The sequence below is a fragment of the Acomys minous genome (assembly GCF_964271855.1).
Source record: "Acomys minous genome assembly, chromosome: 14".
Taxonomy (NCBI): Eukaryota; Metazoa; Chordata; class Mammalia; order Rodentia; family Muridae; genus Acomys; species Acomys minous.
In genome coordinates, this window is record NC_140496.1 from 85,217,912 (window position 1) to 85,324,294 (window position 106,383).

A 106,383-nucleotide genomic window follows, 5' to 3' on the forward strand; every position below is an offset into this window, starting at 1 on the left:
CACTCCGTATTTGGAATTTTAGGGAGGGGTAACTGTGAACTTTCCCTTCCTTAAAATTAGACCCAGGCACTGGAGGAGGTGCTCTGGCTCACTGAGGAAGGGGTCCATCCTCTAGACCCTCAGGTGCGATAAACGCCGCTGCGGTGCTAGGATTGCAGCAGGTCATGAGGTCCCCACAGGGACCCAGGAGGCAAATCCTGGCTTCTGTAGGGTGCGAGGCTGCTCCTGCAGTCCTGTGTTCAAGCAAACCCCTACACTGAATATCTGACCACATCCAGACTGCTGAGCCCAAGTCAGGCTGGGATCGGTACACGAGAGCTTTAAAAACCAAACCAGAAAACCCTCACTCCGAGCCCCATGGTGGAATTTGAAGCCAGCCTGATTTACAGAGTTCCAGGACAGCCAACGCTACACAGAGAAAGCCTGTCTTGAAAACAAAAAAGCAAAACAAAACAAAACAAAACTTACTACGGTGCCGAACCAAAACAATGCATAGGTCTAGGGCATAGGCGCTTTTTATAACTTTACAAAGGCAGGACCGAAAGATACCGTACTGATCCGAGGACCACGAAGGTGAGGAAGTCTCTGCCTCACTCTCCAGGCTCCCACACTCCCGCGCAGGCGCACTGTGCAGGACGCGCCGCCCCTTAGAGAGCGGCGCGCGCGCCCGCGCCCGCGCCGGCCCGCCTTTCGGCGCAGCGCTGTGACGGGGCGCGAGCCCGTGAGCTCGGAGGAGGCCGGGGCCTGAGCGGGAGCGCGCGCCGCAGCCCAGCCCTGCCGCCCCGGCGGTGCAGATGGTGGCTCCGCGGCTGGCGCCCGTCCTGGGCCCCGCGCTCCTTCTCCTGCTCCTGTTGGCCACGGCGCGCGGCCAGGAACAGGATCAGACCACCGACTGGAGGGCTACCCTCAAGACCATCCGCAACGGCATCCACAAGATCGACACGTACCTCAACGCCGCGCTAGACCTGCTGGGCGGCGAGGACGGGCTCTGCCTCTACAAGTGCAGCGACGGTGAGAGTTGGGGGGGCCGTGGTCGGGGGGGCCGAGAGAGGGACAGGATGGGGCAGGGAAATGGAGGGACAAGTGTGGGGCAGGTGGATGGCGGGACAGGTACGGTGCAGGGGCTTGGAGGTGCTGGGGTGGGAGGTTGTGGGGACAAGTACAGGGAAGGGGGATGGAGGGACACGTGAGGGACAGGAGGATGGGGGGAACAGGTGCCAGGCAGACCTTGACTGCGTCCTCGGGTGTGGAAAGAATGAGCGCGGCGCTGGGAGCGTGCTGTCCTTGGGATTGAGCAAACTGGGAACAAACGTGAGAGGTCACCTGAGTGCGGGCTCTGCCCTCTTTTGCTTCTGAGTTCCTCGCCCTTGCTCCCAGCAGTTGCACAAAGTTGCCTAAGAACTTACTGATGTATGAATCCTGGTAGTGGAACGAAACTGACTGGAAACTGACCGATTTTAGTGCTCGGGGACACACGCACACACATACACACACATCCTCTGCCATTGAGTCAGCTAGACGTACAAAGCCAAAGGAGAATTTTCAAGCCATCAGTTGATAAATTAAATGGTGTTTCGTTTGTTTTCCAGCAAAGCTAAGTAAGATAAATGGTGGCTTTTGTATAGATTTCTGGTGTACTTTATTGAAAGAGTTCCACCAACTTCTAGAAGACAATTGATTGTCGTTTTGTTTTTGATTTTTGAGACAAGGTCTCAGGTGGCATACATGCATACTTGGTATGTAGCAGAGGCTGGCTTTGAACTCTTGTCCCTCCTGTGGCAGCCTTGCAGGTCCTTGGATGACAGATGCAAGCCACTTTGCCCTCCATGTAGTTTTCTTTCCTTGGATATCAGCGCCCCCCTCTTCCTTATCCTAACAGTATTGCAGTTTTTCCACATACTCCTTTCATTGTTTTAAAACTTGCTGTTTGAATCTGAGACTTGCTTAATGCAGTGTGGATGGTAATAAAATCAGCACCTAAGACAGTGATTTCTGTGCTTTATCCCCCCCCCCCGAAGTTTTTTTAGCAAATGTTTTTGTTTGTTTTGTGGAGGTGTGGCTTCTGATTAGCGATTCAAAAACGTTAGGATAGAATTTATAAAATGACGTTTCTTCTGAGATTAGCCAAGGCCACCAGCTAAAAATAACAGGGAAACCCATGACTCTAGTGAGAAAGCTTGATTGCAGAGCTGGTGAACTTAATAAAAACCTCTATCCTGTAAAACTGCGTGGTGCCACCTGCAGCTTCTGAGTCTACAGATGGCTTCTGCCTTTATGTTAATATAAAGAACGTCCCATCACTTCTAACAGTCACCTTTGCTTCTATGATCTATGCCTAAAAATTTCTACCAGTGTGCACCAAGAAGACTTATTTTCTTCTTGTACAACATTTCGTTTCTGTAAACTGTATTAGGGAGACTTCGTGGGTCACGAGGACTAAAATATAACTTAGTTCCTGATCATTATGTAAATACTAGTTGATGACACGTCAGTGCTTGAAAGACTAGGGACCCATCAGCGACAGATAAAATCCCTGTCCCTGGAACTTGTGATGTCAGAGGAGCAGCCAGTGACTAGTCAAGAGAGCTGCCTTGTCACTGTCTGCAAGTCAGCTGGGCGCTCCTGCCTTGATATCAATAAACATTCTCAATGGTGAAGACTGTCACAGTGGTGCTGGGGAGGGCTGGGAACCCTCCCCCCTCATATGGGATGTCCCAGGACAGAAGAAGATCTCAGAATTGGAAAGTAATAGGAGTGCTCTGTCGTGATTAGGGAAAGAGCACTCCAGGCCGGAGGGAAACAGGGAGTATGCAGTTCTCTAGGGCACAGGATCACAGGAAAGCCAGTCAGTGTGGCTCTTGAGGGGTCCCCGCCTGTGGCAGTGAAACTATGCAGCTGTTATTTACAGAGACAAGGATGACTCTGAGGTGCAGTCTTCATAAACAGCCATGAGTCTGGGCTATAGAGCCGATTACATTGAGATAGTCTCAGACCAGTGCTATTCCTGGGAAAGGGTTGCATTAAACTTCCCTTTTGCTTGTTGTCATTTTCTACAAGCCTCACAAAATTTGCCACCCAGCTCTTCGGTAAGCAAGAACTGCTGAACGCAATGTGTGTGTGCACTTCCATATAACTTCCCTCCCCTAAGAGCTTGGTGTTCTAGAGACTTGTACTTCTTCATTTTTGGTCATCTTCCTTCAGATGGGAAAAAAAAGCTTTTGAGAGAGTAATGTGGACTTTTATGGGAACAGATTTTTATATTTTCCCTCTTTCTCTCTCTCTCTCTCTCTCTCTCTCTCTCTCTCTCTCTCTCTCCTCTCTCCTCTCTCTCTCCCCTCTCTCTTTCTCTCTCTCCTCTCTCTCTCCCTCCTCTCTCTCCTCTCTCTCCCCTCCTCTCCCTCCCTCTCTCTCTTTCTCTCTCTCTCTCTCTCTCTCCCCTTTCTCCCCCCATCTCTCCCCTCCCCTCTCTCTCTCTCTCTCTCTCTCTCCCTCTCCTCTCTCCTGTCTCTTTCTCTCTCCTCTCTCCCTCCTCTCTCTCTTTCTCTCCTCTCTCTCTCCCCTCCTCTCTCTCTCTCTCTCTCTCTTTCTCTCTCTCTCTCTTTCTGTGACTCTCTACTCCCATAAGATAGTGTCTCTCTCTGAAAGTGAAGCTCACAAATATGACTCTGATCTGCCTGTCTCTGCTGCCCCTCAATGTTGGAGTTATAAGCACATGCTTGTCTACCAGCTATTTACCTGGGTGCTGGGGATTTGAACTCAGGTCAATGTCGAATAACAATCACCATTACCCACCTGAGCCAGCTTCCCAGCCCATAGCTTTTTTTCTCCCTGACCTCAAAGGAAATTAAGGGAGAAAAGTTTTTCATTTCTATTGAAAAGTAGAGGAAAAACAGCTTCTAAAGTTAGAATTTTGAATAAGTTGTTCGTTCCTCTAGTGATGTAGATGCTAGCAGGGGCATCTGCTGTTCTGAGACGTAGGCGTCACTGGAGGCCGGGGAGGCAGAATGGTGCAAGGCTGCTGTATCCAGACAAATGGTGGCAGGAATTATGTCTTAAATTGGCAGGAGTCTGAGATATACTTTGAAGGAAGAACCTAAAGGATTTGTTGATGGCTGGCAGTAATTTAATTAAGGCTGTAAAAGTAAGTTTATTCTCCTGGCTCAGTTGTTGTCTGCGAGGCTTATTGCCTCCTCCTACTAACGTGGGCCCCGTCCCGGAAGCTTCTAGCCTCCGAACAATCTAACCTAGGCTTAGAATGTTTTCAGCCTCTGAGACTTACTGCTTTATGAGCTCACCCTTACTACTACTTTCTGAGCTCTGGACTGGCTGGTTCAACTCAGCTGTTCTGGCTCAAACTCTTCTCTCAGCTGACATATTTAATCCGGCTTCTCTCTCAGCCTGGAATTGGCTCTGCTTGGCCCTAAACTAACTCAGCAATCTGCTTTAATCTTCTGGCTTCTTCTCGTTTTCTTCCCTGAGTTCTTCACCTGAGTTCTCTCCCTGCCATCCATCTATTACTGTCCTGGTTTTAAAAAACAAACAAACAAAAACAAAAAACTGCCTCCTCTCTGTAAAACTGCCTCTTAAGTAGCTTCCCTTTCCTCTCTCTTCTCCTGAGGGTTGGGCGTATCTTGTTCTGTCAAATCTTCTCTGATTTGTCACCTTTTCTGCCACTCAACTAGACATCACTTTCAGACATGGGTGCTTCCTTCTACAAACTAACTTTATTTTGGTTTGGGATTAAAGGCATGTATCGTTGTGCCTGGATCTAAGCTTTTCTTTACAGGATACTTGCTCTGTACTAGGCCGGCCTTGAATTCACATCTGTTTGCCTCTGTCTCCTGGATTAAAGGTGTGTTTGTATTCCAGCTGGATGACGCAGACCTAGAAGGTCTTTGGATGTGATCTCGTGCCAGAACAGCCAGTGCTCTGGATTTCCTCTGCGAAGGCTGAGAAAGATAGCAGAGGTGACTGAGAAAGATAGCAGTATAGTGTGAGTGTGTAAAGGGAGAGGCTGGCCCAGGAGCAGGCGGTGCACTCCTGTTTATAGGGTGGAGGTGGGATGTGGGCACAGACGTTAGGTGAGTGAGTTCTGATTGACCACTTTTCAGTGAAGAACGAATGAAGCCATTGACGTCTAGAAATCCTAAGAGTGAAGATGTTGTGAGATCTGAGGAAAATAAGAAAGGAAAGGCCTAGAGCAGTGATTCTCAACCTGTGGGTCTCGACCCACCCCAGGGGGTGGGGGAGGGGGGGCGGTGCGGTGTTGCATGTCAGATACCCTGTGTATCAGATGTTTACATTATGATTTATAACAGTAGCAACAAAGATAATTTCATAGTTAGGGGTCACCACAACGTGAGGATCACAGCATTAGGAAGGTCGAGAACCACTGGTCTAAGGGGAAAAAGTTATTCTCGGAGCCAAGCGGAGATGAAAGGCTTAAGTCTCAAGTGATGCGGGCCGGAAGTCAGCACTGTATGCCCTCCGTACACAGTAGTAAGGTCTTTGTGTGACGCAGTTGCTGTCCTCCAAGATTCGCACCCGCTTCATTTCCTTCCTGGAGAAATGAGTGAGTCTGTTTGAGAGTATATATAACAGAGTTGGAAAAAATAATGTCCGGGGTGGGGGAGGGGTGGGGGGGGTGGGGGGGGGGAAGAAAGAATGGTAATTAGTATCTCACTCCCTGCAGACACTTAGGTTTGACTGTCTAGGGAGATGAGAAAACAGTAAGAAGCCACCTCTTACGTCACTGGTTCTCAGCCTTCCTAGTGCTGCCACCCTCGTGTTGTGCTGACCCCAAACACAGAATGACTTTTGTTGCTGCTTCGTAACTGTAATTTTGCTATTGTTATGAATCCTAACGTGTGCAGGATGGACTTAGGTGACCCCTGTGAAGGGTCACTTGAGCCCTTAAAGGGGTCGCAACCTACGGGTTGAAAACTGCTGACTTATGTCAAAAAGTACAATTGATGAGTAGCTTCCCCATGCGGCTGTACCCCTGGATTTAGTTTGTCCTTAGCTCTTCCTCCTGTTTCCTTCTTTTATTTTCCTATATCTGCTTATGAAATTTGGGCAATCGCAGTCCAGTACATAACGATGATGCTGGGGTTGGACTTCAGTGTGGTTTCCTCTACTGATGAGCTCCTGCTTGCTTTTTAAAAGTTGGTAACGGTCAAAATATTAAAAGCTTTAATGTTCAGCGTCTCTTAACACCACTTACAACAATATTTTAAGTAGCATTAGTACATAACTTGGCATCTGAATCAGCTAAATTTTTACTTCATGTGTGACTGTTTTGCCTGCGTGCATGTATGTTCACCACATGTATGTAGGGCACTCAGGGAGCAGAAGAGGCCACTAGCCCTGGAGCTGGGGTTACAGACTACTCTGAGCCTCTCTATGGGTGCCAGGAACAAAACCTGGGTTCTTTGCAAGAGAGACAAGTGTGCTTAACTGCTGAGCCAACTCTCCAGGCCTCGTAAATCAATTCAACTTTTTAATAAACAGCTTTATGTATAATTTGTTCTAAGTATTTGTTTTAAATTTAATCATATTTATTGTGTGTGTGTCCGTGTATTTAACTTTATTCGAGTAGGGACAGAGAGAGAGAGAGATGGGGAGCATGCACATATGAACATTCTATGAACACATGTGTAGGTCAGAGGGTGGATTTACTCTTTTTTTAGTATAATCATGAATTATATTTTTTTATTAATTATTCATTTTACATCCTGGTCATAGCCCTTTCCCTCTCCATGTTTCTGAAGCTGGACATGAAAACCTAGAGATTCAGCTACATTTCGTCAGCATCTAGAATTTTCCTAAGGTTTTCTTCTTAATAATTTTTCTCAGCTCTTCTGTCTCATGCTTACTAATAACACTTATTAATGATCTAAGTAAAAAAGTTCTATAAAAGATTCATTTAATTCCCCCTGTTTTCCCCAGGGAACTACAATTAGTTTTATTCTTATTCACACCAGCTTTTGTGACGTCATCCCAGCTCTAGCTTTCCATGACAGGCCTATAACAAACAGTAAGGAATATTAAGTACAAGCAAAAGATGTGTAATACATTTCCACCAAGGGCAACAAAGTGTTGTCATAGGGCGTCTTCAGGATGCTTGGCATCGCCAAGCCAGCCTTGAAATGAAATTTCAGTATACAGGTGAACTCAGTTGTTGCAACGAAGAAGTCACCTCTAATGTTTGTGGTAGGCTTGTCTGTTCATTCTGTGGAAAAAGAACACTTCAAGTTTGGCAGAGTATTTCTTACTTTTCTCTCTAGTAATTTCTTGGGCATCCATTGCATGCTAGGCATCTTCTGGGAAAGGAAGACAAAACCTGTTCTCATAGAAACTGTTATGCTAACTTAGCTCATGAACATTGGAATGAAAAGCAACCAGCCTTGGTGTCCACAGTGGTTACAGAAGGGAAGATAGCTTTAGATGGGGCGAGCTGTTTGAGAGAAATGGCATCAGTTGTTCTAAAGAAACCCCAAACTAGCCAAACACGCGTGCGCGTGCACGTGCCCCTCAGTCCCCAGCCTTCCCCTCACTAGGCTGTCTGCTGGCTCGTGTGCAGCAGGTATGAATCTTTATAACTCAGGGTTGTCACCTTCCTCCGCAGGAAGCACTTACATCTGTACCTCCTCATTCTGCCCCTGAGCTTCCCTGCCGTCCTTGCTCCCCACCCACTCCCCTGCTCCTCCAGAGTGGGCCTGTTTTCTTGGTGTTTCTTTCTCACTCCATTTGCTTGGGAGCATTCTCTTGCTCAACGGTAATTATCTCTTCTGAAGAAAGTGTCCACATGTGTTAGTGGCATGCTTACACTCCTGTGTCTACCACCACAGTCATTAAGGTGTCAAGAAGCATTTCCACAGATTGGGATGAAGGAAAATTAACTAAGGGACAAAGAGAAGGAAAGAGTGAAGAATTATTGCATGACTAGGAAAGCAAATGCATTCCTAGTTCTAAAAGAAAAGAAAAAAGACAGTTAAGAGGCTGCTAGAAGCGCACATACCTTCGAATTTCTTGCTCACATCAGCTGTCTGAGGGTGGTGATGTTTAGGTAGGAACTGTGCCAAAAGTCTGTAGACTTGTAGGTGGCAAGGAATGCACATGCAGCTGAGCAAGTAGGAACATAGGGCAAGCTGTCACTTTCAAATCCGAACCCCAGCCTTTCCCGTCAGCTTCCTGACAGTTGTTTAGGTGATGTGCTTCTGAATTTAAAACAGTTGTTAACCTGAAAAGATATATATATATATTAATTACATGCCCTCTTTCCACATTTCAACACACACTGTAGTGTATTTGTAGTGTTTTTTTTAAAAGATCATCAATAGTCTGCCTCAGTGATTCCTGTACATATGCCTAGAGCAGTGGGTCTCAACCTCTCTAATGCTCTGACCCTTTACTACAGTTCCTCATGTTGTGGTGAACCCCAAACCGTAAAATGTTTTCATTGCTACTTCATAACTGCTACATTTATGAACTGTAATGTAAATATCTGATTGCAGGATATCTGCTCTGTGACCCCTATGAAAAGGTCATTCAACCCCAAAGGGGTCTCGACCCACAGGTTGAGAACTGCTGCTCTGAGTGTTTGTAAGCATTTAAAGCCAAGAGAAAGTTTTGCACTCGTGTTTAAGGGACTGCAGAGTGGTTCCCAAGAACACTTTGCCAATTTAGCCTTTTTTCCTGCTATGGTTTGAGTATGGCTTGTTCCCTCCAAAACTGAAATGTCATCTCTTTTTAAAATTTTCAGTAATAAGAGGTGAAATCCTTAAGAGATGCAGAGGACTCTGCCCTCCTGAATTGATCAGTCCCAGTCTACTTCATGGATCAATGGGGTTATCTTGTGACCGAGTGTGTAGTAAAAGCGTATTTGGCTGGTTTGTCCCACTCTGGTTTCTAGTCATGTGATGCTTGGCTCTTTTCAGAGGATGAAGTCAGCAAGACCATAGCCAGATGCAACTCCAGGACTTTGGACCTGAAGTGTGAGCCAAAATAAATCTTTTAAAAACTTACCTCGGGTCTTGTGATAGATATTAGGGCAGGAAATAGCCTGGGCTGGAGGTATAGCCCAGTGTTAGGACACTGGCCTCACATTCGCAAGGCCCTGAGTTCAGTCAATCCCCAGCACCACAAGAAAGAAAAGGAAGTGAACTAAGGCATCTGCCTTCTAAGCAGAGCCTGAACATAGATGGAGTTTCTCATGACAGTCTGTGGGAACGGTGAACTAGCTAACAAGTCACTTAAGTAAAGTCACAGCTGGCTGAGCGGTCTCCCAAGGGGCTGGGTTAGTAACATCGTAGAGGGGACTCACCTATAACAAGGTGCTGCTCGCTTCAGTCCACACTGATATTTGTGGCTCAAGTGTGTGTGACTCCAGATAATGCCACACAAATAGCTCTGGATGCAAAGCTTACTAGACAATGGTAGACCATAAAGTAAAACCAACAGAACAGAAGTCAACAATCCTGTAGCAGGTCTAAAAAGTTACAGAAATGCTAAAATGCTACAAGTAGGTGTTTATTTATTTATGGTTTAGTTTTGTTTTTTAGACAGGGTCTCTCTATGGAGCCCTGCCTGTCCTGGAACTCACTATGTAGACCAGGCTGGCCTTGAACTCAGAGAAACCCACCTGCCACTGCCTCCTGAGTGCTGAGATTAAAGGCCTGCACCACCATGCCCAGCTTGGAGTAGAAGTTATACTCCAAGTTATAATAGCTCAATTTTAGGAAGTACTTTTTAAAATTGCTAGCATGTGATAGTTTAGCCCTGAGATACAGCTTCTATAAGCTGTATTAAGATGAATATCCTATCACCTCAAAAGGGCCCGTCATATATATTTTACAGTTATTATTTATTTATTCATGTGTGTATGAGGTATGATGTATGTTATGCATATTCCACAGTGTGCATGTGGAAGTCAAGAGGACAACTCGTGGCAATCTGTTCTCTATCATGTGGGTTGTGGGGGGATTGAACTCGGGGAGTTAAGCTTGATAGCACATACATCCTCAGCTAACCATCTTGATGGCCCCTGGCTGCCACATTTTAAAGCAAATGTGTAACAAGCTAGAAGTGGTCCATCTTCTGAGGCCAGTAAATGAAGGCCCAGAGACTTTAAAATACTGAAGAGTAAACAACAGTAGTGTTTATTAATTTATAACAAGTATTGTTTACGTCATAGGGATTAGCCTTCTAAGTCTGCCCAATGTTCATTGATTTAACCATTTGTCAACAGCATTCATTGAGAATGTAACTATATGCAAAAAAACTATGCTAGGCCCGGGGCACGTACAATAGTAGAAGAAGTAGGCAGATTAATGACATGGTGTGCTATGGATCATACAAGTCAAAAGTGTCTCCAGGAAAAGCCTCGCTGAAATGTGAATGTCAGTCTGCTTGGACGGCTATAAGAAAATGGCATAAACTGGGTGAGTTATGAACAGACTTTCTTAGCTGCATTCATGGAACAGTTTGCTGCAAGGAATAGAGCCAGATGTATGGTCCTACAGTGCCCTATAGTATACTAAAATTATTAGATTGCCATTGTATACCCTCACCTTTCTTAGATTAGGCTTTAACTAAACACCTGCTAGTTGATGGTCATTGAGCTTTTTGTGGAATGGAACATTTGCTGAGTAAGAAGATGCAGTGTAGCTGGGCACAGTGGTGCACGCCTGTGATCCCAGCACTCTGGGCAGCAGAGGCAGGTGGATCTCTGTGAGTTCAAGACCAGCCTGGTCTACAAAGTAAGTCAAGGACAGCTAGGGCTACACAGATAAACCCTGTCTCAGAAAGAAAAAGGAGGAGGAGGAGGAGGAGGAGGAGCAGGAGGAGGAGGAGGAGGAGGAGGAGGAGGAAGAAGAAGAAGAAGAAGAAGAAGAAGAAGAAGAAGAAGAAGAAGAAGAAGAAGAAGAAGAACCAGTACATGCCTAACAGGTTGATCTTTCATACATGTGATGCAGTGGCGTGTGCACCTTTGAAATCTCTAGTGGTCCAGGATAAGCTTTTGCGTGTTTTTACAGTGTGTGCTTATAAATAGTAACTACCTTCATGAATGCTGCACATTTGTGTATGTATGTGCACATTTGCATATGACCTGCATTCTAAAATTAATTCCATGATCAGGCTTTCTAATACTTATCAAAATAAATACATCACTATTTATGTTTTGTCCAGCTAAATATTAAACATCTCCAGGGCTAGTTAAGCACATTGTATATCTTTACAAATATTTGTTTTATTTCTTTCATATTTTAAACTAAGTGTGACATCATTTCTATTTTATATAGGATCAAGGCCTGTTCCACGCTATGGATATAAACCGTCCCCACCAAATGGATGCGGCTCTCCATTGTTTGGTGTTCATGTAAATACTTTTTTTTCCCCCTTTGATAAGATTTTTTACTCTTAGTCTAATGTTTTTAGTAATACATGACTTAAGTGTGTCCTCAGGCTCACAAATAACCTTGTTTATTGTAATGATTTTGTTTATTATTGTTTTCTGATAAAACATTTAAGAACTAAACAATACTAGTGGTCTTAAAATGATGACTTATTTTTTTATCTTGTATAAATGTCACATAAATGATATTTCTAATTACCACAAACATACTTAAATTTTTAAATGCAAAGTAATACTGCTTAGGGAAGAAAAAAGTAGATGAGGTATGTTTTCTATATAAAACAAGGGCCAAGTGAAGGTGGCAGTGTAGTTATTGTAGCAATTGTTATTAGGTAGACTTGACAGGCTAGTAGCCATAGGTAGAGGGGATATTTATGAAAACAGCTGCTATCCACAGAGGTTGTGTAAGTTAATTAAAATAACTAACGGTAGATTGTAGATACAAAGTAATGGTATCTCTAAAATGGAAAATTACTTAAAGTTAGAAAACAAACAAAATACCATTTGAATTATAGGTGCTTAAGAGTTTGTCAACATTTCACAGAAAGGACATTTATTTGGAGGAAGGGATCCACAAAGTGCTTTGAAATATCCCAAGATCATAATTGTTTAGGCCCTAGAGAAATTTTTTTAATTTAATTAATTTATTCAGATTACATCTCAATTGTTATCCCATCACTTGTATCCTCCCATTCCTCCCTCCTGCTTTCACCCTATTCCCCTCCCCTATGTCTGTGACTGAGGGGGATCTCCTCCCCCATTATATGGTCACAGCCTCTCAAGTCTCTTCTTGGTAGCCTGCTTATTCTTTCTCTGAGGCCATCAGGCCTCCCCACCAAGGGGAAGTGGTCAAATATGGGGCACCAGAGTTCATGTCAGAATCAGTCCCCACTCTCCACTCAGCTGTGGAGAATGTCCTGTTGATTGGCTAAATCTGAGTAGGGGTTCGATGTTTACTGCTTGTATTGTCCTTGGTTGGTGCAGTAGTTTGAGCAGAACCCCACGGCTCTTAAGCTTGTTATTTTTAAAGTTGTGCTTTGGGTACTAAAGAGATCTCTCAGTGGGTGAGCGTGCATCTGTGCAGGTATGAGCACTTGAGTTGGAATTCTCGCATAGCCACAGACAAGCCAGGCATGGCCACTTGTACCTGTCACCCTAGTGTTGGGGGATGGAGACAGGTGGATCCCTGGGAGCTCTCTAGATAATCAGTGCAGCCAAAACAGTGCTCTCCAGACTCAGAGAGAGACTGTGTCAGGGCAGCGAGGCACATAGCAGTAGAGAAGACATCCTCCCCAGTAGCCCTCCCATGGCCACTGTTGCACGCATGCATGCACATATACACGCGCGCGCGCACAGACACACACACACACACACAAATGAATAAAGTACGAAAGGAAGTTCGTTAGTTGTGCACTGTGATTTGGATAGCTAAAAGTTGTAATAGTTACTAACTGTTCACTCTAGCAAGCAAAATAGAGGAGTGTGTTGTGGCTGCAACAGTTACACGGCTGGGAATTAATTGGTCAGGGGAGTGGGGAGGCTATCACAAGGAAGCATTTGTAGGCAGATGTGGGTTTGGGGGTTGTCTGCAGCGGCCACTTACTTCTACAAAGTTCACTTGAATGTTCTATGAAGTGCACTGACACGCTGGGAGCTTTGCATCACCCTGACACTAATCCATGCCAATGCATCTTGCAGCTGAACATTGGCATCCCTTCCCTGACAAAGTGCTGCAACCACCACGACAGGTGCTACGAGACCTGTGGGAAAAGCAAAAACGACTGTGACGAGGCCTTCCAGGACTGCCTCGCCAGGATCTGCCGAGGTGTCCAGAAGACGCTCGGGCTCACGGAGAACATTCAGGGTAAGGATGGGCGTGGCGGCCGGGATGCCCGCAGTCTTTCATGTTGCATGTGAGCACGCGTTGAGAATAGAAGCACACGAACAGAGCTCCCACAGCTTCATTGGCTGGTATGGAACAGCCTCCTCAGTGGCCCGGAGTGTGTGAGGGGCCTGCTGACCATTTTGTAATCTGAAACTGTATACAGCCACCAAAGCAACGTGCTGAGAAACCCTGGAGGAGTGTCTGAGGCAGAGAAGGGAAGAGTCCCATCTACCTTGTTGTATATAGATCTAACCATTCAGGAACTAATGTTGTGGCCTTGAAGCAAGGTGCCCTAGGCCATTTGGTTTGCCGTAGTACAATGTAATAGACCGAGGCTGGTTATAGACAACAGAAATGTATTTCTCAGTTCAAGAGACTGGGGCTACAAGGTGAAGGCACAAGCAGCCATCACCTAGCAAGGCCCCTTTTCTTGCCTTATAGACCACACCTTCCAGTTGTATCATGAGACATGGGGAAGGGGACTAGGCAGCTCTCTGGGCTTCCCCTGTGTTTGCCCGCATGTCTGTTGTGATGCACTACTGGAGATTCCACTGAGTGTCTTGAAGCTAGGTAAGCCGTCTACTGTCTGAGAGTTAGAGTGTTTTTTTTTTTAAATAAAGATTTATTTTATTATTATGTGTAAAGTGCTATGCCTTCATGTACACCTACAGGCCAGAAGAAGGCATCAGATCACATTACAGATGGTTGTGAGCCACCATGTGGTTGCTGGGAATTGAACTCAGGACCTCTGGAGGAGCAGTCAGTGCCCTTAACCTCTGAGCCATCTCTCCAGCCCCTAGAGTGTTTTTAATGTGACTTAGCGCATTCATGAGGGTAGTACTCCAATGACATCATCACTTCCCAGAGTCTTTACTACCCGAACTCCTTTACCTTGGAAGTTAAAGACTTCAACAGATAACTTAGAGGAACATAGACATCTAAACAGACCGACAATTGTAGCACCAGTGAATTTTAGAGTGTAGTGTGGCTGTTAGGTTGGCTCGTGTGCCTCTGTGCATATACATGTGCACACACATGTGCGAGTGTGTGCTTTTCTGAGCACTGAGTCTCTATGTCTTGACAGTAGATGCTGGGAGCTTTGCATCCCAGTGTTTGGCCAGTTATGAGACACAACAGTAAGGAATAGATATTGTTAAAGTAAGCCTTCCTCCATGACTGAAGCAGACAGCAGCAGAGATACGTGGGCATGAGCAAGAATGAGCGTTTAACTGGCAGCTTAGCAAAACAGTAGTAATACTCTCCAAAGTGCAGCCTGCAGTTCCCTCAAGGCTTTACTCTGTCGGAGAGTGACTTTCCTTGTTTGTAACAGGCCTTATATCTGATCAGAAAGTAATCGGTTGAACCCATAACAACTGTAACATGGGCACATCTTGCATGGCATATTGATGGCATCAACACAAAAGGCCATACCCAAGGGGAAGAGTTGGGGACATACTTCCCCTGCAAGCTGTCACCTTCCAGCATTACAAATGTTAGCCATCAGGGAAGAAGCCTCTGTATTGCTCTCAGACTGATGCCATCAGTTCCTGTCACCCTAGCGATAGGAACTGACTGTCCAGTTAGTGACAAAAGCAGTGGCAGCAGAAGTGACTCCATCCAGGTTAACTTGGGGAGCCAGTAAATGTTTTGGTGCAACTTACAGGGACAGGGACATGGATGACTGCTGTAAAGCATCTGTCCTACTGAAGGTCCCACCCTAGAGTAGGGATGACTCGTGAGAGCTGAGTGCTGGAGCCTCCAGTCAGTCTTGGATTAAGCTGAACAAAATGTAAGGCACTCTTCAGTATGAGCATTTATAAGGCTTTTCTTCTATAAAGCAAAGAATGCACTATGCACTAAGTCAGAAGACAAGTGGCAAAGAGAAAGGCAGGAAGGAAAACTAACATTTTTATGCCTTTTCCTTAAAATATTGTGACAGATAATGTATTCATGTTTTCATGTGATGCTCACAAAACACTCAAAGTGCTAGACAGGATCCCTGTATCTTTCAGGTAAGAGTAAGTTGATAACCTTTTTTTATAGTTTAAATATTAAATGTTTAATACGTATCTCAGAGAAAGGAGACTAAAATGGAATCTGCAAGGTGTGCTGCTGGTGTGAGGGACTGGGATGACTTTGACCTCCTCCATGTTTGAGTAACCACTTCAGGGCGTGGCCTTGTGCTGCCCCTGGTGACCGTGGGGGGAACTGAGTGATGCTTGACACTTGCCCAGCGGTGATGACACATCTTTCCTCTGCAGCATGTGAAACAACGGTGGAGCTCCTGTTTGACAGTGTCATACATTTAGGCTGCAAGCCATACCTGGACAGCCAGCGAGCTGCGTGTTGGTGTCGTTATGAGGAAAAAACAGATCTGTAAAGAAAACACTGCCAGCCGGTGCGCCAGCGAGCGTGGAGGACAATCTTGGCCAAAGAACTGATGCTCTCATAGCCTAAAGCTGCCTTATTGGGTGTGATGGGTCATTTTAAGATCTTACTAGACTGTGCTTTGATTTTAAAACCTCAAGGTGAAAAGGTGGATGCCGGTCAGAGGTAGAGCAAAGAGCATGCTGGGACTGGGAGTACGTGGAGAGGAGAGTGTGCCTGCTTTCGTGGGCTTCATTGCTTTAGTGGCTCCCGCAAGATAAGAGCAAATGCTTGAAGCCTATGTGACTTGTTTTTCAAAGTTGTACTTAACAATAAAACGAGAGAAAATATAAAATTCGTCATAAGGACTTTTCAACCTGATTTTATTTTGAAATATAGTCCAGTCTTCCCTTATAAGTGTTATTTACTTTGAAATTTCAAATATGTATTTATGCCTGGAGGAACTAACTATTATTTCTCTATTTTAATTATACATAACATGTTGTTTCTCTGGAGCCCGCTAAGATAGGAATAAATTGTGTTACTGTTACCAGGCTTCCAAGTGTGCGTCTCTTGTACAGTTGGAGCCACAGGCCAGTGGTTCCAAGGACAACCCAGGACATCTACGCATTGTGATGTAAATGATATTCAGAAACACAGCACTCCTGTTTCACGAAGCAGTTATAACAAATGTCATCTTTTGCTATAATTCTAGGAAAGATGGATTTAATGAGACAACCCAGAGCACTGTATGCTGTTGTGTTTGATGGCTATTTCCTAATTCCTGATCCTTATCCTATACTCTGGAGATTGTTAAAAGATTGACCTTTTCCTAATGGAGTGTTTTTTTTTTTAGATTTATTTATTATTTTACAGTGTTCTCCCCTCATGTGTACCTGCCTGTCACAAGAAGGCACCAGATCTAATTACACATGGTCATGAGCCACCATGTGGTTGCTGGGAATTGAACTCAGGGCCTTTGGAAGAACAGTCAGTGCTCTTAACCTCTGAGCCATCTCTCCAGCCCCCCCCACACAATGGAGGTCTTAATAAAAGTTATTTGTAGGGGATGTAAACATGTTTTTGTTTTGATCCCAACTGTAGGATGTGAAACAGACTTGTGTAAGGGTGTGTGGTGTTTTTCCACTGAAAAGAGACTTGTGAGAGAACAGGTGATGTTTATCCACTGGAAAAGGAACTACCTTTTGCAGGGGCATGGTCTTTGCCAACTGCTAAACATGCTAGTATGGACTTTGAGAGTGTATATGTATGTATGTATGTATGTATGTATGTATGTATGTATGTATGTATATATTCCCCAAACAAAAGGCTTTTGGTCTTGGCTGTTCATCACTGCACTTCAAGACACTCCTAGAGAGAACTGCTCCAGCGAAGACTTCGAGGCTCCAGGTTCCAGCTGCTGCTCCGGGTTCCAGCGGCTGTGGTCGCAGTCACCTTCACTGAATTGCTGGTTTACTGTTTAACTGGTCTATTGAAATCCTGCTGTTACTCCAGTGGAGTTGTTCCAAGGAACTGAATATAAAAAAAAAAGTCTATCTTTCCTGTTTCTACTAACTTCTTTTCTCTCCTATCTAGGGTATGTGGGTTGGAAGGGGGTAGGGGCATAAGCATTAAAGAACCCCCAAATAAAGTAGGTTTGAAAAAGTTCAAAGCCTACAGTTATTCTTAAAAATGTTTTCTTCTTGATTCTCTCTTGAAAGTGTTTTCAAGACTTTAATTGTGGAACCAGAGACAATGGGAAGGCAGAGTTAGCGCTATCTTTTGTGGATGTCTCACCAACACTGAAAATGGACAGGTGTGTAGGCAGATCCCAGGAAGCATTGGCTGTCTCTTAAAATGTATGGATATTGGTAACATTTTAATGGCCTCAGAATGTCTAGCTATACTGGCCATTGGCCGCTGATTTCCCCTATCCCAGACACCAAGCCATGTATATCTTTTGAGTAACACGTAGCCAGAATTATAAGGTAAACAAACTGCTTGGAATGTCAGAAAAGAACACAAAGGTAAAAGTGGTCTCTGTGAGTCATTACAGGTGGCACTGGGCAGAAGGCAAAGCGTCCTGAAGGCAGGGCTGCAGTCTTGGCTCTGAATATGGATTGCTACTTCCAATCAGATCTCTTCTTTCCAAGGTGACATGATGGCAGCCACTCTAATAAGAGATGTGTTCTCCATCAGACAAAGCAAGGGCGTGTGTGCCTTGTGGCCAAGTGAGCAGACCAGGCTCCAGCAAAAATGCACAGGGCCCTTAATTGATATGGGAGGGGAATAAAACAGGCAAAATGCTTTCTATACATACTGTATTGCATTTGTCAAAAGTCTCAGAAATTAGCTGTAATGTATATGTATATATATGCATATATAATATATATATTCAGGTGATGCATAGTGAGGAGTGAAGCAACTCTATAGTTTGCTGGTTTTCTACACTTTCATCCTGCAAAATCAGCCCAGTCCCTAGGTAACAATGCATTAGTATAGCTAATATATAGTAAAAAAGAAAAAAAATAGTAGGTACTTTGCTTTAAAAAAAAAAAAAAGCAATAGGGCTGGATAGATGGCTCAGCAGTTAGGAGCACTCACTGATCTTGCATCAACCCAAGTTCAATTTTCATCATCCACAACCATCTATAACCTCCAGTTCCAGGGGATCCAACTGTTTTGACTTCTGAAGGCACAAGGCATCCAAGTGGGAGGTACACAGACTCTCATAACCATAAAATAGAATTTAAAACGTGTTTTAAATAAAAATTAAAAGTAATAGATACAAATAGTAAGACAGTATCAGTGGATGAAAAAAGAAAAAGGAAGGACAACACGGCTCCTAGTATGGTGGAGAAGGAGGTTTATTGTAGATAAAAGGGAGTGCATAGCCAGAGGCAGGAACAGCTGGGAGAGTCCAGGGTAACCGTGACTCTGAGCCCTGTGGGGAGAGCTGGGAGAGAGAGGAAAGAGCCAGGAGAGGAAAGAATAGGTCAAAGGGCCGGCAACTAGACTGGCTGAGTTGGGAAGGGAGGGGCAGCTGGGGAAGAGCAGCCCAGCCCCTAGGATGGAGAGGTTTTTGGAGGGTGAGGGACAGGTATGCCAGCCATTTTCTGTAATAGGTGGGGACTGAGGGGTGCTGGGAGAACCTGGCAGCCAGGTCTGCTTTGACTTGTTATGTAGGCACCTCAGTTAGCCATTGATCACAGGTTTGAGACGTAACAGTCACTCTTCTCACTTTTGCATGCTAGCTATAGTGATACTGTCCTTAATGATTTGGGATTACATCTTCTTTTCTTTTCTTTCTTAAGTTTTACTTACTTATTTATGTGAATGGGAGTTTTGTTTCCATGGCTGTCTGCACCATGTGCATGCCTGCTGCCTGCAGAGGCCAGAAGAGGGTGGTGTGAGTGGCCATGTGGGAATTGAACCCCAGTTGGGGGGGGGGGAGGGTCCTCTGGCAGAGGATCATCCCATGCTTTTAACCATTGAGTCATTGGATTATTTATATTATATCTGTAACGTCTTCCAAAACCTTGATGACAACTTTACTTCTTTTCCTTGGCTCCCAGGTTTCCCTCTCCATCATGCCAGCTAACTTTTGGCCTCTATTGTACCTGGCCTTATCTTACCAAATAGCTTTGCTTTTTTCTTTTCTTTTCTTTTCTTTTCTTTTCTTTTCTTTTCTTTTTTTTTTTTTTTTTTTTTTTTTTTTTTTTTTTTTTTTTTTTTTTTTTTTGTCCTCTTCCTTCCTTCCAACAACAGGGGCGGGAGCTTGCTAAGGTTCTAGCTAGTGATTGTCTAGCAGGATCGTGTGTCCAAGTCACTGACTGTGGCAAGTGCTTTCTTTAAATGTCTAAAATGATGCATCTGCGAACTTAAAATAAGCTGTTGCAGTTTGGATAGAAAGCACAGGCCACTGTACCTGAGCACTTGGTCGTTGGCTTGTGGTGGTGTTTGTTTGAGCACTATAACTGGAGGAAGGGAGTCACTCCCTGCAGGCCAAGCCTGTAGCACCTTACCCCAGGCCTGCTTCTGGCTCAGTCACTTACTTCCTGACTAGTAGAGGTATAGCCAGATGCCTTCAGCTCACGCGGCCACAGACCGGAATTGCCTCTGCTTCAGTGCCTTCCAGCAAGGATGCAGGGTATCACCCAAACCAGGACCACCATAAACCCATCCTTCATTCCCTTGCTTCTTTTGGGTGCTTTTATCACAGTGATTAGGAAAGTGGCTACTTCTCAGTACTTTATATCTTTAATAATATTTGCATCTGTAATGTCCCCAAACGTCCAGGGGTTGAAAGCTTAGTCATCAGTCCAGGACATTATTAGGGGGCATGGGCTTGAAGAGGATACTAGGGCCACTCTCCCCACCCTGTCCACTTTCTGGAGGCTATGAGGCGAGCAGCCTCCTCTGTCATAGACTCTGCCATGTCGTATGGCTTTGCCTCAGCCCCCCAGAGTGATGGGCCACCCGACTGGACTGTTTTAGTTGGGATTCTATGGCTGTGAAGAGACACCATGACCACAGCAACTCTAATAAACACTCACTTAGGGCTGGCTTACAGCTTCAGAGATGTAGTCCATTCTCCTCATGGCCGCAAGCATGGCCGTGCGCAAGGAGACATGGTGCTAGCAGAGCAGACAGTTCCAAAGCTTGACCCTCAGGAAGCAGAAGGAGACTGTGCAGCACACTGGCTGTAACTTGAGCATGGGCGACTTCAAAGCCCACCCCACAGTGATGCACTTCTTCCAACCACACCTACTCCAAAAAGGCCACACCTCCTCATAGTGCCAGTCCCTATAGGTCAAGCATCCAAACACTGAGTCTGTGGGGGAGGAGGCATTCCTATTCAAATCAGCACATGGACCAAAGCCCCTAAAACTGAGCTTTATTTTGCAAGTATTTTTCCTCTTTCAGGTTGATTTATCTCAGGCATTTGTTATAGGAATAGACCGCTGACCGAAACAAAATGTACTAAATGCCAGATGAATTCTTAGTTCAAAATACTAATTGCAGCTAGATGTGCTATGCACCTTAAACCTCTAGCACCCTGGACACTGAGGCAGGATTGGGGTTTGAGGCCCCATTAAGCTACAAAGGGAGACCCTGTCTCAAAACAAGCAAACAATTAAAATAAAACACCCCAAAATAACCAAGTCCCTTTTATTACCTAGACTATAAAAGTAACAGATGCTGGAGAGATGCCTCAGAAGTTAAATGTGCTTGCTGCTCTTTCAGAGGGCTTGGTCAGGCAGCTCACAGCCACCTGTAACTTCTGCTCTAGGATCCCACACCCTCTTCTGGATTCTGTGGACGCCTGTGCACATGTGCACCGACATGTGGATCTAAGTAAAACAATAGCATGGCAATAGTACAGCAGGTACTTTTCTGTAGTCCTAGGACTTGGGAGGCTGAGGCAGGACAGTCACAAGTGCAAGGCCAGCACAAGGTATATAGGAAGATGCTGTGTCCAAAGGGGAAAAGTAATACCATATTTTGAGATAATAAGGTACCTAGCAAGAAAACCAATCCCTTTTATCTGTTCCTTTCAAATAAGTGGAAGGTCAGCCAGTCAGGGGGTCTTGGATTATGTAGAGAGACAGAGGTTCACTGTCACAACTCAGACAGTTGTGGAGGCCATATCCACAGCACAGGCAGTCCCGGGAGTTGGACAAATCATTCAAACCAGTCAGTTATGAGTACAAATGTTAACCAGCGCAGTGGCGCATGTCTGTGATCCCAGCACTAGAGAGTCAGAGGCAGGCAGATCTCTGTGAGTTCGAGGCCAGCCTGGTCTACAAAGTGAGTCCAGAACAGCCAAGGCTACACAGAGAAACCTTGTCTCGAAAAACAAAACAAAACAAAATGAGAAAGAGAGAGAGAATACAAAATGTTGAAACCCTGAACCTCGCTCTGTGCTAGGTATTGGCAGCTGGGCTGGGGACTGAGGAGACTGAAATAAATAAATAAAAATAGGCCATACCTGCTTTCACCGAACAAGAGAAGCTAGCAGTCCAACTTACCCCCATTTCCCCCTGAGTAGTTAGTTCTGAGTACAAGGTTAACTCTGTGACAACCACCACTGGAGGAAGAGCTTGGTGCCATGTCTCAGTGCCAGAGATTATTAAGACAACTGAACTAAGCCCAACCCTCTGAGACTGGATGCATGTGTGAATCTACCCTCACATACACCCACGCGCACACCACACACACACACACACCGCATACACACTTCCTACACACATATACATGATTAAATCGTATAGTAAAAGACCCCTCAACCAGCTGGTAACACCTTAACATAATTTTTTTAATCATCTGTACTTTTGAAATGATAGGTGGCAGGCACAACATTCAGTGAACAAGGACACAGGAAAAGCCATGGTCACCGTCACCTACAGACAGACCCTTAAGACAGACCTTTAGAATTTCTGCATACACCACCAAATCACCTCTACTTTTGAAAGCCAAACTTAAACATTAGGAATTGGTAGAGTGCTTGGCTAGCATGCAAGAATCCTGGGCGTGGAAGACGAGACAGTTATCATGGCACTGAGTGTGGAGGCAGGAGGATCAAGGTCATCATGACCTCCACCACAGGGAGGAAAGGAGACTGGGAAGGGGGCCCAGGAGTTGCCTTCAGTTTTATTTTGTTTGTTTGTCCTAAGCCCCCTCCCCTCCGTCCAAACAAAAAGCATTAAAAATAATTTATTACAAGCGCCCTCTAAAGTAACTGGCTGTAAAAAAAACAAACACAAAAACAAAACAGAAACAAAAACAACCTCTCTATACTAAACGGGAGCTTTAGATGAAGTGGCAAAGGCAGCAACGCTGAGTTCACCAGCCTGCACAGGCGTGAAGTTGCTCCAATTGCTCCCCTCCACCACCGCCCCCTGAGCATGGCAGTGGCGGGCATTAGTGTCCCTTGCCTGTCTCCACACCCTTGCCCGCAAAAGTGTGAGTTCCGCGGTGCTGGAGGAAGGTGCAGTGGCGTCCTGGCGTTGCCGGGGTGACGGCGGGCCCAGTGGCTGTTGCAAGAGCAGCTGGGGGAGACGGAGGCGGATCCTGGGGCGGGGCACGAGGCGGGGCGGGTCTAGCAGGAAGCAGGGTCTGGCAAGCAGAGGCCGCTGGGCTAGGACACCCGGAGTTCGCCCGCAGGTAAGTGCGAGCACCCGTGCAGGCGTCGGGCAGCGCTAGGCGGCTGGCCTTACCCTCTGCCCCCAGGACTGGCGTGACTGGCCGAAGTTGTGGGCTTGCTCGGCGGCGGACGTAGCTGTGTTGTTTGCCCCTGCTAACCCAGCAGAGCGCCTTTGTCCTCCGGTTCCGCAGCCGCCGGCTGTTTAAACTTAAAAGGGCGGCGCTTGCGCTATGTGGTAGAGAACTTAGCTCTGCAAGTTGAATCCTGTTTTGTTGATCGCTTCTGCCTGAAAAGTGGAGAGAAGTGGCGGTCCAGGGCACAGGCCGGTGGGAGTCCGGCTTAAGACCCCAGGACCTGGGCGGAGATGTCCGCCCCAGAGCTCCCAGCAGCAAACAAACCTGTTGCTGTCTGGCCACGGGTTCGCCCCAAATAACTTCTCCACAGGATGATAAACTGCTAGTGCTCGCGGCGGAACAGGCTTCCTGACGCCGAACAAAACCGGCACTGGTTAAAGTTAGAAAATTCAAGCCTGATTGGTCTTTATGGTCGGTCAGAGATGGCCTTTTTTTCAGAACTCTGTCCTTACTCCAGAGTCAAACTGTGTAAGTCACCGTGATCTTACAAGGGGCGGTGGATCTGTTGGACACAGGGTCTAGTGGCCATCTCCAGTTTAGGAATGAGTGGTGTAGGGTGAGTAACGGGGGGAGGGGGGAGGTTGGAGGGGCCGAGGGGAGGGAAGAGTTTGCACTAGTTTCCTCCCCCTTTTCTTTGATTCCTTTTCTCTCAGGGTTGGGGTTACATTATGTCCTCTCCCCATGCCCTTTACATTTGTGGGTTCAGGAAAAGGTGAGTTAACTTCTTACAGGTTATTAAACAGATGGCTGACAGGGATAATGGGTCGATTCTCGTGATGGCTAGTTTGGAAAGTGGCCGCCGGTAGAATGTCCCTAGTGACAGGTTGTACCGACTTTGCAGTCCACCAGCGCCTGGCTTTCAGTTCCAATTTCTCAGAGCTGCCCTTAGGCAGGCCTGGCCCATGGTCTGTGTGTCCTTGAGCTTTGGAAGCTGTATGATAAAGTATCTATAGGGTCAAGCTATCAACGAACAGTGGCTGATAGCTTTATCTGGAAATTGCCATAAAGAGAAAAAGGAGTGAGTGATTTTGCACAAATGAAGGAAGTAGCAGGCAATGCTTCCCACGTTGCGGTGGAACAGGAAAAGAGAAGTGAGAAGAGGGCACGAATAGGGTTAGTGGTCTCCACATTTGTGATGACAGCTTCAGAGGTGACTACAGCTTTCTGAATCTCATATAGAGTGTCTTATTCCGTGCTACTCAAGAGGCTGAGGTAGGAGAATCACGGGGTACAGGCCAGCCGTATCGGGATACATCTGGGGGGAGGGGGAGGGGTTGCTGGTCCTGTGATGCTTTGCTGTAACTCAGAAGGCTGAGTCAGAAGGAATGAAAATTGGAGGCCAGCCTGGGATACACTGCTATAAAACCCTCACTAACTAAGTCAAGACCCATGTTGGCGCTGGGAGTTTTATGTCAACTTGACACAAAGTCATCTGAGAGGAAGGAACCTCAATTAAGAAAATGCCTCTATAAGATCAAGCTGTAGGCAAGCCTGTAGGACATTTTCTTAATTAGTGATTGATGTGAGAGGGCCCTAGGCCATTGTGGGTAGAGCCATCACTGGGCTAGTGGTCTTGGGGTCTATAAGACAGCAGGCTGAGCAAGCCATGGGGAGCAAGGCAGTAAGCAGCACCCCTCCATGGCCTCTGCATCAGCTCCTGCCTGCAAGTTCCTGATCTGTTTGAGTTCCAGTCTTGACTTCCTTCGGTGATGAACAGTGATATGAAAGCGTAAGCCAAACAAACCCTTTCTTCCCCAATTTGCCTTTAGGTCATGGTGTTTCATTGAAACACCAGAAACCCCAACTAAGGCTGATAACTTGGACGTCTATTGTAATTTTCCTAAGCATCCCTCCTCTCCCCGCTAATGCCTGTGCTTAAGTCTGAATTAAAACTGTCTGAGCCCAGCTGGAGAGATGGCTCAGCAGTTAAGAGCATTGACTGTTCTTTCCGAGGTCCCAAGTTCAATGCCCAACAACCACAGGGTGGTTCATAACCATCTATTATGTGATCAGATGCCCTCTTCTGGCCTGGCGGTCTGTGGGTCTCTGTGAGCTTGAGGCCAGCCTGGTCTACAAAGGGAATCCAGGACAACTAAGGTTACACAGAGAAACCCTGTCTCAAAAACAAAACAACAACAACAAAACCTGTTTGAGGCTGGCAAGATGGCTTAGCAGGTGAAGACACTTGCCATTAAGCCTGAGGACCCAGGAACATATTATAGAAGGAGGAAGCCTACTCCTGCAAGCTCTCACCTGACCTCCACAGGGCTGCAGCCTGTGCCTGCCAGCCTCCATGCATACCCAAAATAAATATATGTTTAAAAACTTTACTAGCAGACTCCAGGTTAAGCTTAAACACATTCTTACTGAGGTTGTGAATCTGGCAGCCTTGAAACTGAATGTCTTATCTAAACGAATAGCTCGTCCTGAGCAACAGCTTAAAGCTAAGTCTGTCTGCCCTGAGTGCGTGAGGGAACTATGTGAGCTTCTCCTTTTGTGGGAAGAGCAGAGCTGGTCTCCAGGGCGTCCACCCTCGGGGACGGGGACGTGTCAGGCTGTGACTGGCATTTTGCCACACAGCTCTCGGAAAGACTTTGAGCTGCTTTAGGCAGTGCATTGGGTAGAGGCAAAGCTGAAGGAGGTGACCAGCCGCCTTCTCCAAGACCAGCTGCCTTCCACCGGCAATCACCTGGTTCCTGTGCTAGCACTGGCTAGCTCAGCTACCTGAAGGGAACCTCGGGAGAGTGGAGGCTGAGGTAAAGGAACTTCTGCAGACACTTCAACTTCTTAGAAAAATTTACCTCCTTACAAAGAAAGACAGAATGCCAGTCCCTTCCCGGACTCTGCCTCTGTAAGGCTCAGTTACAACCCAGACCCAGGAGTCTACACTCTAACGCTGAGGAAACCTGATTAGCACCTGGGCAAGGAAATGCCCTACTGGACTCCTCATTGATAAATGGAACTGTCTGAGCAAACTCCAAGAGGAATAAGCTAAAGGGATCCTGGGCCACTTCCCCACCCCCCTCACTGCCAGGGTAGTAGCGTTTTTTGTTTTAGTGGCATGAGGTTGGAACAGTCAGATGCCAGGGAGGGACACTGTTTAAGGACAGAGGGTAAATAATCCATGCTGCCTCAAAGACCTCTGCCAACAGATGTGTCCCGTTGGCGCTCCTCTTTGTTCATAACGATCTCCTCCCTTTCATCTGTTAATGAACCAGCAGAAAACAGGCTTATTGCTCTACTTTGTGTACAGAAACTGGGCCAAGTGACCCGTGCTTCTTGCCTGTGCTACTCTGGATGCTGAGCCAGGCGAAACAGCGCATTGAGCCGTGAGTGTGAGGACTTCCTGAACAACAAAGTGAGACCCCCGCCTCATTGAAAAGATAGAGCTTCTCTGTTGTACTTGCTACATCTCAGGTGCTCAGTAGCCACGGGGGCTAGCGCCCAACACAGGGCATTGCATACCTTGCGCCATTGCAGCAGCACAGAAAGTTCTGTCAGCTAGCACTTGCCAGAGTAGAAAGGATGCTAGGAAGGGTTGTTTGGAATATTGTGGGGCATGGTATGTGGTGAGCACTGGGGTTCCTTACCAGTGCTGTCAGTGGAGAGAGGCCATTCCAAAGACTAAAATTTGAGCCTTTGCAGGCCCTGCCCTCCTCCAGTTAAGCGTGTTAGTGTGCCGGTAACATTGTCTACCAAAGACTGGATTCAGTTCTCCTGTATGACTCAGCCCCTACTCCCTTCGCAAAAGGATTTCTTGTGCACCACAAAGCAGCTGAATTTCCCTCAAACTCTGTAACCACAGAATTGTTTCACTCAAGGCAGATATGTTTGGATAATGTTTTTTCCACGTCTGCTTAGGATTTTTGTGATTTTGAAGGCAAGAGCAGCACTGTGCTGCTGTCGCTGATCTACTGATCAGATAGTTTCCCTTCATTTCCAGGAGTCTTAGGGATGGGGGGTGGGGCGGTCTGAGGGGCGGGGGACGTCTGCTGTATTTTAGTTAAAAATAAAAGAAACGAGCAAGACGTAGTGGCCCACACCTTTAATCCTAGCTCTCAGGAGGCAAAGGCAGGTAAGCTCTGTGGGTTCAAGGCCAGCCAGGTTTACACAGGGTTCCAGGTCATCGAGGGCTACATAATGAAATCTTGTCTCAAGAAAAAAAAAATTAAATTAACAAATAACTTTGTTTCCCTCATAGGTGGAAGTAAAACATGACAGAAACAGATGGCTTCTACAAAAGGTGAGAACACACCCCTTTCCCTTCTTGGTCACATGAGAACAATGCAATTGTTAGGTTCAGAATTTGTTAGCATTTGGGGAGCTGAGCAGGGGTTCTCAACCTGTGGGTCACACGACCCCTTTGGCAGTCAATTGACTCTTTCCCAGGGGTCACCTACGACCCATAACATTAGCAAAATTATAGTTTCGAAGTAGCAACAGATGTCACGTTATGGTTGAGGGTCACCACAGCATGAGGGACTGTATTAAAGGGTCGAAGCCTTAGGAACCAGGAACCACCTGGTTGTTGTCAGGGGAACTGGAGTGACGTTCAAATGATACAAAATTGGGTAAAGTGTGGGTTTAGTACTCCGGGCTCCGGGCCTGGCTGCTGCCCTGCTGCACCATCACTGGACCTTAGCGACCAAGGAAGTATCGTGGCAGTAGGCCTCGGATGGCATGGTCTCCCAGTGCCCAGCCTTAGAGAAGCAGCAGACTCCCTTCTGCACGTGAGCCTCGGGGTTATTATTTAACATGATTTAATGTGAGTTTTTGCTTGCTTGTTTGTTTTTTTGTTTGTTTTTGCTTTTTTAGCAGGGAGGTGTTTGACCCAGCAGAACAGTACAAGATGGACCATAAGAGGCGAGGGATCGCCCTCATCTTCAATCACGAGAGGTTCTTCTGGCACTTGACACTCCCAGACAGGCGGGGCACCAGCGCGGATAGGGACAACCTGACTCGAAGGTAGTTTTCTCTGTCGTGATGATATACATTTAGGCGATAACTAATTATAATTTAGTGCTGATGGCAGATTAAGAGCCTCACTTGGACCCGGCGGCGTGTGCTTAGCAGTCACGAGTCCCACCCACCCCTCCCCCACCATCCAAAAAAAATAAATAAATAAACTGAACCTCCCCGAGAGCTTGCCTGAGCTGTCTTCCTCACCCTGGTCTCTTGATTGTCACTGACAGATGCGCAGTAGATGGTAATAGTTGTCATTGAATTTCCATTGTCCCTGTTAAGCCCTTTTGTAGGGCAGGGGATCAAGGAGAATTACCATTGTTTTTTATATGTCATAAAAACACGCATGGAAGTCCTCAGAAACTAAGGGCAGTGGGACGGGGTGGGACTGCTCACAAGCTAATTCTGAGTGTACTGTGTCACCAGGTTTTCAGAACTAGGCTTTGAAGTGAGATGCTTCAACGATCTCAAAGCAGAGGAGCTACTGCTGCAAATTCACGAGGGTAGGTTGTCTTCTGCTAAAGGTCTCTGATGGGATGGATACTGTGTGCTGTCTCTGAGGCCAGGGGCAAGTAGTAACACCAGGCAGAGAGAGGGGGAGGGAGAGAGGGAGGGGAGAGGGAGCGGGAAAGCGAAGGAAAAGAAAAGGAAAGGAAAGGGAAAAAAGTTCCTAATTTCCAGTGGGTTATGCATGTGGGCCTTGCCTCTGTATTTACACTCATCCAGCAAAGTCTGTATTGGCTCCCGTTACATATGCTTGTTGTTGTGATCCTTATCACTCCAGAGTTGAAGGAAACGACCTGTTGATGTGCACATCTGAACTGCAAGTTCTTCCGAGCTGGCCCTTTGGAGTGGGCTTGCTTACTCGCTCTTACCTAGTTCGTTGTCTCATGATGCTGATAAACTTGTGTCTTTTTTTTTTTTTTTTTGGTTCTTCGAGACAAGGTCTCTCTGTGTAGCCTTGACTGTCCAGTCCTGGACTCACTTTGTAGACCAGGCTGGCCTTGAACTCACAGCGATCCGCCTGCCTCTGCCTCCCGAGTGCTGGGATTAAAGGCGTGCGCCACCACGCCCGGCCCCTAAACTCCTCACTACGCAGCGGGGTGATCTAGTTACAGTGCAGCTTAGAGTCGGTCCTTAACTGCCTGCTGTGGGCTTTCAAACCAGTTCCCGGTGGGCTGTCATTGCTATTTGCATAATCCTTTAGCACTTTCTCCAGGCTTTCTTCTAGTTAAATAATTATAACTGAAACTGGCTGCTTACTAAGTTTCTTGCTTTGCTCAGAAGCTTTGGAGGACGCCTGGTCTTAGCTCTTCAGGAAGCTCTGAGAGTTGGGCGTGGTTGGGGGTGGGGGGCAGCCACAGGGGCAGCTGGTGAGTGGCTGTTTTCTAGATCGGTTCAGTCTGCGGTAGGGAAGTCTGCTCATTGAAAGAACCTTTTACTGTATTGCCAAAGTCACCTGGGTCTTTTAAAAGAACTTGTAAATTACCATATAGTCACTGCATAAAGCAAGGTTCCTGGTGACGTTCGTGTTCCATTTTTGGAACATGCGTTTTTGACTGTGTTCCCTCGTCACCCCTCCAAGCAGCTCCCCCCAACCCCGCCTCTCCCCAAATGCCCTGCCTTCTATTTTCATGTCACGTGAGTATGACAGGTGAGAGAACGGTGGGAAGGAAGCTGAAGATTGCACCTTCAGGGATCATTCGAGAGGCGGAGTCTTCTCCTTGTGGGTCTGCCCTGTTCTGCTTAGGGGCGTGGCCTCCAGTTCCATGCCTTTTCCTGCAGATGCCCTGTTTTGTTCTTCTCTATGGCTGAAGAAAACTCCATTGTGTGGCTGTCCCGCATTTTCTCTACTTGCTCTGAGTTGAAGGACGGCTAAGCGGATTCCGTGGGCTGCTATTCTGAGCAGCGCTGGATGAGCTGGCAACTCATGTGGTCCTGGAACTCCCTATGTAGGCAAGGCTGGCCTTGAATTTTCAGAGATCCACCTGCCTCTGCCTCCCAAGTGCTGGGATTAAAGGTGTGAGCCACCACCTGGCGTGGTCCTTCATATTTTGAGAAACATCCTTTGTTTCATTCATCAATTTCTGATTGGATTATTTGGTTTTCTAGTAGAGTTTTTTTTTTTTTCATCATTCTTTATATAGTCTAGACACTAACCTAATCCCTTCAGATGTGTAGCCAGAAAAAGATTTCCTCCTGGTCTGCAGGCTGCATCTTCACTCTGGTCATTGTGTCTTTTGTTGTGAAGTTCATTTAATTTCAAGTGATCCCATTTGTTAATTCTTGGAAGTGTTTCCTGAGCTATTGGAGTCATGTGGTGTCCTAGATCCCCTTGGATAATGTCCCCAGGAGTGCTACAGTTGGGTGCTGTGTTTGGTTTTCTAAGGAAGATCCATGTCAATTTCTGTGGTGCCCACACTTGCTTACACTCTGGCCAGCTCCTTCCTGCCCAGCCCGCTTCCCCACCTCAACTGCCAGCTTCCCACCACACCAGCACTCAGCACTGTTGTTGTTGTTGTTGATGATGATGATGATGTTTTGCATGAGAGCTATTCTGGCTGAGGTGAAAGGATATCAAGGCATTTCTGATTTGAGTTTCTCTGATGGCTGAGGTTGATGAGCATTCTCTCATCTAGCTACTGGCAATTGGTACTTCATATTTTGTTTTGTTCTGCCTTTTTTTTTTTTAAGACAGGATTTCCATGCATAACCCTGGCTGTCCTGGAACTCCCTATGTAGGCAAGGCTGGCCTTGAACTCTGAGATCCACCTGCCTCTGCCTCCCAAATGCTGGGATTAAAGGTGTGAGCCACCACCTGGCTTGGTCCTTCATATTTTCAGAAACATCCCTTTGTTTCATTAATCAATTTCTGATTGGATTATTTGGTTTTCTAGTAGAGTTTTTTTTTTTCATCATTCTTTATATAGTCTAGACACTAACCTAATCCCTTCAGATGTGTAGCCAGAAAAAGGTTTCCTCCTGTTCTGCAGGCTGCGTCCTTACTCTGAGCATTGTGTCTTTTGCTGTGACGTTCACTTAATTTCAAGTGATCCCATTTGTTAATTCTTGGAAGTATTTCCTGAGCTATTGGAGTCATTTTCAGAAAGTCTTTGCCTATGCCTGTATCATACATGTATTGTTTTGTGTGCACATGTGCAAGCATGTATGCATGGCACAGCAGCACCCATGTGGATTTCAGGGCACAGCTTCGGGAGGGAGTGTTCATCTACCGAGTGGATTCTGGGATTTCTCCAGGCTTGGCCATGAGCACCTTTACCTGTGACCCATCTCAGCACTCTGCTGATTCCTCTATCTTGAAGTGTTTAGAGTAGTTTCAGGTCTTGAAGTCACTTCTCCATGTGGGTGTCCAGTTTTCCCAGCAGTTTGTTCAAGAGATTGCCTTCCTCTTTTCTCTCCTGTATATTTTGATACCTTTGTCAAAAATTAGGCGTCTGGAGCCGTGCGGGTTCATTCCTGGGTCCTCGGTCCCGTTGGCCGATGCCTCTTGTCTGGCGTCACACCGGTTCTCTGAGGTCAGTGTGGCCATCAGGGGTCCCTTCGTGCTTCAGCATTCCATGTGGATCTTTTCTAATTCTGTGAAAAGTTATCCTGAGACCCCACGGATAGCTCTTGTGTATTGTAGCCGTTGTCTAGTGTCGCCAGTCCCTGGGCGTGGAGGCCTTTGCATGTTTCACCAAGGAGGTCTTGCACCTCCCTAGTGGCTGTTTCTTTTGGAATGCTATGGTGAGCAGCGTTCTGTTCTGTTCTGTTCTTTTCTGTTCTCCCTTCCTCCCTCCCCACACCCCCACACCCTCTTTCCTTCTTTCTCAGTGTGTAATAGCATCCAAGGAAGCTTCTGGTCTTTGTATCCCTGCTGTTTTTTTCTCAAAATGTTTGTCAGATCTAGATCTCCTGGTGGAGTGCTTGGTGCTTTTTACTTGATTTTTAAAATCTTATGTGCATGAGTGTTTTGCCTGCATGTAAGTCAGGTGTCTGGTGCCTTCAGAGGCCAAAAGAGAACATTAAAAGTCTAAAGTAACAGATGGTTGTGAGCTGCCACATGGGTGCTGGGAACTGAAGCCTGTGTGGTCTTAGCTGCTGAGCCGCCTCTCCAACCATCTTTTAAATATGGGATCTTGCCATCCACAAACAGGAGCCATTTGCTTGTGTCTTTCCCCTTTGTATCTCTTTAATTTCTTCCTCTTGCTGTACTGCACTTAACGCACCACATTGAGTAAAAGCGAGGGAGCGTGCATTCGTTTGTCCTTCCAGGAAATGCTTTGCTTTTTCTCTGTTAGTACAGAGTGGCTGCAGGTCTGTCGTGTACAGCCTGGGTGGTAGTACTGTGTTCCTTCTTTCCTCGGGGCTCCCATCAGGAGAGGATGCTGTTCTTGTCACGTTTCTGCATCTCTCAAGATGATAACGCACTTCTGCCTTTGAGCCTATTTATATGCTGTATTATAGTCATTAATTTGCATATGATGAACCACCATTATAATCCTGCAATTAAACTAACTTGATCACGGTGTGTGGTTTCTTTTAATGTGTCGTTAAATTCTGCTTGCAAGCATTTTACTGGGGATTTCTGTACCCATGGTCCTTGGGGATGTTGGTCTGGAATGATTTTTGTTGCTGTATCTTTAAGTAGCTTGGATCTTAAGGGAGCCTCCCCATATTTTTCTCCACTTTTCTGTACTTAAGAAAAACTAATCTCTTTAACGAAATTGCTTCAAGTTTTAATAATTTTTTTGTTGTTGTTGTTGTTTTGTTTAACCAGCTATGGTACGTCATAACTGTAATCTCACTACCAGGAGGCTGAAGGTGGAAGATTCCTAAATATTTCAGGCCAGCCTTCATGGGCTACAGTGTCAGTCCCTATCTCAAACAACCAAAATTTAAAAAAAGAAAAGAGTTTAGGGCAAAGACACAGTTTATGGTCAGCCTGGCTCCAGAACGAGATCCAATATTAAAAAAGAAGAAAAGGGCATAAAGATGTGTGCTATTGTAGGAAGCTTGTCTTTACTGAGGCAGGCCCCTCTCCTGCCATTTTGCAAGTGTATTTTTGTTGTAGTGCCTGTCGCTGGAGGTTCTGCATGTGGCTAACCAGCTCTTATTTTCACGACTGCATGCCTAGTGTCGACCTCAAGCCACGTAGATGCCGATTGCTTCCTGTGTGTCTTCCTGAGCCACGGGGAAGGCAACCACATTTATGCATATGATGCCAAAATTGAAATTCAGACATTGACTGGCTTGTTCAAAGGAGACAAGTGTCAGAGCCTGGTTGGAAAACCCAAGATATTTATTATCCAGGTAAGACTGCCCTTTCTGTTATTTCAGATATAAAATTCAGGATGTTGATTATAAAGGTTAAAAAGTCAATCTCTAAAATAAGTTCCTCCAACAGTTGGAAAGGTTCTTTGTGGATCCTGGTCACGTAGAATGGAGATTTCTTTATTATAAGAGTGTTTTGAGCTGGACAGTGGATGGCACACACCTTTGATCCCCACGCTCGTGAGTTTCAGGGCCAGCCAGCCTGGTCTACAGAGTGCCTTCTAGGCCAGCCAGCGCTACACAGAGAAATTCTATCTCAAAAAAAATCAGCCCCACCCCCCAAAAAAGTGTTTTGATTAACATTTGATGAGACAGATAATTGCTGGAACACAGCTGTGTGGCTGGGCTTGGTGTGGCAAGAGGGCACAGCTGGAACTGAAGACGTTGACAGCTCAGGATATGGCTACCCTGGGCTTGGGTCCGTTAGAGATGGAGTGCGTGCTAGCCAGTGGAAGTGATGGAGGAAGAGGCCTCGCCAGCCTCATCCCTTTACACTTCCCCAAGCTGCCAAATAGTCTTAGAAAGAAAGAAAAAAAAAAAACCAGGTTTGGGGGCGTGAGGAATTTGGTGTTAGAGACTTCAACTCGTGAATTTGAGGTGGAGCACATTTTAGCCTGTAGCACTGAAGAGTAGAGTTTACCTCAATGGCAGAGCAGCTGCCTAGCAAACATGGGGCCCTCGGATCAGAAAATAAAAACATTTAATGTGAGCTTCTGAATCAGGATTAATAGATAGAAATTTAGAATTCACTTTTAATTGGGAACAAAAACTGGAGAGAGAGAGAGAGAGAGAGAGAGAGGGGGGGGGGCATCCAGGGCTGGAGGGCTGGCTCAGAGACTGATGGCACATACTGCTGCTCTTGCAGAGGTCTGCGTTCCTGTCCGTACCCCGGGGCACCTGCACTCACATGTGCACAAGACACACCCATACCCACAGACGTACACGTAGACACATGATTTTTAAACATTGAATCATTTACAGTGGGAACAGAAGGCAAGGGCACGTGAATAGATAGATGACCTCTTAAGCTGGCCAATGCTATTTTGACACAGATTGTCACAATTTGTGACCACAACGAGACAGTCAGAACATCATTTGGAAACTAGTACCTGACTGAATGAATAAAAAACATTCGGTAAGGATGATGGTTTTTAAAAAGGAGGATATGCCACTTGGCATATTTTGGTGTTTATTTGGGGGATGGGTGGGGACCAGGTTTTGTAGACAGTGTCTAGGAGGAGATGTTGCTGGGAGAGCAGCTGCTAGCCTTGCGTTGTCCCTGTGACTAACGGGAAGTTTGCTGAATGACACAGTCTCGCAGCAGGCAGAGAGAGTGCCTTTCTTTTCCTCTCTCATAGGCCTGCCGGGGCAACCAGCATGATGTGCCCGTGGTCCCGCTGGACGTGGTGGACCATCAGACAGACAAGCTGGACAACGTCACACAGGTGGACGCTGCCTCCGTGTACACACTGCCTGCGGGGGCGGACTTCCTCATGTGTTACTCCGTGGCAGAAGGTGAGTGGGCAGACAGCGCACAGAAGCCTGTTGTGGCCTGTCCTTTTGGCTAAAGTCTGGGAGTGGTCTTTCCCAGTTAAGTCACGGTGCTGTATTAAAAAGGTGCAGACCTAGTCACATTGAAGGAATCCTTTCTGATTGATAAGTGAAATGTAAATATACCTTACAGAATGACGTCATTCCTGTGTATATGTATGTATGCACTTATATGTGTATATACATACTATAATCATATAACAACAACAGCACCAGCTTGCTGTCACTGGGTGGTAGAGTAACAGGGCCATTCTGGTCTATTTGTGGGACGCCCTGTTGAAAACATTTTGCTAAGTTCTTGGCTTTTGAACTGAATAGTTTTGTTTGATCTCTGGCCTCCAAAAACCATCGAGTATTATTCAGTGCTAGTTTTCTTTTTTAGAAAGTGGAGGAAAGTTCATTAATCCTTTGTATGTAGAACCATTACAATCAGTTTATTTTCCTAATCCTGAGAATAAGCGATAGAAAAGGCCGTAACCACACTTGAACAGCACATCTTATTCTTCCCCAAGGACTTTCGAGAGCTTTCGTTTTTGTAACTGAATCAACCATAAAAGTGTCCTCCAGTGACCTTGAAGCACCCCCCCCCCCATCTTGTTTTAGGATATTACTCTCACCGAGAAACTGTGAACGGCTCCTGGTACATCCAGGATTTGTGTGAGATGCTGGCCAGGTACGGTAGCTCCCTCGAGTTCACGGAGCTGCTCACGCTGGTGAACCGGAAGGTCTCTCAGCGCCGCGTGGACTTCTGCAAAGACCCAGGGGCAATTGGCAAGAAACAGGTTCCCTGCTTTGCCTCAATGCTGACCAAAAAGCTGCATTTCGGTCCCAAGTCTACTAAGTAGGGTCATCCATCTTGTGTACATGTATTTTATTTCACACACATTTCCCTTTTATACAGTGGTGAGTTGGATGAAGCCTTTGGCCTATCAATGTTAAATGTTTCGAAGTTTAAGAAAAATGATGTTTTGTACTTGTTATTTTTCAGTCATGTCTGATGTGGTGAAAGGGCTAAAAGAAATCCTCAGGAAATTACTATGCATAAATGTCTCCTAGCATTTATTACATTTTTAGTAAACCACAAGATTACTCAAAATGCCAGCTAGTGTGCCTTACATTTTATGATACTATTTATACAAGTTTATTGTATAATGTTTTTAAAGATTTTTGAAGCTCAAGAATGAGATTGTTTTCACTCAATAAAATATCTAAAATTCATGTTATTAAATTTTTCTAATTCATATAATTTATAGTGGGCCTATTTTACTTGGTTGTGTATTTGTTTATAGTTTACCTATAATCCAGGTATTTTGTGTATGGATTTAATACCCATTTTGGAAAAAGTAAACCTTAAAAAACTGTTTAATGGCACTCTGAGGATGAAACATAGTATGCAACAACATGCAGCCACTATAAAGGCACATGCCTAGTAACACCTAGCCATACTAGGAACATATAACCACTATAGGTACACATGTAGTGACACCCAGCCACATAGTCCAACATGCAGTGCGACTCCTGGTCACTATAGGCAAAACATGTACCAAAAAGTAATTCTACAATAACTTAAACTTGAAAGTCTGACATTCTCAGCAGACTGTTTCATTAACAGTATGATTAGTTTTTACCTTTAGGTTCAATTCTTATTAATCAGACACATTTTGAAAATAATTTTCTGTTAATAACTTGCTGGTTATACCGGGACTTTGAGAACAGGAACACGTTGCTGGTATAAAAGCAATACCTTGGATGCCTTGCTTCTTTTGGAGTAGAACAGGTGCCAGTATAGCTAGTGGACATTTATACCTTAGAGGAAATGTTACTGTTACGGGAATACAACTGCTGCATTAAAAAACAAAACAAAACCCAAAGCCTGGGCACTGTGGCTTGTAATTACACAGCACCCAAGAAACTGAGCCAGGAGGATTGCTTATCATACAAGGCAGCTTGAGCCACAGTGTGAAGCCCTGTCTCATAAAATAAAACAAAAGTTCAAGTTAACAACAAGGTGAGTCTAAAAGCCTGAGACCCAAAGTGAATGAATGTCAACGCGCTAACCTTTTTATCGCTGACCATTTCGCTCCCATGAGGAGCCAGCTGGGGAGGGGCTGGCGTTGTGGCAGCTTTGCCAAGGCACACAGGCCATTTGAAACTGCCGTCCACACAGAGCCACAAACCACCTCGAGGGAGAACATCAAAGACCATTTCCATTTCACACAGATTTATTAACCAAACAGTATCTGAAGCCGTCAAACGGAAATGAACCCGACCTTAAAAATGTCCAGTTGGTAAGTTAGAAAATCGGCACGTAGCCTACTGGTGTTTAAAAAAATGTAACGTTAATTATTCCCGCTGCGTTCCTCCCGCTGCGTTCGCAAATGGAGGGAGTGGCGCACCTTCTCCAGGGATTCTGAAGCCTGTCATGAGGGGGGGGGGAAAGGAAAGCTTGAGGTCAGAGAAAAATAAGAAAAATCATCATAGCGATTTAAGGGGAGTTGTACAAATTTAACATCACCTTAGGACAAGAAAGCATTTAAATTACTGGGGTAAATGTCTTGTTTGAATCTTTTGTGCTATGTTTTTGTTTGTTTAGTTGTTTGTTTCTTTTGAGACAGAGTCTCGTATATTTCTGGCTATCCTGAAACTGGACATGTAGACCAACTTGGCCTTGAGCTCACAAACATCTGCCCGCCTCCCAGGTGTTGGGATGCACCAAAGGTATTCGCCATTATGAATCCTTTTTTTCCTTCCCTTTTCTGAGACAGGGTTTCTCTGTGTAGCCCTGGCTGTCCTGGACTCTCTTTGTAGACCAGGCTGGCCTCAAACTCACAGAGATCTGCCTGTCTCTGCCTTCCTAATGCTGGGGTTGCAGGCATCTACCATTGCACCCAACTGTGAATTCTTCTTTAAGAGATGAGTTTATAGTTTCATTTAACCTCTTCCTGGTACTCTGAAAAGAAACTACCAAATAATCCCTTTTAGCATTCCCGCCCTGCCCCAGTTCATATTTTTAAAAAAAATCTATCCCAAACTTTTGATAAAGAAAACAAAACAACAACAACAACAAAAAATTCCCTGTCTCTCAAACAAACCCCACTTGGAGATGTGCTTGCAGTTAAGATACCTCAGCCAGGTCCTCTTTTAACTTGTTGTATTGCTCCACGTCAAAACACTGCTGCTGTGACTTCTTGTGGAAGAACTGGAGAAAGTGCCTGCTCCACAGCGAGGAGTACGTGAAGTTCTACAGGAGAGAGGGGACACTGCAGTTTGGGTGAAGATACTCACTTAGCAACACCAAGGCAAAGCGGGGAGATGAAGGGACGTGAGCGTCTACAGTGGCCGTCAGGGCAGAGCGCCCACGGAAGTAGGGCATGCGTGGGAGCTGAGAGCAGCCGCCCCTCTTACAAGCAGGCAAACTGGGATGAGAAAATGTACACACTAAAGAGAAAAGTGGAAAGATTTGCCAACGCAACCTTGAGACAAAGCTAGTTAGTGGGTAAAACTAACTTTTGCAGTATAAGTTCAATGTCAAGGATTAATGGGGACACACAGAACGGGGACGCAGCGTTTACGTCAGTGGAGGAGTTCGTGTGCTTATACTAATTCATCTGCAGGAATTAAAGTTTTTTGATGCTATAAAGCCTCCATCCAACTTTGTGGAAAGACAACCAACTTCAGAAACCTCAGGAAAATGCTAGCTGCTTGTGCCGCCTAGTTTTATGTCAACTTGACAGAGGCTCCATTGTAGGCAGTGCCACCCCTGGGCTAGTTAGTGGCAAGAAAGCAGACTAAGCAAGCCAGTAAGCAGCACGCCTCCGTGGCCTCCACGCCAGCCTCTGCCTCCAGGTTCCTGCCCAGCTGGGAGTCTCCACCTTGGCTTCCATCAGAGGTCTGGGCCTTAGATATGTAAGCCCCCCCCCAAAAAAAACCCTTTTTTCCCCCAAGGTGCTTTTGATCATGGTGTTTCATCCCAGCAATAGTAACCCTGACCAAGACACCGCTTGAGGGGCTGGAGAGATGGCTCAGAGGTTAAGAGCACTGCCTGCTCTTCCAAAGGTCTTGAGTTCAATTCCCAGCAACCACACGGTGCCTCACCACCATCTGTAATGAAATATAGTGCCCTCTTCTGGCCTGCACGCATGTATGTAGGCAGAATACTGTAAAAATAATAAATAAATCTTAAAAAAAAAAAAAGACACTGCTTAACTTGGATGAGGAATTCTTCAGCCCAGTGGTTCTCAGCCTTCCAAATGCTGCAGCCTTTTAATACAGCTCATGTTGCAGTGATCCCCCAACTGTAAAATTACTTTTTACATTGCTACTTCATAACTGTAATTGTGCTGCTGATATGAATCGTAATGTAAGAATCTGATATTTCCGGTTGTCTTAGCAACCCCTGTGAAAGGGTCTTTTGGGGAGGGGACGGGGTGTCATGACCACTCACCTGCCGAGTTATGATGAAGTATGCAAAAAAGACCATGGAATTTGCAAACGTAAGGAAGAACGTAACTGGCTCCATGATATCCCAGGAATACACCCACCAAGTCAGCCAGGCCAGCGCCCCACCCTGAGCAGAGAGCAGAGCTAAGCCGGCCCACAGGAGGCCGCTGGTTTTGGCTTCTGACCGAGCTTCTATGTTAGCTTTGACCTGGAGGAAGGGAAAACCATTCCGCTTACAAGTTTGCCAGCTGACGGAGAAAGCAAAAGCTATGAGAAACAATCGAACCAGTGAACACTTTGCATAACTTTGAAGACATCTGCTATGTAGAAAAATGAGATTTATGAAGTATGTATTAGCTGCTCATTTCCCGATCAGTTCATTAATATTTTTTAAAGTTATAAATATAACACCTACTCATAGAAAAGGGGGAAAAATGAGGCCAGGCTGGTAAACACAGAGTTCCAGGATTACATAGAGAGACCCTGTTGAGAGACAAAGCCAGAAAGAAAGATGGAGGCAGGTAGATCGCTGTGATTTCGAGGCCAGCCTGGTCTGCAGAGCGAGTGCAGGACAGCCAAGGCTACACAGAGAAACCCTGTCTCAAAAAACCCAAAAAGAAAGAAGAAGATGGAAGGAAGGGGAAAAGGAAAGGAAGCAAAGCCCCCTACAGACCATAGAAGGTTTGCACTTAGAAGCCTACAAGCCTGTTCTGAAGCCCAATTGAAGTCACTGGCTGTTTTTTTAAAGTCCTCTTCTGTGAATTATCTCACAGGCAGTGTGTGCCCAGGTGGGTCTCTAGAGCTCCCTTCTGTTCTGTGACATGAGGCATAGTGCTCTATGTGGATGGAGCTGCCTTCCCTGGAACTTCTCTGCAGACTTGGCTGGTTTTGAGTTCATAGAGGTCTGCTTTCCTCTGCCTCCCGCATGCTGGGTAAAAGCAGCCACCGCCATACCCAGAATATCATTTCTTGAAAAGTAAAATGTGGGTAAATAATCCAGAAAACCAAAGCCAACAAAGTGCTTCTCTACCATTCTTCCAGCGCTCCTGGAGAGTTACTACATTTCTAGAAATTTTCTGTTCATACGCAAAGATTAGCTACCCATTTTTTTTAAAATTATAAGTGTAATTACAGCTTAAAGAATGTAAGTTTGCCCCTTAAAACAGACTACCCATCCCTACCCCTACCCCCAAAATAATCAGGGTTTTTTTTTCCTCTATAATTTGGAGAAAAGAAATAAGCACGGATGTTATGAGGAAGCTGTTGCTAACTTGCCACCCACAGTGCTCTTAGGCAGAAGTGAGACTTGTGCTGTTGCATTCTACAGTGCCCCATTTCACAGTCAGCTTTCATCAACTCTGGAGTCAGACCATGCGCCACATGCTAGCTGCACACCTCAGTTGCCTGGTGCGAGCATCTCAAAACAAGGACGGTCAGCTCACAGCTCATTTTTTCGAATTGAAAGAGAAAATGAGCATACACAAAACACCCCAGTGCTCCTGTGACTGGAGCTCACTAATAAAAGGTTTAACTTCGGGGAACCATTGGGAAGCGGCACCCCACCTGCTCCAAGGGCCGCAGCTGTTCCTGCAGGTGGTCAATCTTGGCCAGTAGATGGCGCTCTTGTTTTTTCTGAAACTCTTCTAAATGGAAGACTGTAAATAGCCTATGTACCAAGGATTTCATGTTCTCCATCTCAATCGTGTGCTCTTCGCTTGGTCTTCCTGAGAAAAGGTAAGCGAGACATAGGATTACTCTGTGATCCTCCAGATGAGTCCGGGCAATGAAATCTGAGTCACTGAGTCTGGCGTCTGAGCTCTGGCCTGGGCCTGCCCTGCTGTCTTTGAGTCCGCAGGGCTTTGAGTCCGCAGGGATTTAGTTAACCACCAGTCTCTCCTACAACGTCAATTTATAGTGGTAAATTATCAGACAGTGGCTTTAAAATTCACCTTTTGTGAGTCAGATCGTCTTGCCTCCTTTTGTTTTTATGTATACAATGTTTTGCCTGCATGTACACCTAAAGGCCAGAAGAGGGCACCAGATCTCACTATAGATGGTTGTGTGCCACTGTGAGGTTGTTCACAATTGAACTCAGGACCTTTGAAAGAACAGCCAGTCGCTTTTAACGTCTGAGACATCTCTCCAGCCCCTTGCCTCCTTTTGTAATGTGGCTTTACTGTTGCTTTAAGAAAGATACATAGGGGTATGTATACAGTCTCAAGATGGAGACTGGCTGAATGGGTTAAACGTGTTTGCTGGCTTCAAGAAACCTCAGTGGTTAGCTGGGCAGTGGTGGCGCACACCTTTAATGCCAGCACTTGGGGAGGCAGAGGCAGGTGAATCTCTATGATTTTGAGGCCAGCCTGGTCTACAAAGCAAGTTCAGGACAGGAAGGCTACACAGAGAGCCCCTGTCTTGAAAACAAAACAAAACAAAACAAAACAAAACAAAACAAAAAAGAAACCTCAAAGGCAACGGTATTCATGGAGTGAAGATGAAAAGATGCACCAGAGCTCTCCCCAAACTAGTGGAGTCTGAACATAGCAGTGTGAAACATGACAAAGCATGTTTCAAGCCAAAACTAGGAAGACTAAAGGAAATCGCCACATATTAATAAAGGAAACAATCCATCCAGAAATATAATAATTATAAATATGTACATATGAAGCATTAATTCACCTAGTTTCATAAGCAGTATTGGGCAAAAAAAGGGACCAATAAGTCTAGATTTATCATGATTTCAAGGCCAGACCAGGTTACATAGCTCCAGTCTGTCTGTAAAACAAGAATCTGCCTCAAAAAAATGTTTTAATAATCCCACTACATATGTGTTTATACACACACACATATACACATACATATGTTTATGGGTATGTGCATGTGTTTGGACTTTATATGTATCAATCCAGATTTAAGAAGTCAAAAGACACTTCAGAGTTAAACTACACCACAGGTCAAATGAGCTGGAGAGACATCTGTAGAATACCTCATCCCAAACCTATTTTCTTTGCCAGTCCATGGAGTTTTCTCTAAAATAGACCACGTGTTGTAAGGAGAAAGCATTAACAAATACAAAAAACTAAGAAGAAAGAATTCCTTGCCCCTTATCAGACCATAATGATTATAGTAGACCAGCACTAGAAATCACCAGAACAGCACGCTATACAAACCTGGAGACGGAACACGAGACTTTTGAATAATGAGTGGGTCAGAGGAAAGAGCCAGGGAAGAAATAGGAATGTCCTAAAACCAAGTGAAAATAAAAACACCGCCTCACAGAACACTGAGTATAGTTCTAAGAGGGTAACTTATAACTGAGTACTACATTAAAAGACTAGGTCTCAGACAACCCAATCTTCCTGCTCATCATAGATTTGCTTTTTGGGTTATTAATATCTTCTTGTTTCAATATTGGCAAGCCATGTATGTCTTAAAATTTATCCATTGGGTCTTAGAGAAACAGAAGTAAGGTAAACTCAAAATTAGTAGATATAAAGAAATAAAGACCAAGGTGGATTAATGAAACAGGCTAAAACAAAAATGGGTCAGTGAGACAAGTTGGCCTTTAAAAACAAAACAAAACAAAACAAAAAAACACAAACAAACAAACAAAAAAAAAACAAGAGCTGGAGAGATGGCTCAGAGGTTAAGAGCACTGACTGCTCTTCCAGAAGTCCTGAGTTCAATTCCCAGCAACCACATGGTAGCTCACAACCATCTATAATGTGATCTGATGCCTGGCCTGCAGGTGTACATGCAGGCAGAACACTGTATACATAATACACAAATAAATCTTAAAAGAAAAAGGGGTGTGTGTATGCTGAAAAGACCTTAACTAAACTAATCAGAAGAAAGTAATATATTCTGGGCATGATGGCCATGCCTTTAATCCCAGAACTTGGGAGGCAGAGGCAAGTGGATCTCTGAGTTCAAGGACAGCCTGGTTACAGAGTGAGTTCTAGGATGGCTAAGGCAACACAGAGAAACCCTGTCTTGGAAAATAAAGTGCAAATGGAGTATATTATAATAGATATGACATTCAAGAGAATCATTGGGGAATATTCTTCAAAATATCTTTTACAAATTGAAAATTTTATAAGAAATAAGTAAATTTCAAGACATATATGGTCTACCAATATTGAGAGAATAAGATACAAATAAACTGATCTATAATGAGCCGTAAGATTGAATCAACAACAGTTTCCAACAAAGAAAAATCAGGGCTGAATGGATCTCATGCTTTGTTCTATGCTTCTGAAGATATAACACCAATAATTTACAAGATAGTCCATAAAACTTCTTAACTCAATTCTATCTAACCAATATTACTCTAATACAAAAACAGGATAAGGACTTAACAAGAAAATATAATTTCTCTGATGAACATAGATGCAACTATTATCAATAAAATAGTTGGACACCAAATCCAACAACACATTAAAAAGATCATACGCCATGGTCAAGTTGCTTTCATTTCAGATATGCAAGGATGGTACAACACACACAAATATTAAGGGCAAAAACCGTGACTATCTCATGATGCAGAAAAGGGACTTTGAAAAACTCAGCATCTCTGCATGACAAAAGCTCTGAACAAAATAGGACTAGAAGGTTCATCCCTGACCATAGTAAAGGCTGTGTGCAACAACAGGTAGCCAACATCATTCTGAAGAAAAATACTGGAAAACATTTCCTTTAAAATCAAGTGTGAATGGGCTTCACTCCCATCATGCCTAAATCAACAGAGTGCTTGAGCTTTTGGTGAGGGAAGGAAGAGCAAAGACTGCACACAGGAAAGCCAGGGAACTCTTAGAGCTGACGAGCGCTTTCAGCAAGAGACAAGTAGCGTTTCTGTAAAGCAGATATGATCAGGCAAAGACTTAGGAAAGCAATCCAGAGACAGGGAAGGAGAGCGGAGGGAAGAGGAGAAGAGGAGGACAGGAGAGAGAAACAGGGGAAGGAGGTACCACACCCAACCAGAAGGTGAAGAAAGCGCCCTACAATGAAAATGAACACCGAGGGCTGGAGAGATGGTCCTGAGTTCAATTCCCAGCAACCACGTGGTGACTCACAACCATCTAGAATGAGATCTGGTGCCCTCTTCTGGCCTGCAGGTGTACATGCAAGCAAAACATTGTATACATAATAAATTAATCTTTAAAAAAAAAGAAATAAAGAAAGAAAAAGAAAATGAACGCCGAAGAAGGCACTGAAGGAAAGACACTTCACGTTCATAGATTAGCAAAACTCAGGTGGGGCTTTCAGACAACAGCGTAGACTACAGGCTGCTTCTGTGTGAGCCAATGAAGGGTCAGAGTAAGAAAAAAAAAAGTCTATTCCAAACAGAGGAAGGATTTGGAATTCCATAAGGGAAGTGAATGCATGTGAGAAAAATGGGGGATGGGAGAGGTGATGTAGAGAAGTTAGGCAAACCCAGCCCCAGGGGCGCAGTTGTTGGGGACAGGAGCAGAAGCTACCTCAGCTGAGGACAGATTGTCTCCTCCTCACTGAGATGCAGTGGTGGGGGTGGGGGGTTCAGTGTTTTGGGATGGTCAATCAAGAAATGTTCTAAAGACATAATGAGTGAAAGAGAAGTCCAAACCAACAGGTTACAAATAGCAACACAAAAACAGGAAACATGGACCAGCAGGGCAACAGGACTCCTCCAGGAGGTCACAGAGATGGCTGAAACAGGTAAAGTAGTGGAAATGTAGATGTTGTCTGGCAAGAAGGAACAAAGACTTAAGAAGGCACGAACAAATATGTAAATTCAATGTAAGACCTGACCTGCTAAGGAAAAGTCAATGATTTTCTTTTTTCTTTTTTTTTTTTTGGCTTGGGTTTGGGTTTGGGTTTGGGTTTGGTTTGGTTTGGTTTTTGACAGGGTTTCTCTGTGTGTAGCCCTGGCTGTCCTAGAACTCACTTTGTAGATCAGGCTGTCCTTGAACTCATAGAGATCCACCTGCCTCTACCTCCCAAAGGCATGCTGGGATTAAAGACGTGCGCCATTTGGGTTATATCAACATTCTAAAGGGTTTGGAGTTCTGATTTTCAGGTTAGGATTGTTCAACCTAGAGTTTAACATTAAAAGCCAAGATCTATTTAAAGAGTTAAGACTTGTAGTTTCATTATCTGGCATGCAATGAGCCCGAAAGTCCTTGTTCCTTAATGGCAACGAAAAAGGGAAACAAATGGGCAGTCGGGAGTGCTTTTGAAAGTGGCAAGAGCTGGGCAGTCCTCAGCTGTACCACCTTGACCCTGTCCAGTTTGGTCAAGTAGGATCGGTCCCGTTTAGTACTTGGATGGGAGAACTAAGTGAGAGGCTTGGGTGCTCTGCAAAGTGACCAGATCAGATCGATTCGGCAGCAAACAAGCTCAGTTTTATAGGTGCAGCTCTTGGGCACATGAGGCACATGGGGGATCCAAGGGGTGGTGGGGGAGGGGGGCTGGGAGGGGCAGGCAGAGAAGTTATGTGTGAGACCCAGGCAAGAGGAAGGGTGACATGTCAGGCAAAAGGTGGCTTTTTTCCCATACAAGGTCAAGTTATATGGTTCCAGTGCCTGGTGGTCATTCAGAAGGGGGGGCTGGTAACATCCAGAACTCAGTTTTGGCGCCATTTGGGTAAGGGGTGGCTTTACAATGTGGGCGGGGCTGTAGCAGGCGGGAGCTGTAGCAAGTGGGTCTTTCTGTTAGTCTTTCTCTCAAGCATTCCCACCCTAACACTGAGATCACAGAGCAAAACACGACCCACAGTGTTGAGGAGAGTGGCGGAGAGTCACAACTGGCCTGCACTATAACCCAAAACTTGCTGGAGGCACCGTGTGTGTGAAACTCTTGAGATTCTAAAACTCCAGGGTGTTCAGGTATGAGGATCGGGCCACACTTTTGAAAGCTCTACTCAGTTTTCATGGTAAATATTGGGAAATCTTCCTCCTGCTTCTGGCCGGAGGAAAATGGCCATTCTGTAATACCTCAGATAACATTGTTTTACTCCCTGGAAAAGCCTCCCACAAAACAAAAGTTAAGATGGCTAAGGGCCGTTGCTTACCTGTCTTGTGACACCGTACATCATATGGTACTTTGTTGATGACGAGTTTAAAATCTTTTGTTAGCAAAGTGTCCATCAACATTGAAGCTGGAATCTCACTGCCATCTGAAAGAAACAATACAAAACTACATCTGCTTTGAAGCCGTGGGAGCCATGTCTCAGCATGTATACTGAGACTCTACTTTGTATAATACAGTTGTGGACATCTGCCTTTCAGAGGGCTCCCTTCTCACTAAGCAAATTTTCTCTGATTGCTTTATTACCTCCCACCCTACTGGGCAATATGTAATAGGCCCTTCTACACCAATTATTACTCAAGAAAATGCCCCACAGATATGCTGCCTTAGTTACTGTTCTATTGCTCTGGGGAGATATACTGTGACCAAGGGAACTTTTAACATAAAGCATTTAACTGGGGGGACTTGCTCAAATTTTCAGAGGCTTAGTCCATGACCATCATGGCAGGAAGTGGGTGGCATGCAAGCAGCCAGGGCTCTGGAGCAGCAGCTGAGGACTCACATCTGATTAAGTTCCAAGCAGAGAGAGACACTGGGCTTAGCATGGACTTCTAAAACCTCAAAGCCCACCACCAATGGCACACCTCCTCCAACAAGCCACACCACATAATCCTTCCCAGTTTCATTAGCATCTGTCCCTGGAGTTCCTGAGGCCTACAAGCCCCTCTCATCAATTCCATCGGCCCAGGCCACTCGTCTCCCCCGGGAACCCCTCCCCGTCTCCCCTGGGTTCCCCCAGTCTCTCCCGGGTACCCCTCCCCGTCTCCCCTGGGTCCCCCTCATCTTCCCCGGATTCCCCCCATCTCCCCCAGGGCTCCCCATTTCCTCCAGTTCTCCCTCATCTCCCCCAGGTCCCCCCCCCCCGTCTCCCCCGGGTTCCCCTCGTCTCCCCTGGGTCTCCCTCATCTTCCCCGGATCCCCCCCCCGTCTCCCCCAGGCCCCCCTCCCCCGTCTCCTCCAGGTCTCCCTCGTCTCCCCCAGGCCCCCATCTTCCCCAGGGGCCCCCGTCTTCCCCAGGTCCCCCCTCTGTCTCCCCCGGGTCACCCTCATCTTCCCCGGGTCCCCGTTGTCTCCCCCAGATCCTCACATCTTCTCCAGGTTCTTCTCTTTTTGTCCAGATCTTTACTCAGGTGTCACCCTGCAGCCTTGCCCATCACAATCCCGTGTTCCTTACTGTGCTTTCTCCATTAAGGTTTACTAACCGACATTCTGCATAATCATTGCTTTATCTTGTTTATTTTTCCTCCTAAAGTGTATGTTCTATTAAGCACAGTGGCTTTTATCTCTCTGGTCTTTGCTCTGTCTCTAGCATCTACAAGGCCTGATATAAATATTTGTTGGATGAATAAATTCTTTAATCTCTATGTTTACAACATCTGTCTGTCCCTTAATTGTCTCTTAATTTGGTTAGAAACAAATCTGTTTTCTTTTTTTTAATTTAGCCTTAATTTTTATTTTTAATTATGTGCATATGTGTTCATGTGTGTGTTTGTGCACATGGGTGCAATACCTGTGGAGACCAGGAGAGGGCAGTAGATGGCCCAGAGATGGAGTTGTAGGGAGCTGACTGGGGATCAGTATGGATGTTGGAAGGCCACTTTCCATTGCTGAGTCATTTCCCCCACCCATGTTTATTTCCTTTTCAGAACTACAACTGTAATCACTGACTTTTAAATAAGCTTACATAGAGCTGTTAATGCAATAAAAGAACAATGATAATTTATTGATGTTTATGTACCAGTGGCCTTTAAATATTGAACTGATAGAAATAATTTCTTTCTCAATTTTAGGGGCAGTTGGTCTAAACCCATTTCATGCAATAAGAATATAAAGTTCATATTATGCACTTAAATGTATAAATTACTAGCTAGCTCTCCTTATATTAAAATGTATATTCTCCTAAGGACCGATTCTATGAAAACAATCCCTGACTGGAATTGCTTTATAACAAAGATTAATTCACTATCTGTGCATTTTCTACTGGCTATTTTAATTGTATAAAATATATTTTACTCCCAATTATTCAATTTTTTTGTTGAAAATTACACACAAATGCCATTCTGCTAAAATTTTCTCATAGAAAAAAAATCTCGATGGCTTATAAAATGAGTAACTGGAATTTACACTAAACTTTATTTCATCATCTTTTATTCAATGTAATTGGGCCAATCTTTTTGTTTGCTTTGTTTTATGTTGAGACCCTGGCTCACGACATAGCCCAGGCTAGCTCTGAACTCTCACTCTTCCTGTCCCTGCTTCCCAAGTACTTGGATTGTAGGCATGCGCCACTGTGCTGGCTTTGAGTTATTATTTTAATAGTGCTGGTATGTAAAAAGGAAGGACTCCATAGTAGGGTAGGCATTGGTTATATAATGAGTTATATAATTTATTATATAATGAAATTCTTTCTAGGATAAAGAACCAAAACACAGGTACAGAAGGGAAGAGAAAAAAATCCCTGACTACAGAGTTCTCAGACCCACAGACACACCTGCTGTGATGACGGCTGCAGTTTTGATGCCTTTATCTTCGTTTTGTAAGTCCTGAAGGAATGAGCCCACTGTTGACAAAAGTGGCTTGACTACAAACTGACAGCGCTCTTTTCTGGATGGCAGAGTGAGTGTTACCAAGGGCAGACCGTGTCTATAACTAACTGTTATTTCTGTTAAGACAAAAAATATATATAGTAAAACATAAGCATGAAGGGTTTAACCTGGAGAGGTGGCTCAGTGGTTAAAAACACTGGCTGCTTCTGTAGAAGACCCAGGTTTGGTTCCCAGGATCCTCATGGCAGCTCACGTGGTCTGTAACTCCAGTTCCAGTGGGTCCAATGACTTCTGGTCATCATGGGCTCCTGCATGCACATGGCTGGTGTACATACATACACTCAGTCACACACACACACACACACACACACACACACACACACACACACACTATTTTTAAACAAGAGAAAATAAAATATAGGATTTTATGTATTTTATTGAGCATTTCATGTGCACATATAGTGCATTTTGATCAAACACACCCCATTCCCTTCCCTACAATTGTCCCCTCAACACCCTTCCCCACCACCAATGTCATGTGCATTCTTTTTTTTTTTCCTTTTTTAAAAATAACCTGTGCAGAGCATGGTGGTATACACCTTTAATCTCAGTACTAGGGAGGCAGAGGCAGGTGGATCGCTATGAATTAAAGGTCAGCCTGGTTTATAAAGTGAGTTGCAGGACAGCCAAGGCTACATAGTGTGACTTTGCCTCAAAACAAAATGATTTAAAGAAAACAAAACAAACAAACATAAGAGGCTAGAGCACTTATGGCCACGGAGTGGGCTTTAAACCCAATCAGAAAGTGAGCGGTTGCTCCCCTAACATTCCTGCCGCTCTCGCACCACTGGGCATTTACTGCCAGCTCAGTGGTTATTGTAGTTTGAAGGGTCCACAACTGGGTAAGTCTGTTGAAAAGTTTTCTCCCTCTGTCTGTAAACAGAACCTTCTGGCACTCGGAAAGCTAGCCAGTAGAGGTGAAGCTGCCGGATGTCTCAAGTATGTGGTGTCTTCAGCAGTGGGGTCCTAGAGTGGGGGGGTGGAGGTAGGGGCGGGTCCATGGCACACCACTGACCAACAATTCAAAAAGAAGTGGCTCATACCCAGCACTGGGCTTTTTGACTGATCTCCTATGATGACTAGGAGAGACACTGCCCTCCCACCCCCATTACAAGGTAATGGAATGGAATGCTTATGATTCCTCATGGAATTCATAAATCTCGGAATTCCCATAAAATTTGTATCATGAATATGGTATGTGCACTGTGCTATGGTTTGATATTACATACATTACAGGCCTACATCCCCTGGCAGCTTGTAGTAGCGTCTCCTACTCGCCATCATAATTATCTGCCCGAGGTCTTCATAGGGAAAGAGTTCTGATCCTGAGGGAGGAAACTGACTTGTCTTCAGTTTCTCTGCTTATTGGATAAAGTGATGCCAAAAGGCATCACAGGAGATGATGTACTAACAGAAGGGCAAGAAACCGAACATACCTTGTAGGTCGAGTGGGGTAGGCAGAATCTGCCCAGCTCAGGACTGTATCTCCCACTCTATTGGGGAGAGTGGAAATAAGTTAGCCACCCCACAAACCAAAGAAGTGATGACAAGACTTACCATCAGGTGACGTCACTGCTCCATAATGGAGTGCTTGGTAGTATTCTGGATTTCCATAGAGTTTCATACATAGAGCCTGTAAGAAAGATGGCAGAGGAATTTTCATCCAGCAACATGGCTACTTTGGCTGGAACACAGACACGCCTTTAATCCCAGGAGACAGAGGCAAGCGGATCTCTAAATTCAAGGCCAGCCTGGAATAGAGCGATTTTTCAGGTAAAAAAAAGGTTAGGTCCAGGTGTGGTGGTACAGGCCTGTAATCCCAGCACTCAGGAGACAGAGGCTTGCCGATCTCTGAGTTCTAGTCAGTGCTGTTTAGTCAGTTCGGTTGAGTCAGTGAGTCAAGAGGCAGTGCAGTGGAGTTGAGTCTGCGGCAGTTTTCAGTTCATGGAATTGAGAGGCAGTTTTATTGGGAGAATTTTACAGAGGCAGGTTGGAGTGAGAACAAGCTAGTCATAGGCGAAGACAGAAGGAGCCAGAATGAGAAGGAGCCAGAAGATTAAGACAGATTGTTAACATTAGCTTGATCCAGAACAGCTGAGTTGAACCAGGCAGCCAGAGTTCAGAAAGAGCTAGAACGGGTGAGCTTCTTCAGCAGTAAGACTCAGAGGCTGAAAACATCCTAGGCCTAGGTTAGATTGTACAGAGGCTAGAAGCTTCCAGGACTAGGCCATAGTTAGCAGATAGGGGCAGTAAGCCTCAGAGACGACAGTGAAATCAGGCGAATAAAAGTTACTTTAACGTGGTAGTGGCGCATGCCTTTAATCCCAGCACTTGGAATGCAGAGGCAGGCGGATCATTGTGAGTTGAAGGCCAGCCTGGTCTACAAAGCAAGTCCAGGACAGTCAAGGCTACACAGAAAAACCCCTGTCTTGGAAAACAAAACAAAACAAAGCAAAACAAACAAACAAACAAAGTTACTTTAACAAAAGATTGTGCCTTTAAAAAAAGATGAGAAAGCTAAAAATCCATAAGATTTTTTTTTGTCAGCTTATGCAGCAGGCATGGTGAAACATAAACTTTATGCATGTGGGGTGGTTTGAATAAGAGTAGCCCCCAGAGGCTTGAGGATAAATGTTTGGTTCAAAGTGAGTGAAACTGTTTACAAAGGATTAGGTGTGCCACTGTGGTGGGCTTTGAGTTTTCAAAAGACCATGCCAAGCCCAGTCTCTCTCTCTCTCTCTCTCTCTCTCTCTCTCTCTCTCTCTCTCTCTCTCTCTCTCTCTCTCTCCATCTTTCTATCTTGCAGATCGGATATAAGCTCTTAGCTGCTGCTCCAGTGCCATGCTATACCAGCCTGCCTGCACCCATTGCTGCCCACCAGGACAATCATGGACTAAGCCTATGAAACTGTAAGCAAGCTTCCAATTAGATGCTCTCTTTTATGAGTTGCCCTGGTCATGGTGTCTCTTCACAGCAAAAGAACAGTGACTAAGACACCAGGTGTTAAACATAGCACAGGCAATGAGATCCACCAGACATCAGCTGTCACACTGATTTAAGGCTGTCCACTTGAATTTTATTACTCGAATTATAACCTATTATCAAGATCTGTCCCCTACAACCCCACATGCCCCAGCATTTAGTTAGTGGCTCAGTGTGTGCACTGTCTGGCTTCCTACAGCATCATACGCCACAACCACCACCTTTGCCTAAGGTTGATTCTGTGGCAGAGCTAATAAAATGCAGATACACAGAAGACGACCATCTTTAATCTTTTTGTTGTTGTTTTTGTCTGTTTATTTGTTTGTTTTTTCAAGACAGGGTTTCTCTGTATAGCCTTGCCTGTTCTGGACTCGCTTTGTAGACCAGGCTGGCCTCGAACTCATAGTAATCTGCCTGCCTCTGCCTCCCAAGTGCTAGACCATCCTTAATTTTATCAAGCCTGACTGTGTACCAGTGTGTTCATGTGTGTGCACATGTATGAACCCTGACTTTCTTTCTTTCTTTTTTTTTTTAAATCTTCTTTAGATTTACTTTCTATTTTATGTGCATGGATGTTTGGCTTGCTTCTATGTCCATGTACCACCTACCTGCCTGGTGCCCACAGAAGCCAGACAAGGGCATTAGATCCCTGGAATTGGAGTTATAGGCAGTTGTAAGCCACTATGTGGATGCTAGAAGTTGAACTCACGTCCTCTGGAAGAGCAGCCAGTGTTCTTAGTCAACTTGCCGACTTGCCAGCCTCTTGAACAGTGAGCTCAGTGCTATTCAGACCCTACCTCCAAACAATAGCAAAAGGTGCAAGAGTTTAATATGTGCTTATGTGTAATTTAAACTTTAATATATCCTTCTTCTGCTAGCTGTAAATACGTATGGGGGGGTAGATGATGTGTGGTTTACATCGGATGCATATTCTGAGAAGGATTGTGCGCGGTAGAATTCACAAAAACAGCATTTAGCTCCATGCCTCCCTCCGGCTCGACATAAAAGAACAGAGCACTGCGGCTTGAAGACAGAACCAGGGCTTTCCTACGAGGAGAAAGAGACATTTGTGCCGAGCAGGTCTCGCATGATTTACAAATCAATGTGAGCCAGAGCAGCAGTTTATATTTAAGCTTCTTGGTCGAAAGGCAGCAGTGAAATAGTGGCCCAGAGAAGCAAAGCCAGAGTGCTTCCGAGAGAAGCTGTTTAAGGACGCTTTACTTATTGTGCTGCACCAAGCCTGCCTGTGACGCTAGCCTCAGCAGGAGTGCTGTAATTTGCCCTTACCGCACCCACAAGAATGCCACTCTCTTCAGGCTTGCTCCAATTGTAGTTCACTCATATCATTAGGTCACATGATTTACTTTTAAAAAGACTTAAGATACAAACTGGAAACTGGCTTAGGAAAAGTCTTGGTTGCTAATACCATTTGGCTGCTCAGAATTATCAACTTGCCTCTGAAAAATGAATCATGACTCTTTGAGACATTAGAAAAGAGGCTGGGAATGTTGCGGCTGTGGTTCAGTGGGAGAACATTTGCCTAACATGTGTAAGGGTGGGCTCAAATACCAGTACCACTAACTAACTAACTAACTAACTAACTAACTAACTGTCTCAAGGCCTGAAAATATAAGCACCAAAATATAGACATGATATTTTTGAAAACCAGTAATTATTATATACACTCAAATTAATAGAACTACCACCTACTGTCTCAAACAAGACATCCATCCAGTTCAGAGCCTGCACACATGTATCGAGCATCCAAATAGTATTTGTTTAGACACACCTCACTTATTCAAATCATTGCACAAAGTTAGCCACAACTTTTAAATATAGCAGATATGCATGAAGACCTTTTTGCACAGCAAATGAGGTAACTTTGTATTGGGAAACGAAGAAGAATTCATAAACATAATGTTTCCAGGTTTCTTTGGGTTTTTAAATTTTTGTTTGTTTATTTGGTTGGTTGGTTCTTTGAGACAGGGTCTCTCTGTGTTAGCCTTGACTGCCTGGACTCACTTTGTAGACCAGGCTGGCCTCAAACTCACAGCAATCTGCTTGCCTCTGCCTCCCGAGTGCTGGGATTAAAGGCGTGTGCCACCAAGCCTGGCTATTTCTATTTCCAGGTTTCTTTAGCAATCACATAATTATTTTTTAAAGACTTTATTTATGAAGCATGCAACATTTTGCTTGCATGCATGCCTGTACACCACAAGAGGGCACCAGATCTCATTATAGATGCTTGTGAGCCACCATGTGGTTTCTGGGAATTGAACTCAGGACCTTTGGAAGCATCGGCAGTGTTCTTAACCGCTGAGCCATCTCTCCAGCCCTGCAGTATGCACCTTGGGTGGTAAACCTGGATATAACAGATCCCTTCATTATAGACCTAAATACACAGAGAAATAATAAACTCCTGTGGATAGTAACTGTAGATCTAACATCATCTGAACAATAATTTAAGTACCTAATATTCACTAAGTAATTACTGCATGCTGAGTGACCACCCAGTCTTCAAAACGTGTGCCATCTGACTAATAATTTCCCATGGGTGGGCAAAGCATGGCGGAGCATCTCCTGACCGCCGCCTGCTTTCTGTCCACATCCAGCCTGCCCTCCTTCCCCTTGAGCAGGCTGGCTGCATTTACCACCCATCTCTTCTCACTCTTGCCTATGGCTACCTGGCTCCTAGCCCATTGTTTGCCAGAACTCGCTCTCAGAAGATTCTGCGTTCTTCCTTGGTAGATCAACTGAAAGCTTAATTCTCACTGGTTTTGCGGAAGCCTTGGCCTCGTTTCCTCCTCGCCCTTCCCCCTTGACACTTTCCTGTCTCCCATAATTCCACATTTCCCTGGATCTCTCCTTACACCTTCCCAGCCTCACTTTCAGATTCCCTTTCCTGTCCATGAGAAGAAACGGAGCTCTGTCCTCCATCGTCACGAACTGTCAACAGTGTCTCCCTGCTCACATAGCCCCGACTGCGTTGCTGTGCTGTTGGCCTGATGCAGCGCCTCCAATCCAGGGCCTCTTTCTAAGCTGTGTGTACACAGCCGGAACCTTCTGAAGTATCTGCTCAGCTCACCCACTTTCCCATTTTCTAAAACGCTCCTTGCTTTCAGCGATCAGGTTGAGCTTGCAGATGCTAGCATGTCTGTACTGCGTGCCTGCCAGTTCCTTCACTGTCACTGGACAGACACCAGCTCCAAACTGGGCCATTGAGCTTCCAAGCACAGGGACCTGACTGGGCCTAAGAATATGTCCAAACCTCGACTCTACATGCCGCTGGGAGAATATAAACTGCCTTTTGGGAATATCCCTCTAAATACACAAAATCCTAATCCCAACAATGCTGGCCCAGAGAGTGAACCAACACCGCCACTGTGAAAGTGCTTAAATGACAGATATAACATATATCCATGTGGTCATATATGAGTATGTGTGTGCATATGTGTATGTGTGTGTGCACATGTGTATGTATCCTATTATGTGATGTGTCTAAGCATTACTGCATTTAATATCACTTTTCATGAGATTGAAAAACTTGAATTACACAAAGCATCACTACTACGATGAATAAATCATGATACATTTTATTTGAGTATTATGCTTATATATTATATACTAATGCAATAATGTCAATGAATCTAAAAGATTACATTCAATAAGATTCCAAAACAAACAAACAGGAAGAACCATGTAATATGAGAAGGCAAGAGGATGGTTGCACTTCAGAATGGGCACCAGGAAGCTTCTGGAAGGCTTCTGATCTCTTTCTTGCTCTGGCTTCATTTTGAAAGTCCGTTAAGGTTTTTCTATAAAACTACGCAGCTCCTGTGCGGATGCCGTTCTGCAAGAGTCTCGGTTAAATCAGGACTGGCCTCTTACAATCGATGGGAAGTCCTCATTGTGACACTGTCTCTAATATTCGGGTTAGGATACGAATAACTGCATCATGAGTGTGTGCTAATTAAAAGGCTAAAGCAGAGTAAGGCAGCAGGAAGGAATGACGTAGGAAGGAAAGCTTTACATGGGCTCAAGACAAGAACACGGACCAGTCCTTGGTAGCCTAAGCCAACCACTGTGGAGAATGATCTGGAAGGAGGGAGTGGACCCTTGGAGGTCTTGCCAATTGGTGCTGACACCGTCAACTTCAGTGTTTTAATGCCTCATGTCTGCGATGCTGAGAGGCAAAGAGCCACGGGGGACAGCACAGCCACCCTACTCAAGTCCTGCAAACCAGCATCCAAATGCTTTGTGCTTATCCCACCACAGACATAATTAAAGATACAATGAACTCCTTTTAAAAGTTCCTCATAAAATATTTTAAGATAAGATTTTGAAATAAAACCTGTTGAAATAAACATAAAACAAAAGACTTCAATCGGAGCTTGTGACGCTTTTAAGGTTTTGTTTTGTTTGTCTGGTTTTTTGTTGTTTGTTTGTTTGTTTGTTTGTTTGTTTGTTTTCTTTTTGGTTTTTTGAGACAGGGTTTCACTGTGTAGCCTTGGCTGTCCTGGACTCACTTTGTAGACCAGGCTGGCCTCGAACTCACAGTGATCCCCCTGCCTCTGCCTCTCAAGTGCTAGGATTAAAGGCGTGCACCGCCATACCCGGCATTAAGTTTTGTGTTTTAGTATATAATTTTTCACATCTGTCATTTCATCTTGGATCTTTTCCTAACATGTAATGCATATGTTCAGATCGGTATCCGCCCCCTTTTGGACCTTCTACCTTATTGTCTGCATTATAATTTCATTATCACTATTTAATGCTTCATCCTCTAGGCCTGCTGTTCACTGGGCTACCATGCCTATACCTAGTGAAGACAGTATTGAGATTAAACCTAACCTTCACAGAAGACTGAGAAGGAATCAAAAAAAAATTTAAGGCTTCATTAACTCACTTCTGAAAATAACAGCACACTAAAACACAACTACATCAAGATGTTCTTGTAGGTCTACTGGTATCTAAGAGTTTTCTTAAGAGGAAAAGGAATATAAGCAATAGATATGAATATCTACTTAAATATAGAATAGAGGGTTTGTGGTGATATTGTTATTAATACTGAAACCATACTATGCAAACTGATAGCCATTAACCTCAAAACACAGTGGCTGAGTCAATATGAAGATGTTGTAGCATTTGAATCCCCTGGGAAAGACTAAAGACAGACCCAATTCAAGTTTAGATTAAGCGAATTTATTCTTATTGCTAGCAGAAGTCTTAGAGCCAACAGGCACACTGTGAGGAGTTGGGTTTAAGGCAAAGTTTATTTTGTTTTGTTTTAGATTTATTTATGTATTATGTATACAGAATTATGCCTACATGCCAGAGGAGGGCACCAGGTCTCATTATAGATGGTTGTGAGCCACCATGTGGCTGCTGGGAATTGAACTCAAGGGTCTTTGGAAGAGCAGCCAGTGCTCTTAACCTCTGAGCCATCTCTCCAGCCCTAAGGGGAGGTTTTAAGGTGGACATAAGAATCCATGGCCGGGGAGGAAAATGGTTTTACTTCTCTCATTTGCCCCCTGCTATATAGTAATAAAAAAGACCATGTCATCTCTTTCCCATAGTGATAAGCAGGCTTTACAGAAACAAAGGCAGCTGTCACTATTTCACAGCCTATTATCCTACTCTCATCTCATCAGCAGGACCACTAGGGTCTCTTAGGCATCCCAGGGCAAAAGGTCAACAGCCCTTCAGGGATGGATGCCTGGCTCGGTGTCAAGTTTATTTAGCCATCACAGGAGACTTGTGCAAATTATTACTCAGGTCCGAGCACTTAATGCCTGGGACAGAGTAGTTCCTTCTGGATAAGCAATAACACAGTGCCATCAGGTTAGGGCCGGTTGTCACATCCCCACACTGACAATGTCTTGTAGGAGAACAACAGGGGCAGAAGGACATCAGAGTCCTCAGACAGACAGCTGGCAAGACACCATGACCTCAGAAGCTTGAAAAAGTGAAAGAGTAAGTGGATGCTAAGCGGCAGGTGGGTTAGATATGTAAGGGTTGTGGGAGGAGAAAAGCCTTTGACTGAGATGGTCCTCCACTGTATTGAGCCTTAAAAGGCAGGGGAGAGTTACCAGGAGGAGGCTCAGCAGAGACAACGGAAGCAGATGCTTACGATGAGGATCTAGAGAGAAGAGAATGGGTGGATATCATGAAGATAGAGATACAAATCACAGGCCAAGAATAGCATCTTTGGAGGGCGAGCCACTGTCTCTCTGCACAGCACTGGCTGCCTTGGGACTCTATGTGTTGGCTGCACAGAGATCTCCTTCTGCTAACTAGAGCTGATTAAAGGGGTACACTACCATGCCTGGCTAGAACACAGTGCTCCTTTCAACCATGGGAACCCACTATTTTCAGTATGAAACCTGGCTATATTTAGATTCAATTTGGAGCTTAGTAAGATTTAAGGTTAAGTTTAAGGAGATAAACGAATAGGGGGCGTTTAAAGGAACGAGAAAAAGCAGGGTGCCACAGACATCTGCCAAGGACTCCGGGCTTTGTTGACTAAATCACAACAGCTTTTTCTAGTCTCTGTTGAAGAGTATAATTAAGAAGTGGGATTAGGTAGGTGGCCTAAAATGTATCTGTAAGTGTTGAGAAAGCCTGGAACTTCTGGACGAGTTCCTACCCAGGCAGAATATACATGCAGACTCCTGGGAAGTCCTAGTGATCACACCACTCCCATCCCTGACACACACACACACACACACATACACACACACACACACACACACACACACACACACACACACACTCACACTCCACCACCACCACCAAGTTTCCCTGCGCATCCTTCCATTTTGGTTCTCCCTAAGCCACGGCTGGGAGACCCCACACACTCCTCAGGAGCATAAAGATTATATTCCTTCATATCAAAATTCCAAAGGCCTTTCTTCTTTGGGACTGGGAGATCCTCTATGAGATGCACATGATCATCTAACTAATAAATTAGTTAATGAAAAGAAACATGAAATGCAAATACCCTAAATGTATTAAGTCAAAACCATAAATATCCATCTTACATTTTGTTGTAAGCCTGAAGTCTTCTTAGAGAAGGAATCCACTGCCTATAGCCAACTGACCCCAGTCAGTGCAATGAAATTAGCTGTGTCTGAAGTGTAAGCTGAGCAGTAGCCATGGTCATATTTGGCATGTAAGAAGCAGACGCACCTAGAAAGTACCATCTAAAGTCTCTGGTTTCTATTAAGTATCTACCACATGGTAGCTTAGAACTGTCTACAATGAGACCTATTTCCCTCTTCTGGAGTGCAGACCCACATGCAGGCAAATGTTGTATACATAATAAATAAACAAATCTTTTTTTTTAAAAATGAGCATCAGGCTGGGCGTGGTGGCATACACTTTTAATCCCAGTTCTCAGGAGGCAGAGGTAGGCGGATCTCTGTGAGCTCGAGGCCAACCTGGTCTACAAAGCAAACTCCGGGACAGCCAGGACTGGTACTAGTCTAAAAGCAACAACAACAACAAAACAAAACAAAAAACAGCAACAACAACAAAAATAAAACCAAAACCAAAACTCCAAATGAGCATTAGCTCTTGTTACCCTCAGCTAAAAACGTAACATCCCATTTCAATTCACACTGAAACCACTGCCTCCTGGAATTCTTCATCCCCTCTATCTCCTTCCTTCACTCTGTGCCCGCAAAGCACCTTGTTTGCTTTTTCTTCTCTTATTTTCTTTTCTCTTTGCCTCTTTTTGTTTGTTTGCTGAGATGGGTTTGTATGTAGCCCAGGATGGCCTCAAATTGCTTATGCAGCCAAGATGACCTTGAATGCTTAACCCTCCTGCCTCGTCTCCTACCTGCCAGATCACAGGCATGCACCACCAGTCCTGTTAGACCTGGCCTTCCTAATGAACTCCATACATGCATTATTTTTTGTCTTGTTTTGCTTTATGTTTCTTTCTTTCTTCTTCTTCTTTTTCTTTAAAAAATTTTAATTTATTTGTTTTACATCCCAATTGTAGCTCCCTTGTCTCTTCCTAGTCCCCCCCTTTCTCCCTCATCCCCCCTCACCTCTCCCCTAGTCCTCAGAAAGGGGGGAGCCCTCCTCCCCTATCATCTGACCCCAGACTATCAGGTCTCATCTGGACTGCCTGCATCCTCTTCCTCTGTGGCCTGGCAAGGCCGCCCTGCCAAGGGGAAGTAATCAACGTGTGGGCACCCGAGTTCATGTCAGAGGCAGCTCCCACTTCCCATATTATGACTGCTTTGTTTTTCAAGACAGGGTTTCTCTGTGTAGCTGTGACTGTCCTAAAACTTGCTCTGGAGACTAGACTGGCCTCATGCTCACAGAGATCCTCCTGTCTCTGCCTCCCAAGTGCTGGGATTAAAGGTGAGCGCCACTGCCATCACTACCACCACCTGACCCATATAAGCATTCTCACATACAATTTCATTTGTGTTGGGGACTCTATGCTTTCCACTCCAGTTGCCTCTGATCGTTATCCAAGAGTGGCCTTGATGGCTTTCCCTGATTATCTCTCCTGCCTCTCCCTGTGTGACATCCTACTCATCCCAAGCAATATTAAGTTGCTTATCTATGCATTTCTTTCTTAATTGGCCTCTCCCTACAAAGCTAAGGAAGAAGCAAAGATTATGCCTCTGGCTTTTGCCACTTTCTCTCCAGCACCTTGAACCATGCCTGGCATATGGTGGATACACATAAAAGATTTGTGATGCACCTGTAACCCCTGCACTTGGGAGGCTGAGGCAGGAGGATGCAGGCTTGATTTTAGCCTGGGCTACCTAATGAGAACTACCCCCCAAAACAAGTCTACTAAAGAAAGACAGTTAACTCTACAACGTAGTATCACAAGTAATCTAACCTGGTTATGAAAATGCTACAGCTGCACAAAGAGAAAGAAATTCACTCCGTGAAGTAAAAGCAGGACTTTTAAGTCATCCTGAAGCATTCCTTACACTCAGGTGAGCACAGAGGTTGGTCCAGCCCTTCTCGACTACAGCATCAAAGACTTGGCATCCCTTCCAAGATGCTTTCAAATGTGTGACAGTCAACATTGCTCAGCTCCTCTTGGTCACAGAAAACTTAAGAGAATTCAGAATTGGCAGTACATTTTAGGAAAATTGTTTTGTTTTGTTTTTTTAAAACCAAATTTAGAAATAATGGCAGCTGATCAGGAGAGAAAACCACAAGTGTTGCCAGGCATTGTGGCTCACAGCTGTGGTCCCAGAACTTAGGAAACTGAGGAAGAAGCCTGAGCCAGATTGTCGTCACAAGGATGGTCCAGAGGGGAGGGGAAACCATGCTCAGAATATACTGTATGAATTTTCAATAAAGAGAGAGGGAGAAAGAGAGGGAGGGAGAGGAGAAAGGAGGGAGAGAGAAGAAGAGAGGGGGAGGGAAGGAGGAAGAAAGAGGGAGGGAGAGAGGAAGAGATGAAGAGAGGAGGGAGAGAGGGAGAGAGAGAGAGAGAGAGAGAGAGAGAGAGAGAGAGAGAGAGAGAACCACAGTCTGAGGAAGAGTGACTCCAAGCCTCTAGGCAAAGCACCTCACAGCATCCATCCAGTACATCCAGGCAGATTATTGGCATTTTCACATCCTAAGCCCTATGGCCCTCCCCTTTCCCTACTTACTCCTCAAATGCTAACAAATATCCCTGCAAACATGGCCTTGATAGTGGAAGAGGTCAAATTGCTTTAATCTCAGCACAACATGCCACAGCTACACTTTCACGTGTTCAGAGGCTCTCGGGTGATTGCTACATGGGCTTCCTTAAATACAGCACTCTCGTTGGAGTCACAAATAATTAACATCGAACCTCTACTACGTCTGCCAATTTCTACTTAACTGTACACTCAGCTTTTGCTTAACAGCTGGGGACAGCTTTTATAGTTGGGTTATTTTCCAACCTTAGCTTACACATGAAAATGAGTTTGGCAAACCTGCGACACCTCTTTTAAAAGCACGAATAAGTCCAAACCGCTGAAGTGATGATTAGCCGCCTATTTGGTAAATAATATGATGTCATTTTATTATAGTCATGATTTCCTAAAGAAATATCTGGTACCCAGATCCAAGTCTATATATACGAAAACAAATCAGAGTGGCCACTTCACAGTGGGAGCTCAGTGTGGTGCATTTATCCCATGATGTTCTGGGGCAGGGAGGGAGGACCAGTTACCAGGTCCCTTGAGGACATCAAAATGTGAGTGTGTTCACTGAATGTCATGTAAATTACACTGTTTAGGGAATGGCCAGCAAATGGCTGTCATGGGCCTAAAGTGATGGCTCAGTGCTTAAGAGCACTTGCAGCTCTTCCAAAGGACTCGGGTTTGGTTTTGTTTGAAAATAGATTTTTTTTTCATACCATATATTCTGGTCATGGTTTCCTGTCCTCCCACTTCCCCCAGATCCTCCCCACCTCACCTTCCACCTAAATCCACACTCTTCCTTCTTTTCATTAGAAAACTAATGAGCAATAGCAAAAAACAAAAACAAAAAACTAAACTAAAAAAAAAACAACCTAAACTAAACTAAATAGAACAAAACAAACAGAAAAAAAAAAAAGAAAGAAAGAAAAGGCACAAGAAATACATACAGATTCAGACACGTACAAATCCCTATCTGGCTTAGAACAGTGCAGGCCCTGTGCATCCTACCTCAGAGGGCCCAGATTTGAGTCCCAGGACCCCCATGGTAACTTATGACCATCTGTAATCTAGGGAATCCAATGCCCTCTTTTGATCTCTGAAGGCATAGGGGTGTGTATGATGCACAGACAAAGACGCAGGCAAAGCACCCATGCACATGAAAACAATTCAATCTTTTGAACAAGACAAAATTCAATCTTTTGTGCAAGCTTAAACATGGCAATATTTGCCCCTGCAAGTCCTCAGAGACTCCTTGGTGAAAGCGTGTTAAACACACTTACCTCATGAGGTCTACCCAAGAACTAAATCAGAGCAAACAGGTGACCACGGCTCATTTTGCAATTCTGATGTTATAGTTAAAGTAACATGTACTTATGTTGTCTGGTTCCCTCTGTGCTAATTAGAACTCATTCGTTTGCATCTTAAATAAGGAATCCATTGGAAGAACAGTGTGGCATTTTCTTCAGGGTCGGGGCAGGGTGCAGGAACCAGGGCAGCAGGGGTCCTTGTGGCTTTCTAACACCCTAGCAGAAGATGACTCAGCAACCCGAGTGACGTCCCACAAGTTCAAGCTTTCAGATTCACAGTACATAGGTCTCAGGGGGTTAGCAAGCAGCAGCCAACCGAAAAGATGTGGGGAGAGGGTGTCCCCAGGGGAAACACTCATAGGCAGGGCTGCTTCCTAACTTCTGTCTCCTCTAGGTAAAACTGGAAATATCCGATTTTTAAACGTTAGGATCTGGGCCATGGTGGTACAACTGTAATTCCAGCATATAGAGATGGGAGCAGGGGGAGCAGGAGCTCAAGGCCACCCTTGGCCACATAGTAAATTTGGCTGTATTGGGACCCTATATCAAACACACACACACACACACACACACACACACACACACACACACACACACACACACTGTAAAAAGTCAAGCCATCTCTCTAGCTTCCCAGGGCTTCATAGTGTGGAGTCACACTCCTTTGATCCCAGCACTTGGGAGGCACAGGTGGATGGATCTCTGTGAGTTCAAAGTGAGACTGGACCCCCCCCAAACCGATTTAGCCAATGGGCAGCTCAGGCTTCATGTGGGTCCCCTAGTAAGGGGAGTGGCCAGGCGGGTGGTGGTGGAGGCGGGGCTGCCTCTGATATGGACTCTGTTGCCTTCTTTTTCATGCTTGCCCCACCCCCATCCCCAGTTGCTGCCTTGCCAGACCACAGGAGAAGATGTGCTTAGTCCTGATGGGACTTGATGTGCTGGGGTGGGGTTGGTGAGGGGGGAGGGGCTGTCCTTTTCTGAGGAGTAGGGAAGGAGAGATAGGAGGAAGAGAGAAGGAGGGAGAGAGGAAGGGAGAGAGGGAAGGAGGGAGGGAGGAGAAAACTGGAAGGAGGGCTACGACCAGGATTACAAAGTGAATAAATAAATTAATTTAATTTAAAAACAGAAATGTATAAAGCCAGGCGTGGTGGCACACGCCTTTAATCCCAGCACTTGGGAGGCAGAGGCAGGTGGATCGCCTGTGAGTTTGAGGCCAGCCTGATCTACAAAGTGAGTCCAGGATAGCCAAGGTTAACACAGAGATACCCTGTCTCGAAAAACCAAAAAAAAGTGTATAAATCAGAATACAAACAAAAAAACAAAAAACAAAGTTAGCCTGGTCTACAAAGCAAGTTCAAGGGTAGCCAGGGCTACATGGTGGAACCCTGTCTGTCTCAATAGAGAGAGGGAGGGTATGGGGTGGGGTGGGCATGGACACATCACCTTATGGAGAGCCATGATTTCTAAACATTAACTTTTTTAAAATTAATATCATAAATTTCTTTTATAAAGCCTTTTATAACCTTCCAGAAAGTAGTACATGCACAATCATTGGAGAACAATAGGGAAATTTTCTAGTAAATTCCTCTCTCTCTCTCTCTCTGCAAATGTTTTATATATTTTTCTGTAAGAATTTCTAGTAGGAGCTTGGGATGTGTAAGAACCGTGAGACTTGTCTAATAGAAAAGGATGCTACTCGCGTGGTATGAAGTGCAAACTTTACAAACTCTTTACTCGTGGAATTTTTGGGCCATAATTGACAACAGGTGACTCCGGCTGGAAAGGGCGATCTTAGACGGGGGCTGTACTGACAGCCTCAGATTCTAAGCTTCATTTGGGACAGCCATCACCTCAGAATGCAGACACTGACCAACAGAAACTCTGATCCAGAATATTCTTTAAAACTGAAAGAATAAAAAAGAACTAAGACCCGCTCTCTTGTGATATTTGGTCTACGGACAGACGATTCTGTAGAGATTATATCCAATGGGAAATCCCACTTCACAGAATAGTGAGGTTCCTCCCTCACCCCGAATCCTCTTTCTTGTTCTCCCAGATCATTTCTTGAGCTACATCACTTAAGGAGAGTGTACAGGGAATTCTAACACTATGTGACACAGTTTGTGATGTGTGGTAGTTTGAATTAAAGTGTCCCCCATAGGCTAGGCATCTGAACATTTTGGTCCCCAGTTGATGGCACTGTTTGGGGATGTTTAGGAGGTGAGGCCTCACTGGAGGGACAAACGTCACACACACACACACACACACACACACACACACACAGACAGGCCACCAATCACAAACTACAGACAGATGAAGGATACAGGGAGAGAAGTGGAGGATCTAAATTAGGGCTTGCTTTTAGTTTATTTATTCTAAATAGAAGTCTCTTTTTTCCATTACTTAATATAAGATCGAAGCAGAAAAAGAAAGTATTTATCAATAAATATTTTTTTTACATATTTTATCACAAATTTCCAGAAACACAAGGTTTTACATCAGATATTAAATGTTTTTGTTCAAATTGGAAACGTATCTCACAAGTAGCCACAGCATATGTGAAAAGAGGAGGAAATATGGAACAAACTTGTCTTTACTTTCTAATGCTATATTCTATATTTTTCTTTGTTTTGTTTTTTACTAAACAAGGTTTCCTGACCTTGCTGTCCTGTGTAACCTTGGCTGTCCTGGCCTTGCTTTGTAGACCAGACTGGCTTCGAACTGACAGAGATCCATCTGTCTCTGCATCCCTTAGTGCTGGGATTACACACCTGCACTGCCATATTCAGCTTAGTTTTCTCTTTGTAAAACAAGCATGCATTCATTATGTGATCGAAATACGTATTGATGCCATACAGCTGCAGAGGTAGCAAATCCATTAGCGTCAGTTCACTGGGATTTACCATCACTGGGTAGTAACTCTGATAGGACCATTGTCATTTTGTGACTTGTCATTAAGCAAGAGCAAGTATAAAATGACAATGCTGCGTTTAATTCCCTCTTCCCTTTACGTTCCTATAATGGAAAATCCTGGGGGATAAAATTCGCTTTATTCCTTTTGTGTACAGCTACTGTTGGATGCTTTGTCCCTTCTGTAATTCTATGCTGACAATTTAAAAACCATGTGCTTTTTCCTCTAAGCATTTCAAAACGCTGTGTAGCCTTCATGTCTCCTGCCTTGTAACACTTCCCCATGGTATATTACAATGCGCTACATTAAGTACTTTTTCTCACATTAGCAGGTTCAAGATGGAAAATGAGTCATATACACTCGCTGAACCAGCCAGACTCTAGGCAGTTGTATAATTTAGAATAGTTATGGAATTAAGTGCACTTTTTGTTTTTCATTTGTTCTTATTTTGGAGTAAAGCCGTATGTAGCCCAAGCTGGCCTTAAAGATGCTGTGTAGCAGAGGCTGGCCTTGAACTACTGATCTTCCCAAGTGTTGGGGCTACACTTGGTATGCCCCACCATGTCTGGAACTCCCTATAGTCTCACAATCTTTCCCTTTCATTCCATTTTTCCTTCCTAAGCAATTCAATTGACTAATATTTATGAAAAAAAAAATCAAAGAAAAAAATCGCCTAACCTGGTGTATTTACTATGGCCTACAGCTAGATGGTGTCAAAAATTTTCTTTCTAAGCAAGTCATTCAGTTTCTCCAAACTGTGATCTTGTGACTCATAAAGTCAGAATCGACTTGCCTCAACTGGCTAGAACTCTCAAGGAATTGGAGGGTGAAACCTTGGTTAATCACAAGGCATTGGTGAGTATGGTGGCTCATCACTGTAAGCAGAGCACTTGGGAGGTAGATGGAGGAGGATCAGGAGTTTCAGACCAGCCTAGGCTGTACAAACACAGCCTGAACTACACAGAAGCCTTTTTAAAACAAACAAATAACTACAAATCATCATAAAATACAAATCATCAAAAAACACCACCACCATTATAATAAATGTTCTTCACCCATGGTCACTTCCCACTTTACAAATAGCAATGACAAAGAGGAAAACAGTCATTGCCATGAAATCACTAATAAACAGAATCAATTATGACCAAAACAAAATTCTAACTTATATGTATATGAAGCTACTGCGACTATTTCTCTGCATGGCCTCAACAAACGTTCATCTCCAGTTCACCTTTTCCCACTCTATTTGGTCAAGTATTTAATTTCATTTAAAGGATAAATTCTAAGTGCAAATGGGACCAATTCCTAACTTTCAATAAAGATTCAGATACATAGCCTCCTGTAGTGAATATTATTCAACGCTCAACAGTTTCCTGCCCAGAGTCTGCAGTGAAGATAGACAGGCCCACCCCTCAGCTGGTCCTGGGTTGGTGAGCCACAGGTGTGCTGTGTAAAGATTTGCTTTGGGGTGCCAGGTCTTCAGACCCAGGCAACCAAAGCATCTGTCTTGGCATCTGAAAGGCTGTATGCAAGAACAGAGGAACCCAGTGCCTGGTGAGTAATTCACTCCGCAGTGCCCCCAACCTTGTCTAGAAAGATATCAGGCCCCAAAGACCAGGAACTAAAAGAAGTAGTCAAGGACAGAGCACATAGAAATCCAGAAGGACACTGAAGAGCCATGTGATCTGGTGCACGCCATCATCTACAGAAGAGGAACACGGCACCTGCTTCGTTAGTTGGCATGGCACTAAAGACGAGCAGGTACGTGAAGTGCTCAGCACTCAATGTCATGCCATCAAGTGTTATAATTATTATTGTAAATTTCTCAGGTAGAAGTAGTGCGAACCCTGTGGTGATGTGAATGACAATGGCTTCCATAGGCTCACGTGTTCGCAAGTTTAGTCCTCAGTTGATGAACTGTTTGGGAAGGATTAGGAGGCATGGCCTTGTTGTAAGGGGGTGTGTCACTGGGGGTGGGATTTGTGGTTTCGAAAACTCAAGCCAGGCCCACTGTCTCACCCTTCCTGCTGCCTCTGGACCAGGATGTACTTTTCCAGTGCTATGCCTGTCTGTTCCAGCCATGGTGACAATGGGCGAACCCTCTAAATCTGTAAGCAAGCCCCCAATTAAATGACTTCTTTTATAAGAGTTGCCTTAGTCATGATGTCTCTTCATGGAAATAGAGCAGCAACTAAAACCAACCCAAAACATAATTATAGACTAGTCCAATGACAGCCTTAAAAACATTCTGGAGGCATTGGGATCAAAACCAGAGTGCTGTGCAGAGTGTTCTACCTCTGAGCTGCACCCCAGCACTTGGGAGGCTGAGAAAGGAAAGTCATTGCAAATTCAAGACCAACTTTGGTTTGCCTAGCAAGTTATAGGTCAGCGGGGGTTACACTGTTGGACTCTCAAAACAAACAAAACCAGAAGGAAGAGCCAACACATAAAGGCACACAACTTTAGTCCCAGCCTTTGGGTGGCTGAGACAGGCAGACCCCATTTAAGACTGAATGTTTCAAGTTCTTTAATTCTCTGCACATTGTTCAGTTGAGGATCTCTGTTCTCTGATGATGTCTAAGCAAGGCACTGATCTATGCATATAGCACAATTTTCAACCAATGCTGTTCATAGGCTACAATGTAATCCATACTTTGAGTGGTACTGGCTTAGTTGTATAAAGCAATTGACATTGGCTTTTTCCCCACTGCCCATGGCTAAAGGTTAAGGGCACTGATCTGTAGGCACAGAGATCAGTTGGGTTCAAGCAGAAAAGCAAACTGCTGCATGTGTGTGACATTCATTGAAGACAATATCAAGTTTTATGGTGGATATTTGACGTGGTGCAACTGTGAGAGCAGCTTAAAGAGCCTCTCTAAGGTTGCTGCCTTGTCTGGTGTTGGAGCTGAGGTCCACAGAGCAGGCAGGCAGACATGGAAGATGGATGCAAACTGGATAAAGAGGAAACACGATAAAACAGCACTCACTGCTTGGGACCTGGGAGGAGGTAGTTTTGTGGAATATGACTATCTAGGTAGCTTACAGGTTGAACTTGAGGTGTGAGAAGCCCAGAATGGCAGCATGGCTGGGTTCTAGTGAGGGCTCTTTTGGGGGTCCCAGCTGTGTGCTCACATGACAGAGAGGAAGGAGGCAAGCACCCCCTTGTCTCTTCCTGTAAGGGCACTAACCAGTCAGGAAGATTCTATACTTGTGACCTAGTTATTTCTCAAAGGCCTCATCTTCAAGTAGCACACTAGGGATTAGGGTCTCAATATTTACATTTTAGAAGAATCCAAACCTCTGTCTGCACAACACAACCATAGAAGGGAAGGAACTTTTTCCCAGGGCCCTGTTCTTAAAGGCTTAGGCATGGTTCTGGACTCTGTAATCATGGTTAAATGGCATGAGAATGTGGGGGCCTTGAATGCAAGTTAATACTTTTTATTTGGTTTGGTTGCTTGAGAAAAGGTCTCACAGAACCTAAGGCTGGCCTGGAACTTGTGTAAGCAAGGATTTAAAGGTGTTTGTCTTGTCTTTGTTTGGGTTGCTGAGGGTTGAACCTGTGGCTAAGTATTCCGAGCACTGATCCAATCCTCCCACTCAGCTGCATTCTTGGCCCCGTGTGTTTCACACTGGATGGATAGGAATCACGGAGCAGACTTTTGCAGGCAGTTGGAAATACAATTCTGCAATACAGGCAGATTTTGCGACATAGAGCATCGCTGATATAGGGACATGCCATGGAACAGTACAAAAGTACACTCACGGAAATAAGTTAGGGAACATCACCATGGCTGGGGACACCAATCAACACCAATCCCTGTTGTGATGTTATTACTACAGTATTGAAAAATGCTATTTTGGAGAGAAATGAGCAACGTGTACACCTCATCTCTCTGTATTATTTCTTACAACTGGTCTGTGAATCTATAATAGTCTCAATAAATATGCCAACTGAAAGAAAACACTTGGCTCCCAGTGACCTGACTGCTGATGGCATCAGACTGGAGGCTACAGTCTCTGCCCCATACCATGCCCAGTCAGCCATCTTCAAGGAGCCAATTAAAAGAGCCAAATTTAAAGCGGGAAGCAAAAAAATGCAAGTTCATAGGGTCCATCTTCAGGGTCCTCAAGTGAGACCATGGTGGCCAAGGATATGCAGGTTTAAGCAATGTCAGGGCCAGTGTGGTCCTGTCCCACCGAGCACCGTTATCTGCTCTTCAGTGTCAGCCTGTAAGATGGTCTGACAAGGGGTTACAACCCTGTGACATCTCCCCCTAGGAGACAAGATGCCCCTGTGGCTGGTGCCTTTTCCTTCTCCCAGCATGAAATTGCATGGAAATCTCCCTTTCTTTCTTTCTTTCTTTCTTAATTTATTTATTATGTTTACAGTGTTCTGCATGCAAGCCAGAAGAGGAAACTAGATCTCATTATAAGTGGTTGTAAGTCACCATGTGGTCACTGGGAATTGAACTCAGGACCTTTGGAAGAACAGCCAGTGTGCTCTCTCTGTAAGATTTATTTATTTATTATGCATACAATGTTCTGCCTGCATGTACACCTGACCGTTAGAAGAAGGCACCAGATCTCATTATAGATGGTTATGAGCCACCATGTGGTTGCTGGGAACTGAACTCAGGACCTCTGGAAGAGCAGCCAGTGCTCTTAACCTCTGAGGCATCTCTCCAGCCTAGAAACCTCCTTTTTTTGGGAGTCCATTGTTTCAGATGTTTCTGATGGTCAGATGGAGGAGACGGAAGTGTCTCTTCAGAAGCCCTTCATTCCTGCCAGGCTTGTCACACTGCTATTCCCACCCCTGTGCTCTTTGCTCCCCCTTTGGTGTGGGTGAGACCCACTGACTTCCTTCTAGCCAATGGAAATCTAGAACTGATAAAATAACTGTCTGCTGACAGGCCCCCTCCATTTGTTGCCTGAAGGTTGCTTTGAGAACTGAGCTACCTGGCTGGGGAGGCCCACGTGGCAAGGAACTGTGGGCAGCCTTCGGTCATCGGCCAGCCAGAAATCAAAGGCCATTTCCCTGAACCCTGCCGCCAACAATGGCGAGAGTCTGGAAGTTCTGTGGTGACACTTCAGCCCAGCTCTCAGGCCGTGAGCACTGCCGGAGCATCCCTGGCATCCTGACCCCCAGAAAATATAGGATGATATAAAGATAATTTCAATCCACTAAATATAAATATATGGTTGGAAGACTATACTGCGGATTGTCTTTCTGTTCCAATGTTTTCTGTTCCATTGTTTCTTTTCCTTGCATTTATTATCGTAGCCTTTTATTCCTCTTCTGTTGTATAAGAACATCAGGAAGAAAGCAGTTCTGCGTGTGTTGGGCCTGCCATCTTTCATCAAAAGACACCTTCCATCCCTCCGGTAGGGTCTGAATGCTGTATCCTTCCTCTCCCACTCACATGTTGAGCCCTAATCCCCCATGGAATGATACACAGGAGGTAGCTGTTGTGAGAGGAATTAGGTTTAAATGATGTCATAGGGTCGTAACTCCATGACTGGACCAGTTCCTTTAAAAGAACAAAGGCACCAGAACTTTCCCTCTGGCACTGGGGGAAAATATATATATATATATATATATATATATATATATATATATATATATATATATATATATATATGAATATATGAATGAAATGGCCATAGCCAAGGCAAGCAGAGGGTCTTTTCTAGTATCCTTTTCTGGAATTGTGCCAGCCCCTAGAACTGAGAAATAATTGTCAGTGGTTAGCGCATCCACTCTGTGATATCTGGGTATAGTAGATTATTTACATCACAAGACCAACAAGATGAGTGAGAAGTTCCTTTTAAATGAGTTCTTCTAAAATGTTTATGCCCCACGTACAGCGCAGAAGACAGAGAGCTTCTGTCGAAGGACGTTCTTGCTCTGTCATTGCTTCACTGACGCAGTGTAATCATGAGGCTTTATTTTCTTCTTATGGTGTAAGCTGACAGTGGAATTGAAAATGCCCCAGTTTGCCATCTGCTGCTTGTTCTCAACAATGAGCCACACCAATAAAAAGCAATAGCCTTTAAATAACCGGTTGTCTTCTTCATTTAATGAAGAGAAAAAGAAATGTAGGGCCTAAGACTCCTGGTTCCACAGGAGAACAGTAAAGCTTGACACTCAAGGCGAGAAGCCCTCACCTGTAGACCTGTGGGAGGGCGAAGCAACTGAGTGTCTGTTTATCTGTCTAGTCAAGTAAGGGTGTGTGTGTGTTTGTATATGTGTGTATGCATGTGTGCTTGTGTCTGTGTGTGTATGAGTGTGTGTATGTGTGTGTGCTTGTGTGTATCTGTGTGTGTATGTGTGTGTATGCATGTGTGTGTATGTGTGTGTTTGTGTGTATGTGTGTGTGTATGTGTGCGTGTGCGTGTGCATGTGTGTGTGTGTGTGTGTGTGTGTGTGTGTGTGTGTGTAACAGGCACTATCAGAACTGCATGGGTATCCTTAAGATTGGGAAAATAAGGCCTCTGGGATTTCCTAGCCTCCCAAAACATAAACATGGCTGGAAAAAATGCCTATTTTTCGCCTCCTCTGGGAATATTTTACTTTTTGCATACCCACAGATGAGATCTGTGATCATTTGCTTGGCTAATTGCCTTTCTTTTCCGAAACCATGATACAATCTATCTTTACAAATAGACCAGTTACAGCCCAGAATGGGTCCCTCAGCTAAGGTCCAATGGCCAAGGGGACCACGCAGCCTGAGTTCTTACAAAAGTCTAGACCTCCTGCTTATAAACCCCCCCCCCCCCACCCCGGGAGGCAGGTTTATGTAGCCCTTGGAAAGATGTATCTACATTAAATCTACATTAACCTCCCATCCGGGGGCCCAGGCAGAAAACTCTAATTAAATTTAATGGGCCACATTCAAAAGAAGTAAAAGTGTTCCAAAAGGAGAGCAGGCGGGGTAAGAGAAGGGGTGAGGGTGGGGGTGAGGGCGGGGGTGAGGGCGGGGGTGGGGGTGGGGGTGAAAATGACTAAGATTCGTCATGTAAATGTATGAAACTGTAAGACAATGAACAATTATAGTATGAATATAGGACCCTTCCCACATATCTCATAGAGGTGCAAACCCTTTCTCCCCCCTTTTAGAAGGGCAGGGTGGTGGCTGCCTTTCTTCTATACTAGGTGAATAGACTCCACCATCTTCTGCTTCTAAATGATGCCATGAAACCTTCACCTAGAGAGAATTCTAGGGACTGTCATTGTACCACCTCGGCATCCAGCTGGGGAGGGCTAGGAGCTCACTATTGTGAAGTGTTTATGCGTCTCACTGGACTTTAACAAATGGGCTACCATATCAAACCCGTTGCACCTTTATCAAAACAGTAGGGAACAGGAGACCCAAAATCAAACAAGAACTTTTGAAAGGAAGGCTCACCAACCAGGAAGCAACCAAGAACTCCAGTTCTCTTTGGTTAGGAAAACAAAAAGAAAAACAAAAACCAACACCAAGGCGGGCGTGGTGGAGCAAACCTTTAATCTCAGCATTCAGGAGGCAGAGGCAGGCGGGTTACTGCGAGGTCGAGGCCAGTCTGGTCCACAAAGAGAGTTCCAGGACAGCCAGAGCTACACAGAGAAACCCTGTCTTGAAAAGCCAAAAAACAAACAAACAAACAAAACAAAACAAAAAAACCCCAAACAAACAAAAACCTCAACAACAACAACAAAACCAAAAGAAACAAAAGGGCGTCCTCAGAGGTAAGGCCTGCTTCTAGGCTCATCCAATTAAGACTCGTTAAGTAAAAGTGCATGCTATGCAAGCCTCATGAGCTACACTCAGTTCCCAGAAAAAAAGGTACACGAAAAGCCAGATGCAGTGCCAGTGCTGCAGTGGTACAGATCTGTAGATGGCGCAGTGGCACAGATCTGAGGATGGCGCAGTGGCACAGATCTGTAGATGGCTGGTGCTGTCCTTGCATAGGACCAGAATTTAGTTCCCACACCCATCCCACGTGTGGCTGGCAACCATCCCTAACTCTTTCTCCTTTGGGCCTCCCAGACGCCAGAATCGAACCATAGCATCCTTTACTCTTTATATGGTCCTCACCTTGGGTGCTCACTTACAACAGAAAACGGACAAGGCCAGGCTTCAAGGCTTTCCTGTCACTCTAGTTGTTTCCTTAACTCCCATGATGCTCTCAACCATATAATGCACACAGATGGAAGAGGTCAAGAAGAGGACCAAGCCAAGCTAGGGGACTAGGAAACTGCGAGAAGCTGTCCCTGGTTTTGTGCCCCAGCCCTTTGAAGTTCCTGGGCCAAAAGTCACATCATATCCATTAACACCTTAGGGATCTGCTCTTAATGCTTCAAATCTATCAATTAGAATGGCCAACAATATTTACTTTTTCAGCACAATAGAGGCAATAGTGTTACTACTTACATGGGAGAATGGTGCCTTGAATTTAGTGTGTTTACAAAGCTTCCAGCATATGCTTGTATCTTATTTTTATTTTTATTAACTATTCAGTGCTTTATAAATGGGCCATTTAGTGGCTATAAAAAAAAGCCTAGATTTTTAAGTTTTTTAAAACTCTAGGCTGGAGAGTAAGTGGTTTAGTCACCTTAGTTCTCCACCACATGCACACATACACTGGAACTGACAGAACCAGTCACCCCACACCCAATAAGATTTCTCACTCCCCATGAACTTTTGTTTCAGGCTTACTGTATGAGTAACTTTTTTTTTTTTAAATAAAAAACAGTTATGTTCCTTTATGGAGGTCTGACTCATTCTTTCTTCTGTCATCTATTGGCTACATTCAGTGAGACTTTAAATAACTTTAAAAAAATTTTTGACTCATTCTCTGAGTAAACTTAATACACACATCTTCGCGGTGTGTGGAAATAGTTGGGATCTTTGTACTGACCTACACAGTACACTCAAAAACTAAAATATATTATTGGAAGGAAAGAACACAGTCTACACACTTTAGATTTCAAATCCAGAACGGAGTGCTTTAAAATACAAAACAAAAAATGGCACACATGACCTCTGGCCTCACATAGCGTCCATCCAGTCTAATTGAATCCCTAAGTACAAATCCTGGGGAAGCCAAAGCTCTGTATACTAGTGGTGATGAAGATGCAGGGTCCAGGCTTAGGGAGAGACGTGCTAAGGAATGTGTAGACAGAATTCCAGTGGAGAGAGATGCACACACAGAAGGAAACCAGGATAGGAAAATCTAGGCACTATCCAATCGCAAGCTGCTTTTTCTTGCGTCTTGTTTGCTCTGTTTTACCATGGTGGATTAGGAGTTTCCTTCAAGGATTAACTGTGGGCTTCTTCCCAAGTCTCATTTATGATTTCTGTGCTCCATGAAAGACAAAAGAGAAAATAGCAACAAAGTTGATTGAAAGCACGGGGCACATGGTGAGTGGATTTGCACCCTGCCTCTACTACTGATGAGTTTTGTGTGAGTGACTTATTTGACCTTCCCAGGCTTCGGTTTCCTTACCTAGTTTATAAGATGACATCTGGGTAAAGCCTGTGAATGACAATGCTACACAGCAACCATATGAGTCACGCAGACAGAAAGCAGTAACAAATAAGTTACATTTCCATCCAGTGACCAACGTTGAGCTGCCGTACTGTACATTATTGTACAGGTGTTAGGAGGATAACTTTCACCCAGAGAGACAGACGGCTCAGTGGTTACGAGTGCTTGCTACTTATGCAGAGAAGTCCAGGTTTGTTTTGTTTGTTTTTTTATTGCCCCCTGGAACCCACATTGGTCTCTGAGAGCACATGCTCACCTGTACAAGGATGCACATGAATGCACATAATTTAAGTAAATACATAGAACAGAATAGCTTTAAAACTTTTTTCAAAGATTCATTTTTTAAAAAAATTATTTATACAGTATTCTGCCCAGATGTGTGCCTGCATGCCAGAAGAGGGCACCAGATCCCATTATAGATGGTTGTAAGCCACCATGTGGTTGCTCAGGACCTTTGGAAGAACAGACAGGGCTCTTACCTCTGAATCATTTCTCCAGCCCTAGTCTTAAAACCTAAGACTAGACTCTTTTTTTTTTTTTAAAGCAAAAGGAGACTGAACTAAGGGGCAGGGAAGACAGCTATGTACCAGGTTAGTTGCAGTTTTACTATAAATACAATACTGACCCAAACAGACAAAAGTCAGTATAGCCCTGGCTATCCTAGAACTTGCTGTGTAGACCAGGTTGGCCCTAAACTCAGAGATGTGCCTGCCTCTGCCTCCTGAGTGCTGGGACTACAGGCGCATGCTGCTACACCAAATTATCCCAATATCCTTAGATTCGAAGTCCCACTGATTTTATGAAGATTAAATCTCTTAATAAATTTCTCTCTCTGTAAAGACAAATGCTTGTTTCCTTTGGAGGTAATGTGTAGTTTATTTGGAATTTTATCCAACAGTTTGCTTATTTCCCATGTGGAAGTCTAAATAGGCTGAGGAAATATCATACTTTTATATCCTAACACAAAAGCAGTACAGCTATGTCATCACATTAGTTGTGTTTCTATTGCTGAGATAAACACCATAGCTCAAGGCAACTGGGAAGAGAGTGGTTTATTTGACTTACATTTCTGCATCACTGTGCATCCTGAAGTAAGTCAGGGCAGAAACTCAGAGGTTCTAGAGGCAGAGACCTAGGGGCAGGAACTGAAACAGAACCGCAGGGGAGTGCTGCTTACTGGCTTGCTCCTCTGGGCTTGCTCAGCCTGCTTTCTTATGGCATCCAGGATCACCCGGGGCCACTCACAGTGGACTGGCGCTCCCATAGCAATCATTAACCAATACAATGCCCCACAATGGCTGGAGACATGACTCAGTGGTTAAAAGGATCTGCTGCTGTTACAGAGGACCCAAGCTCTGCTTCCCAGCATCCACATGGTGGCTGACAACCATCCAAAATCCAGATTCAAAGGACTTACATTTACAAGGGGGGGGTGGAGACAGACAGAGGAAGGAAGGAAGGAAGGAAGGAAGGGAGGGAGGGAGGAAGGAAGAATGAAAGAAGAAATGCCCCAATTGAGGTTCCTTCCTCCCAGATTATGCTAGCCTGTGTCAAATTGCCAAAAATAAATCTAACTAACTTAGTCATCTTGTGATGACCACTGCATTGCATATTTCTTATAGAGTCCAAGCATCCGTTTCAGACCATGGGGAAGTCAACTAGCTTCAAAGCTTGGAAAGATGGGCTTTTATTTTCAGTGTAAGAGCCGTCCCTCTACAGAAAGATAGACTAGCTTCTTTGGGTCCTTGTCTTAGAGGCCACTGGCTGTGCTTATGCCTCAGCTGCTTAAGCAATTGATGACATAAGGGTAATTTTAGCACATCTCACAGTAAAGGGACATAGTGGGAACAGCTTTCAGTCCTGGTTGGCGTATGTGGAGGATGCGCTGTGTGTGAGATGGGTTATTATTAATTAAAACAAAGAATACTAAAGTTCAATGACTGCTGATATTCAAAATTCTTAGGGTGTATATAAGCTCGACTTTGAAATTTGGCTCCTTCATTGAGCACCTGAACTAGGACTCTGCAGTTCCAGTTTGAGTATGTTTTGGAAAGTTATCACTTAAGGGACTGGTTACTCCTGAGTGCTCGGCTCAGCCCTGTGTCGGGGCTGTGGCCCACAACTCTTCCTTGCTTCTCACAGCCAGAGCTAGTGCTGGGCTACTGTGTCACTCCTCCAGTCTTCTCTGCAATCACACACAGAGAAAGATGTATTTATTTATTATTATGTATACAGTGCTCTACCAGCATGCACACCTGCAGGCCAGAAGAGGGCATCATATCACATCATAGATGGTTGTGAGCCACCATGTGGTTGCTGAGAATTGAACTCAGGACCTCTGGAAGAGCAGTCAGTGCTCTTAACCACTGAGCCATCCCTCCAGCCCGAGAATAATTCTTTTGTGTAAATTTCCCTCTGTTATGGTATTCCCTGTTGGGACCAGGACTCTATCACTTTCTACCCTCACTAGAAACCAAACGACTTCCCAGCATTCTTTGCTTCCAGCTTTGAGTGCTGTGGCTGTTTGAATGCCTAGTGTCCCTCATAGGCTTCTGTATTTGAACACTTGGTCCACAGTTGGTAGGCTATGGAACCTTGAGGACGGGGAGCCCTTGCTGCAGGAAGTATGTCACTGAGGCTCTGAGTGCTTTTAGCCTTGCCTCAGTGCCTGTTCTTTGCTTCCTGTGTCTGGATGAAAATGTCATCAACCTGCTTTCTGTTCCTTCAGCCATGCTTTTCCTAACTGTCGCCATGCCCTCTCCACCATGACAGATTCCATCCTACTGAAAGCATAAGCCAAGTAAGTAAACCCTGTTTTTTTCTAACTTGCAGGGTATTTATCACAGCAAAAGGGAAGTAACTTATACAAGTATTATCTTTGTGCTGGCCAATTTATTAGTTTGGTTTTTTTTTTTTCCGAAAAAAGAAAATATTTGTTCTCTGTCCTGTTTATCTACTTCTTTGGCTACTAACCAGGCTGATTTTTTTCATGTTTACTCATAGTTTTATTCTCTTTTTTTGAGACTCACTCATGGCCCCTGTCTAGTTCTCTATCTTGTTTCTCTCTAGTTTTTTTTTTTTTTTTAAGATTTATTTACTTATTATGTATATAGTGTTCTGCCTGCTTGTATCCCCACAGGCCAGAAGAGAGCATCAGATCACATTATAGATGTTTGTGAGCCACCATGTAGTTGCTGGGACTTGAACTCAGGACTTCTGGAAGAGCAGTCAGTGCTCTTAACCACTGAGCCATCTCTCCAGCCCTTTTCTCTAGGTTTGAAGGGGGACTTCCTGCATATTTACTGTTTAGACAAAGGAACAATTATCTCCTTGAGTTGACTTAAGCAAGAAGAGAATTTACCCTAAGGACATGAGAGTGTCTCTCAGGGCAACTAAACAAAAGGATTCAAGGAAGCCTCAGGAACAGTAGACTCAGAGGCTGGGTCATGATGTGGAAGGTAGAAAGATTTCAGCTATATTTTGCACATAAGCATCACCTGGCTTAGGACCTGAAACTGTTGTCACTGTTCCACAGTAGGCAGTGGTTACCACCCCAAAGTTCCAAGTGCGTCTGGGAAAGCTGAGGAATCCCAGACTCGAGTCTAAGTTCCAAGCACAATGCTGAGATGGCCGGTCACTGCACTACGTAGAGAAGATGCTGGACCATGCAGATAAAACGAGGGACATTCCCTGAAAAACGAGGTGGCACGCAGAGACCAACCACAAAGTCATTTTCTCGAGTTTCACAGCTAAGAACCTCACTATGTAAAAATATTAATAATTTTAATGCTGTGCCTGTGAAAGACTGTTGTCTAGTGTCTGATAGGCTTAAGAAAATCGGTGCAAATATTAAGACATTTTTCTCCTAGCTCGGCGTGAAAGGTATGCTCAGGCCATGTAATTTCTAAACGAGATTTGTCTTTGAAGTTTTCTCATAATTGCAGGCTTAACAATTACTGTTGGTTACAGTGTTTAGTCACTGGCCGACATTCCCGCTCCACTAATGAAATGGCAGTGCAATCTCACTAAATAGAATAAACTAATTAAATGCGTCTCCATATACAAGCCATGCTACAAGCTGATAGCAGACAAGCTTAAGCAACAGCTACACACAGCAAGGTTGTGTTGCCTCCGGGCAAAACCTTATAGCATCCTCAACCCAAATGTTTTGCAGAGATTAATATTTCATACAAGCAAAAATGTCCAAAAAAAAAACCCTATCCCCTCAAAATACTTATCCTACTATAAACAACTTCGAGCCTTTTCTTGGCCAGCAGGAGAGAGAGAGTGAGGGGTGGGCAGAGAGAAATGAGTCTCTAAAATTTCAGTGATTTCCAACTTTTTTTTGGATGGACATCAGAGGTCTATCTAGGGACCTCAGAGAGCATGAGAGATGAAAGGAATCTTAAGAATTAAGGACCCTGGTTCAGATCCCGCTACTCAAGCAAACCTCTTGGCCTTTCTCCATTCCACCCCTATCCTCTGAGCCTTCGTTCTAATGGCCCTACATGCTCATAAGCCTCATACACTGTATTGGATCGTTGTGACTCACCCAGGCCCTGTTTGAGCTGTAACCCAGGTCATGAATCCCTGATGTGTTTCTTCCTTGCTTCCTGTTCTGGTAAGCAAGTACTTCTTTAGCAGTGCTTTAGCCATGTTCTGGCTCTGCCTCCCTTCTTCCCTTCGCCCAGACAGCTTAGCCACGCTCACATGAAGCTGCCACCTTCAATGGTACCCAAGGGCTGGCCTACTATGTCTCGTGGTGAGTATCAACACGCTGCCTGTCTGCTCCCAATTTACCCCATTTGCTTGCTTTGTCTAAGTGCATCTGAGTCTTTAAGTGCTTTTCCTCTGCTGAATAGCTTGAAAGTTCTGCTGTCGGGGAGACACTTGAGAGACAATTGGTTTTGCTTAGCAAGCTCTTCAGGGACATACATTGGTGGCTTCTCCAGTACCAGCTCCTGCTGTGCTAATGCTATCTACAGCTTCTCCCTGGGTTCTTCTAGTGACACAGAACCTGTCCTATGAGATGCAATGAAGAGTCAAAAGAGGTACAAATAGTCTCTTACCCTGAACTGAACTCTGCCTGCCCCTTCCTTCCGGTCACGAGAGAGGTTTCCTTGGTTAGGTGCGACTTTTTCAAGTGGAATAATCTTTCACATGATACTCTCTCAGATATTTGGATGTAAATATTTTGACCTGGGGGCGGGGTGTAGTTCAGTGGATAGAGAGCTTGTCCAGCATGCACAAAGCCCTGGGCTTGACGTCCAACGCCGTACAAATGTGGTTATGATATATGAGTGGGATCCTAGCACTCAAGAGGCGGGCGCACACCAGCCTGGATTATATGAGACCCTGTCTAAAATAAAGAGAATAGATTAGAGCAGAAGAGAATTTTTTTTTTGAAAATTCTCAGAGATAATGCATTTATAAACACAGAAATGGTTACAACAAAGATGGCGGTGATCAGCCTGCTACAGTGAGGGGTGTGAGCAGGGAGCCTTCAGCTTCTTAGAACGCATGCTGCTCATTTCTATCATGATGCTGCCAGCTAGGAACAGTTATGTCTGGTCCAGAATAGTATATGTTTCTGTTAAAACATATATGCATATATTACATAATGCTAGCTCTTTAGGACAAGGCTTTCACGGAGGCCCTGTTACTATTTTAGCAACTATTATGGAGTATCGAGGTCCAAGGACACACAAGTTTCTACAGGGGAGCTGCCATCTTGTTAGGTAAAACAATTATACTAAAGCATCACAAAAAGAAACAAAAAGCCCTTCTGTCACCTACAGATTACCCTTCTAATACTGATCAATAGCCACATCCAAGCTTGACAGGTCAGATTCAAAAAAATCATGTTGATAAGCAAACAACGTGATTGAGCCAGTGTGGTAAGGAAACACACAAAGTCAAGTTAATGCGTCTCTGTCTGTACATCCCCTAACCACAGGAGATGAGTCTCAGTTTTCTCTCTTTTATTTTAAGGCATGGCACCTTTATCCTAAGTAGCTGATTTTCTGTTCAGGGAGCCATATTCACACAAGCTAATAAACTGGCATTAAATGTATATACTAGCAACCTCTGACGTTTCTCTAGCACTGCCTATTGCTCATGCAGCTGCTAATCACAGTTCTTGTGCAGGAAATCTTTCTGAAAACTGCACTCTGGGCATCTTTCCTCAGCTGTCTTTCTCCTCCTCATTATGTGGCCTCTCATAAATATGAGTTCTGGTCTTAAGGGCTGACAGGACTATTAGAATGCTTCTCTTTCTCTCTTCCTTGGCTTAGAGCATCCTGGGAAGACTTTTCCTTTTCCTATTATGTTTCTGCCTGAAGGGCTGAGTATAATGAACCCAGCAAGGTGTCAAATGATGCTGTTCCAGACAAATTAAAAACGCTGACTCCCCACAAATCACTTTTTCAGGAAGAAATCATGTTTCCCTGTTACTGTTTGCTACAGAGGAACCCCTGGGGTGCCTTGGCAATTTAGTGAGTACCCCCAAAACAAAGTTACCTTGTTCCTGATCAACAGAATTGTGGGAAAGATAGTTAAAGTTCCACTCTACTCTGTTCCTCCTTCCACTATGGTGATCAGATTTAGCTGGAATGCCTCTCCTGGTCAGGACTACTTCACTTAGCCCTTTTAGTAAGTGCAGCCATGTGCCACATTCAATGAAATATTCAATGGAACATGAGCTCAAGTGACAAGTAGCACCCCAAGGCCTGGCCCACATTATCTTGCAAATCTAAAGCCCTGTGTGTATTTGACTTTGAAAGATGCTTGTGGTTGACAGAGCAATAGGTCATGTGGGCTCCTAAGCAATTCCTGAAGGTGAGGGGCAGAGCTATTGCTTGATCCATTTTTAACGCTTAGAACCATTTCATAAGTGGGAAAAGCATGGTATTAACAACACATGTTTCTCAAGGCTCGGGGCTCATGGACACCAGTAAATAAAAACAAATGCCACAGATAACAAATGATTTAGTTCTTTTTAAAATTGTTGCAGCTTGGTTTCTGTTGTTATTGTTGTTTTGTGCCAGGGTGTAGTGGTTTGAATAAGAATGGAACCCATAGGCTCATATATTTGAATGCTTAGTCATCAGGGAATGGCACTCTTGAAGAGAAGTAGAAGGATTGGGAGGTGTGGCCTTGTTTAAGGAAGTGTGTCACTCAAGGATGGGCTTTGAGGTTTCAAAAGTCCATGCCAGGCCCAGTCTGTCTTTGTCTGTCCATCTCTCCAGCTCTTCACCTTTCTTCTCTCTCTCCTTTTGCTCTCTCCTCTCCTCTCTCTCCTCCCCTCTCTCTCCTCTTCTCTCCTCTTCCCTTTCCCCAAGACACTCCACTCTCTACCAGAAAAGAACTTTTTATTAGACATATGTTCAACACCAAGGAACAGCACTAGAGGGTGTTTCCCAACTGCCTGAAAGATTGAGCTGAAGAGCATCCTTAAACGTAGCAGAAATATGGGAAAATAAAGGGTTGCGCTTGTACCAACCACAAGTGCTGTGCTGGGCCATCAGTAGGCAGTGTGCCCCCTCTGACTTGAGTGAAAACTTTTCCTAGAGTTTCCCCCAAAGGTTTGGGATGGCAAGCTATTCGAAACAGTACCGGTTGGGAAAGTGCCTTTTGGAGTGGAGTTTTTTCCGAGGCAGCAACAACTGTGTTGCATCATTCTTAATACTCTAATACTCTGTAACACCCAAAGCAGCCAGGCTGGGCATGAAGGCAGCCTTGCCAGGTGTGTGGCTGAGAGATAGTCTTTCACCTAGAGCATCCCAGCTACCAGGAATGGGCTTACCAGCCATCCACTCACTACAGAGTCAAACTCGCTGGTCCTCAGGTCCTTGGCTACCTCAAAGGGTCAGTAAACATTCAGAGTGGTGCTTACGATCAAGTCCCATTATCAACAGTACTTGACCAGTTTAACAGTGCTTCACTCTTAACCAGACACACTTGGTAGAAGTTGCATCGTTTTATCTGTCTCCCCCATGATCTAATAATCACAGTGAAGAGAAATCTATGGGAGTGAACCCCCATGGCAGTGCACTACCTTTCAATGCCACCTTTTTGTCAATCATATCATGTTGCCCCAAAGAATTAGAATTTATCACACGACACTTATTTTCTTGACTCTGGGCAGCAGCTCACCCTGCAACTTTCATCACAATCATCTTACTCTTGTTTTAGTTTCATGCCTTTTGGACGCTGGAGCCTAAACACAGAAAATAATTGAAATTTATTCTCACTTTCACACTCATCACCTTGTTCCATATTACCTGTTCCTGTCATTCTAGCTCCATGGGCAGCAACCATGATGCCATGATGCCTCCTTTGTGTACTCACTCACCTCATCCTGCTACATACAGACTGAGTTGCCCCACAACTCACAAAGGAGAAACACCCCATATCTAGAACAGAACGGAAGTTCTGTTACTTAACAGTCTGTACATGCCGTCCTGCAAAAACCATATTCCTTTCTTCAGGTTTTCTCTATCTTATATTTTGCACGAGAGTTCTATTTTATGAGCAAATATTTTAAAGTAAAATTTAAAGTGGTTTCTAAATTACTTAAGTTTGGCCTGGCAAGATGGCGTGGTAGGTAAGGGTGCCTCCTACTAAGCCTGAGGACCCGAGTTCAATCCCCAGGACCACATGATGAAAGGAGAGAATTACTGAAAGATGATCCCGCACACACACAATGAATGAAAGTAATTAAAGAAGAAAATTCAGTCAAGACAAGGATGGTGATATATGCCTTCAATCCCGGAACTCCGGAGGCAGAGGAGGAGGAGCCTGAAGCCAGCCTGCTCTACATAGTGAGTGCCAGGCCAGTGAAGGCATCATAGCAAGACCTTGTCTGAAAATAATAATAGCCAATAACAGCAAAAATAAGATGAAACAACCTAGAATCCTAGCCCTAATGATTTTTGGTGGTCACAAAGTAACACTTCGTAAGTTTATAACGACACTCTCTCATAGTCAGAGAACCTTCTAAGAAAAGTTTCTTGTCTGTGGAGAAGAGGGTTGCTCCCCCCGGCAGGAAAACAATCACCCTAAGAGGAATGTCACATGGGGTGGGGATGTAGCCCAGCCAATTGAGTGGGCTAGCATGCACAAGGCCTCAGGCTCAGTCCCCGGCAGCACAGGCCTGTAGTCCCAGCATTCTGGAGCGACAGGCAGGAGGATCTGAAACTGAAGGTCACACTCAAGTGGGGTAGTGGGAGGGATAAGCAGCAACTATGTGGTGACATATGTGGTATGTGAGCATGTGGTAACATAGTTCAAGACCGGCCTGGGACATAGAATACCCTGTCTAAAGAAGTAAATAAAATATTTTAAGGATAGACAAGAAAGTATATATATTTGTATATGTATGTGCATGTGTATATGTAATGTATGTGTATACATGCAGGCAGAGCACTGTATACATAATAATAAATAAATAAATCTTCTTACAAAAATCCTGATATAGGGGCTGGAGAGCCGGCTTACTGGTTAAAGTGCACACTGCTCTTCCAGATAACCCATGTTCAGTTCCCAGCACCTACCCCGCAACTCACAGTCTCCAGAGCCAGGTGCATCTGACACCTCTGGGCTCTTGGGGGGCACTTATAGTACCCACACACAGACACATGATTGAAAACAAAATGCCTCTCTTCAAAATCCTGATACAGACGCGTATATGGGATAAAACTAAATATGCGTTAAGGCTACCTTTTGAACATAATAGAAAAGTATGAAAAGATTGCTTTTTAAAATAATCAATTATATTATGGCTCATCAGACAGAAAGTGCAGGCGATGCTTCAAACTTTGCCTCTCCTTAGTTAACTGGAACAGAGGAAATTGGGACAGTAAGGAACTGTGCACGACAGTGTGTTCTTAGCCATCCGTTTTGTCATTCTTCCATCCAACAAGTGTCTGTCACGTACCTCCTGTGCCAGGGTGGAGGTGGTCAGAGATGGAGAATCATTTGGATGACAGTGCTTATTAGAACCACTGGGAAACTCATATGCGCACAGCAAAATATAATGCATGGTCCAACAGCTGTAGGTAAAAAGTGTACTTTGCCTACAGCTGCTGGAGAGCTCCCAACAGAACTCAGGCGGGGTGGAGACAGGTGGCCGTTAGAAGTGGGGTAATGGGAGGAATAAGCAGCAATCCGCGGAAAATCATAATACCCACAGAAGGAGAAAAACACAGGACAAACTATGAGACGTAACTAGCTCAGCCATGTTGGGGCGTGGAGTAGGGGGCGGGGCTAGAGACTGGGAGCTGGGACACACTCTGGATCAACTGCCGCTTTGATTTGAAAGTTTGCTTATTTTGGTACCAATAATAACACATCCATAGAAAAATGGTCACAAACTCCAAAGAAACTGCTTTCTCAGGCCGGGCGTGGTGGCGCATGCCTTTATTCCCAGCACTTGGGAGGCAGAGGCAGGTGGATCGCTGTGAGTTCGAGGCCAGTCTGGTCTACAAAGTGAGTCCAGGATAGCCAAGGCTATATAGTGAAACCCTGTCTTGAAAAACAAAAAACAAAAAACAAATAAGAAAGAAAGAAAGAAAGATAGAAACTGCTTTCTCTTGAAGAATGAAAATTGTTTTTAATTCCCTGAACAGAAAGCAGAGTTGCAGAAGGGAGCTGGCAGGCTTTAAAATTCCACAGATATCCTCTAGCAAAGGTTTAGAAAGCCAATACTGTGCTCATCTGTTTACAAGGGTTTTCTAAACCAATTCTATTTTTCCAGGCTTGTGGTCACATTACTGTCAGCCTCTAGAAAAAGCAATTATTCATTAACAGCTTTTAAACCCAGTATTCAGGCATCTCATTGAGAAGGTAGGCATGGTGGCACACACCTGTCATCCCAACCCTCGGGAGCTTAAGGTCAGTAGATCATTTGAGCTCGGGAGCTGGAGATCCACCAGAGCAGCATAAAGACTTCCTCTCAAAGGGTTAGGGGAGTGGCACTACGGCTAGGGAACTTCATCTAGCATTTTACAAATTTTACAGACACCCCTACCCCAGTGAAAACACCCATGGCCAGAGAAACAACAAAGATTTGCTAAAAAGAGCCCCAGTCTGCTCCTTCTCCTCCTCAGATTCAGTGCAGTTCTTATTTGCTATTTATGCTCAAGGAACCAAAATATACAAGCTCATCTTTAGGAGATCAAAGTGTGGTTTTTGTCAATGCAATCATTATAAAAAGTGGGATATGCCAGGCATGGTGGTTCGCACCTATAATCCGAGCACTCAGGGAGGCAGAGGCAGGCAGATCTCTGTGAGTTCAAGGCCAGCCTGGTCTACAGAGAGAATTCCATCCAGGACAGCCAAGGCTACACAGTGAAACCCGGTCTCAAAAAACTAAAAACCAAAACTTAAATAAATAAATAAATAGTGGGATGTATTAGGATTGTTGTGTCAGTAGCAATTCAGAAGGGAAGGAGGGAAGAAAAGGGAATACACTGCCGAGCTCAGATGTCTACTCAGCTCAGGAGTTGCATCCCAAGAGCCCCAGAGAGGACCCGTGCCAGTCTCCAAGATGTCCTCTCCACAAGGCTTCTTGATATGAGGTCACTTCATTGACTTACATCACTTCCTGTTTGTTTGTACAGGCTATAAAACCTCCACTTTAAATCTATTTCTTGCTTCTCCTTTACTACTTATTTTCTGCCCTTTAATCTGTTCAAACAAATTCTCTTTAATGGCCTTGCTTATTTGTACAGTAACTCATCATTTCTTACCAAGACTATAAATCTCAAGACAGAAACATCTGGGAAAAAAGTCTCAGACTGTAATACTTTTTAGTCCCTTTGGATAAAATTTTGTTAAATCAAATAATACCAGTTAGAGCTAGGAGTAGTGGCACATGCCTTCAGTCAACAGCACTTGGGCACTACACTGAGGCAGGGGGTTCTCCATGAGTTCAAGGCCAGCCTGATCTACAGAGCAAGATCCAGGTCATCCAAAGCTACATAGTAAAACCCTATTTCAATTAACAACAACAACAACAACAATAATAATAAATTAAAATACTAGTTAGGAAATGGAAACTCTAAAGTTTACAGGCCTGGACAATTGGACCAACCAACCCTCTTTTACTCAAGTGGGACAGTAAAGGAAGCAATAAAAAAGGAAGATATATATTTTATGAAGGCAAGAGGAGGAAGAAAATATGAGGGATCTGGGCTGGAGACACGCCTCAGGGATTGGAGCACTGTCTGGACTTGTGAGGACTTGAGTCCAAATGCCCAAGAGCCCAGGAAAAGTGCACGTGTCTGTAATCCTGATGTGCATGTCGTGAGATAGGCTGCAGAGGCAAGGGTGTTCTTAGAACCTATAAGCGAGGCTGGCATATGCAGCTGCAAACAGCAAAGATACCATGCCTAAAACACGGAGGATGGTGAGGACCAACATCCAAGATTGCCCTCTGACCTCCACAAGTACACCCACACATGCACACACATTACACATATACCATGTACACACATCATACATACATCACACACATCATACATATATACCATACACAACATATATATGCACATACAGACCATCACACATACACACCACACATGAACACACATCATACACACTATACATATGCACATACAGACCACACACATACACACACACACACACACTCACACCAGTGTTACAGTTAGAGTCTCATAACAATTCACTTAATTTGACACCTTCTAGGAAAAAGCACCAAAGAGACAACGTGAACAAGAACCAAATGACCTGCCACACTTCCGTGGTTTACTACATAGAACACATTAGTTCAAACACCAAAGTGCTGGTTTTTGTTTTTGTTTTTTATATTTTTCAAAGCTGTATTTGCCAATTACTCTTCCCCATTAAAATGATTAGCAAAAAAAATGGATGCTGATACAATGGGCAAAACTTAAGGAGGAGATAGAGCTAGAGCACCATAAATCATAAAATATTGCTCACAACCCTTCACTATTGCTAGAAGTGAGTCAAGGTCTGGTCCCCAGCTTTCTGGCAGCTGGTGCACAGAGATGACACCACTGACACTGTGTTCTGTTCATCATGACAACTTCTGTGTCTGTTCAGGAGAACCCCACCCATTCTAACCCCCAGACCACCCAACAGTGTTTTCCATGGCTCCTCTTAAAGGCACCTTGAGTTGATTATAACATTTTACAGAGATGTTGCTTCAAAAAACATATCAGTGTGGAAAATCCAGTGCAAACATTTGGGTATGTAATCCCATGACTCAAGTTTAAATACCTGGCAGTGTTCAAAAACCAAGCAGCTGACGAAGGGGGCGAGAGAAGATGCATCTCACAAATGCAAGGAATAAAAGCAGAAGGCGCCATCAGCCTTAGACTTCAGGTGGCCAAGGAGAGAATGTATTTGATGTCGGACACACCTTTGCCTCCTTCAGTGACCTTTCTCTAGGTCATTAGTCAAGGAAATGATCTGCCCGTGACTGTTGGAATGCAGATGAATCATTTCACTATGCCACCACATGAGGGACCCAAGCTGTATCCCAGAGGTACCAGGAGCCAAGCAACAAGGCTCTACACACCAAACTCCGGGCCAAAGGAGGAAACAGAGTCAAGGCCCCTGGATTGGGGCTCAGTCAGTCCTCAGAACACTTGCTTGCTCATCAAATGGGTAGAGGTGCCACCCCCATCCCCTCCAACAGCACCTGTCAGAACGTGTCACCAGGCTCACTGTGAACAGTATGTCAGCGTGTGTCCCGTTATCAACTTAAAACTGTGTGTAAGTCTTTTACAAACAAGTGGCTGGGGATATGGCTTAGGAGTTAAGTGCACTGGCTGCCCTGCCAGAGGACCTGGCTTTGATTCCCCACACCCACATGCCAGCTCACAACTGCCTGTAACTCCAGTTCCAAGGGATCCAATGCCCTTTTCTGGCCTTTGCAGGTATTAGGCAGTCACATGATACTCAGACATATTGGCAGGCAAAGCAACTATGTGCATAAAATAAAATTTTAAATTATAAAAAGAACTAATGATAGCAAGTTAAGTGGGATTTAAAAGATTCTCCTAGTATATACTGTTTGGTTAATTGCCTATTGGCTTACAGCCTGTATGTTAGCTTAAAATACCTATAGTGAGTTTAGCCTTCTAATATTATACATTCTTTTTTTAAAATTATGTACACTTCTATTCTGCCTCCATGTATGTCTGTGTGAGGGTGTCAGATCTCCTGGAACTGGAGCTACAGACAGTAACCGACAGTACATGGGTGCTGGGAACTGAACTCAGGTCCTCTGGAAGAGCGGCCAAGTGCTCTTAACTGCTGAGCCATCTCTCCAGCTCCTACACATCTTGAATAGGCAATGTTTCATAAGGAAGATACTAGAATGAAACAGTGAGGGACTTACTCTATTCTATTAGGACATTAAAAAAACCCGAACACGTCTTTTGAAGGCTGTGCTGGCTTTCTGTTCCAGGATATGCTTCCTGACGCAGTCAACTTTAAAGGCGAGAAAAGCTCATTTTGACTCATGACGTAAGAGGCTTCAATCTGCGCTTGTTTGGCCCTGTTGTGTTGACTGCACAGTAAAGCACGGAGAAAGCATGCTCTGGAGGAGGCCTGTTCACAGCATGGCAGCAAGAAGAGGAAGAGGAAGCAGAGTCTTGATTGCCCTGTCCCAGGCACTCACTCCCTAGTCACCTACCATCCTCCCACTAGGCTCTAGTGGTCCCACCATGGGCTTTGGGGAGACATTCAAGTTCCACACTGTTTTTTGTTTTTGTTTTTGTTTTTTTGGTGGTTTTTGTTGTTGTTGTTGTTGTTTTTGTTTTGTTGTTGTTGTTTTTGTTTTTCGAGACAGGGTCTCTCTGTGTAGCCTTGGCTGTCCTGGACTCGCTTTGTAGACCAGGTTGGCCTTGAACTCACAGCGATCAGCCTGCCTCTGCCTCCCGAGTGCTGGGATTAAAGGCATGCGCCACCACGCCCGGCCAAGTTCCACACTGTAACAAAAGGAATAACTACTATAACAGCCACCCACGAGGAAGCAGCATCTACTGTCTACCCAAGACAGACAGTATCATCCCTGTATGTTACACCCAGGGAGAGAAGAAAACAACATGGCATACCTAGGGATGAAAAGGGGCTTTAAGATCAACAAGACAAAGGCCTTTGTTTCTGAAAGTGGGGAACAAGGCTTACACAGACTGAATGACCTGGGCAAACTTATAGAGCTAAGAAGTGGCAGGACCAGGTCTGCTGGTACCCTGATGTCACAGTTGGCTAATACCAATAAAGTTGGATGACGTACACAGCACATGCTAGCATATTGAACCTCTCGGGCTTTCTAGTTTAGTGCCTCATCCAGAGATCTTCTCTGCCAAGATACAGAATGATTCCCTATTGTTGTTTGCTACAAAGCAACACAAATATCACTTAGCTATAGTAAATAGCAAAAGAGATCTTTTTTTTTTTTTAAAGCATTGATACCTACATACTAGGGAGCTGGCAACTTTTAGAAGTTAAAGGGCAAACTAGATTGAAGTCAAAGCATCAACCAGCACTGCAACCGCTTGCCCTCCAAGAGAAAGCGCTCTGAGTGCGGAACTGACTGCAGAGCACTTCAGGGCCAGACAAGAGGTGGAACAGTAGACGTGGTAAACAAGAGCAGTGTGCTCACTAAATCCCACAGACGAAACCAACGCTTCAGCGATAACATACTGTAGGGGCCGGAAAACTCGATGCTTTGTTTCTGGAAGTTAAATTAAACAAACAAACAAACAAACAAACAGTGAACTTGACCTTTTGAGTTTCTTAGCAAAATACTCTTGCCTTTTAAAAAAAATCGTTAAACAGCTTGTGTTGGAGATTCAAATGATGTTTTGGGAACACAAAATCCTGTCTGGGAGTGTTTCGATGCTCAACAGCAGAAAAAAACCAAATTAAGGAGGGCACAAGTGAGCAAGAGCTTTCAGTTTGGATACAGCTCACCTGGCACTGTCACCGCTCAAAGCAGTGTCCATGCCCACCAGCAGGAGCCTCTGGTCACCCTGACAACCACCCAGGCAGCACTGGCGGCAGAGATGCTGTCACCAGACATGATGACGGTGGATTCCAGGCCAGGCCAAAGATAATGCAATATACTTGCTTGTTTTTGCTTCAGGCAAGCTGTGTTCTTTGACAAACAATTCTGCTACATTAAACATATCATGTCAACAAGCTGTGGGGGTTTTCCCTACACAGGAAACACTGGCAACTACCCCCCTACCATATAAAGGATGAGAACCAAGTATTTTTCAAAGCTATTAAATGCACAGTCATAATTTCAGAAAAGACTAATTATACTCGCTTATTAAAGATGTGACTTATGACAAGTCCTTGCAAGTTAGGATTTTATGAGAAAACTTCTTTCTTTCTTTCTTTCTTTTTTTGTTCTAGCTGTTTTCATGGGCTTTGGGTGGCAGGAATGTTTTTAGGGAAAGCATACAGCTGTGACGCTTGTCTTTAGCCCCAGGGTGCCTCATATGGAAGTAATCTTAGAATAAGAAATGTCCCTATAGTGAGGAGATCTGACTCAGTTGTGGGAGCGGAGGCTATCTCTGAGATGAACTCTAGTGCCTGCCCCTAGTGAGGGCAGCCTTGCTGGATAACAGAGGAAGAGAATTTAGGCAGTCTTAATGAGGGGTCAGATAGTAGGGGAGGAGGGCTCCCCCTTTCAGAAACCTAGAGGAGGGGGAGAGAGGGAAGGGAGGGAGGGGGTTACAATAAGAATGTAACGTGAAAAAATTATAAAATTAAGAAAAAAGATATTCTGGAAGACAAAAAAAAAAAAAGATCATTCAGACTTAAGGCTTCTTATGTATTCAGCCTTCTGGAACTTGTTTCATTAGCGGCAGGCATGCGGTGGTGTCACCCTATCTGCCTTAGGTGGACTGTGCCGAGAAAAGTGCTTAGAGCTGGTGTTGATCTTTTGAGAAAGGACAGGCAGTCTTGGAAGCCCTAAACCTTCACTCCAAGTATTTACATGGGAGTGACCCAGTAGTAGGTGGGTGTGGCCTAATCTAATAGTAGATTGTCGACATTTGGTTCCATTCTGAGCACTACAAAACTGTCAAATGAGCTTAATAATTAGCCCTGTTTAATTATCCTTGTGTTTCTGTGATGTGAGGCAGACAGGAGTGAGTGGTTAGTGTTTGGAATGCCCTTGTCTCTGAAACGTAACCCTTAAAAGTTCCATTTTCAGAAAGCCTGTCTCCCAAACCCCCATTGAGCTTGCTAAGGTTAGGTTTTAAGAAGTTTGCCTTAGGTGTAAGTATCGAAATGGACTTCTTCGCTTGCTTTCAAGCATTTAAGAAAAACGGTTTTGTTGTTTGCTTGTTTGTTGTTTTTTTAGATGCATTGAAATTTCTTTCCTCAATCCAAATTCTGAAGCATTAAAATAGTGCTTTGGAGCAGAATCCAAAGATTGTAGGGGGAGAGGGGAGTGGAGCACCACAAGAAACAGGAAGTGAAAGTGGCCGATACTGCCTCTTTCTCATTGCCCAGTGAACTATAAAGTTTCCATATACCGCTCTCCCTTTAGCAATCTGCAGCTAACCCAGTAACGGGGGAGGGGGGCAGACTCAGCTCCCTTCCCCAGCACCAGGTTCCGTCCAGGCTCCTTCTCTATTAGCATTCTGGTTAAGTCAACACTTTCCCGCCCTTCCTTTTTGATGCCCATCCGCACTTCTTTCCTCCTCCTCGAGATTCCACACAGGCCATGACACAAACCGTGCCCGCCTGTTACTCACAGCGCACACTTCTGATTCACCACTGCCTGGTTTACGCCTAAAGCAAGGGTGTGAAAGGGAGGGGCTCCGGGTTTGGAGGATGGACAAGACTCCGCCCTGGGCCAACATCCGCGCCCCCCCCCCCCCCCCCCGCGGAGACAGCAACCCAGATTACAGCCTACCCCGATGACAGCAGCCGTCGGGACAGCCCATCCTGGACACAACCACCCGAGCTCTCTCTGCCCCTCCTCCACTCCAGCGACTACACCCCGCAGGACACCGCGGTGGGGACTCTAGGGGTCGGGTCGGCGGACTGAGCTCCCGGCATGTGCGCCCCTCGCCGGCCGCTCAGGTTTATCTCCCCCACCCCCAACCCCCTGCCCCGAGACACTTCGCCCACGGACACCACCTGTCGAGGTGCGGAGCACTTCGCAGGGAACTGCTCTGCTTTCACTCCCGCCAAAGTTGCCCGGCGCAAACTTTCCACCCGAGGCTCCCGGGTCCACGACGCGCCTTACCTGGGGTGTGGGTGGCAGTGGCCTCGGACACGCGCGGCTGCGGGCTCGGATAGTCGGCAGCAGCCGCGACCGTCCCAGACAGAGCCTGCTCAGGAGCATCCTCCTGGCTGGCCAGAGCTCTGAGCATCAGCGACGCATCCTCCTGCCTTTGGAGTCCAACCCTCTGTGGGTTCAGCCCGCCCCGCCGACGAGGGGGGGGGGAGTGGGCTATAGGAGGGTGTGTCCCCGCTTCGACTTCACTTGGTGCACACCCCGGCGCCTGTCTGGGTATTTTTCCTCCTACAAAAAACAAACTTTTTTTTTGTTGTTCTTGTTTTTTGAGAGACAGTGAACCAGTACTTCCCAAGTCTTGTGTTTGCAGTGCCTGGCTTCCCTCACATATCTCTTGAGAAAGGAGCTGGGCTCACACCACGCAGCTGTTGAGAAACTCACACAAGCCAGTACCGGAAGTAGTGAGGCATGCCTGGAACCTCAGATTTTTAAAAAGAGGCCTGATGATCATTGGTAGTTCAAGGCTACCCTCCGTTAAAAAGGTAGAGGCCACTCTGAGCTACACGAAACCCTGTCACAACATGAACCAACACCTCCCCCCCCCCCCGCCAAAAAAAAAAAATTATAGTTTCTGAGCACCTTGTGCTGGGAAAGTAGAAGTCTTCTCCGCTGTCACACCCCTGCCCTCCCTCTGCCCCCCACCCCGCCCCTCACACCTTTACTTACACAGGGACAGCCCTGGGGAAAGGACTTCTGGGATTTGGCAGGAAAAAAAGATACCTGGAAATTTCTCTCCTTTGCCGGTCTGTCAAAGCTCCGCCTGTGGCTGACCTCCCAGGCTTGAGATGAGCCTCCTGCGGCCTCAACCCACAGCAAAGGCAGCCCAGGGCTCTAGGTGCGCCAAAGGTTTGTAGTTCATTACAGGCTGGCCCAAATGCAGACACTGGGGATTTTTTCCCCCCATAGCAGAACTGGTTTCTCTTTTGGGGACACATGAAAGGATTCTGCACTCCCAGGGGCAGGAGTTAAGTATTGTGAAATCACTGTAAAAACCGCTATTAGTGTTAACGATCAGTTCTGTAAGCTCGCATTATAAGCTCTCCTGATGCTCTCTTTCCTGTAAAGAGCAAACATGTGGGGGTGGGGAGGCAATTTGGCTTCCTAATTGGCAGCTGTTGGACTTTCCCTTGATTCCCAGGCTGCCCTTGAGCCAAAGGACTGTCAGTCAAACAGCCAGCCACTCTGCCACTTTGAGGACGTCACCCTTATGGAAACTACAAGATGATGATCAAAGCTGTTTGCTATAGCTCCTGATGTTACAGCCCCAGCCTGGAGTGTTTCAGTTCACACAGGACTTTTTGCGATCACGGGTAACTATTTATAACCAGGCCGGAGGGGAAGCGCTTCACCTGGTAGCTCAGAAGCTACAGTGTTGTGATTGGTGGAAACACAAACCATCTGTAGGAAGTTTTTGCTGTGGTTGGTACAAATGCCCTTCTCTCGCTATATAAGCAGGGTGTTTTGCTGGTTGGTAAGCAAACTGGGAGGCCCCACTGGGTTTTGCCTGCTCTGCTGTTGCAACCTTAGGCCCAATAAAAGGCTTCTTTCTAGGTCAGTGGCGGTGTTGTACTTTAATCCCAGCAACTGGAAGGCAGAAGCAGAAGGTCTTTATTTTGTAAGTTCAAGGCCAGCTGGGTCTGTCTGCAAAGCATGTTCTAAGCCATCCAGGGCTACACAGTGAAACCCTGTCCCAAAATAAAAAAAAATAAAATAAAATAGAAAGAAAGAAAGAAAAAAAGAAAAAAAATGTTGCACGATATTTCTTTGATCCCATTGTGATCCCTGAGATTGTGAACTGTAAAGAAGACCTGTCTTTTGTTTGGTGCAGGTGAGCCCTAACACACACCTTTAATCCAAGAGCTTTCTGTACACAGGATTTAAAAGTTAATCCTAGGTTAAAAGGCAGAGCAAGAAACCAGGGATTAAAAAACAGGCGGGCCTTTGAGTTGAAGGGTATTTAAGACAGCCTGAAGAATAGAAAAGGCTTTAGCTCTTTAGCTCTGCAGCCTTTGACTTTTTGGGCTTTGAGCTAGCTCCTCCTCCTCCTCCTCCTCCTCCTCTTCTTCTTCTTCATCAACCTTTTCCTCCTGGCTGTCAGCTTAGCTAGTGAACCTTTTAACCTTTTCCATTCAGACGTGAACTGAGTAGGAAGGTCAGCTGGGTGCTTTCTCTGCCTCTCTGAGTTAGCAGGCTTCACCCAAGCCTCTGGCTCCTGAGTCTTAAAATAGAAGACTCAGTATTTTCATTTAAAACAACAGGGAAAGAAAAAGCATTTTATACAACTGACTTAATTAGGGTTTCTAGTGCTGCAATGAAACACATGACCAAAAGGAAGTTGGGGGGGGGGAATGGTTTGTTTGTTTGTTTTTGGCTTTTGTTTTGTTTTGTTTTTTTGGCTTATACTTCCCCATTGTAGCCCATCATTGAGGGAAATCATGACAGGAACTAAGACAGACAGAAACCTGGAGGCAGGACCTGATGCACAGGCCATGGAAGGGTGCTTATTGGCTTATTGGCTTGCTCAGCCTACTCTCTTATAGCACTTAGGTCTACCAACCCAGGGATGGCATCATCCTCAATGGGTTGAGCTCTCCCCCATCAATAATGAATTAAGAAAATACCTATTCTACATGTTTGCCTATAGTCTGAGCTTACGGGGGCATCTTCTTAACTGACTTTCCCTCCTCTTAGATGACTTTAGGTGTGCCAAGTTGAAATAAAACTAGCCAGCACAAGAGTGTTCTTTTCTGTAGAGTAGAATGAGCTGGTTATGGAAACAAACAAACAAACAAACAAACAAAAAAGCAGAGACAGAGCAACAGGCACGGCAACAGTGGCAGTCACAGAGCCCGGGCAGCACACTGAGTGACAGAAGTAGCGGAGCAACCAAGTGCTTTTGACAAGCCAGCAAAGGCAGAGTTGTGGAGGGCACCGGACAGACCAAGCCACAGAGGTGGAGGGAGCCTCAGGCTGCAGAACCAGAAACTGCGGAAACTGGTGCCGCAGATAGGCAGCAGGGAAGAGCTGCATGTCGGGTCCAGGCTGTAAATGCAGAACCGCAGCAGCAGATAGAGCGGCAAAAGGAACAGCGATGCTCCAGAGAGAGCCAAAAGAGCCCAGGCGGCTGACTAAAAAGCTGCTGCTGCAAGTGCCTGCCATGATGGTCAGTGATTAAGAGCCCTGGCTGGCTACTCTTCCATTCCCAAACTACCGGTAGCTTCAGTTCTACGGGATCTGACGCCCTCTTCTGGCATCTGTAAGTACCTGGCATACATGCAGTCAGAACAGTTGGCACACATAAAATAATTAATCTAAATTTTGTTTGTTTTTTGTTTTTTCGAGACAGGGTTTCTTTGTGTAGCCTTGGCTGTCCTAGACTCACTTTGTAGACCAGGCTGGCCTCAAACTCACAGCGATCCACCTGCCTCTGCCTCCCAAGTGTTGGGATTAAAAGCGTGCGCCATCCCACCTGGCTCTAAAATTTTTCTAAAACATGTTTCAAAATGTCATCAGTCAAAGGGGGTGCAGGAGGGAGATCAAAGATGCCACCACCTAGGAAATCTGATGTTTGGGCTCTGAGACATTTTGTCAATAAAATAAATAAAAACAAGGTGTTTACCAGCAACCCAGGGCTATACTGGGTAGCTCATACCTACAATTCCAGCACTTGGGAGGCAGAGGCAGGAGGATCACCACAAGTTTGAAACCAGCCTCAAATTCAGAGACTTTCAGGCAAGCCAGGGCAACACAGTGAGACCGTGTCTCAAAACAAAACAACAAGGAAACCCAAGGAGTATTATTACAAGATCTGCACTACACCTGAAGCCAGAGTTTGGATCTAGCATTTATTTAGGGCTAGAGCTACATAACTTTTGACTCCAAGATTTTATAACCTTAATCTAATTCTTTTGTCTTTGCCTATAAGCTGATCACTTCCCTTCTCACAGTCACAGACGTCCTAGACAGCAGGACTCCAGTGAGGTGATGCCACTGATGTACTGCGCAAATCCTGAACTTGAAATTTTGATATGTTGCACACCATGAGTCTTGCATGAATTTCCACTTGCATGTATACATATATGTTCATGTATGAGTACACATGCACACGGGTAGCCCTGCCTGTGAAGGCAGGTGTCAGCCTCTGATGTCCCTCCTTAGGAACTGTGCACCTTGTTTTTTGAGACAGGAACTCTGACAGGAACCTCGTGCTCACTGATCAGGGTAGGCTGGCTGGCCAGCGAGTCCCAGGGATCTTTTTATCTCTGCCTCTCAGCACTAGGGTTACAAGCATGCATCGCCATGCCAGCTTTTTATCTTGAGTTCTGGGGCACTGTCACTACAGCACTTGGTTTTGTTTTAGAAAAATATCCCTTTAGCACTTGGGAAACTGAGGCAGGAGGATTATCATCACTAAGGAGATTGAGACAGGAAGCCTGTGAGTTAAAGATCAGTCTGGTGCCAGGCGTGGCGGCGCATGCCTTTAATCCCAGCACTTGGGAGGCAGAGGCAGGAGGATCGCTGTGAGTTCAAGGCCAGCCTTGTCTACAAAGAGAGTCCAGGACAGCCAGGGCTGTTACACAGAGAAACCCTGTCTCGAAAAACCTAAACAAACAAACATCAGTCTGGATCACAGTGAATTTCAGTGCAGCATAAGCTGGCCAACAGCTCCATCTCAAAATCCCAATGAGTACAGGAAGGAAACCCCACCTCTGTGGCTCTCCATGAGCACCGGACTTTGAATCTGACGGCATGTGAACATTACAGTAGACTAAAGAGATTTGGTTCTTTCTGAAGCACATGTTAAGTACCATGAACAAACTGACTATACCAAATCAGAAAGAAGGCAGCAATAACAGCGGGGGTGGGGAGTTTGTTTCTGGGTGGAGTGGGTAAGAATTTCAGCAAAGGTAGAGACTGAGAGGGCAAATTGCAGGCTCAGGCAGTGGCTAAGGACCCCGACCTTCTGTTGTGCTGGACTGCAGCCTTCTGCTTTGTGAGATGATGTCCTCGTTGCCAGACCCTGTATGAGAAACTCTGCACAAGTCTTCAGGAAACCTTCACCGAGGGATTAGGGGCGCCTTGGCTCAGGGCGAAGGCTAAGGAAGTGGTGAGAGAGGCCCAGGTCATACAGCTAGAAGAGGCTCCATCGTGTGGCAGGTGCAGAGATAGAATTATTTTTTTTTCTCAAGACCACAGCTACTTCCATTACACCTCGCTCAGACTGTGTTGCAATTTCTACTGAGCGTCATTTAACATTCCTTACTGGGTAGGAAATCCCATACTCACCTTCTGAATGGTTTGGATCAAATCATCCATGTTAACTTTCTTTTTTTATAATTTATTTTTACATTTTATGTGCAGTGGTGTTTTGACTGCATGTGTGTCTGTGTGTGGGTATTGGATCCCCTGGAAGTGGAGTTACAGTTTGAGTGGCCTTGGTGCTGGGAATTGAATCCATGTCCTCTGGAAGAGCAGCCAGTACTCTTACCCACTGAGCCAAGGCAATGTAGAGCAATTGAGTGTGTTCTCTCTCTCTCTCTCTCTCTCTCTCTCTCTCTCTCTCTCTCTCTCTCTCTCTCTTTCTCTCATGGCTGCTTATGGGCAGGCCATTTCAGCCCTAGTTATTCAGCAACTTCAAGTCGTGCCCTTTCTTGTCCACAATGTGTTCTTTAACTACTTATCCATATATTCCTTATTCCTGACTCTGAAAAAATAATAAAATCCATTTTTAATAATTAATTGGAAGCAGATCACAGAACCTTCTATCCCATTCCAATTTATCATCCAGTAGGAAATTAAATCCTGCTGGGGCAGGACTACAAAGAAATTGAATGCCAGGGCTTCGGGTGGGCCATTAAAAATTAAAAGTGGGAGATTCATTACAAAATGGGAGAGTCCTCTCAACTGGCACATATTACAACTTGCCGAAGGGTCAACGCGAATGAGCGTTGGTGGTACAAAGCCTTTCTAGGAAGGGCAAGTAAGGTTTTCTAGTTAAACAACTCAGCTAGCATGGTTCTGTATACTCTGTCTTGGCAGGGGAATCTGGGGATATGGCAAGTAGGGTAAGAAGTTCAGGCAGGCGTGGTGGCACACGCCTTTAATCCCAGCACTCGGGAGGCAGAGGCAGGCAGATCACTGTGAGTTTGAAGCCAGCCTGGTCTGTAAAGTGAATCTAGGACAGCCAAGGCTACAGAGAGAAACCCTGTCTCGGGGGTGGGGGGGGGGGGTGGGGGGGGGGTGGGGACGACCAAAATAAAAAAAGAAGTTCAAAAAAGATAAAGGTGGCCTGGGGTGTTGCTTAATGGTAGATAGAGTACCTGCTGAACACGCAGAGGGCTGGAGTTCAGTCCCTAGCACGGAGGAGGGAGGAAGGGAGGGAGGGAAGGAAGGAAGGACCTAAGATATAGTCGATCGTTAAGTAACTTCATATATATATATATTAAAGAAATAAGAGAAACATACAAAATGTTTCTTTATTTTCAAGAACTTAAACACACAACCATAAAACTATAAATTATTAACTTAAAGACACCCAGTTTTTCTAAGCAAAGTAAAGGCTAGGTTATACAACTTGAGTTTTTTTCTTTGTAATGTCATAATTATTTCATTTCTGAGCTATCTTAAAGTCTTACCAGAAAAACAAAGTATCAAATGTGCACATATATGTCACCACACACTAATCAAAATAATATACACCGACCTAAGAGGTTCTCAGGATAAGTTATTCACAAGAAAGCAAAGGTCGCGACAGGAACCATGGCCACTTCCGGGCAGGGCTGCTTGCCTGAGGGGTGTCCAGCACCGACTGCGGGGCAGCTCCGTCGGCCGCTGGCTAGCCCAGTATGGGATGGACCTGCATCTGCGCTTCTGAGCACTCTTATAAAATTATAAACCTTCTACAGAAAGCAAAATTCTGTGAATGGGTGTACCAGTAAAATCCTAATAAACACTGACTACCACTTAGTATACACTTTTAGTAATCATCAAGTCAGGCGCAGAATAAAAATATTTTCTCTCATATGCAGAACTTAAGTACACAATCCTGGCAAGACATTAGATGGTAGATGATGACGAGATAGAGTGAGGAGGAAGGCAAAAATATATTTATTCTCATTTTAAAACTTTTATTTCCTTTTTTGAGATGGGACCTCACTATGTGGCCCTGGATGACCTCAAAGATCTACCCACCTCTGCCTTCCCAGCTGGGATTAAAAGTGTACACTACAACACTCAGCTCATATTTATTGTCATAAGTAAAGCCTACATTTTTAGTGTGTGTGTGTGTGTGTGTGTGTGTGTGTGTGTGTGTGTGTGTGTGAAGATGGGGAGAAAAGTGAAAGATCAAAAACGAGCGAGGTACAGTGAGATCTATTATTAAATATCCTAATGAATGCTATTGTTTTATATGCTAACTAAAAATAAACAAACAATAAAAAGTGGGGGTGAGGGTCATGTGAAATGGTTTAGTGAATACAGGATTTGCCACCAAGCCTGATTACCTGATTTTAATCTACGAAATCCACACAGCGGGACTGTCCTCTGACTTCCACAGTATGCCTCCTCATAAATAAACATTGACAGTAATCACAAGGAGCAATTTTTAGTGATCTGTAGCAAGTCATTCAGTGATATTCTGGTTAGCTGTGATAAACATGGACCGGAAGTGACACCGAGGAGGACAGCCTACCAGGCTTGCAAGTTACAACCGCTCAGGGAGGGAAGTGATGGCAGGAGTCTGGAACTGAAGGGGAGAGCACAGTGGGAAAGCTGCTTCCTGGATGCTCTCCAGCACTGTGTCATGGCACCCATGAGCCCTCTTAGTCCAGAACCACCTACCGAGGGTGGTACTGCCCAGATGGCAGGGACCTTCCACATCCATCATTAGTCAAGAAACCTCACACAGGCCCACAAGCCAATCTGATGGAGGCGGTTTCTTAGGCACGTGTCCATTTACCAGGTAGCTCTAGTTTGTATTAAGTTGACAGAAACTAGCCAGCACACATGGTTACAAGTAAGTTGTTTTTTTTTTTATTTTTTTGAGACAGGGTTTCTCTGTGTTGCCTTGGCTGTCCTGGACTCACCTTGTAGACCAGGCTGGTCTCGAACTCACAGCAAGCCACCTGCCTCTGCCTTCCGAGTTGCTGGGATTAAAGGTGTGCACCACCGCCGCCCAGCTGGTTACAACTAAGTAATGCTCATTGATCTGTACTGTTCACCAGAGGGTGGGTCTGTTTATATCCCACCAGAGGGCATGGGCACCTGGGTACCCCAAGCATGGCTACCTCCCCTTCTAAAGCCACTTACACGTATGTGCTTACCTACTTTTGTTTTGTTCTGTTTGTTTATCTGTTTTCAAGACAGTGTTTCTCTGTGTAGTAGCCCTGGCTGCCCTGGAACTCTTTATAAACTAGGCTGGCCTCGAACTCAGAGATCTGCCTGCCTCTGCCTCCTGAGTGCTGGGATTACAGGTGTGTGCCACCACTCCTGGCTTGCGTACCTACTTCTTACAGATACAAGGAGTTGGAAGAGTGAGGAGAAGAAATTATAAACGACTTTCCTATCATTTTATATTTTAGGTCTGTTTCATGTGTCAAATCAACAGAATGTTTCTAAATTTTTACATTTATGCACACATGTGTGTCACATGTACACATTTGTGGGAGTTGGCTCCCTCTTTGAACATAAGAGTCTAAGGGCTGAAGTTAGGCCTTCAAGATTAGCAGCATGGACCTTTACCCACTGAGCCATCTTGTTTGTTTGTTTTTCTTTTTCTGGTTACTTACAACTTCTGGATAAAATCTTCAATGGTAAATTTTTTTGCAAGTGAGTTTTCATCTTTTCCTGTTTTCAAAATATTTTACTGGAAATACATGCTGAATAGCTTCATGGCTTCTTCAACATACCAATATCCCCATCTGCGTATTTTCTGGTCTCGTGGCTAAGAGTTCACATCCTTAAATAATTATTAAGCCTTGCCTGGGGATAACGCAGTTGGGAGACTGCTCACTCAGCATGCACAAAGCCCTAGGTTCCATCTGCAGCACCCTATAAGGTCAAGTGTGGCAAGGCGCACCTGCAATCTGAGCGCTCAGGAGGTGAAGACACGGGGCCAGAAATTTAAGGCCATCCCCTCATCTTGGTAACTTCAAGGCTAATGCTACTGGACACAGGCATGTATACTAATGTCTAGACACTCTGCTAAAATACACTATGTGTTTCTGGTCAGGCCCCTGCCCAAGCGGTGCACATCTGGCTTGAGGAGGAAATATCAGACAGGTGGACAAAACTTTTTTCCTGGTGCTGTGAGTTCAAGGTCAGCCTGGTCTAGAAAGGTAGTGCAGGACAGCCGAGGACAGTGCAGAACTTACTATGTCACTGAGAAGAACCTTGAACTCTTCTCCTGTTCCTGCCTCCATGGCCCAAGCACTGGGACCCCAGCTGTACACCCAGCTTTGGAATCTAGACAGTTTCAACAGAAAAAGGTGCCCTTTGCTCACCCAACAGTTGATGTCTCACAAAACAACTGGCTAGAGACTTGTCCTATGAGACCATCAGGATAAGTCTCCCCCTGCCACCAGCCTGACATCACTCACCAAAAACCGACACCCAACTTCTGAGGCAGGACCTCCACTGCAAACCCTCTAAAGAATGACACAGTTAGTTTCTAAAGCACGCATGCGTGTATGTACGTTTTTGGCACTGGTAGGCGATTACACATGCCACAGTACATGTATGAAGGTTAAGAAGACAATGTGAGGCACCTGTCTCTCGTTCCAGCATTTGAATTGCAAGGATGAAGCTTAGCTCATCAGGCTGGGTGACAGATACCACTGAGCCACCTTTCCAGGCAGGAAGAGGTATTTTAAATTATTAGGTAGACTGCTCATAACTCCAGCTCCACAGGATATGATGCCCTCTCCTGGACACCACGGGCACTATTCACAACTGGTGCATACACTGAGGACATACACGCAGGCAAAACCCCCACAAACCTAAAGTTAAGAATCTCTTGAAAATTAGTGTACATTGTTGTACAATGTGCTTGGTTTTATAATGACTTTCATTGTTGTTTTTCTTTTTTCTTTTTTTCCCGTTGCTGTTTTTCAACAGGATTTCTCTGCATAGTCTTGGCTGTCCTGGAACTCTGTAGACCAGGCTGGTCTCAAATTTAAGAGATCTGCCTGCCTCTTGCCTCCCGAGTGCTAGATAAAAGGTATGTGCCACCACTGCCCAGCCATTATAATGACATTTTTGTCAAGAATATACATGTACTCTGAATCATATTCATTTCCCATTATCCTCTCTTGTTCCCCCCTTCTGCTATCATGCCTTATATATGCACGTGCGTTGAATATATTTTAGTTAAATATATTTATTTTATATAATACATATTTTAAATATAGCATATAATAAATAATATATACATTTATCTTTTATAAATATTACATACTAATTATACTAGTAGACGATAAAGAATTATATTAATAAAAATTAAATGTTACTTAGCTTTAAAAAATATGTATTCCTCTTCTCTAGCTATCTTTGATAACATCCCAAATGTTTACTCCCATATATACTAGATAGAGCCTACAGCAGTCTTTTCATAGCCACTTTTAAACACACACACACACACACACACACACACACACACACACACACACACACGTATTTGTTAAAAAGATGATCTTCCATTCTACCCATTTTCCTACAAATGGCATAATTTTGTTCTAACTAAATTTAAAAACTGAACTGTACACACTGACTGACTGGTTTTGGTTCCCATCCCCACGAATCCCTCCTTACCTAAAGGAATCTACCTTTCTCCTTGTTTCACGTCTCTCAAGAGCATGCCACCCAGCATCATACCCTGACATTTCCAGCCCTTCACTTCTGCCACTTTCACAATTAGAGGATCCACTTTAAGCCTGGAGCTTCCTGTTCTGAGCCCTCTCCTCTGGCTATCCCTGATAACACCTCAAGCGTTTACTCCCACATATAGTCTACAGCAGCCTCATTATATTAAAAAAATAAAAAAGCCGTGTGTGCCCATTTGTATGAGCCACCCTTTTGTAGGTGCTGGGAACTGAACCCAGGTTCACTGCAAGAGCAAATGCTCTTGACCACTGAGCTATCGTCTTCGCCAGTGACAATTACTTGACCCCATCCCAAACACAAAACTGAGGCCTACAGGGTGCTCATGTATTCCTTCTGGTATCTATATTCCACTAGCCCTTTGACCTCATTGAGATCTGCAAGCCACCAAGTGCACTCTTTTCCACACATTTTGTGTTCCTTTAAAGAAGTCTCCCCTATGTGTCCTCTTTTAAAGACAGGGCCCTACTATGTAGAGAAGGCTGGCCTTGTACTTAGGGTCCTGCCTGACCCTAGGATTACAGATGTGTCCACCAGACAGGATGCTTGTCAGACCTGCCACACACCAACAGTCAGTTCAGTCTCACTGTTCTAGGAGGCACAGGGCACTACCCCACATCCCTACTGATATTCTGCAATCTTCCCAGAAAAAACAGGTCTAAGGCAAAGGTGATTTTCAGTCTCCCTGACTGTGACAGCACTGCTGCCTGGACACGTTCCTCCCAAATACCCACAGGGCTTTAGGTCTTCCTTTGACACTCTCTGGCCATTCGGAAGGGCCTTCCCTTACTGTCTAAATAGCATTCTCTGCCACCCCACCCAGCTTTACTTCCCAGCATTCATCACACAGACAGGTAGGATCCAATTTCCCCCCCTCCCCCCATTACAGTGTAATAAGCTCCATGGTCGTGAGGGTTTTTGCCTTGTGCTTAGAACAGAACCAGGCTAATGCTAAGTGATTTAGTAATTTCTAAAATAAACAACAAAGTTCACAAAAGCAAAACACTCAAGTAGAACTATCACACTCTTGTTATATAGTGACAGTGTTAGAGCAGTGAGATGGCTCCGTAGATCAAGGCTATTACCATGTGCTGGCCAGAGTGGATGGAGGGATGTCACCTCCAGAAGGTGCCCTGACATCCACACACTGGCTCTCATTCACACGCACATACACAGCAACACATGATAAATAATAATACAAACCAAATACAATGAGATGGCAGTATTTAGTCGCCCTTAGGGAACTGCACACAGTAGGCTCCTGGGTGGTGACAGCAGGGCACAGAGACAATCAGTGGGGGCTGTGGGTGGGGAGAACACTCGGGCTTGATTACAGCTTTGGCACTAAATAGAGTGACTCATTTAAACTCCTTCCCATTGGGGATGGAGAGAGAGCTTTTATCTAAAGAAAAGAGGGAGCTCCGGGGTGCTGTCTCCGGGGTTACAGCTGTGCTCAGTGTGCACATGAAACTGCATGAGCTGGATTCAGGAGAGCAAACACCTTTATCTCTCCAGGAGCTGCCTCTTCAGTCAGTCACCTTCTATGCCCAATACCAGTACTAAGCCAATATTTTGTTCAGAAAATAAAGAAAAGGGACGCAAAGCATAAACCCAATAAAAGCCACACGTGCCAAGAGCCTTATTGTTTCCCCAACTTACCACAGGGACTTTCACAGAGCATAAAAAAATTCCACTCCATAGTCTAATGGTCATCATCAATTTTTATAGCAAATTACTTGCTGTGAATGACAGAGTTCTTGATCAGAACAAAAATCTCTCAGAGCTCAATATGATAATCTTCATGTCAATTAAAAAGGAAAGTTAAGTCCTTAAAAAATCTCATTACAAATAGGTAGGAAAATCCTCAATTTCAATGATAAGATTATGCTTAGTCATTAAAT

General features: G+C 44.8%; 3 protein-coding genes across 11 annotated transcripts; 2 read left to right on the forward strand and 1 right to left on the reverse strand.

Annotated features, from left to right (window-relative positions):
• The first annotated feature begins 690 nt into the window (after positions 1-690).
• Positions 691-16,487, forward strand: PLA2G12A (phospholipase A2 group XIIA). Its single transcript, XM_084756367.1, has 4 exons — positions 691-1,011; positions 11,304-11,380; positions 13,115-13,280; positions 15,563-16,487. The coding sequence occupies exons 1-4, from the start codon at positions 795-797 to the stop codon at positions 15,679-15,681; spliced, it is 579 nt and encodes a 192-aa protein (XP_084612493.1). The 5' UTR covers positions 691-794; the 3' UTR covers positions 15,682-16,487.
• Positions 16,488-22,751: 6,264 nt separating this feature from the next.
• Positions 22,752-36,042, forward strand: CASP6 (caspase 6). 8 transcript variants are annotated; one of them, XM_084756856.1, is made up of 8 exons: positions 22,778-22,835; positions 26,203-26,366; positions 27,151-27,192; positions 27,768-27,914; positions 28,338-28,414; positions 33,049-33,224; positions 34,604-34,760; positions 35,400-36,042. In XM_084756856.1, the coding sequence occupies exons 3-8, from the start codon at positions 27,164-27,166 to the stop codon at positions 35,639-35,641; spliced, it is 828 nt and encodes a 275-aa protein (XP_084612982.1). In that variant the 5' UTR covers positions 22,778-22,835; positions 26,203-26,366; positions 27,151-27,163; the 3' UTR covers positions 35,642-36,042. The 8 variants fall into 8 exon arrangements, with proteins under 8 accessions (XP_084612977.1, XP_084612981.1, XP_084612982.1 ...); XM_084756857.1 differs by having other exon boundaries at positions 26,203-26,307; XM_084756852.1 differs by having other exon boundaries at positions 22,781-22,835; positions 27,765-27,914.
• Positions 36,043-37,000: 958 nt separating this feature from the next.
• On the reverse strand, positions 37,001-94,053 carry MCUB (mitochondrial calcium uniporter dominant negative subunit beta). Of its 2 annotated transcripts, none has more exons than XM_084756850.1 (8): positions 93,557-94,053; positions 50,465-50,540; positions 48,793-48,963; positions 46,285-46,389; positions 40,800-40,960; positions 39,241-39,444; positions 37,921-38,056; positions 37,001-37,213 (listed from the first exon to the last, which is right to left on the reverse strand). In XM_084756850.1, the coding sequence occupies exons 1-7, from the start codon at positions 93,653-93,655 to the stop codon at positions 37,961-37,963; spliced, it is 912 nt and encodes a 303-aa protein (XP_084612976.1). In that variant the 5' UTR covers positions 93,656-94,053; the 3' UTR covers positions 37,001-37,213; positions 37,921-37,960. The 2 variants fall into 2 exon arrangements, with proteins under 2 accessions (XP_084612976.1, XP_084612975.1); XM_084756849.1 differs by having other exon boundaries at positions 37,921-38,037; positions 93,557-93,753.
• Positions 94,054-106,383: the final 12,330 nt, after the last annotated feature.

Bases quoted from the DNA above. Each gene is read 5' to 3' on its own strand.
- PLA2G12A (XM_084756367.1), top strand. From the start codon at position 795: ATGGTGGCTCCGCGGCTGGCGCCCGTCCTGGGCCCCGCGCTCCTTCTC. The intron at 1,012-11,303 runs GTGAGAGTTGGG...TATTTTATATAG, and splicing joins CCTCTACAAGTGCAGCGACG to GATCAAGGCCTGTTCCACGC. The intron at 11,381-13,114 runs GTAAATACTTTT...TGCATCTTGCAG, and splicing joins CTCCATTGTTTGGTGTTCAT to CTGAACATTGGCATCCCTTC.
- CASP6 (XM_084756851.1), top strand. From the start codon at position 27,164: ATGACAGAAACAGATGGCTTCTACAAAAG. The intron at 27,915-28,337 runs GTAGTTTTCTCT...CTGTGTCACCAG, and splicing joins AGGGACAACCTGACTCGAAG to GTTTTCAGAACTAGGCTTTG. The intron at 28,415-33,048 runs GTAGGTTGTCTT...CTGCATGCCTAG, and splicing joins ACTGCTGCAAATTCACGAGG to TGTCGACCTCAAGCCACGTA.
- MCUB (XM_084756849.1), bottom strand. From the start codon at position 93,655: ATGCTCCTGAGCAGGCTCTGTCTGGGACGGTCGCGGCTGCTGCCGACT. The intron at 48,964-50,464 runs GTAAGTCTTGTC...TTGTCTTAACAG, and splicing joins AGCAGTGACGTCACCTGATG to AAATAACAGTTAGTTATAGA. The intron at 38,038-39,240 runs GTGAGTGGTCAT...TCTCTCCTGTAG, and splicing joins ACTTCATCATAACTCGGCAG to AACTTCACGTACTCCTCGCT.